This window comes from Bombyx mandarina, chromosome 20 (assembly GCF_030267445.1).
Source record: "Bombyx mandarina strain Sakado chromosome 20, ASM3026744v2".
Lineage (NCBI taxonomy): Eukaryota > Metazoa > Arthropoda > Insecta > Lepidoptera > Bombycidae > Bombyx > Bombyx mandarina.
This window is the reverse complement of record NC_143226.1, coordinates 2,176,097-2,320,275: the sequence shown is the minus strand read 5'-3', so window position 1 is coordinate 2,320,275 and position 144,179 is coordinate 2,176,097. Positions and strand designations below refer to the sequence as shown.

Genomic DNA, 144,179 nt, shown 5'->3' with positions numbered 1-144,179 from the left:
ACAAATCTGGGATGTCACAATGCTTTTGTGAGATCTGAATAAATCTGAATGAATCTGATAAATCTGTTGAATTGAAAAGAACTTTTATTTGGTGTTTAAGAATATTAAATGGTTTAATTTAGTCATCAGAGTTTTGTAACTGATTAAAGATATTGAAAAGTTACTTACCTTTGGGTAAATAGGTCCCCATATGTGACCCGGTTCACCCTAAAAGCTAAGGTGGATTAGGTCAAGCTAATTTTTTAAGTTTTTGTATGTATTTTTCAATGAACTATGTATAATAATAATGCATCATATATGAAAATGTAAGTCTCCGGAACCATTTTAATCTAAATTTTTTTGGTATTGCTCTAAGAAAAACTGCTAAAAATTCATGTTTGAATTGGAAAGCATCCCTATTCCCCCAAATCTACTGAGCATATTATTGAGAATTTAAAGTATATGTATGTGTGTTTGTGTGTATAAAAGAGGGCTACTTTTAAGATCTCTCATTTTAATATAAAAAAATTTGGTTCTTTTTATAGCAGTAATAAGTATAAATAAAAAAAAAAATAACTGCATTTGTTATCTATATATTAATACGTGAACCGAACCAAACACTTTGTACCCCTTTTTACGAAAATTGCGCGAACGGAGGAGTATGAAATTTCCCACTTAAAGAGAATATAGAGAAGGAGGGCAGAATGCTAATTTTTTTTTTAAATTAAGCATTAATAATACCCACATTTAATCATTAAAAAAATATTACACGCCTACCATGTATTTGACACACACACACTTAAATGCTCTTTGTTTATTGTCAAACTTATGTTATTGCTATAGTCAAATGGAGAATAGGTAATTATTGTTTATCTTTATTGTTATTTATCTATAGTGTAGTTTTGGTGAAATCTGTGATTATAGAAATATAATAGTCTTAGATAATAGAATCATAATAGTGTACAAACTTTTATTTTTAATTAATTATTGTCGAATTTCGACTACCAGGGAACCAGTAGTAATAATAAAATGTATGTTTATAGAGTACTCACTCATTTTCTTTCATTATTTTTTCATCACTTTCTTCAATAATAAATGCACTTTGTTTATTCATATTTATAGACACCAATTTTACACGTACAGCTATTATTCACCAGCAACCAAGGGGCAACGCAACGCGAATCGCGATCAAATTTCATTTGCGACTGCTTGTCCCAAATATATTAAGTGTATAATCTATGTCCAGTGTCTCTCCGCTTACAGTAATATTGGTGTCTACTTGTCTAATATTAGGTGTGGTAAATTTTATACATTTTGTTTTTTTGTTATTTATTAACAGATTATTAACAGCAGCAAGCGAAGTGTCAGTCAGTCAGTTTTTTTTTTTTTTTAGATTTTATGACCTTGTAACTGAGACATTTAAGTCATGTCTTATTTTAATTTATATTCATATTTGTATGAAAAATGATATTATGGAGTGAAATGAAATTAAGATGATTAATTTGATACATTAATCAACTGGGATGAAATTAAATGAAATGAAGTTGGATGAAATATAATCTCAGTAAAATGGTGGTCATTTACTAAGATTTTTTCAGTGGACTTTTTGGAGGATCCCGAGAAGTTACGTCCAGCGGCTTTGTTTCATTTTCCCACGTTTGTGCACTTTCACAGATATTAAACAGTTAATAAACCACCATTATTACACATTAAATCCCGAAGAAACACTAAATAGACAAAATAAAACAAATCACACAACTTCACTCCTCGCGTTCCCGCCAAAAAGTCCAGTCAGTCAGATTAAAATCAGTGTTGTCAGTATAAAGAAAAATAATTACATGAAATTCATTTAACGATCATTTTTTTAAATAACCGATAATTGATTTATTTCGTAATGTTTTTTTTACGAGTACACATAATTTTTTATGTTTTTGTTATAGTTGTACATATTTAAATAACAATACTAGTTAAGTTTTTTTTTTATTGCTTAGATGGGTAGACGATCTCACAGCCACCCTGGTGTTAAGTGGTTACTGGAGCCCACAGACATCTACAACGTAAATGCGCCACCCACCTTGAGATATAAGTTCTAAGTTCTCAAGTATAGTAACAAGTTAAAGTCCAATGGGTATGTCTTTGATGTTATTTTATGTGCTTATAATCGATTAAAATCGATTGATTAATGATAATACTTAAAATGATTTATTTATATGTTTTATTTATATACTTAAAATGTTTACTTAATACGTAAAAGGTTTTGATGCTGGCAATATTTTTCCCGCAAAAATAAAAATCTTGTTTTTTTCAATAGAGTTACTTTTTTTAAACTACTTATTGTAAACTGTAGTGGCGCTTATTTGGAAGAAAGTAAATGCATATTTATTTATGACAAAATTAATGCACTAAGTATTTTTTCTCTAATCTATTGTCCGCTTTGGGCCTGAAATGGGCATTCCCCTTTCAACAGAAGAAGTTGCGTCTCTGGTTTATTTAACTAAGACTAAGTACTCTCGTCAATAAAGATGCTGGGACTTGTTTTTTTTATTGCTTAGATGGGTGGACGAGCTCACAGCCCACCTGGTGTTAAGTGGTTACTGGAGTCCATAGACATCTACAACGTAAATGCGCCACCCACCTTGAGTTATAAGTTCTAAGGTCTCAATATAGTTACAACGGCTGCCCCACCCTTCAAACCGAAACGCATTACTGCTTCACAGCAGAAATAGGCGGGGTGCCTACCCGTGCGGACTTTCAAGAGGTCCTACCACCAGTGAATATGATAAATCGCATGCTCAACAGCTCCAGTAGGCTTAGTGCGAGTTTCAAAAATCGAATCGAATGACTCGCATCGAGTGTACGCTCTTCACGGTGAAACGTGCGGAGCTCTGAGTGCGAGTTACTCGATTTGCAGGACGTTTATTCATCTTTAGAAGCAATAATTTTTTCTTTTATATTGGTAGCATGCAAGTTTTTTTTAAGGCGTTTAATTGAAATGCCAAGCTTTCTAACGATATTTATAATTAGTCGGGTAATGGGTAATGTACCTGTGCTTAGTGCGAGTTTTTTTAATTACTCAGTCGATGTTAATGTTATGTTTAATTTGTGTGAATTTGTATCAGTGCCACCTAGTGGTAAGCTTATGAATCTCATTTTGTGGGAGAGAGAAGGTTTGTTTATGTTGCTGTCTCATGTATCGAATAGCTTTACCGAAGTGAGCCTCTCGATTATTGTATGTGCGAGTGCGAGTTACAAATTAATGGATTTTGAGAGTATTTCTTCACTTTCAAGCAAGTTATGTAGTCACTAAAAATTTTGCCGTGAAACCAATACAATATCAAGATTTTTTCTTTCGTTTTTAATAATAATGTTGTTTTTTAAGGTTTTATCTATTCTAATGGTTTATACACATATATTTTTTCGGTTAGAAAATTTTATAGACGTCTAGCTAGTTGTAAATACATATTAATTCTTTGCTTTTTCATTTAATTCTTATTAAATCATTGCTTTTTTTTAAAGAGTTGTTTGATGAGAGAGAGAGAGCGAGATAGAGTTGTTTTTTTTTTTATTGCTTAGATGGATGGACGAGCTCACAGCCCACCTGATGTTAAGTGGTTACTGGAGCCCATAGACATCTACAACGTAAATGCGCCACCCACCTCGAGATATAAGTTCTAAGGTCTCAGTATAGTTACAACGGCTACCCCACCCTTCGAACCGAAACGCATTATTGCTTCACGGCGGAAATAGGCGGGGTGGTGGTACCTACCCGTGTGGACTCCCAAGAGGTCCTACCACCAGTGAAAGAGTATTCTTTATTGTACACAAAATGAATAAATATTGTGAAACATTTTTTCTTGGTCTTATCGCTAAGAGTGATCTCTTCCAGACAACCATTAGATGGGCAAGAATAATTTCGAAATGAATTGCACACTGTGTATCTATCTATTATAGAAATATATACACACACGCACATACACACGCGCACACACACACACACACGCGCGCTCAATATACATATTTACAATTTACAGGTACATACGTACAGATTTATATTTATAAATTATATAGAAATTTGAACAATGTAATAATAATTTTGCTTCTTTACACATTTATAAATAAGGATGGATGCTCGTAATAATTTTAGTATATTTGGGCCACCTAATGAAGATCATCAACACTATTACCGTAAATACAATCATTTTATAAACGTTCAACGGGTAAAAGATTAAACCTATGTAAAACATAATTTCTTTAATTAAAAAAAGCTGAAATAATTACCTATTCCAAGATTAATTATGTTAATTATGTCTAAATATGTAATTACAATTAAATAAATTCTATAATAAACTTCTAATTCTAATACTTCTATTAAAGTTACTAAAAAAATATGTTTATGCTGGGCAGTTTTCGTGTATTTTAAAGGTTACGCCATTACGGCAAAGTTTGTTTACGAAATTGCACCCTTAGAATGGAAGTGGTATAACTAAAAAATTTAAGATTAGTTTTATATTTCAAAACACTTATGTATTATTATTAAGAACCTACATTTTAAGTAGGTAATACGTGCAGCAAAAATGTTGGACTCCTTTTTACGAAAATTGCGCGGACGGAGAAGTATGAAATTTCCCACACTCATAGAGAATATAGAGAAGTAGTGCAGATTGCTAATCTTTTTTTTTAATTGTGCATAAACAATAAAAAAATAAACTAAATGAATAAAAAAACCTTACACACATTACCATGTATTTGACACACACACACACACACATGCATTTATACTTTTTTTGTTTATTGATTTATCAATCTGTGGTCAAATTGAGAATAGATTAATATTTTTTGTCTTTAATATTATTTTTCTATAATGTAGCCTTGGCGACATAGAGCAATGATTATTATAGAAATGATGATAATAGAAAGGTGACAATAGAACTATAATAATGCTCAAACTTAAAATTTAAATAAATTATGGTCAAATTTCGACCACTGGACTACCATTAGTAGATAATAATAAAATCATTTATTGCCTTTCACACAGATTTAGATTATTACAGGCAGCCTACAAGGAAACAACAAAAAAACAAAACACTATTATATCATTTCTGGCAAGCAGCTCAACATTTGCACTTGTATATTATTAATAGGAATTTTATTAAGAATATTGACAATTTATGAGGAATTTGACAAGTACGGATTAGTTATAGATATATGTAGTTACATATTGTAAATTAAATTAGTTTTATAAGTGCAATAAAAAATAATTTAAATGATAAAGCCATACCTTTTTCCAATGTGACGATTAGAGGGTATCCTATTATTCTTTTCTATATTATTCTATCAGCTTATAAAATTAAACAGTCTCTTTTAGTCTAGAAAAGGACAAAGTACTCTTTCTGTCTTTTTCAAATAAAATGGCATGCCTTAAAGTTTTTAAACCGAAAAACTAAAAAAATACAATTATTGTATTACAATATTGAAGTTTACCAGAAACTAAGAATTTTGGGTTGAGCCACTTTAATTCTAAAGGTACAAAATAGTATTGAACACGTGACATTACCCGAATCATTTTGAAAGTAGTTGGTTCCCATTAAAATGCTGTTAAAAAGCGTTGTATTTCATTTAGACGGTCTAATGCCAAAACATCACGTGCTACCAATATACGAGAAATAATATTATTGTTGCTCTCGGTGAATAAACGCCCTGCGAAGCGAGTAGCATATCTCAACTCACACTCACAATTCTTCATTTTTCACCGTATAGAACGTAAACTCGATTTGATTTTGATTTATTCATTTACAATTGAACAACTAGGAAAAAAAGATGAAAAGACATTTTGGAGGGACCGCGAGGAGCTAAATTGTGTGAATTGTTTTATTTTGTCTATTTAATGTTTCTTAGTTAATGCGTATTTAATATTTCTTCGTGTATAAGTGTAATTTTGAGACCGTCCTGGCCTAAAGGTTAAGGCGTCCGGTGTATTCGTATCTTGCAATGCACCGGTGTTCTAATCCCGCCGGCGGGTATCAATTTTTCTAATGAAATACGTACTTATCAAATGTTTACGATTGACTTTCACTGTAAAGGAATAGCATCATGTAATAAAAATCAAACCCGCAAAATTAATTTTTGTAATTACTGGTGGTAGGACGTCTTGTGAGTCCGCACGGGTAGGTATCACCACCCTGCCTATTTTTGCCGTGAAGCAGTAATGCGTTTCGGTTTGAAGGGTGGGACAACCGTTGTAACTATACTGAGACCTTAGAACTAATATCTCAAGGTGGGAGGCGGCATTTGCGTTGTAGATGTCTATGGGCTCCGGTAACCACTTAAGATTAGGTGGGCCGGGAGCTCGTCCACCCATCTGTGCAATAACAAAGTAACGTGGGTTTATTAACTGCTTAGTATCTGTGAAAGTGCGAAAATTTAAAAAAAATAAACAAAACCGCTGGACGTAGCTTCTCGAAGTCTTCGAAAAAATCTCAGTATATAATCAGCATTTTGCAGAGATTATATTTTATCCCATATTATCTGATCTCATTTCATTTCATTCCATGCCAATTGATTAATGCTTAAAATTAATCAAATCCATTTCACTCCATATTATCATTTTTCATAAAAAAAGATTAGGCTCTATGGCATGATATTTTTGCCTCTCTAGTTGGAAAAATAAAACTACTAAAGAAATACTCGATCGAAACGTTAAAATCCACTAATTTGTAACACGCACTCCCACAAATGTCATTCGTAGTACTCATTTCGGTAAAATTACTCGGTTACGAGATCACAACGTTAATATGAACTCGCACTCACAAAATAACACCGAGTACGTTTGCCGCTAGGGGCGCTGTTCCAATTGCATACAAATTTGAGCAAACTGGCTCGCTAGTGAGAACGTTACAAAACTCGCACTAAGCACACTGTACGTCGCACTATTTCGAATAACGTCGATTGAGGGTGTGGCGGGTAGCCATCATAGACAATACAAGATAATTGACGGATGCCTGAATCTCGCTTGGGTACGTCATTTTCGACATAAACCAGCGTTATAAAAGTTCCGAACAACATTTAGACCGTCGGTCTACCGAGCAATATAGCGGTGTAGCGAGTCGCGATTAATATTTCAGTGATTACGACTTTATTTGTAATTTATCTTTAAGGATAGGATATGTTAGTTTTACTTCTTTAAAGAGTTCGTATCGTACTTTATAATAGATTTTTACAAGGTTATTGATATACTTTCTTATTTTGTATAAATATTAAAATATTTAGTATGATATAACAATGATATTTCCTACATGCTTTTTCCAGGCTTAGGACTGGCTGCAGATGCAATTAACTCATTGACCAAAGGCAAAACGAGAGTTATTAAAACATTTAAAAACGCAGGCGCATTTAAAAGTTTATTGTTTAAACATAATCAAATTTGAATTTAAACAAGTGCTATTTACTAATTCACAAATATTATTTATAGACTTTTTACAACTTTTTCCCTCAATTATTATTTAAATCTACTTAAAAAAAATGTTTATTGAGAGAATTTTTTAGATGTCATTAGTGTGCGGCGTTCATTGATAGTAAGGCCTATCTTGGCAAGGAACTGATGTCGCCAAAATTTTGCCATATCTCATATAAAGTTTTGCTAGATGAGAGTATGTGTGTCTATGATGCCTCCACCACTCAAGCGGGCAATTAAATTTTCCTTCGCTATTGAAGACAGGCAACATTTCGTCACTTGTACACTTCTTTTATTGCTCTTAACAGTGAAATTCAAACTGAATGTCGTGAGCCAACAATTTCATTTAAAATATTCCAAGAGGAGAAAGGGTCGTTATCAATACGTGATAGCTGGTTTGATGATGATGCTACTGTTTCTTGATTTCCTCTTTCACAAACAAATCTATAACCATTTCTTGAACTCTCTTTTTTGTAGATTGTGCATCGTTTTGGTCGCTAAAAACCGTTAATTTGTAGCGAGGATCTGAAAACGTGCGGCTTTTTTCCACTGCTGCAAACCGAGTTTCCAATTCTTCCTTCAAATATTTAATGCCGATAAGAGCAGCTGGACAAAACGGTTCTTCCAATAATTTATTACAAGCTGTTAAAAGGCACCTTGTCATAACTATGAAAGCGATACCGGGTACATACTTTTCCCCGCTCATGGTCCTTGTGGCGTCATCAAAGGGCTTGAGAATTTTTTTAGGTCTTCAAGCAGCTGCCATTCCTCTACTGTTATTGGCGGGAGATTTTTATTCAGAACTGCAACAGTCGCTCTTATAAATTTGTTGAAGTTCAACAAATCTGTCTATCATATGGTAGGTAGAATTCCAAAGGGTAGGCACTTCCTTACCTTTTAGGAATACCACTGGGATTTTCCAATGTTTGCGCCTTCAAAAGCATTTCTAGGGCACTGGTGCTGGTTTTAAAATGTCTGAAAATTTTTTTTAGTTTCTCCAAATTATATGAGACATTGAGAGCATCCTGTACAATAAGGTTCAATGTGTGCCCATAACAACCATAATGCTTCCAACCGATTTCCGATATAGCTTTCTGTATGTTAGCGGCATTATCAGAAACGACGAAATTAATTTTATGATAAAGGTCCCATTCATTAACAATTGCAAGTAATTTTGATTCAATATTTGCGCTACTATGGGTATCTTCAAAAATTGAATAGCAATGATTTTAATTCATATTGGTCTGTTATAAAGTGCCCAGTTACCGCTATGTAACTCTCATTTGCGCGTGAGGTCCGTGGTGTCACAAGTCAGTGGTTAGGCACACTTATAAGTAATTAAGCGATCTAAGGTTATTTAGTTCTTCTTGTAATTTTCTTTGGAGTTCTCGTATAGAGCCGGAATCATTATGTTAGAAATTATTTTACGGCTAGGTAATGAGTACCCCGGTATCCAACTTGCAAACTTTTTGAACGCTTGCTCTTCTACCAATGATAATGGTGGATATCCGTCATAGAATAAATTTAATAAGTCGCGGTCAATTTTTTTTTTAACAGCTGTTATTTTTCGTGCTGCACCATACCTTTTTATTCTTTGTTGTTGAGACGCAGCTCGCGGTACCAATATAGGTAGACCAGATTGAGGGACTACCGACGGCCTTGTGGCATTGATGGGTAGCTCTACAATTTTATTTTGCGAACTTCTTGGCTTGAATGAAGGTTGTATCAATGCAGGCGTTGGCGGTGATAAAGCTGATGACTGTCGTAGCTCCCTCAACGTTGAAATTTGAGTTGAAGTCACCCTTTTATAAGCGTCCAAATGTCGCTTGGGTAAATGACTCTTCAAATTGCCCGTTGTTGTTTTGTAACTGTATAAATCAAACAGTGTGCACCTCGCCTTTTTCGTCAAAGGATCCTTTTTAAAAAAGTCCCAGAGTAAACTCGCATTGCTACATTGTGATTTATTTATATCTATCTACTAAACCTAAACTAAACAAAACTATTTGAAAACACTATGAAATCTAAACTTAATCTATATTAAACAACTATACACTTTATATTTTTAACTATTCAATTGGCAATTAAACTTAAGTCTTAAAGCTTAGCGTCGCGTCTTTAATACACTTTATTTTAATGCTAAGCACGTGAGTCGTGAAGAACCGGTTCATCATCATCATCATCATGCTTCCCTATTACCCTCTGCTGGGGTGTAGGGCTCGAATCAAATTTTTCCATTTGTATCGGTCTTGGGCAGTCTGTTCAGAACCGGTTCAAGGCCACAAAATTCGACGTCAATTTGCAACCATAATTTAATTTTTTAAATCTTATCTGAAGAGTTATAAGGGCTAAAGTCAAAGGTCAAATGCATCTCATTCGTGTGCGCGAAAGAGACAAAATGATGATTGTCTATTTCGATCGAACCGATGTTTGCGCGCTGCGTGCCGCGATACCTTGCGGCCGAGCAGTACGAAGTTAAACGAATATTGCCGAACGTGGTGTGATTTGTGTTCGTGATCGGGGAAAAACGTGATTGAGGTAGTATATATTTATAATAGTTATTTATAGGCGAAACTAGCCAACAGCTATTTTACTTAAAGATAATTTCAATAACCATTTAAGTTCTGAAACGACCGAGCAAATATCACCCGCTCGGTGGAAGATCTTTCTTTATCGTCAAGGGCTTATAGATATTGTTTCAAAAAGATATTGATAGAAAATTTTATCGGACGAAGGGCAACAGTATCCAAAATTGTACTGTTATAAGTGAGACCTTACAACTCAATCTCATGTCTCGAGGGGGATGGCATCCTTTACGTTTGTAGATGTCTATGGGCTCCGGGCCGTAAGCCCATCCACCCATGTAAGCAATAAAAAGAAAACAAAAAAATTGAATTGCGAGCTGAGTTTCAACGGTTTTGCTTGAATCGCCTAACAACTGTTGATAAACTATTATATGATTTTATAAACACAAGGAAAGAATGACAATGTAGACATTTAACTGCCAATGTTTAAGAGCTCACGCAGATCTTCAGCTTGACCGAAAAGCTTCGTCGTCGACTTTTCTCATTTTCTCCGAGACGTGAATGAATGATGAAAACATTGCAGATGGCCACATAATTCGAATGACGGAGCCCATGTCGTTACTCCACAAATGGAACTCAATACACTTTTTTTCCTACCTAAGCTGATGGTCTAGAGAGACCATATCAGCGTAACCTTAACTAGTAGGTGAGCTCACGGGGCTCAAACCTGACGATGTTGCTAACACGAACCCTAGCAAGAGCCGTGCTTCGCAGAATCTACCACCGGATCGGAAACGCGACCCATTGAGAAGATCCGACGAGAAACTCAGTGGGGTGTGTCTGTGGATTAATTTACTTGCCGAGCACTTCGTCGCAAGCGACGGATTCGTCGAGAACGATGACCGGTGCTTGGGGTACCTAAAAACGCCGTTAGTGGATCGGGAGGATCCGAAATGACGTGTTTTGGGCGACTGTTTTCGATTTGGTCCGCAGGATCAGTTATGTAATTTCCAGTGGCCACGATGAGAGGATTCTCATGTCATGCCGCTTTTCGAAGTAGTCAGTACACAACAACTGGAATCAGTTCAGCTTTCTAAAGTGGGAAAAATATGAACATGTCAAACTAAATTAAATATTTAGTATTTCAGTATTATTAAAGGTATTATTATATTAATTATCTATATTTATCCCAACTAATCAATAAATACAATCACGAATTCATTCATGAAAATTTAATTAAATACACACCAGAAGTACAGTCAAGTTGGGTACAACTTTTAATTTCCGTATAATTTTACATAAAACCAAGATGTTTGCAAGATTTATATATGTATATACATATTTTTTTCAAACGTTTTTTGTTTAGTTACTTATTTAATTATATGAAACGGAACTTGAGATATTCAAAATTTCAAATTGTCAGTTGTCAATAAGTTTTCAAAACTTTAGCGCCTTTTCTCTTCGTGGTGATCAACAAGAAAAAACAGAAATCTGAATGAAATATAGAAAATGTATGTAAAACACATGTTTTTTTTTGTTTCTAGAGGTGAAATATTTATTCAACTTGCCTTTTTTCTTATAATTTTGTGATTTTTAAATATTTTTTGACCAAAATTATATTCTATATTATTATATATTGAAAAGAATATTGTAAATTTATTTTAAGTTGGTGTAACTTTGAACGATTCAATGTTATCCAATGCCAATTTTATTTTTAAGGTTAACTTTGTCATATTGAGTTGTAATTTATTATACTTTTCTTCTACTGTTACAGGTTGATAAAATGCCACGAAAAGCAAATGATTAAGCCCGGTGTGCGTAAATATGGCGTTAAATCAAATTATACCACAGCTATTTTAGAGGAAGCCCTAGATAAAATCCGATCGGGAGCCTCAACTAGGATGAGAGCTTCAGAAAGGTATAATATACCGCTAGTAACTTTATTTTATAAATTAAAGCAAAAGCATACCAAGGGTGTTGGTAGACTGCACTGTCGAAATCTGCGGAAGAAAGTTTTAAGTCTCATCTGTTAGTCCTGAATGATATTGGAATACCAATAAGTATGTTTGATTTTAGGGTTATTGTAAATAAATATTTGAACGAAACGAAAAAATAAAATAAATACTTTAGAAGAAAATTCTACTCTTTATAGGATAATTAAGTGTTGGCAACTCCAAAGATTGGCAGAAAGTGTCCAAACTGGTAACACCAAATTTACAGCAAAGCTTGATAATGGTGCAGAGTGCAACGTCCTTCCAAAATTCATAGTACAGAAAACTCAAGCTTGTACACAACCACGTTGCATTAAAAATTTAACAAGTTTCTCAAATAACAGAATGTTAGTACTTACTTGGGGAAGTGAAGTTACAATACAAAATAAAAGGGAAAACTGTTAAAATACTATTTAAAGTTGTAGTTGAAAGAGTCACACCAGTCTTAGGACTGAACAGTTGTGAGAAGTTGGGATTAGTCGCACGGGTTGAAACATTGAAAGAAAGTTCAACCAATGATGACATATTTAAAAGGTTACGTTGGTACAAAAATTTTGAGTATGATTTTGACCTCATAGAAAACCCTAAATTTGAAATTAAACCGATAAGAAATGTTCCACATGCCATAAGAAATGAAGTAAAACAAGAATTAGATAGAATGGTAAAACTGGATGTCATCAAACCTGAAACAGAACCGACACCAGCAGTGAGTCCAATGGTGGTGATCAGACAAAAATGAATATTGAGAATATGCATAGATCAATCAGATGTGAACAAAAATATTTTAAGAGTACATTTCCCACTTTCAACAATAGAAGAGATAGCAGCTGACGTCAAAGGATCAGCATACTTGACCTTATGAGACGGCACTAAAGGATTTTGGCAAGTTATCAAAAATAACACAAAAGATACTGCCTTTTATATACCTTTTCTACATCTGAATGGGAAAGATAATCATTCAAAAGACTTTTGGGTACCACCACCCTGCCTATTTCTGCCATGAAGCAGAAATGCGTTTCGGTTTGAAGGGTGGGGCAGCCGTTGTAACTATACTTGAGACCTTAGAACTTATATCTCAAGGTGAGTGGCGCATTTACGTCGTAAATGTCTATGGGCTCCAGTAACCACTTAACACCAGGTGGGCTGTGAGCTCGTCCACTCATCTAGCAATAAAAAAAAAAACTTTCGTTTGGAGTATCGTCAGCACCTGAAAATTTTCAAGGAATCTTGGCTAATCTTCTTAGCACATTCAAAAATGTAAGAGTATCAATCGAGGATATCTTTATTCATGCCAAAAAGGAGGAAGAGCCACAGAAAATGCTCAAAGAAGTATTATGAGACATTGAAATTTTCTGGTTTCAAACTTAATCAAAGTAAATGCATCTTTTAAGTCACAAGTTTCAACTGGGAATTCTATTAAGATGAAGCACTCAATAAAATTAAAAAAGTTTTACAGAATCCATCAGTGTTAAAATTATATGATGTAAACAAACGAGTCACACTAAGAGTGGATGCAAGTTTAAAGAATCTTGGTGCAGCATTCCTTCAGGAAAGGCAGCTTATGGAGCCAGAACATTGACTAAATCTGAACAAAATTATGCTCACATTATGAAGGAAGTATTTGCTATATACTATTTGGGTGCAAAAAGTTCCATGAGTATGTCTATAGCAAATAATTATTAGTCGAATCAAATCACAAGCCGCTCGAGACAATATTCAGAAAAAAAATACAGTCAGCCCAAGCTAGACTTCAACGTATAATGCTCAACCTAACACCATATTCACCAAAAATTACATTTAACAAAATCATATAAATACCATTAGCAGACTTTTTAAGCCGTGATTGTGACACTTCAAAACTGACGAACATTAGGAATAAAACCAAAAGATTTATTTCTATTCAATTTCAAAGAAGTAACATACTTCAAAGGTCTAATTTTCAGAGGTCACAAAATAGTAGTGCCCAAAACACGAGTACCCCAGATGCTAAAAAACATAAACCAAGGTCAGCTTGGAATTCAAAGCTGCTTGAAAAGAGCACGCCAATTGCTCTATTGGATAGGAATAATCAATCGTTAATAGATATTGCACAAAAATATAAAATCTCCAAATTATTCCTTCATAGACACAATACTTATGTCATGAAAAAGCAAGGTGGCCATGCAGCATTAGCTACGGATGTAGGAGAATACCTAATACAATATACAAAATATGTGTGTTCTGAATGGGGATATCCCCTTGAAACAATAGACTTTAGATTATTAATAAAGGGATACTTAGACAACTTAGGAGTAGTGATAAAAAGATTCAAAAATAATATGTCAGAGGTCACAAAATTGTAGTGCCCAAAACACAAGTACCTTAGATGCTAAAAAACATAGACCAAGGTCAGCTTGGAATTCAGAGCTGCTTGAAAGAGCACGCCATTTGCTCTATTGGAGAGAACTAATTAATCGTTAATAGATATTGCATAAAAATATAAAATCTCTAAATCAGTCCTTCATAGACACAATACTTATGTCATGAAAAAGCAAGGTGGCCAAGCAGTATTAGCTCCGGATGTATGGGAATACCTAATACAATATACAAAGGTGTGTTCTGAATGGGGATATCTCCTTGAAACAATAGACTTTAGATTATTAATAAAGGGATACATAGACAATGTAGGAGTAGTGATAGAAAGATTCAAAAATGTTATGCCTGGTCCTGCCTACACAAAATTTTTTTGGAAACGACATAAACTTGCAGTTACCGGTAGATTAAGCCAAAATATAAAACGTCCAAGAGCAGCAGTCTCGCCAGAGATGATAAAGGCATATTTCGATGAACTAGACGTACCACTACAAGGAATTCCTTGAGATAACATCGTCAACTATGACGAAACTAACTTGGTTGATGTCCTTGCTGCCATATGAGGTAAATAAGGCACAACGTGGAAACAAAATCGGCCATAAGGTTCTCTTTATAATAGTACCAGATCTAGTTGGTTTGATGGATTAACATTTGAAGACTAGGGAGGACTATTGTATTCGATTTTTAAAACTGGCACAAAAATTCTTGTAGGCGATAATCTCGCCTCTCACCTTTCAATAGAAATAATAAAGGAATGTGAAACACGTAATATTAGGTTCATTTTTTACCTGCCAACTCTAAGCACCTTACTCAATCATTAGACGTAGCTTTCTTCAGGCCGTTGAAAAGTGCTTGGCAGCACATACTTTATAATTGGAAAAAGACCGACGGGAGAATGCAAGCTACTATACCCAAAAATATATTTCCGTCGCTTCTTAAAAAACTTATGAAAGAAATAGAATCAAACGTCAGTAAACAAAATACAGCTAGGTTTTAAAAAGTGCGGCATAAGTTCGGTAAATAGAAATAAGGTTTTAGATAGATTGCTAAGCGCAAATCCAGAAGCTAGAAATTAAAACTTCAAAGAAGTAATTGATCTAACGGTTCTTTCTATGCAATGAGGTATGACACAGGAAGTTTTAAAACACCCTACAAAAAAAAAAAAAAATTTTATTCCTGGAAGAAGTGTAGAAAACAATCTTGACAGAAGAATCAGAATATCCTGATAACACAAATGAATGTGACAATGAGAGTAATACAGAAAAAAATCTGGATAATAACTTAAACATATTAGAAGAAACTGGCCCCAGTAACGTCAAAAAAGCTGATAGAAAGTTTAACGTGGTCAACCAACCCATTGATTTTTTTTGTGTGTGTTACGTGTGTGACCCAATATGCTTCTAGTGTGGGAAGGGTTTGCATTATTTATACTTTTATTAGGTTTTGAGATTGCGTCACGTTTTACTATCCTTCCGGGGCTGTCGTGGTTGTTTTCAATGATAAACTAAGGAGATTTATCTATTTCTTTCCGTTTATCTAACGTTTGTTGAGACGCAAGCGACGCCAAAAACATAAGTTTTTTAGATTTTTCGGTAACATGATTGAAAATTGGCTCTATCACTAGAGTCTTTGCATTAGATGTCGTATTTATAATTTCATGTTTGTCGGTCTGGTATTGTCCCTGTGCGAATACCGGTTCAACGATTTTACTTTCACTGTCGATTACGATGTTGTTTGCCATGATAGGGCTGTCACTCGCAGCGGAATAATTTCGCTCACTCAACAGTTCGACAGCTGACACCATTTTTGTTGTATTTTGTGCAGGAGACCTACAGGGACGGATTTTGATTTCATCACTGGGATTACTTGTGTTTGTACTTGGCTTCAGTATCCGAGACGATGCACCAAAAGTTACTCTGGAAGGATTATAAAAACGTTCTTCTTCATCCATTTTTACTACCATTTTGTTGAGGATGTCGTGGGTAAGAAAACCATCATTCACAACTGAAAGTTCTTTTCTTGGTTTCTTTTTGGACGAAATACCGGTTTCTTTTTCTTTACATGACAGGGTTGAATTGGGTTCTGGAGTTGTTATGCTTTCATTATTAGTTCGCACGGTAAGGGGAGGCACTTCAATTGTCAGCCAACTTTGATTTGAGCAAGGAACTTCTGTTATATCTGGTTGATTGATCTTCCTGTTTATCTCCATCGCATCACCACAACTTTCTTGTGTTAAATTCGATGTGTAACATTTCGATAGCGACATTAAATGATCAGGATTGACTAAACGAATATTTGTTGAGCTCCGGGAAGCGATTGTTGAAGGAACTCGCGTCGCAGTGTCGCTAACGGCGCCGCGGTCGGGAACATTCGAGTTCCGTTGGTCGCAGTCTTTCAAGTACACTGTACTGTTGAACAGTTTGGATTCAATCGCCTTCATTACATCAACAGTGATCGGCCTGCAAGCATTGAGCAGTACCCTGTTACGCGGCGAACTTAAGAATGCATCCGTTAATCTTTTCAACTTCTTGTTAAAGTCCGGATTCTTGCAAAGCTGTGTAGGATCATACCAACGATTTCGGGGTTTATGAAATAAGTAACTAGACATTTTCACTTTCATACTATCGTCTGTTCTAGTTTCGCTTTGTGCACCAGATTTACTTTCTAAGAACAAAGTGTTGTTCATTGTATTACTGATGTCAGAATTAATTCGATTCGTAGTCTTATTAACATCAGTTTGTATTTCCGAAATGTTCAGTTGTTTTAAACTGTCTTTTAAATTACAACCCTGCGGCTTGTTTTTTGACATTTTCATTGCATCTTCTTTCAAATCAAAGAGACATTTTAATTCAGAAGTCGATGCACTATTTCCATGTTCACAACTTAACCGACTTTGTAAAGTGAAATCGTTTTTGGTCTGAATAACGTGCACTGCAATAGTAAATAATTATTAACTGAAAGTCTGCCGTTACATTATGCAATATGCTGAGGAATACATTGAAATTATTAAAAAAAAACTCTTTTCAATATCTTAATATCATAACTATCTGGTCAATCTATTATACTGAGTCATATATAAATGTTAGAATCGCAGAAATGTAACTAATTTGTAAAATAAAATCAAAGATTTTTCATTTACTAGAAGTGGTGTAAATCAAAACTCACCTGTATTTACATGATCATTTTCAATAGACTGGACTTTGTTATCAGCAAATTCTATTACGTTATCAAAAATATTCAAATGCAATTGTTCTTCAAGTTCAGACTTTAATATTATATTTGTCTCTTGCAAGACTTTTTCTTGTATATCTTCTGCATTAGACACATTGTTGGTGTCATCACGATGACATTTAGTTTCTTCTACAATCATTGGTTCATCTTCACATACTTTTGTAGCTGTTAGATCTTTACTATCATGGGTATCATGCACGTTGCCGTAAACACAAACAATTTTCGGAACTATTCCATTTGAATTTTCGATTGTTTCGCGAAGGTAATCAAGAGTAGGGGTAATGTTTATATTTTTATCAGTCTTCACCGCATCTTCACCAGAATCAGTATTGCATGTTTCATTTTCGATCAATTGTTCTGTTTTCCCAGTGTTTAAAAGTAATGGTGTTTTGATAGTTTGTAATGGGTCAGCCAGATCTTCAAAATCTCTAGGTTCGGATTTTATTTCAATAATCATCATTCCATTGGTTTCAGTGCTCTCTTCGCTTCTTCTCCCGTGCTCCCTTGTTTCGCTGTCCAAATCTTGGTCCACATCTATCGTTTCTATGAAAGGTTCAATGACTTCTAAGTCTGGTTGAGATTCTGGAAGAGTTAATTACCATGTCAGATGATATTTCAACTTAGAATTTAATGTAGTCATTAATGTTAGTAGTCATTAGTGTTTTTACTAATGTTTTTAAGTATTATTTTTTACTAGAGTGTAGACTGTTACAGTACCGTACAGTTTAATGACCATTGCTGCACACATCCTGAGTTTGAAACTAATTCGCCTGTCCTAATTTTTTATTTAAGCGAAATTTAAAATCCCATTCCCATTAGACAAAAATATTTAGTGCTACTGAACGTGGATATTTAACTACGCTAGTTGACTAGTCCCTACAGTTCAAAAACTCGAAGACAAATTTCCAACTTTGTTACTCAATTTCACCTTTATTGTAAAAACAAAAGAAGCCTTTTGATAAGTCAAAATTGTTAGAGCAATATTGCCGCACTGGCGGGGCGTTCTTATGCGTTTGTATTTCGATCAGATCACGTGATCTTTTTGAAGTCTCCCAACTCAGTTAGGCCGGCGGCACTATCGCGTTTACTGCGTTTTCATATAACTTCAGAGTTCCGAAAGCAATCCGAAGTTCTTGGGATCTTTACGATATTTTTTAAAATATTTTAAATACGTTTACGGAGATCAATTTTTGTGAAATAAAAATGATTCAAATTATTACACACATAAAGTCGAACTATACACGCGAGCAAAAGTTTGGAATCACTCACTTTAAAGGTTCAACTGTCAACTATAAATTGATACCAAATTCATTCAAATCAAGCCAGAAGTTAAGGAGCTATCCCGGATTAAGTGAAGGAGGTAGGAAAACAAGGAAATATGGAAAAATAATGAATGAAAATAACAAAAATTAATAAATAAAATTTTTATTTAGCCTTAAAATTAAGTATCAGTAGTTTGTGTTCCCTCCCCTCGCCCTATTAACTGCTCGAAGACGATAATTCAAAGACCTGATCAGCTTCTGAATTGATTCTTGTGGGATACTTTCCCGCTCCTCAATCAACGCCGATTTCAGCTTATTCAGACATGAAGGAGCAGAAGTTCTGGCACGAACCATCCTCTTCAGTTAATTCCACGCGTGCTCAATGGGATTCAAGTCAGGGCTGAGTGCTGGCCAGTCCAATGTAGCCATACCGACTTCTTTGAGGTATTCAGTTGTTACACGGGCACTGTGACAACGAGTGTTATCGTGCATAAGGTGGAAGTCATCACCGATATATCCCGCATAGGGAACGACATGCTTCAGCAGAATATCGGAAATGTACCGGTCCGAAGTTAGACGACCTCCTCGTCCCCCGCCAGGCACGAAAACAAGCTCGGTTTTACGGTCGAAGGAAATGCTGGCCCACATCATACTAGAGCTGCTCCCATAAGCCACTGCTTCAGTGAAACAGCACTGCGCAAATCAATCCCTAGGCCGCCTGTAGACCTGACCTCTTCGGTCACTACCGTGTAAACACATCCTGCTCTCCTCGGAGAACAGGACTTGCCTCCATTGCTCAACCTCCCAATCAAGATGGGTGCGAGCAAATTGAAGGCATGCTTGTGGGTGAGCTACCAACGGGGCTGTGGCAGGCCTTGTCGGAGTCGGATTCAGTTGCTTGAGTCGTCGACAAACTGTTCACTCGCTTGGCTGCTTCCCCACGAACATCTCGGAGCTCCTATTGGACGTCGACACCAGGTAAATGCCGATTTTGGAAAGAGGTTGACACGATAAAACGGTCATCTCTCTCCGATGTGCATCGGCGCCGTCCAGATCTTGGTCTCGGAATAAAGCCACCAGTCTCCCAAAAACGCTTGTAAGCTTTCGAAACACAGGACTGGCTTATGTGGAGCCGACGAGCGACAGCCCGCTGGCTGAGCCCTTCTTGCAATAGGGCTACGATTTCAGCTGCTTTTGTAGGTGTTGTCTCCATTGTCGTACAAGGTAAAGGGTCAAAACTAGCGGAGATGTGTACCGGTCAACAGGTGAAAGTCGACTGATAAAGAAAATCCGATAACAGGTGCTTTTATAGGGGTCAATAGATCGCAACTCGCGACATATCAAATAATTGAAACACGACTTTTTAGTTATTCCTTCACTTAATCCGGAATAGATTCTTAAATACTGGCTTGATTTTAATGAAATTGGTATCAGTTTAAAGTTAAGACTTGAACCTTTAAAATTGTGTCATTTTTATGATTATTAAAAAAAAATTTAGTACACAAGATCGCGCGGAACCAATTTCGAGTAAGTGATTCCAAACTTTTGCTCGCGAGTGTAGATGATACGGATTTTTATTCCCAGCCTTAGGTAAATTATCCGATATCTACCTCCTCTATTCATAAATACATTGTGCATAATTTTAATTTTAATTATCTGCTTGAATGTTCTAGAATCTTGTAATCGGATCTCGTAATTTAAATAACATTTTGTGGTTTTTACTACTCTCTCTCTCTCGTCGTCACTATAGTTACTGTTATTACGTAAACATTAAAGTCTAAAAATATTAATAAACTTGCCAGTGTCTATAGAAGCTTCCACGTTGTTCATCCAATTCTCCTTTTCCTGTGAATTAAATTTAAACTGATGAAATCTGCATTATTTTCTACTAATACTGTACAGGGTGTCCCACAAAGAGCATAATATCAAGTCTAAAACTGAAAACAGTGTTCTATTAGGATAATCGATTCCACCATTTAAAAAAAAGGTCAGTAGTAATGAAAATAGTTTCATATTAAATAATATTTGAACACAACCAACTAACTATTCTGATGACCCTAGAATTATGTTTTACGTCAGGTGCCGTTATATGAGTCGTAGCAAAAATAAGGGCGGCCTTATATCAAGAGATGTAATTTTTAAAACATAGTTGATAACATCTAATTAATAAATAAAAATTGTAAGAATCCCAGAAATTCTAATATCTTGTTTTCGGAAGAAGTAATACGAAAAAAAAGTGTAAACGCGATAATTCGGCCAGCCTATAGTAGGTTCTTTGAACTCAAACATTTGAACCATGCGTGTGATGTCAGCCGATGGAAATATGTACTATAAAAATACACACATTAAGACACCGCTACGCCAAACAGCTTATTATGTCTTTACAATATGGATGATATTTAGTAACATTCGCACGGCGAGTTAAAAATTTCTTTTGAGTTTTTGAACTTTATGCACCTAGTGATACGGTTGCATTTTTTTGACGTATTCATTGTTTGAAATGAGTTGAACGAATTCGTTATTGTCTATCTCGTTCTTATGCATTTAATTGCAGAACGGCTAAACAGTATTTTCATTGTGTAAAAATTCAGGGCTGTCATCGAAAAGTTGAAATGATTAATAAATTATTTTTTGTGTCAAATTACATCTTTGATTTTTTTAAGCGTTTTTAATGTGATCTACTTTGTTGATACTACAGTCACGTTTGGGCTTGATATCCCATTGTGGCACACGCTGTACACGCCCCAGTCAATACAGACGTTTCACTAAATAAAACTTACTATTTTAGATTACTTAGATCTACTTGATACATTACTTATCTATATAAAAATGGTATCGGTAGATAACATGGTGAATAAATAATATAAGTGAAATGGAATTTCATTGCTCCGAATTGAGGTGCACCTTCAAACGTGACAAGTATACAAGTACACAAGTATACAGCATACAGAAGACGTCTACAGCATCATAGGGCTTACGGAGTCTTCAGCAGTCAGCGACTTGGCTGTGCTCCTGATATTGCTGAGGTCCATGAGCAACGGTGACTACTTACCACCAGATGGGGCGTACGCTCGCGCGCCTACAAAGTCAATAAAAATAAATCAATCGAATGAAACGAAAGATAAACATTCTGATTTATACGACAGAATGATCGCAGACGGAAAGAAGAAACAAAATCATATATATGCATTCAATTCATAAGGTACTATGATTTCAGACTTACGAAGTCTTCAGACATTATTACAAGTCTGTTCTCGATCAGTTCCCGCCATTCCGGAAACGCACTGGTTATTATTGACGGGTATCTGGAATAGAACATTCCAATGATTCGCTCTTTATGTTGAGATAAACGAACCGCTATCATCTCGAACAGCCACTGCCGCTGGTGAGCATCGGCAATGCCAAACGAAACTTTAGGGGAGACGTCGTTTAGGGTCAAAATGGAAGAGGTAGCTATAAATGATAACTAATACATAATAATATAATGACAATTCGTACTATTTTCGATAGGAAAGTACTGTTTTTAAGGCGAGTTTTTTTTTGTTTATTTATTTATACTGTTTTTAATTGAATTTAAATTATACTGAATTTTAATATTTGTATCTAAAAATATAATATAAATGTATAATGATGAAGTTCACAGATAACCGTTTAGAAAAAAAATTGTGACCATTAACTTTGAACCAACGTTAAGCATAAAACACAGGTCGTGTTTTACCGATAGAGTAAACTAGTTTTTTTTTAGTCCTTGTTTGATCCTTGTCTGTATTTTTTCATACAAAAATAATAATCACTGTTTAAAGAGGGATCAAAAAGTAGTGAGAACGACATATTCCTTGGTAAGAAAAAAAAATACTGACAGGCATAGCTCAGACAGATATTTGTAGTATCAATAAAGAAAAAAATCTTCCATTCTCTTTCGTTTTTTTCTGAATGTAGTCATTTATTTGCTTCGTGTCGGAATGTGTTCTCGAAAATGGAGAAAAACGAAATGCGAGCCGTTATTAAATACCTCTGTTTAAAAAAGTTTCATTTTTATTTTTTTTATTGCTTAAATGGGTGGAAGAGCTCACAGCCCACATGGTGTTAAGTGGTTACTGGAGCCTATAGACATCTACAACGTAAATGCGCCACCCACCTTGAGATATAAGTTCTAAGGTCTCAGTATAGTTAAAACGGGTGCCCCACCCTTCAAACCGAAACGCATTACTGCTTCACGGCAGAAATAGGCAGGGCGGTGGTACCTACCCGCGCGGACTCACAGGCGGTCCTACCACCAGTAATAATGGTGCCATTATTACAAGTAATGCCAGTATTACCAGTAATACCAGTAATAATAAAAAAGTTAACGACGCAAGAGATTCATTGAGATTTGGAGGCAACATTAGGAGAGTCTGCTCCGCCGTATTCCACTATTGCAAGGTGGCCTTCTTCGCCAATTTCGAGTAGGGAGAACGAGCACGGAAGACGAACGTCGTTGCAACCGTCCATCGACGTCAGTTACCCAAGAAAATGTTGCGAAATTCGAGAAAATTGTATTGAGCGATCGAAGAGTTTACCATCCGATACTTAATTCAAGAAACGGGCATTTCATATGAAAGTATTCAATACATATTGAAACAATCTTTGCATATGAGAAAAGTCTCCGTAAGATGGGGGCCGAGAATGTTAACCGACAGTCAGACACAAAATCGTCTTGACATTTTGAAGATATTGGTAGACAAGTTTCAAGAAGATTCTGGAAACTTTTCGTTTCATTTCGTAACAATGGACGAAACATGGGTCCATCGTTTTGATCCCGAGACAAAACAGCAATCTACGCAATGGAAACGGCCATCATGACCGACCCCGAAGAAGATTCATGCCGTGGCATCGGCTGGCAAGGTTATGGCCTCAATATCTTGGGACTCAGGAGGGATATTGTTGATTGCTTACTCGGAGCGTGGAACCACTATTACAAGTCAATATTATGCGACTTTAATTACCAAGTTGAGGAATGCCATCAAAGAGAAAAGGAGAGGGAAACTTCGAAGGGGAGTGCTGTTTCATCACGACAACGCACCCGAGTACATGTCGGCAGTTGTGATGGCTGCCATTCAGCAAGCTGGCTTCGAATTGGTTGATCAACCCCCTTATTCACCAGATCTGGCGCCTAGCAATTTTTATCTGTTCCCCAAATTGAAAGAATACTTAAGGGGAAACAGGCACGAGGACGATAACGAGGTGATGGATGGAGAGGAGAACTTTTTGCAAGGCCAAGACCAAAGCTTTTTTTTAAAGGGATTGAAGCCTTTGAAAAGCGCTGACTCGCTGTGTAGAGAGACTCGGAGACTATGTAGAAAAATAAATTATTTAGTTATCAATAGTCATCATATTCTATCTCATTCTCACTACTTTTTAATCCCCCCTAGTACTAATACACAATGAATAAATAGTATGATGTCTTGCCAGGATGCCGCGGCATATATACTGCGGTTATGAAAGAGCAACAAAGGAGAACCGTTGACGGTATTTGTTTAAACAGGACCTACTTCTGAACGCGGCGCGCGTAAAGCTTTCAAAGGTGCCGTATAACGATGAAAAGGCAGAGTTGTTGGCCGATGCATTGCAAGAACAGTGCACCACCAATACTCAAACGCGTGAACCCGGAACAGACCGAGTTAGTCATCAGGGAGGTCGAGCGCAGAGCTTCCCAGCCACCCGCGGACGCGTTACCCCCCATTATTACCCCCCATTGACGAAATAGAGTTAGGAATCGCGAACTTACAACCACGGGAAGCGCCCGGATCCGACGGAATCCATAACCACGGTTTAAAATTTTACCAGCCCAACTAATAATCATGTTGGTCTCCGTTTTAAACGTTACGGCATACACAAAGCTGAAAAACCTAAAAATGAGCCCGCAAGCTACCGCCCGATCTCCGCTCCTTGCCAATGATAGGCAAGTTATACAAGCGACTATTATGCAAACGCCTCTGGGACTTCATCACCTCGAAAGGCATCCTGATCGACGAACAGTTCAGCTTCCGCGCGGAGCACTCTTCCATTCAGCAAGTCTTAGGGAGCACATCTTAGTAAGGCTAAATATACGTAAATCCTTCCCCACGGAAGCTCTCTTCTCCGATATCGCGAAAGTGTTCAACAAAGTCTGGCACAACGGTTTAATTTACAAACTGCATAACATGGACGTCAAAGTTATCGGTGTCAGGAACTGGAAGGAGAAAGCCCTGAACAGAGCAGTCTGAAGAGATATACTGGACCAGGCTAAGGCTCATCCTGGGCTGTAAGGCCTGAGATGATGATAGCATGGACGTGCCAAACAGTCTTGTGCTCATCATACGAGACTTCTTGTCGAACCGTTCGTTTCGGTACCAAGTCGAGGGAACTTGCTCTCTCACGACATATCTCAGTCGGAGTTCCAAAAGGCTCTTTTCTCTACTTTCTAACCCGCTACTATTAACGAATTACGCCGGTCGCCGGCGACCCGCTTAGCCTTTCTCGCGAATAATACGGCTATCGACTACTCTAGTAGGAAGATGTCGTTCATGCATAGTAAGCTCCAGATCACGGCTATCAACGATCGGACAGTGGTTCCGGAAGTAACGCATCGACATCAACCCCACGAAAAGCACAGCCATGTTCTTCAAAAGGGGTCACCCGAGAGGGAGGGTCCAAGAGAACTACTGCTAGTATCTCGTCACGAGTTAGGCGCGGTAACTCCATACCCACTATTAAAATCTTTGGCCAGCCCATGCCGTGGGCTTTGAAGGCTAAACACCTAAGCGTCACCCTCGACAGAAGGTTGATATTCGGGCCTCACATTAAGTAAGTACGCTACCGAGCCGCGTTTCTACTTGGTCGATTCTATCCTATGATCTGCTAGCGAAGTACATTGTCCCTTCGTTACATGGTGACCCTCTGCAAAAACTTGCATACGTTCCGTCATGAGTCATGACCTATGCTAGTGTTAACTCTCTGTATGGACCAGTCCTACATACCTCGCGCGCCCCCTAGGCGCGGGGAGCTCGTGGGAGGATCGACCCCAGACCGAAAGCCACTGGCTGCTTTGTGATGTTCGTATAGCGCCGCACTCCACCACTGTCTGCGGGCAGTTCGGAGCCGCGGGTGATGGGCAGTTCGTTAATTAGGGATGTCGCCACTAGCGTTTAAAATTTATATATTCCTTTTTTGGTGTCCGGTCGCTTATTAAACAAATAAGTTGCGTACGTACATACGTTAATCATACTATTTGTTTAAGTTTAACTTAATGGTCGCTTTCGTTTAGACCCCCGGTAGGCAGCAATGTATGACAAATCAAACCCATCGGTGGGTATTCTTTCTGCAGCTTAATGACAAACATAACTTGAGACCTGTGGAAATGTAAACTTACTTTTGGGCCACAGCTCTCTGTAATTTGGTTGGTCTTTGTATAGACTCGGCCGACGAAGGAGAGTTCTCGCGGGAGGCGTACCAGTACTCATTTAGCGATTCCCTGGTCACCTCCTTCAGCTGATACCAACGCTTCTGCAGTAGCATCGGTGAGCACTGACGACCCCTGTAAAGGAACTATTAATTTTAGGAAATACAATATAATGGTGTACTTTACTGGTATACTCTTATGTGTCCCAATGTTAAGATACCGCCATACCTGTATTTTGGTATTATAAAATCAAGAAATATTTATAAAATTAGGAATGCACTGGTGATAGGGTCTAATGTAACCTTGCATGAATAGATAACACTATCCTGCTTATTTTTCCACGAAGCAGGAACACACGTTCCGTTTTGAAGGATGAACAGTCGATCTGCTATAGAATAAAATTGAGACTGCGAACTAATGTCTCAAGATGGGTGGCTATTGACATACCACATCGATAACGACTCTGTCCCTCTTCCGTTGAAGGAGCTCATTAGTCTTAGGAACAGGCTTCCTAGGCGTTTTAACAGAAGGCCGTCTTTAAGCTTACCTCGAGTTGTAGAGGGCGGTGGCCGCAGTCCAGGCGCCGGCCAGACTGTCTCCGGACCTGTCCTCTATGTCAAACTTCGTCACCAGCTCGAAGAGATCAATCAACGGCTGACGATCCTGAGTTTGACATCTCATACCATCCTGTAAATTAGATATCACGAAGTTCTATTGCATAGTTTCCAAATTTTTATTTTAGTATTTATTGTACTTGATGTTCAACCAACTTACTTTTTTAATTAGATCTATTTTCTCATGGACGAGAGCAAAGTCAAATATAATCCAATCCGTCCGGGACATTCGGTCCTTAGCAGATACATTTTCACTCTTATCGTCTGCCGCATAAAGTGTCTTCAGCTTGTTCAGTACTAAAGTTTTCATGTGGTATCTGTTAATCTTATACCTTTAAACGAAAAAGATTTATTGGTAAAATTGCTTTAATATCATTTGACTATCTATGAGAAGTGTGGTTGAAAGACCAGAATCAGTGAAATCATTTGCCGCCTCTGATGAATAGCGATATACTAGAGTCTATTAACTAGACTGTCGTATATAACTCTATATATCCGATACTGATTTAAAAAAATACTATATGAACTAAATCAAGAGGTTTTTTCACATGACCAATTTAATAACAGAGTTTTGTGCTATCTGTTTAACAGTTTGTTATGTAATGTTATAAGTTGGGATCAAGAGATTGTTCGCTACCTAAAGAACAATAAAAGATAAATAACAGATCACATCAATACGAAGGTTATATATAAATTAGTTATTTCTAATTTCTGTTTTAAATTCTAGAGTTCACCATATATGCATTGAGTAAGTCTACTTATATGTCAACCAGGATAAAATGACCTATATATTATTCTTTTAAACATATACTTACCACGGCAATCTGTTAGTTGCAAAATGCATCTTCATATTTTCCCAGAGTTCTTTACTTGATTTTATTTCTTCTAACAGTTGGTTCTCCAAAACCAATAAATGATTCTTTTGATCTTTAGAGCTTTCCAATGCAGGGTTGTGTAGAATATCTAGTTAAAATTGAACAATTTAGTTATACTATGCCTGAGTAAGTTTAACATTGAGATTTAGTTTATTTGTTGAAACATATTCACATACAGTCTTGCACAAGGAAAAGGATTTCTGGTCCCTATTTATGATTTCTGTCTTTCTCTGTGTAAATCAAAGTGTGTAATTTAAATCAATAAAAAGTCAAATAAAAAAGTTTCATTGAACTATTAAAAAAAAAAACGTGTGGCACTCAGGGACTCCAGCGGTAAAGCTGCAATAGCTTATATGCTCTACCTCGTCCAATTTTGGATTGGGAGAAATGTAAATTGCTACCATGACTATGTGTAGGCCATTTCTAAGTTTGCATAAGCACGCACAAATATCTCCAACAAATAAGCGCCTAACATTAACATCGCCAACGTGTGCAATATTTATTTTAATATTAGTAACATTATTATTAAGCCATTGCACAGCTTTTATAGCGGGCTTTGAGCGCGGCGACCAAATCAAGAAATTCCGTAACGAAAATAAACCACAACACCTGCCACTCCGCCTACCATGTAGCTCGCGTTTAACACATTCACACATTGCGCTTGTGTAGTGTTTGTGAATAAGCGCGCGGCGTGACGTCGCACAACATGCGCATCGGGAAAAGTCTGCCCATCTCTCTCTCACGCGGTCTAGCTTATGAGTGTGAAGGGAACAGTTAATGTTTATAGATATAGCGCGGTTTTATTTTATTATTGTTTTAATATTATATTATTATTGTCTAATTATAATTGCATAAGTTGATAAAAAATGCTATGCAATAGCTTTACCGCGGCAGTCCCCGAGTGCCACACGTGTTTTTTTTTATTTTGGTAAATAGTTACCCCACCTTTTGGAACAGTATCTCGTTTGAATTGAGCAATACAATTGAAATCAGGTATTTCAATCGGATCATCATGCGCCGCTCCTAATAATTCTTCGTCTTCTTGTTCTTCATCGTTTTCTCGGCACAACTGTATACAAATTTCTAAAGTTTTCTCTATGTCCAAATTTGATTCAAATTCTTTCTTACGTTCTAATATCGTATCTTTGTTGTCCTCGTATATTTGAATAAACTTATTTTCAGCGATAATATCATTTTCTTCACTTTGAAATGGAACATGCAACAGAACCATCTCACGCCTATAATCGTTGTAATTGTCAGCCATATCGTAGTTCTTGTATCTTATTATTCTTGGAGTATCTCTTTTACTGTAAGTCCCCTTTTTATTTATGTAATATTTTGCAACAAATTGTGCTAACGTAACATCGCGGAGTTCTTCAGGTCTTTTCTCGTACTTATCGAACCAATTCTCTTTCCCAACGTTCGTACAATCATCGTCTAAAGCTTCAAGTTCCTTCATAGATTTTCTAATTCTTGCGCGTTCAGTAGGCAATACCGTTGGAATGTAGACTGTCGCCACCGATGACTTAGCCACAGGTTCTCTTAATAAATACCAAGCAGCTTCTTGTGCCGACATTTCAACAGACTGAAGTATGTCAATACTCATTTTGTTCGTGATATCGACAATGTCGAATTCTGGATTCTCGTCCATTATGTCAATTATTTGTCTTTGCAAATTACTAATCCCTCTATTATGCTTATTGGCATATTCAACAACATTTGTTGCACAAGCATATTCATCTAGTATAATCTGAAAGTCCATGTTCGATTTAAAATGATGTAATACGAACGGATTGAAAGAGTTGTGCCATTTTTCTGCTGGTGTTCTTTTATAGAATAATTTTGGTCTATTGATACCAGCACGAATAATATTGTAGTAATGATCATCAGAAATAATATAATTATGCGAGTAAAATTCATCAAAATTCGTGTAGTCAAAATATTCGAGATTATTTCTTATAAATTTAAATCGTTTCTTATATTCTTTGAAAAGTGCTTCTGAGTAATCGGGATCAGTGTCTTTCATTGGTATCAAATAAATAGTTTTTTTTGTTGGCATAAATGGTGCGCCAAATCTACATTCTTGCTTTTTATTGGGATTCATTTTTTTATAACACGTGGATGTGTGTTTGTGTGTTACTAGTTTTATATTTCCAGACGCCTCTGACGCTGACACAGAAACCAATTCGTCAATTAATTTAATAACTTCAGGATCATTGCTTAATAAATCTTCAGGAACATTTTCCAACCAAAGAAGAATATGTGCATGTGGGCTACCAAGATGTTGAAATTCTATTCTTTTGAAATAATGTACTACTCTATATTTTCCGAATGGACTTCTTTTCTTTGATTGCAAAACTTTTAATAGACAATTTACCTTTTTATTAAAATAAATAGCACAAGTTACGGCATCTTCATTCACAAGTTGAGCTTTATACATATAACTCATTTCTGCTAAAAACTTATCTGAAATTTCCGCGCCCTCGTTTTTCAATTTGTACAATAATTTCAACAAATTTTCCCAGCCGGTTTCATTGGCGCTTAGACCCATAAAAGCAGTTGGTGGGCCTAATTGCCTGATCATTGCAAAAAGATCTTTTTTGCGATCTGACCAAAACCAAGCAGAATTTGGTATGCAGCGAAGGAATGCGAGATTTGTTTCTAAACAATTATTTATATATTCTTCAGATTCAATGGTGTCTTTCGTAATTGAAGTACCTTGTCCGACATGCTTAAACGCAACGTTGACACATCCACTAACTCGCAACCTCATGATTTTAGCAGCGATGTATAAGAGGTGTTGTGGGTCAGTAGCGCGCCTATCAGTACGCCGGAGTTCGCTGGTAGCTTGCATGAATGGAGTAACAGTAACACCATCTCTGTATGTTCGAAACTGACCGCCGTAGATTGTCGGAAAAGATAATTCTTCCGCATGTTCATCTATTAAAATACTGGCTGGCCTGTTATATTCACCGGGTGCTAGACTCAAAAAATAATCATCATTCCACAAAAGAGTTTGTTGCTGTGCAACTAAATTGTCTTCAATTGGCACGTGTTCGCTTATTTCATCCATATTCAATTGCGAAGTACGATCATTGTCGGTAAAAAAAGACTCATCGATTTTAATGTCATGATAAATATAAAGAGGCGTAGATACTAAATACGACAACCACTCTTCAATATGACTCTTATTAATAAACCCGTGGACACGACTAGTTTTGTGAATCAACTTATTTTTCAAATGCACATAAAAGCAATGGTCGTCTTGAATGTTTCTTGGCAATTGTTTCACCATTGTATCGACTTCGACAGGAACATTAATTATCTGGGCGTAAATACCGTACTGATCATTAACGTGTCTCAGCCTACGAATTTGCATGAACGGTATTCTCGGTGAAATCAATCGTTGCTCGATAAGGTTTAACGTTGGTAAATGTGATGGAATTTTCGGATATGCAAAACCATTGTAGGTTGACATGAGAGGAATTTTTTCTTCTTCCAAAGATGTATAGCACGTATAGCAGACTTGAACTATTTCACCAGGGGTATAATTCTAAAAAAATCCAATTCATATTATCTAGATATAGAAACAAAATATAAAGTTAATAATTAAAAAAAAAAACTATATAATTAAGATTACCTGCAGGATTGTTTTCAAAATACTCTCATGTTTACTGGTCGACATTTTCAAGTCTCTTTTCCACCATAGTCTATCGCAAATAATACAAGAATGACCAAATGAATTACTCGTAAAGTCTTTATATAAATCAATATGACTTGTGCTGTGTTTACGATAATTTGTGTAAACGGGAGTAGTACCATCAACAATAAAATCCATAATATTTTCACCAATTCGATCTTCTCTATCAATCTCAATTTCATTTTCATGATTGTTATGGTTATCTTCGGTAGCATCTTCAACATAATTGTCATGCAATAGTTGAATATTGGCATCAACATGGGCTTCATTTTGGGTAGTGTCTTTTATTGGCTTCAATAAATCTGATACTTCATAAAAAGGTGTGAAATGTTGTTCACGAAGATGAAGATGAATCCAGTTTTGTGAATCATTCGCTTTAAAATGCCAAAAGATAGTGTCTTCATTCTTTGTAGTTACGTTGTAAAAACAATAATGTACACAAACATTTTGATTGTACATTTTTGAAAATAAGTACAAACAGTCCAAATCTCCGTAATCATTAGTGCTTGATAGAATCTTATATGCTTCTTGCGGATTGTGGCAGGAGTTTAAATAGGGTGAATCGCGTAACTGATTTCTCAATTCACAACTCTCAATTTGAAGTTGCAAAACACTTATGAGCGAGTGGAATAGACAATCGCCATCGCCAGGAATTCCCGTGTTCCTGTGTAGAATAACTTCGGGAGTAATGCATTCATTACGCTGTTCATAAATATGAAGTTGTTGGCTGTGAAATTGATTTTCCTGTAGCGTTACATTTTCTGTATTTTCAACAGCCCTATCTTGCACGACATTCTCTTCATTACTGCACAATTTTCGTCTTTTCCTGTGAAAAAAGGAGGAAATCGTAAAGTTAAATAATATTGAGGCATATACTACAATTTGTTTTTATATATTATTAAATCAAATTACATATCCACATAGGATTTTTCTGCTTTACGTTGACGAAATTCCCTTTGACGTTCAGCATTTGTTTTTGGTACTTTTTTTCTTTTTTTTTTTTCTTCATTTTTCTTTAAATCTTTCTGACGGTGATAATATGCTCTTTGACGTTCACATTTTCTTTTTCTTTTTAGCTCTTTAAGATTTTCTTCTCTATAAAACGAAAATAGCTAGGTATAAATAATTAGGTATAAATAGTGTAATTACTTATTAATTAATTACACACCAAAAAAATTATTCATTAAAAAAATTTGAACAAAAAGAACTATATTAAGAGTTTGATTATCGAATTTCACGCGATGTATATTTATATACATACAATATCATACTTAGTCTGGTCATAAATACTGTTACATTTAAAAATAAACAAAATATTACATTTGAATTTGGAATCTGTAATTTTTATATGATTGCTCATTGAGTTTTCTCATTTTGGTGCTAATAATAATAATAATAATAATAAGGTAGTGAAGCCTCTTAACAACACATGTTCAATAATCAAGAATGGTCCTTCTAGTAAGACTCGGCGCCAGGTCATAAAGCTCGGTCTACGCAGTCTTGGTTGGAAACGAACGTTTCCAACTTCATCAGAGCTGAAGACTGGCCGTCGTCTAGTCCCGATCTTAATCCGCTGGATTATGATTTATGGTCAGTTTTAGAAAGTACGGCTTGCTCTAAGCGCCATGATAATTTGGAGTCCCTAAAACAATTCGTACGATTGGCAGTGAAAATTTTCCCATGGAAAGAGTGCATGCTTCTATTGATAACTGGCCTCAACGTTTAAAGGACTGTATTGCAGCCAATGGAGACCACTTCGAATAAGCTTTTTATACTTTAAATTTGTTTTATATTTATGTATTAAACTAACACACTGTAAAAGTAATAAATGTTATTTGCCATAGATTTTTTTTGTTTTCTTTTGTAACAGTATTTATGGCCAGACTAAGTATTGATTATCTTTATTATTATTTATCTATACACTGTACGTCTTGCCGAAAATCTGTGATTATAGAAATTTATTAGTCTTTGACAATATAATCTTATTAGTTTACAAACTTATAATTTTAATTAACTATAGTCGAATTTCGACTACCAGGGAACAGTAATAATAAAATGTATGTAGAGTACTCACTCATTTTCTTTCACAATTTTTTCATCACTTTCTTCATTAATAAATGCACTTTGTTTATTCATATTTAAAACACTATAGAATACTATAGATATAGACACAAATTTTACGCGCACAGCTATTCACCAGCAACCAACGGGCAGCGCGATCAGATTTCATTAGGTAGTAGTAGTAGTAGTTTTATTTTTCCAAATGGAAAGGCAAAGGTATCACACCATACAACCTAATCTTTTATATTATATATTTTTTTATTAAATATGACATTAAAAAATTAAATGAACCTGACTAATTTAATATGAAACATGGCATGGCATGGCATGGCATGACATGAAATAAGATAATATGGGATATTTTTATGAAAAATGATAATATGGAGTGAAATGAAATGAAGAATTTGAGACATTAATCAACTGGGATGAAATTAATTGAAATGAGATGAGATGATATGGGATGAAATATAATTTCAGTAAAATGGTGGTCGTTTACAGAGATTTTTTGGAGGATCCCGAGAAGTTACGTCCAACGGCTGTTTCATTTTCCCACATTTGTGCACTTTCACAGATATTAAACAGTTAATAAACCACCGTTATTACACATTTAAACCTGAAGAAACACTAAATAAACAAAATAAAACAAATCGCACAACTTCACATCTCGCGTTCCCGCCAAAAAGTCCGATCAGATTTCATCTCACGAATCTTTTTTTTAAGGGATTTTATGACCTGGTAACTAAGACCTTTAAGTCACGTCTTATTTTAATTTATATTCTTATTGTTATGAAAAATGATAATATGAAATTAAATGAAGATGATTAATTTGAGACGTTAATCAACTGGGATGAACTTAAATGAAATGAGATGAGATGATATAGGATGAAATATAATCTCAGTAAAATGGTGGTTATTTACTAAGATTTTCTTATTGGACTTTTTGGAGGATCCTGAGAAGTTACTTCCAGCGGCTTTGTTTCATTTTCCCACATTTATGCGCTTTTTCGCAGATATTAAACAGTTAATAAACCACCGTTATTGCACATTTTAACCTGAAGAGACATTAAATAGAAAAAATAAAACAAATACACAACTTCACTCCTCGCGTTCCCGCCAAAAAGTTCTTTTGACGAATCTACTGCTTGACTCCGTGTGACCAGATTTCATTTGAGATGAATCTAGTGCTTGCGGAGGTTAAAATCTACTGAATTCTACCAAAAAAGAACAACAAATACTAAAAATCTATATAAAATTAAAAAATAAAAACTTCAGAGGTGTCAAGGGACACCCGGATGGAACGAAGTTCCTTTCGATTAATTAGTCGTCATGGCCTAAAGGATAAGACGTCAGTGCATTCGTATGACGCGATGCACCGGTGTTCGAATCCGGCAGGCGGGTACCAATTTTTCTAATGAAATATGTACTTAACAAATGTTCACGATTGACTTCCACGGTGAAGGAATAACATCGTGTAATAAAAACCAAACCCGCAAAATTATAATTTGCGTAATCACTGGTGGTAGGACCTCTTGGGAGTCCGCACGGGTAGGTACCACCACCCCGCCTATTTCCGCCGTGAAGCAATAATGCGTTTCGGTTCGAAGGGTGGGGTAGCCGTTGTAACTATAGTGAGACCTTAGAACTTATATCTCGAGGTGGGTGGCGCATTTACGTTGTAGATGTCTATGGGCTCCAGTAACCACTTAACATCAGGTGGGCTGTGAGCCCGTCCATCCATCTAAGCAATAAAAAAATAAAAAAATAAAAAAAAAATTAGTGAAGGAATTGTATTTTTTTTTAAGTTGTAATAATAAATTACGGCATTATGAAGAAGAAAAAAACAATACTATGAACTAAATTACTATTGTTGAAACGCTATCTCGAGAAACTGTACTCATTACGCGGACCAATTGGATACGAGCAATGTCACGCGATAAGCGCCAACACGTTGATTGGTCAGAAGGACGGATCTAAAAAGTGTCGTGACAACTTTTCGTAAGAATTTTTTCCGTCTAGCCCCCTTTCACAACGCGCGATAAGGAACTTCGTTCCAATAAAATGAAACTTAAAATTCTTCGTCTTTATGCTGGGTAACATAGTAGTCTATCACACTCTATGCTGACGGTACAAATGGTAACGAAAAGAATGAATATTAAATTGTTACAATCCATTCGATCAAAGAGGAAATACCCCGAATTTATCCGATATGCCAAAAAAGTACTAGATTATCTGAAAAGCGTAAATTCTACTAAAATATACCAAATATAATTTTTACATACTAAATTCTGTTGCCAGTACCTCAAAATCTACCAAGGAATAAATTACTAAATCTGGTCACGCTAAGTCTCAAGTTATTAAGTGTGTAGTCTATTGTCGTACCATATACACGATAAATTTGGAGGAAGTAGAAAAAAGAAAAGAAAGAATCAGACAGTGATCTCGAACCTACCGATTTTTCGGCTCTGTTCTACCAAAATACCGAATTATAACGATTTTTCTACGATTTCAGAGTATACATGGAAATTCTACCGATTTTACATTTTTAAGGAGGTAGCCCTTTTCATTTATGTTTAATGTTACGGGGAAGCCCCCATATTAAGTATGGATGGATCTAGTGCAGAATGTTCCATATATTTTGGGGAATACCCTTGTGTCCTGTAGAACGAGCTGTAGCTCGATGTTATGAGGGGCTCGGGAATTTACCTGTCTAGTCTATATAAACAGGAATTCGTTAAATTTTTTCATTAATTTTCTTAACTTTGAAGAGAGAGTAACTTTCCTAAAGAGTGCCTACAAAATAAGATTATTAAGTTCAAATGTCGTCTGACGAGGAGTCAACAAGCACAAGTGCGAGTGTAAGAAGAGAAAAATATGTACAATATTATAGAAAAAAATGGGAAGAAGAGTTTGCAGGCTGGCTGCAAGAGAGTCGGTTTCCTTTGTTGTCTAATTTCATCTTTAATATTTTATCACTTCCCCATTTGTACGCTAACGTTGAACGCATATTTTCACATATTAATCTTTTGAAAACAAAACAGCGAAATAGGCTGTCTACTGAATCAATCACTAGTCTATTACATACAAAACGACTATAATACAGCTAATTGTTATGATTTTGAAATTAATTCGAAGATGACCGCGGCTATGGCCAAAGAATATTGGTTTAAAAAAATAATTATATTTAAGTATGATTTATATAAATTAGTCTGTAAGTTTTTTCCACTGTGTAAACGTGAATGACGTTTCCAAAATAGTGTAAATAAACGAATTTGATTGAATATTGTGTTTTTTTTTTGTCAAATACCGATTTTGGGTACAAATATACCGATTTTAGCTGGCAACTCTACCGATTTCGCTCGATGACGTTCGAGATCACTGGAATCAGATTTTTTGGCGGGAATGCGAGGAGCCAAGTTATGTGAATTATTTTAACTATTTAGTGTTTCTTCAGAATAAATGTGTATTAACGTTGGTTTAATATCTGCGAAAGTGCACAAATGTGGGAAAATGAAACAAAGCCGCTGGACGCAGCTACTCGGGTTCCTCCAAAAAGTCCACTGAAAAAGTCTCAGTAAATAACCACCATTTTACTGAGACTATATTTTATTTCATATTATCTCATCCCATTTCATTTCACTTCGCACTTGTTATCGTTTTTCATTAAAAAAAAAGATTACGCTGTATTGTATGATACCTGTCTTTCCATTTAGAAAAAACAGTACTACTAAAAAGCTTCTAGAATTATTTATCAATACAGTATAAAACAATTAATTACTGTAAATATGCATATTTTATTAGAGATCTATATGAAGAATGGGCTAGAAATGGGCCTTACGGTTTTTCATTGTAAAAATATATAGCCGTACTGTATGGATACAGATAATTAAAATACCTATTTCATTACTGAAAAGTTCGTCAAATATATTTATTAAATATTCAACTTTTTTATTTTATCCTAAATTCTGTTAACAAAATGAGGAGTTACTTTGGTAGGTACGAAATATCAACTGTGTTGCGTCTTCCAAAACTTACACAAGATAATCAAGATTTACTCAACAGGTAGGCACTACCGGCGGAATTCAGCCTCAGCACAATAAATTTTATGGTAAACTATACATAGGTACTATGCATTTCAAGAAACTTGACACGACTGACTGGTGTTAAGCAGATCATCACGAATAATGTCAACACCTATTTTGACCCGTCAAAGTTATGTTCGTTTCAAAATTTCGTATCGTTATAAGAAGCCACGACCTTAAGCATTGAAGATTATAGACTTAAAGAGGAGAAGGACGTACCTTGTCTAGTATCTACTGGTGATCTGAGAATATGGTTAGCTCATGTAGCCAAAACCGCGAAACAATCATTTGAAGTCATTATAGCACATACACATCCAACACCACACAAGATTCCACCATTCATTATGAAATAGAGTTATAATATATGTCTCATTACAAAATACATGAACACATAATTACTTCATTGCAGAAGTCTGCAGGCTGGTAGTAACTACTCATCCAGGCTCACGATACACATCAGTCGCTCGGGTAAAAACCCAAATAAAAAAATTCAACACATGGGAAACAAAAAACAAAAACTGTTAGAGTAAGCTTTTGCTTTAGAAGGTAGATGAGCATATCGCATTTTGCTTGGTATATTTTATATTAAACAAACCAGGTCTTCAATATTTTTTATATTTATTATCATCTAAACTTTACCTATTTCCAATACTGACTTGTGGTATTAGTTTCCTAAATTAATATATTTAGATATAATATAATTATCACAATTTAAAAGTATTTTACATATTGCTTCTCTTTATTATTGACATAACTATGTACACAGATCTAAATAAACTGTTTTGTATTTTACAAGTTTTAAATTAAATGAAAATCATATTGAATGAGGATTATGATATTTCATAAATATTATGAGGTACTTATTACTCTTTATATCCAACACGGCACGAACGGATTTCGCAGGTTTTATGAAAAAAAACTGAACACAATTTCCAGATCACAATTTCCTAAGATGTCAATTCTTAGTTTTTTGGCCATTGTGATTACAGAGTATATGATAAGTAGCTTTGAGTTCTCTACAGAATCTGTAATTATCACTCAAGTTCATCATCATCAACATCAACAGTCGCTAATGCACATAAGTGACTCGCTACTACTTTTACGTAGGACAGGTACTTTACTAAAAGTTCATTTTTATCTGTATTTTGATATACATCAAATTAAATTATGATTATTTTTCTCAATCTTAGGAATGTTAATTTTAGGATCAACAAACCTTGTGCCACTCGCTTCCAGGACAGCAACTTTAGTATTTTTATTGAAAGACACGCTTCAATTTTTGGCTTTCTTCGTTTTAGATTCATTATTCACACCATTAGTCTCTTTTAGTGCTCCAAGATTAAAATTCCACAAATTTTCACCTTTATTATTTATACTGTCATATATTCATAAATCAAGTTTGGAATAGAGAAAAAGTTTTTCTAATTTTGGTGAGTTGTTACAGTGCCGACTCGACAACAAGTATTGGGTTGATTTGTTATGTATCCATTTCGACGATCGGCGTGATCTATCGCGTTGATTCACCGGTTATAATTTGTTCTCAGATGGACGTCCAGGATATGTACCATAACTGTTAATTGGTATATTTACATTATCATCCATCACTGTATTCTGTTCAAACACAATTTCAGTCTCGTTAGGGTACTATGTAAGTATATCACTAAATTTTTTTACACGTGGTTTACGTGTTTGACCTAATATGCGTCTACTGTGGGGAGGGTTTGCATTATTGATACTTTTATTTAGATTGAAGTTTCCGTCAACTTTTACGATCTTTCCAGCGATCTCGTAGTTATTATCTACATTAACGTAAGAAGTTTCATCTATTTCTTTCCGTTTATCTAACGTTTGTTGAGACGCAAGCGACGCCAAAAACATAAGTTTTTTAGATTGTTCGGCAACATGATTGAAGATTGGTTCTATCACTAGAGTCTTTACGTTAGATGTCGTATTTATCATTTCATGTTTGTAAGTCTGATATTGTTCCTGCGCGAATACCGGTTCAACGATTATACATTCACTGTCAGCCACGATGTTGTCTGTAACATTAGGGCTGTCACTCGCAGCGGAATAATTTCGCTCACTCAACAGTTCGACAGCTGACACCATTTTTGTTGTATTTTGTGCAGAAGACCTACAGGGACAGATTTGTATTTCAACATTGGGAATACTTTTGTTTTTATGAAGAATGGATTTTTTTGCGTTTGGTTTCAGTATCTGAGACGATGTACCAAAATTTACTTTGGAAGGATTATAAAAATGTTCCTCTTCATCGATTTTCAGTAACATTTTGTTGAGGAGGTCGAGGGTAAGAAAACCATCATTCACAATTGAAAATTCTTTTCTTGGTTTCTTTTTGGACGAAATACTGGTTTCTTTTTCTTTACATAACAGGGTTGAATTGGGTTCTGGAGTTGTTATGCTTTCATTATTAGTTCGCACGGTAAGGGGAGGCACTTCAATTGTCAGCCAACTTTGATTTGAGCAAGGTACTTCTGTTATATCTGGTTGATTGATCTTCCTGTTTATCTCCATCGCATCACCACAACTTTTTTGTGTTAAATTCGATGTGTAACATTTAGATAGCGGCATTAAATGATCAGGATTGACTAAACGAATATTTGCTGAGCTTCTGGAAGCGATTGTTGATGGAACTCGCGTCGCAGTGTCGCTAACGGCGCCGCGGTCTGGAACATTCGAGTTCAGTTGGTCGCAGTCCTTCAAGTACACTGTACCGTTGAACAGTTTGGATTCAATCGCCTTCATTACATCAACAGTGATCGGCCTGCAAGCATTGAGCAGTACCCTGTTACGCGGCGAACTTAAGAATGCATCCGTTAACCTTTTCAACTTCTTGTTAAAGTCCGGATTCTTGCAAAGCTGTGTAGGATCATACGAACGATTTCGGGGTTTATGAAATAAGTGACTAGACATTTTCACTCTCAAACTATCGTCTATTCTATTCTCATTTTTTTCAGCAGTTTTACTTTCAACGAACAAATCGTTGTTTATTGTATTGCTAATATCAGAGTTATTTCCAGTCATCACTTTACTGATTTCAGTCGGTCGTTTAGCAGCGATTTCGGAAACGTTCAGTTGTTTTGAGCTTTTGTTATTTATGTCATTACGAGGCGATTCGTTTTTTGACATTTTCTCTTCGCCTTCCTTTAAGACAAATGGTTGCCTGGTAAATTCAGAAGTTTGTGTACTATTTGCATTTTCACAATTTGTATTCGGTAACGTGAATTCATTCTTTATCTGAATAACGTAAGCTGCAATAGTAAATTATTATGAATTAAAAAAAAGGTTTGCCATTATTTTAAACACTGCCAATATTCGATGAGCTCTGAAAAATGTTTATTAATATTAATAAAAAAGAAAACACCCTTCAAATCTTTTGTTTAGAATTGATCGTCCCGATATAACATCTTGTCCTATTACATAAATAACTTTTTTTATTGCTTAGATGGGTGTGTGGACGAGCTCACAGCCCACCTGGTGTTAAGTGGTTACTGGAGCCCATAGACATTTACAACGTAAATGCGACTCCCACATTGAGATATAAATTCTAAGGTCTCAGTATAGTTACAACGGCTGCCCCACCCTTCAAGTCGAAACGCATTACTGCTTCACGGCAGAAATAGGCGGGGTGGTGGTACCCACCCGTGCGGACTCACATGAGGTCCTACCACCAGCATTTACGCAAATTATAATTTGGCGAGTTTGATTGTTATTACACGATGTTATTCCTTCACCGCGGAAGTCGATCGTGAAGGTTTCTGAAGTACGTATTTTATTAGAAAAATTGGTACCCGCCTGCGAGATTCGAACACCGGTCCATCGCTAGATACGAATGCACCGGACGTCTTATCCTTTAGGCCACGACGACTACTATAGATGTATCTACTTTGTATGATAAAAACAAAAAAGTGGAATAAATTAGAAATGGTGTAAATATAAATATCACCTGTATTTACATGGTCCTTTTCAATAGACTGAATTTTGGTATCAGCAAATTCTATTCCATTATCAAAGATATTCAAATGTGATGGCTCTTCTATTTCACATTTCAACATTATATTTGTGTCTTGCAAGCCTCTGTCTTTTATTGCATTAGAAACATTGCTAGTTGCATCGTCTTGGTGAAATTCAATTTCATTTCCTCTCATTGATTCATCTTCAACTACTTTTGTAGCTGTTGGTTCTGTACTTACTTGAGAATCATGCAAATTTATAATTTTACTTAACATATCGACATTGCCGTAGACACCAGCAATTTTCGGTACTATATCCATATTAAATTTGGCTTCTGTTTCATTTGAATTTTGGGTCGTGTCGCGAAGGTGATCAAGAATGGGAGAAATATTTCTATATTTTTCGGTCTTTACCACATCTTCACCAGACACATTATTGCATGTTTCATTTTCGATCATTTTTCCTGTTTTACCAGTGTGTAATGGTATTTTGGTATTTTGTAATGAGTCAATCAGATCTTCAAAATCTCTAGGTTCGGATTTTATTTCAATAATAATTCCATTGGTTTCAGTGTTCTCTTCGCTTCTTCTCCCGTGCTCCCTTGTTTCGCTGTCCAAATCTTGGTCCACATCTATCGTTTCTATGAAAGGTTCAACGACTTCTAAGTCTGGTTTAGATTCTGGAAGAAAAAATTAGAATGTTAGTTGGTATTTTGTAATTGATTGTTATTTGGTTTTAAGAGTCTACAATTTCCCGTGCGTCTGGTCTTTGCAATCACCATCAATAAATCGTAGTTGCAAGTTTGCGGAATCAACTTGAGTTTCCCCGTCTGGCTTATAGGTCGCGTGTTCGCGAGTCCGAAAACCATAATCTTTATAAATTTACGCAAAAAAATATGGTATATCAAAAAGCTTTAAATTTATTAAGTGTAGAACAGTGTTGCTTTTAATTATGTAGATAAAAAAAGTTATATGATATTTTATACAAAATATATTATGTAGGTGATACGAAGTTCACAGAGTCATCTAGTTGAATATATAATGAAGTGTAAATAAACTTGCCAGTGTCTATCGGAGATTCCGCGTTGCTCATCCAATTATTCCTTTCCTGTGAATTAAAATTAAACTGATAAGATCCGTACATGTAATATTGTTTGTTACTAATACCGCTCATGTCTCAGCCAGCCAATACAGAGGTCGCTATGAGTTTAGTTATTAATAAATAAAATGTACCACTTTATCAGATTATTTTGATCTATGTGACATATGTGACATAAGTAGATGCAAAAATTGTGCAGACAGTATATAGAGAATACAAACAAATTTTATCGTTCAAGTGATACTTAATGGTAAGCGGTTTTAAAAATTTAGGTTAAGAGCAGTGACTGGGCGCGAAAATCCAATTAAAAGCGAAGTTAAATAGTACATGAAGTGTAATAAATAAATAAATAAATAAATGTTAAATAAGTATACGACGCGGATGTCTTTAACACCATAATTTAAACAATATTGTTACGCCGGTAAGAGTAACGCCATCTGTCGTTGAATAGTAGTAATGAAGATCAAAAGAACTAGTAATATCGAGAACACTCGAGAAGTGTAATGCCATCTATTATCAAATAGCGGAAACAAATATCGAACTGACCCGTCCCATCTGGAATGTTCTCGATAATTGTAGAGTTTTCGTATCTACAGTAGAAGCGTTGCAAAGATGACACGAAGCAGTTAGTAATCGGTTTTACTCGAAACGAAACAGCGAACGGATCATCATGTGCTTAGTTCGAGTATTTTAACGTTCTCGATAGCGTAAGAGTTAACTCAAATTTTTATGGTGCTGGAACGGCTCTAACGGCGCCGCGTGTCTGTTTGTAGTGTTGACCGCGGGGACCCCCCTACTCTGACCGGGTTTTGATCCCGGACGGAGATCGGACGTCGGGTGTAAGAGTGCAGGGGAGTCGTTTAGTGGGTAGGGCCCTAAAATTCCTTGGACCCGCAGTCTGCTCCCAACACCTTGCAGATCGTCAAGTCCCTCATACCCCGCGCTCCCCCTCGGCTCGGGGACCTCGAAGGAGAAACGGCCCCGGCCCGAAAAAAAAAGGCAGCGAAGCGGAAGAAGTGAAGTGCGAATTGTAGTGTCCCTAAGGCGTTTTAATAATTAAAAGTCTATTTAACACTTAAAACGCCTAAAATTATTTGTACTACGGGGGAAGTTTTATTTATCCCGAACCCCAGCGCGTAACAATATTATGTTTTTTTTTATTGCTTAGATGGGTGGACGAGCTCACAGCCCACGTGGTGTTAAGTGGTTACTGGAGCCCATAGACATCCACAACGTAAATGCGCCACCCACCTTGAGATACAAGTTCTAAGGTCTCAAGTATAGTTACAACCTTCTAACCGAAACGCATTACTGCTTCACGACAGAAATAGGCAGGGCGGTGGTACCCACCCGTGCGGACTCACAAGAGGTCCTACCACCAGTAATTACGCAAATTATAATTTTTGCGGGTTTCATTTTTATTACACGATTTTATTCCTTCACCGTGGAAGTCAATCGTGAACATTTGTTGAGTACGTATTTAATTAGAAAAATTGGTACCCGCTTGAGATTCGAACACCGGTGCATCGCTTCAACACGAATGCACCGGACGTCTAACAGCCTGGCCACGGGACATTCGCCGATACGAATATTCGCGCGGTGCGAACGGCGAAGCGTCTAGCGACTAAAATAAGAGCATAGAAATGTACCTAACAAGCCACGCGCACGGGCGACCGGCGAAGCGACCGGCGAAATGTACCGAGCTAATCGCGCGATGCGGCGGGCGAGCAAAACAAATGCATGAATACGGACGGCGCGAGCCACGGAGTCGAGCGGTAGTCGCGGCGAATAGTACAGTGATTAAATGAGTTTAGTTGTTTTCGCCGCGAAAAATTAAAACCGAAATTTTTATATTTTTTATTTATTTTTTATTTTATATTTTTAAAGTCGTCGTGGCCTAACGGACGTCCGGTGCAATCGTGTTGAGCGATGCACCGGTGTTCGAATATCAGGCGGGTACCAATTTTTGTAATGAAATACGTACTCAACAAATGTTCACGATTGATTTCCACGGTGAAGGAATAACATCGTGTAATAAAAATGAAATCCTCAAAATTATAATTTGCGTAATTACTGGTGGTAGGACCTCTTGTGAGTCCACACGGGTGGGTACTACCACCCTGCCTATTTCTGCCGTGAAGTAGTAATGCGTTTCGGTTTGAAGGGTGAGGCAGCCATTATAACTATACTTGAGACCTTAGAACTTATATCTCAAGGTGGGTGGCGCATTTACGTTGTGGATGTCTATGGGCTCCAGTAACCACTTAACACAAGGTGGGCTGTGAGCTCGTCCACCCATCTAAGCAATAAAAAAAAAATAGCTGAAATACTAGCTAGACCAGCTATTTGGAAGTCTAGCCACCCAAAGTATTTCTCGTACTTCTTGTGGAATTCTCCATCTATAGGTACACTCCGATTCTTATTCAAATCATGTACTTGCAGATAAGCACATAAAAAAAAAAAAAAAAAAAATTTACTTCACAATCTTTTCCAAATAATAGGTCCTGAACCAAAAAACTATTAATTTGTAAGCAATATCGAGATAATTTCGATATAGACATTTCGCTGTCGGACTTCCTTACTAGTCGCGGCGGCGAACGTGAGTACCCCTGGCCTGCAAACGGTGCTGCGCGAATGGTCGCCTCGTCCACCGCTTCGCTGTTCGCACCGCCGATCCCCGTGGCCAGGCCGTAACAGACACAGTTAACAACAGATATGTACTAAGATTTCGGACTTACCAAGTCTTCAGACATTACTACAAGTCTGTTCTCGATCAGTTCTCGCCATTCCGGAAACGCACTCGTTATTATTGACGGGTATCTGGAATAGAACATTCCAGTGATTGCCCGAGGACCACCATTATTGCAGTCGCACCTTAACATAGACAATGCCGGGGACATAGCCAATCCTTGTGCACTCGTTTGAAAATCAACGCATTTAGATAAATAGATAAATATTTACAACTATCACGCCACATTAACTGGTCCCGTGATAAGTTCGTAAAGAACTTGTGTTACAGGTACCAGATAACGGAAATAAATGTAAGATTTTTATTATACACATACATAATATATTTAATATACATCCATAACCCTTTTTTTTTTTTTTAACGCTGGTGAATCCATTTACGGATACCCGGTCGAGAGGGGTACATCCATAACCCTGGAAAAGACATTTATATTTATCATTCAAATTCAAATATCTTCCCTTGGCGGGATTCGAACCCGCGACCCCTTTATGTAGTGACTATGTCACTTACCACTACACAAGAAGGCCGTTATTTGAGGTGAGTTAGCTTCAGAGATTCATGTATTGGGGCAATAATGAGCACTAGATACAGTTGCAGGTGTTAGGAATCAACTCTTCTAATAGTGGGACATTAAAGATAATTAAACGGTTCCTTCGAAAACTTATGGAAATTACGGTACAACACATGACATAAACAACATCTCTGTCCACACCTACGTGTGAGCTACTAATATCTTCAAACGTTATGTGTGATAAGGAACTTTTTTTATTTTATTTTTATTGCTTAGACGGTTGGACGAGCTCACAGCCCACCTGATGTTAAGTGGTTACTGGAGCCCATAGACATCTGAAACGTAAATGCGCCACCCACCTTGAGATATAAGTTGTAAGGTCTCAGTATAGTTACAACGGCTGCCCCACCCTTCAAACCGAAACGCATTACTGCTTCACGGCAGAAATAGGCAGGGCGGTGGTACCCACCCGCGCGGACTCACAACAGGTCCTACCTCCAGTAATAAATCGTCAACATATTTCCCTATAAATTTAAGAAACACAATAAATAACAATGGCAACATTCCCGCTATCTATTGGCGGGGGGAACGCGAGACTTGAAGTTATGTTAATCACTACATTGTATAAAACAAAGTCGCTTTCTCTGTCCCTATATCCCTATGTATGCTTAAATCTTTAAAACTACGCAAAAAAAACACATCCAAATGGATGTGGTTTTTTTTATAGATAGAGTGATTGAAGAGGAAGGTTTATATGTATAACTAGCTGACCCGGCAGACTTCGTAGTGCCTCAATCGATAAATAAAAGACAAAAGGAATCCGTCCGATGGGGGGGACATCAAAGGAAAAACAAAGTTGTTATTTTTATTTAATTCCCAGCATTTTCATTCATTTATTTACCTTTTAAACCTTCTCTGGATTTCCACAAATAATTCAAGACCAAAATTAGCCAAATCGGTCCAGCCGTTCTCGAGTTTTAGCGAGACTAACGAACAGCAATTCATTTTTATATATAGAGAAGAAGAAGATAACATCCATTAAATAGTGGAGAAATACTGTTATTTTTGAGGTTTCTAATGTGATGTCGTAAATAAACAATAATAAAATTTCATGTTTCCGAAGCGAAGCGAGGGCGGGTCGCTAGTTGTTAATTGTTAATTGTTATTAATAATTAATAATTTTTTAATTAATTAATTAATTAATTAATAAATATAAAGAGGAAAGATTTGTTTGTTTGTTTGTTTCGAATAGGCTCCGAAACTACTGGACCGATTTGAAAAATTCTTTTTCCATTAGAAGCCGACATTGTCCCTGATGAACATAGGCTACTTTTTTAAATTATTTTTTTTTGGTTTCATGTGTGTTTTAATGTTTCCGAAGCGAAGCGAGGGCGGGTCGCTAGTTGTTAATATAATGTTTCTTTTATTACTTTAGATTACTTTCTTGCTTGCCTATTACTGTCTATTACGCATTTAACTTTAAAATAATACTCACTCAACTCTCATACAAATCAATATCTTTCAAACCCCCAATCGTTGATGAAGACAAATTCTCCCCCTAAAACGTATGTTTTAATTTCGAAATGAACTTTGAAGATGTTTACTTACTTCCGGGCAACAGCTCTCTGTAATTTGGTTGGTCTTTGTATAGACTCGGCCGACGAAGGAGAGTTCTCGCGGGAGGCGTACCAGTACTCATATAGCGATTCCCTGGTCACCTCCTTCAGCTGATACCAACGCTTCTGCAGTAGCATCGGTGAGCACTGATGACCCCTGTAAAGGAACGATTCATTTAAGGAATACAATTATACGGTTACAGCGAGCAGGTATGTAAAATGTCAGAAACTGTTATATTTTGGGCACTTTAAGGCATGGTAATATTCGCTAAAAATTCTGCAAGACTCAGTTCCTCAGCTCTGTCTCAGATCACCTGGTCTTTTTTATTTATTGCTTATATGGGTGGACTAGCTCACAGCCCACCTGGTGTTAAGTGGTTACTGAAGCCCATAGACAACTACAACGTGAATGGGCCACCCATCTTGAGATGTAAGTTTTAAGGTCTCAAGTATAATTACAACGGCTGCCCCGCCCTTCAAACCGAAACGCATTACTGCTTCACAGCAGAAATAGGCGGGGGGGTGGTACCTACCCGCGCGGACTCACAAGAGGTCCTACCACCAGTAAACCAGTGGTCTACTCCTATACGAGTGTTGCGACTCACGGTTCAAGGTGAGTGCAGGCATTGCGGTAGGCAGCGGCTTGGCTCTGCCCCTGGCATTGCTGAAGTCCATGGGCGACGGTCACCACTCACCATCAGGTGGGCCGTATGCTCGTCTGTCTACAAGGTCAATAAAAAAAAATTACATTCCATCCACGTACTTCTAGTTATATCTTAACGCCACGTGTTTCATGGGCTCGTTCCTTCATCTATGCAATTGAAAATAATTACCTCGAGTTGTAGAGGGCGGTGGCCGCAGTCCAGGCGCCGGCCAGACTGTCTCCGGACCTGTCCTCTATGTCAAACTTCGTCACCAGCTCGAAGAGATCAATCAACGGCTGACGATCCTGAGTTTGACATCTCATAACATCCTGAAAGTGAGATATCACGACGTTCTATTGCTTGAATGGGAATGTGTCGTCGAAGCCCATAGACATCACAGCATCAATACCGCTACCCACTTAGAGACACGAGATCGTAGTCTCTATTATATTATTTAACGACTGACCCATCATTCAACTGAACGCATGCTTGTGCTTTGAGACACAAATCGGCAGATTTTATTATTATTATTATTGCCCTTGTAGGCAGACGAGCATACGGCCCACCTGATGATGAGTGGTTACCGTCGCCCATGGACTTCAGCAATGCCAGGGGCAGAGTCAAACCGCTGCCTACCGCTGATGTTTGGAATGGTGTTGTTACCAACCCGTGCTGGCTCACATTCAGTAAAGGCCTCTCGTCGCCATTCAGTAAAGGTCGGTTAGCCTTTTGCACCGAAATACTCAAAGAACGTTACTGAAAATTCTCCTATTTCAATACTTAAAATCCACTTTTACAACACGTATTTCTTCAAAGTGCCTATAGTACGAATTTAATTTTTAATTTTTAATTTTATTTTTATTTATTTATGTACACACAGAAAAAAAAGACATAGTACAGAGTAATAGGAAAATTATGTACAAAGGCACATGTATGTTAATGGCAAGTAATGGCGCGTTAGTTATTTAAATAAATAAAAAAATTATATTCAAATGTTTTCGATTCAAAACGTTCCTTTTTATAATAATTAATTTACTACATAAACTCTTAAATCATGACCTAGAATACTATTTACATATTTAACAAATTGAGAAATAACGCAGATGGCATCGACAATATAATATTAACCAATGATCCTCACACTAGGCATAGTCTGTATCGTGAGTAGCAAAATACGATTTACTATGTATATAATCGACCTCAAAACGACATCATTATTATTAATAATTATTACACTCGAAAACATGCCTTACAAGATTTGACATATAATAAAAAAATTTGAATATGGAATTGTATTTATTTTATTTATTTATTTATACTTATTGTACACAAAAAGAAAATACAATAAAAAACAGATTTAAAGAATGTCTAAATATTATGTATGTACAAAGGCGAGCTTAACTTCATGAGTTTTCTTCCAGCAAAACCATTAGCAGAGAGAAATACGATGTATAAGGGGGGAATAGTGTAGTATATAAAAGGAATTAAAGCATGATTTTTAAACTAAGGTTTAAAAAAAAAAGAAAAAATCTAGTATAAAATGAAAAATATATATAAATAAACATACATAAAACATTAACATTAATTTTAATTATAATTGTAATAATAATGTAATTTGTTTTTATGATATTCGCCCAACTTACTCTTTCGATAAGGTCTATTTTCTCGTGGACGAGAGCAAAGTCGAATAATAGCCAATCCGCCTGGGACATTCGATCGTTAGCCGGCAAGTTTTCATTCTTATCTTCTGCCGCGTAAAGCTTCTTCAGTTTGTTCAGTACTACGGTTTTCATGTGGTCCCTGTTAACAAATTGCTAAGAACGTTAGATGTCCGTGGGTGTCCCAACCAGATCTACAGTAGGCGTGCGAGTTCATGTCCATCCTGAGGAATGCGGTAGTGCTGTGACCTAGTTAATTATGATAATGTCGATAATAACTACCGATTTAGTCAACAGAGACAAAAATATTTTTTAAATTCCAATTCAATCACTATCAAATGAAAAGACAACCGACAGATCAGAGTCGAAATCAGTATGTATCTTTTTTCAGTAGGTTTTTTTCTATCTGAACTTGATGGAAGCGGAGTAGTCATGGTTAAATAACACAATAGCGTTAGCGTAAAATTTCGATATCGATAAGCACGCGTGACAACCGTCAAGGACAACACTCAGCGTCAGACAAATGCGGGGAGGCGGGCGAAGGTGGGGGCGAGCTGTCCCCTGCGCGTCGCCTCTGGCCCCGATGGACATCAACTCGTGCGCATACAGTAGACACCGCAGGATTCTCTTGCGCAAATACTTTTACGGATCCAAATCAATAAGTCAATAAAGGAACAACAAGGCTCGCAATCTGTTACAGTGTTGTAAGCGAGGTTTTTATTTAAATATATATTTTTTTGGTGGTAATTCAAGTGCTGTGTGCTTAGTGTAAGCAGCGCCCTTATCGGCAAACGTTCCAACTCCATACAAATTCGAGTTAACTTTTACGCTATCGAGAACGTTAAAAAACTCGCACTAAGAAAACCGTTTCGTGCCTTGTTCTAATACCAGTCACTCACATTCGCACGAATACGCAAACCCGCAAGTGTAGGACGTCATTTGCAAATGATTATGCAAAGTTTTCGCTGCATTTGTGGTTTTCCAAGCCGCGTCGGTTTTTTAACAGACATCAAAGCGCGCGAACCGCGATCCTTCGCGTAGTCTCCCACGTATACGTGTGACCAGTTGCGCCCAGGATTGCGAAGGCAACGGAAGTTTAGCTATTTTCATAGATCGTGACGTCTACTGTGTAGCGTATCTTCATCAAAAAGAAATCCCATAAAAACAGCATGGTTGTTAATGATGCCTGGGAAAGAATTCAAAACTCTTTTTCTCTTCAATGCTCTATTGACGAATTAAAAAGGAGGAAAAATTCGTGAGACATTCGTAAACAAGTGTAGGAGGAAGCGCAAACGGGTTCGCAAATTGAGTACCGAACCCATTTGCACAGCCGCTAAGTTTGCGAATGAATGTTTGACGGCCCTTCACATGAGTGGCCGGCATAATGATAGCTACCGCGACAGTCGACTGGTACAGCTTTATCACTAGTACACAATCCGCAATCACTTACCACAGCAATTTGTTGCTTTCGAGGTGCGTCTTCATATTCGCCCAGATTTCGCTATCCGGTTTCATTCCGTGTATCAATTCTGAAGCCAACGACCGAATCATTCGACATTTGCAGCTGTCCAATATAGTATTATTCTGGATATCTAATTGAAAATTTATTATTTTAATAACATACTAATGTGGGAAACGGAACGTTTAGAGTGAAAGGGATGAATGTATGAGAAAGAAAGGGACGGAGAAAAGAAGAAAAGATGGCGATCGGGCAATAAGTGTGTGAACATTTTACGTGTGTGATATTAAATTTTGTTACTTTTCAAAAAAACTGTTATTTACTTTGAGCGAATCCCACACTTAATATTAAATTTACCGGTAAAATTGAAAGATTTCAAATCAAGATCATACAATACGAAAACAATAATAATGCGAAATTACAAAATGTCGTTCACATCGCACGAAAAGCGATCTCTTCCAATAAACTATTGATCTATAGTAAAAGCGCAGTGAGAAAAGTCTAAGGTGGACTTTTTTTTTTTTTTTTTGATTGAAGGATTACTGGTGGCCCGGAGGCCTTTCCAGTTTCACCAGGACAGGTGGGCGAGCAAAGGCTCAGCCAGGAGGGGTGGGATTTGCTAACAGCTACCCGAGCGCCTCCGAAGGAGACCTAACAACTCAAGAGTAGCTGCTTCGCGAATGAATCTACTACCGGATCGGAATCGCGACCCGCTGAGAAGATCCGGCGAGAAACTCAGCGAGCTGATTCATGGGTTAGGTTGCACGGCGAACTCTTTGTCGAGTTCGACGAGTACGGTTACCGATAAGGTGGACTGCTATGCAAGGTGCAATTAACATTAGGTTCAATTATATTTCTTGTAAATTAATGAAATTGTAAGCTAGTAGTTAGTACTTATATCTATAATATAAATATAGGTATGTATCTACTATATAAATACACACAATATATAAATTAATATTATACAAAACACAAATTTTGCAAAATAATTGATTAAATAAACTATGGAATATATAAATATCATGGTTATGTTACAGATTATAATTAATACTTATTATATATGCTTACAAAATTCAGTGCATCAAATCAGTGTATACATAAGCGAAAAGATACATCTATTCCATTCTATTTCCTAATATATTTCTAATGCCTAACGTATTAATTTAAACTATTGGTAATAATAGCTGGATCCCATACAAAGATGTAATTGGCAGTTCCACGAATATTTTTTATTAACATATTCTGTAAATGACAATGATATATTATTATATACACTGTACGCTTTTTAGACAAAAAAATGCGGCCGCGGCGTAAGGCGTCCAATATATCGTATAGTGACTTCGATCAATAATACTACTAGATTCCCGATTAGCGCTTCAAAAACGGCCCGAAAAATAAGACCACAAATAAATTTGTGGTCTTATTTCAAATTAGTATGGTCCAATCATAGCCAACACTAAGACGTCAAAACGCTGCACTGCGCGTTCAAAAACTGAGTAAAAAACCACCGTAACACCAAGGTTTTGGAAGGAATATCTTTTTTTGTAAGTTTATATTATTAAGTGTTTTTCATAAAATAATAAACACAATTTACGAATAATTGTTTGGCCAATGTTTGCAACAAGGCGCCAACTATTGTAACAAACATCACCTATTCTTGAACAGGGAATGCATAGAGTAGTTTTGTTATTTTATAATGTTATTTTTGTTTGTAGATTTCCTAGTAGCCCCTTGTCGCTGTGCACAATGGATATATATTGTCGCGAAAGAAAGAGGAGAAGAAATATAGAACCCTTATAAAAATTCTAGAATTGTTCAATGGTGGTGGCAAATCAATGCAAAAAAGTATTATAAAAAAATAATATAAAAATGACTTCTAAAAGACAGCTTTATAACAAACTGAATCTGTTTAAAGGTAATTAAACCTACATTATTGTTTTAATTACTTCTGTATAAAGAATACGTGGAAAACATGTTTCGTGTTTCCTTTCATATTTTTTAAGTTATTCAATTTTAATTTTTTATTACCTATTTGTTGTAATAGCGGCAATGTAAAATATTATCTACTACTTTTTTGAATCGGTCAAAAATAGTTGCGACCATACAAAACAAACCTAAAACAAATATATTCTGCAACTCTATGTCTTTCAATACTTGCTGTGTTCTGAGCATTGAAATGTAATACCAAGATCTACATCTAATTCCACAATACAATAAGCACGAAATTTTAAACAAATATTTTTAACCTTATAACTTAGACTTTATGTATCATTTTAGAATAAATATTTTTGTACTGATGACTTTTTATGTTCAAGTGACATTTTAAATTTATTCCATAATATTCTTTCTCTGACGAAAGGACCTAAATACATATATTTTGCAATGGTAATTAAACTTTATGTTAAATTATTATGGTTTATAATAAACTGAAGTCGTTAACATTATTAAACTTTTTTCTAAGAAATGAAGATGTTTTCGTGTCTGCAAACGTGTCCACTCGAGCGTCTTATTTTTGTTCCTGATCCTTAATCAAAGACCAGCCAGTTAAAGCTCCTAAAAAGGTTACAGACCGTAGTTTGTGTTCAATTAATTTTCTAAAATATCATTATCAATCTTTCCGTGCACTCTTAGTGAAAATGTTTTACATTAGATAAATTTACTCTTAAGGAAGAAGAATTCCGATTGTAAAGAGTCAGTACCTTATACGTATAAAGGATAAAGCGCATGGTATATTCACATGAAGTTTTATTTATTTATTTTTATAGCTTAGATGGTTAATCAAGGCAATAAAAAATCAAAGGCCTGGAGAAACACAGTTTTAGAAAGTAAAGTGAAAATAAATGTATTAAAGTATGTAATAAAGTGTAGCATAGCTTGTTATTTCCACGCAATAACTCATTTCAGTGCACCATATTTAAATAACTAAATATTTAAAACATTACCCATTAAGAAACTCAAGAATGAGAAATGCATCCGTTTTATGAGTGCCAGAAACTGACACATTAGACGAGAAAAGTACAGCCAGAAAGCCAAATATCTTGAACAAAGACTTTGATTCTAACGAAGAAATAAAAATAAAAAATACAATAAGTACTAATGTAATAAGCACTGATCAAGACCCCTAAGCTCTGAATCTGTACTGAATTACCACCTCAGGTAAAACAAAAATTCTACAGAGTAATGGGACTGTTTAATGATACACAGCAAACTTTATAGAAGTCAGGTAAATGAAGTGTTCATTCTAGAACATAATGGTTGTATGAAAAAAAATAGTCTCTTGAAATGCATAGAGCAGTTGCAGGTAGTAGTTGAAGTGTAAATTTATCAGTGTGATAGTAATATGGAAATATTGGGATAAAAATTTCCAAAAATCCCTCAATATACTTCCCATGAAAAATCTGTACAATACACAGAGTTTCAAAGTATCTGCCTTGACAAATAGGCTTCAGGATGCGAGCAATGTAGTAAAATGTATTTCTTAAATAGTCTTAAGCTTAGAAAAACATATTGATAGTAGATGTGCTAGATGGTGATAGAAGATATAAAACAATTACAATGACACAAAGCAAAGTGGTTACTACCAGCCATGCTAATCAGAAGTGACAAAGGAAAGCCAGCCTCTGAGGAGTCACTTCAGATGGATCTACACCTCTCATCAACAACTAAACTAAAAGTTTATTGAATTAAATGTATTTAAAATACTTATCGAAATAATTGCAAAAAATTCTAAACATTTTAGTCAATGTATCATTGAATTAAATTTGATTTGATTAAGCTTTGATTTACAATAACGAAACACAAAAATCAATCTAAAGTTTCTACAATATTAACTGTGGAACAGCCCAGTTCAATCTTGGAACTCAGATGCTTTTTATTTACTTTGCTTGTTTCATTGAACTATAGTTTGGGATTTTTCTTAATAGTTAATCTAGCTACTTAAGCTAAAGCTTAAGCTAAAGCTACTTAGAGATACAGTTAACGGACCCCTGACTTTAATTTTTTTTTTAAAGTACATAAGTTTTGTTATTGTTTCAGAATAAATAAGTTCGAGTTTCTATTCAAATAAATACTTACGAACAATTGACTGTTCTTTACTACTCTGCAATTTACTTTCTTCTAGAGCTTCTTGTATTACTGTCAATATTTGGTTTGTGACAGCAGTGATATGAGATAAATATTTTGATGGCTTAGTTTTTACTCTATCAGTTTGACAATGAAATTTCGAAGGAAGACATCCAGGTTTCAGAGTAATTTTTTTTACATAGCCCATTACATGATATCGCATGTAGTTTTCCATGTCGTTTGGCAGCTAAAATACAAATAATTCAGCACTTGTAATAATAACCTACAAATATCGTACGTAAATATTTATTATTTAGGTCTTGCCGATATATATTTTCATGAACTCAATTGACTACAGCATCAGTGGTCATAATACTCAAAATTAATAGAGGAGGTCATTCATAAGATGAATTCAACACTTACATCGAAATGATCTTCACAAAAGTAGACAGGTGAAGTCACAGACATATTTTGATGGTTTCGCCTTGCTAGGTCTAACCATTTTCTTCTTATATCTGCTTTACGTGGTACATCAATGAATAATTTATTTGGAGAAGATTTAGAAGTATTCCTACATTGGGGCACTACACACCAACGATATTTTTTTCGTTGCATTACGATTAATTTACTTTAGTAGCTTTATTTACATGTTAACTTTCACCGTTTATTATCATTGATTACAGAAATGTTACCCACGAATGACGTCAATACTAGCACGTTCCTGCGTCACATTAGATGGGGTTGCCAGAATATTATTTAATATTCGTACACAGCTAAGCACTGAGACAGGCTATCGCTGACAGCAGTGAAGCAGTGACGTAATGCATGTTAATAATAATACTACTTCAAATTAATGGATGTAGCAAATATTAAAACGGCTGTCGCTAAACAGTACTACTAGTTACTTACGATATTTGTAGGTTATTATTACAAGTGCCTGAATTATTTGTATTTTAGCTGCCAAACGACATGGAAAACTACATGCGATATCATGTAATGGGCTATGTAAAAAAAATTACTCTGAAACCTGGATGTCTTCCTTCGAAATTTCATTGTCAAACTGATAGAGTAAAAACTAAGCCATCAAAATATTTATCTCATATCACTGCTGTCACAAACCAAATATTGACAGTAATACAAGAAGCTCTAGAAGAAAGTAAATTGCAGAGTAGTAAAGAACAGTCAATTGCTCGTAAGTATTTATTTGAATAGAAACTCGAACTTATTTATTCTGAAACAATAACAAAACTTATGTACTTTAAAAAAAAAAATAAAGTCAGGGGTCCGTTAACTGTATCTCTAAGTAGCTTTAGCTTAAGTAGCTAGATTAACTATTAAGAAGGTGGGGGAGCCGTTGTAACTATACTTGAGATCTTAGAACTTATATTTACGCATTTACGTTGTGGATGTCTATGGGCTCCAGTAACCACTTAACACCAGGTGGGCTGTGAGCTCGTCAACCCATCTAAGCAATAAAAGAAAGAAAAAAAGTAAATGTATGCATGTAAATTTGCAGATATTTATAAACTCGATGCGGGCAGCAATGACATCTCAACCTTTTTTTTTGGTCAGGAGGAAATCTCCGGACTTCCGCCCTCCACTGGGGATGGAGGGCGGGGCATGTCAGAGTCGAACTAACTAAAACCTCCTGGCGCTCAACAACCAGCATCCAAACCTCGCATGAGACAGAACTCATGAGAAGGCAAAGGGGTAAAGTGAAGCGTTTAGTGCGGAGCACATCTCTCCCATCACCCTTCCCCTCAGGACGCCGACGGACCGGCGATCGTCGGCACCACGACCACCAGCCCTCTCGGTCGGTAGGCTGTCCAAAGCCCACCTAGATGGCGCCGGTTAGAGTGAGTTATCCTATGGAATACCCCACTGGGCCAGAACCAGCGTGGGTCGAGGATAGCTGGCCTTCCATGCTCTTGCGTAAAACGCGTGCAGATCAGCTTGCACGTCGTCTTCTTAAGACCCCCTCGCCGGTCCCCAGACCGACATGTGAGGGGGACCCGAAACACTTAGTGGGCCAGGGCTTGGGCGAGATCCGCCTCCCTGGCCCCCGCGCGACGGCGGATCTCAAGAAGCTTAAGGTGTTGTGTAAATAATAATCTCACCCTGGCTTGGTACTGATTTCTGGTACCTTCTTAAAACGACGAATTTGGCTTGTATCTACGGATATCGATTTGTTTTTAGATAGGATCTCTACTTCAAGTTATTTTGGTTCAGGTAAGCTTTAATAATTTTCTTAAGTATGTTTTAGGCCTTTTCTTAAAGCATAATGTTAACATCTATACTAATATTATAAAGAGGAAAGATTTGTTTGTTTGTTTGTTTCGAATAGGCTCCGAAGCTACTTTTTTTTTATTTTATTTTTTGGTTTCATGTGTGTTTTAATGTTTCCGAAGCGAAGCGAGGGCGGGTCGCTATTTTTAAATATAGAAATTGTATCCGATGAGGATTAAAAATAATTTATTTATGTTTTTGTTTAATTAAAAATAATTGTTCATTGTATTAATAATAAAAGATTTTGTTAGCCTATCTATGTTTTTTTATTTTTTTTTATTCCATAGGTTAAATCCCGGAATTTTTCCCGTTACTTCCCGCACATTATGGATAAAATGGCAGGTCCATTTTATAACATCTTGACGCAAGTATATAAAATCAATCTACCTACCTACTCCGACCACTAGTCATGACAGGGTGTATGCAAGTTTTGTTGATTGTCACCTTATTACAAAGGGACAATTTACTTCGCTTGCAAATCATCGGATAGAGGCGTCCTAGTATGAAAGCGGTACGGGTCCTTCAATTTGGGCTTTATAAATGTATTAGTAATTTTATATATGTAATAGTTTTGCCCGGGGTGTCGCTTGTATTATAGTCAGAAAGCACTATTTTTAAACGATTTCCAAAAGGTTATCAATTCATCCCGTTTTCTTTTGTAGAACAGGTATGTTGTTATTTTTTACTGCTAATTTGGCTTTCCCGAGTGGTGACCGATATGGAAGAAATACACGAATTTATATTATTAACTCTATTAACAAACTTATTATTGACTCATGCCGATCACTATATCCAGCGTTAGCTGAAATTAATAATAATATTTACCAAAGGAAATTATTCCCCACCTATCAACAGATTTGAAGCAATTATCATCAGAAGCGTTAAGTAGGATTCAGGATAATACGAAGTGATCTATTTCATAGATAATGCCACACATTTTAGATAAATTAAATTTTATAGATATTTTTTTTACTATAACCAACACGTTGATAACGAAGGAATAATTCATGAGAAGCGGCTGAAAAACAGCGCCTATACACGATGGGTGATGTGCGAACTGTCAGCATGGTTCTTCCTGTCAAACACTTTGCAGCGAGGCCTGACGTAGCAAATGGGTTAGAAACTGCCATAATTAGTATCGAAATTAAAATGCTCAATATAAGTTTTTTTTTTTTAAATAGAAATATTAACTTTCGATTCTTATTAGAAACATTAACATCAAAATGGAATTCAAATTTTAAACCAATTTAAAAAATAAAGAAGAGGGGTTAAACATCTATACAAAACATTACATACATGTTGTTTGGAGTTTGAATTACTTTGAATGTTTTTGTAATGGCAGGCAACACTTGTCACATGTGAAGTGACAGTTTTCGAATATCGGAATGTTTCTTTAAATGTTTTATGTTGACTTGTCTGACTGCCTTGACTATAACAGTTGATCGTCTTCTGTAATAACAACTGACTTCTCATCTAGACACGGGCAGTGAAACATCCTAGCGTTATACAAATATAAAATATTGTAAATAGTGCAGTGTTTGTAATATATATTATTATTAACCATGAAGTCAGTGTTTTAAAATAATCCCTAACCTCCAGAGCTCAGTCCCCTTAATTATAGCCGTCTAAGACTACATTTATCTTGTTATTATAAATGACTTCAATTAATAAAAGTAATGGATATACAAAAATTTTCGGGTACTTACTATCATAACTTTTATTATTATGTCCAATTAAGGTACTCTCTTGTACATTATTTATTACATATTTTTGAAAGCCATCTGAAAAAAAAAAATGATTTTCTTTTATTGCTTAGATGGGTGGACGAGCTCACAGCCCATCTGGTGTTAAGTGGTTACTGGAGCCCATAGCCATCTAGAACGTAAATGCGCCACCCACCTTGAGATATAAGTTCTAACGTCTCAAGTATAGTTACAACGGCTGCCCCACCCTTCAAACCAAACCGCATTACTGCTTTACGGTGGAAATAGGCAGGGTGGTGGTACCTACCTGCGCGGACTCTCAAGAGGTCCTACCACCAGTAATTACGCAAATTATAATTTTGCGGGTTTGATTTTTATTACACGATGTAATTCCTTCATCGTGGAAGTCAATCGTGAACACTCGTTAAGTACGTATTTCATTAGGAAAATTGATACTCGCCTGCGGGATTCGAACACCGGTGCATCGCTACATACGAATGCACCGGACGTCTTATCCGTTAGGCCACGACGACTTCAATCTCTATATGTCCGTATATCGATATTTTTTAATAAAAATATTCATATCGATATTGATATTTTCAAAAAATATCGATAATTTATTGCATTTCGGACATCCCTAATATTAATATTATGATGCATGAAGATGATATGATCAGTATTAACGACGAAATTAATTGATTACCAAATGTTCAAATACTTACGATGATCATATTCATGATTTTGTACAGTGGACGCATTATTATGTAGAACATTTAATGTTCGGCGGCGTGCACGGAATTCCCGTACACGTTCCGTTGAACTTTTTGCGACTTTACGAGTATCTGCGACATTCCAAAATTTTGCTATTTTTTTCATATTTTTCTCCTTTTGCCTCTGCCGATATTCACGGCACTTTTCGGCATTAGTTTTCGGCATACTTCCAGAGTTTTGTTGAAACGGTCGACATGCTTATAAAACGGTTTCAGGTGAAAAATACACCACCGCTATTTTACTTTTTTCCTTTCCTGCTTTCTAAGCTTTATTCTCTCGAAAATCCTATGTATGCACATAATATATCTTCTTACTTTTGTTTTTATTTCGTTTAATGCAGATTTCAATCACATCGGTGTTTGAAATGTTTTCATTTCAATAAATTTAAATAAACCTTTTCGTCAATCAGTTCAATTCTTTAGAATTCCATAATTTTACAACCAAGTTTCGAATAAAGAATTTTCTTCATGTTCATATCCCTTAGAGGTACAAATAAGTCTAATATGAACGAAATTTAGAATATTTTTTCATTATACGTCTCACATAAAATGGCCCGTAAGTGGATTCGTGACATCCAGGTGAGGATTTCTGGCGGAAAATATAAAATGACCAAACAAGAGTTGCACACAGCGAGACAAGCGTCATTGTCAGTTACGTTATAACATATTTTATAAAAATATGAAGTTAAACTGCACACTGCATTTATTATGTTATAATATAAACTTTAGTTTAGAGTTTAGAGCATACTGATGGGACAAGCGTAGGTAGGTACCTACTATTTTTATTTCCCACAAGATACACATGTCAAGAAACAGAAGTTGCATACGGGCTGTATGTATAAATAATTATTTTTTACCTCACGTGATCTGTCGCTGGGTAGGTACCAGAGTTGACATCTATAGGGCAGACATGGCAGACAACTCCTCAGGTACAAAGATGTTGCTTAGGTAAACGTCACATGAAAAAAGGCGTCATTGGGCCTTCTGAGTGGGAGCAAATAGACGACTAAATGGCAGTCTTTGGTGAAAAACAAAGTAAAAAACTTTGAGAAGAAACGCTGCTTTGAAATAGATGCGCGACGCAATGAACTGAAAACACGCCCGCCTTCTGCTATCGCTTATAACTATTGTAATAGTGTGCTCACCTGCCCGCAATATGCACTAACGTTTAAGAATAAGATCGGCTATGTTAGCCACACACGAGCACACCGTGACAATTAGAAACGGAGTTGAAGTGGTCGCCGTGGCCGAAATCGGCTAAGGAGAGAGTAGTAGTATGTATAAAAGGCTTATTACACTGGGCTAAATTTAGTCGACTGAATTCAGTGAAGTGTAATAGCATTCAGTAAGCTGGCATACTAAATTCAGTAGCAAGGATGGTTTCTGACTGACTAAATCATTTAGAAGCCTAATTAGAAACACATTTAGGACGGTGTAATCGCATTTAGTTACTTAATGATTTCAGTCGTCCCATAGGTCGCCGTGCGTAAGGACGGTTTAGTTTGTTTTTTACTTCCGAATAAAAAGTATTTATTTCAGTCACCTTTATTTAATGTGCCAGACATTTATAAATAGCCCGACATGTTTCAGGGATATTTTTTGTCAGCAGGGGTTGGGATATTAGAGAACTAAATTTTAGATCTCGATACGAATTTCCTGTTGCAAGAAATCTTAATGTTACAACCAATCTTTATACTGTCGTAGGATTACATATGTAATAGATATACCTATAATAGACTATCGTAGGACTGTATCCTGCTTTTGAACGGTGTCACAAAGTTTAATATTAGGTCAAACGATCTCGAATCCATTCGTAAATAATTTCTGAAGTCTGCTGATACTAAATCACTCATAATGTTCATATATGCTAACTTTCCGCGCAGCAATAAATATTATTCTTCTTTTTTTTTTTTTTTTTATTTCAATTGAGCCGACAGCGAGGGTTACGCTAAGACCAATTTTTTGTTGTCTAGACAATACTGGGGCCATCCTCTTACACACACGACATGTCCAACTTCATCGCGTTTAAACTGACAATTGATTCAGTAACTGAATTAAGAACAGTGAATCAGAAGCTTTTAACTTGCTTCTGAATTCAGTCGACTAAATTTAGCTAAGTGTAATAAGTCTTTTAATATTGCCGCAACAGCACTCTTTGTTAAAAACGTTCCAGATAATTTTGTTATTGTAGTATTCTTTTCAAACATAAAATTTCAATAGTTATTTTACACTCAGGATATTCGCTTCGACCCATTCCATAATTAGCAAAATTTCTTCGTTTCGTATTTGCTCTAGGAACCTCTGACATAATTTAACTGAATGTTTGAAGTCATTGTCATATTGGAAAACAACATATTGGCCAATTAAATTAATTCCAGAAGGAATCGCATTTTACTGTAGCATTTTCAGATAACCTTCTTTATTCAGTTTGCCGTAAACTTTTATCTAATGTTCAGACTTATTGTTACCAAAGCATCCCTAAAGTATTACGCTACCACCCAGATTCTTAATAGTAAGCACAATAGCATACATGTCTGTAAGATCCAAAAATCTGAAATTTGGACTCATCCGTATAAAGGACTTTTCCAGTCTTCTACCATCCAATTTTTGTGCCTATTAGCCCATTCCAGTATATTTTACGCGGCCCGCACCAACTTGAAGCCTCTTCAGGTTATTCAATTCCGATTCTGCAGGATAGCCGTCGGAGCACCATGGTTCCTGAGGAACGTAGACCTCAACGATGACCTGGAGCTCGACTCTGCCAGTAAGTATCTACAATTAGCATCATTGAGCCACTTCGCGAAGGCGGCACGACATGAGAACCCTCTTGTCGTGGCCGCTGGAAACTACATATCCGATCCTGTAGACCGAATGGTAAACAGTCGACGTCACCCAAAGCACGTCATTACGGATCCTCCCAATCCACTAACGGTGCTTTTAGGCACCAGGAGCACCGATCACCGTCCTCGTCGAACCCGTCGCTTCCGACGAAGGGCTCGAGGAGCGAATGAAGCCATAGACACAGCCCACTGAGTTTCTCGCCGGATCTTCTCAGTGGGTCGCGTTTCCGATCCGGTAGTAGATTCTGCGAAGCACTGCTCTTGCTAGGGTCAGTGTTAGCAACACTCCGGTTTGAGCCCCGGGAGCTCACCTACACACGTTAGAGCGAAGCTGAAATAGCCTCTCAAGACTATCAGCATAGGTAGGTAAAAAAAAGTCTATTTTTCTTATGAATACTAGTTCGTCTCGGTTTTTTAAACAAAACTGGCTTTTCTCGTGTTTCATTTAACTTAGCGGCAATTTGGGGCGCAGTCGGAAGTCGATTGGGTTTCGATAATGTTTTAACAAAGCATCTTGCTGCTATGTCGTAGATTTGGGACGTCCAGATCTCTTCTGGTCTTAATTTACTCCAGTACTTCGTTTTCGTGCAAGAGTATTTATGTACACGTTTACATGAAACACCAACCATTTTTGCAATTTGGCATATAGAATATCCTTCCTTGGCTAAACTTTCCTTTATGGTCCGTCGATTTGGAAGTTCACAGTTTTTTTGTAGATCATGATGATGTACTCATAAATAGAAAGCTTTTGCAAAGTTTTTAAGTTGCGGACACTCACGGTTTACGAGATATAATTTTTTAAAGTTTCGATAAATATTGGAAAAATCGTCAAGGTAAACGTCACAGCTGACGTTTCATGTTCCATTCACGGTAAACGTGTATTTTATGTCATGTTTTTACCTATATATTTATTTTATTTTAATAAATTCACATAATAAATTTGTTGTAACTAATGTGCACAGTAATTGTTGCTGTAATAAGCAATTATATTGACTTTTTTACACAGAAAGTAACAAAATATTTATTACACTGTGGAACGGAACGTAAAATGGCGCTTTTTTTCTAGCGTCTTTTTATCTGTCTGTAATAAAATATCTTGTTCAATAAGATTAAATAATAATATAAAATTGTAAAATTGCTCGAGTTTTTTGGTAATACAATTGGATAAATATTCGAAAAACATCGAAAATCAAATCAGAGCACCCCACTTTCCACCTGGTCTTGTCTGCCCTACCCCTAGTGTTAGAACAAACCGGAGGCGCGGGGGGAGAGCAGTCCTCGCCCGCTGTGATGGAGCACGGAAACAGTGCGAGGCGGAGCGGCTGAGGCTGGTCGTACGCTACCATCAAGCCGAAGCTGCGGAGCGGAGCACGAGTGACCGTGCTTCGGCACGCAAGGGCGGAAGGGCTGCTCTTCCCGCAGCGCCGGAGATAAGATGAATTCAAACTTAAGCTCCCTTCGAGTTTGATTAAATAATGCAATTTTAATCTAAAAAAATTTACCATGGGGATCTGCGGCTTGGTGATGGTGCAGTGGTAAGCCCTTACAACCCTCCCTCCTCGACTCAAAAATAATGGACCATAATTGAAATTTTAACGCTTTTTTTTTTATTGCTAGATGAGTGGACGAGCTCACAGCCCACCTGGTGTTAAGTGGTTACTGGAGCCCATAGACATTTACGACGTAAATGCGCCACCCACCTTGAGATATAAGTTCTAAGGTCTCAGTATAGTTACGACGGCTACCCCACCCTTCAAACCGAAACGCATTACTGCTTCACGGCAGAAATAGGCAGGGTGGTGGTATCCACCCGCGCGGACTCACAAGTGGTCCTACCACCAGTAATTACGCAAATTATAATTTTGCGGGTTTCATTTTTATTACACGATGTTATTCCTTCACAGTGGAAGTCAATCGTGAACATTTGTTGAGTACGTATTTCATTAGAAAAATTGATACCCGCCTGAGGTCCGAACACCGGCGCATCGCTCAACACGAATGCATCGGACGTCTTATCCGGTAGGCCACGACGACTTTTAAACGACTATTTTGACTAAATAGTGCTATTCTAACTTCAAAACATTAATCGTGGATATCTTCATAACCATGGAGCTCCGCGGAGTGGGGATAGTGCAGGGGGTTAGCCCTTACTCCCCCCTCCCTCCTTTATTTTGACTAATAAATAAATAGTGCTATTTTAACCTCAAAACATTAACCGTGAATATATTCATAACCATGGGGTTCCGCGGGGTGCGAATGATGCAGGGGGTAAACCCCGACCCAAAAATCGACGGACCATAAAGGAAAGTTTAACCAAATGATAAACAATATTATAATGTTGATGGTGAACTATAATGGTGTTTATAACTTATCATTTGGTATAGATAATAATGACAGTTTAGACAATATTGATAATAATGAAGATGGTAGTTGCTTCTTCAGTAATAGAAAGTAAATGAAAACTAAAAAATCTAAGTCTAGTCACTAAACATTCATTGATGACAAGTCATTGATGTAACATTCAGTTTACTTTCCACGCCCAAATAAATTGATAATGCAATCAAGGATTTCATAATATTGTAATTGTTGCAATCATACAAAGCTATTCTTAGCTACACAAAAAGTAAATTACGGAAATTGTAAGTTAGGTAGTTTGATAAATAAGTTGACGATATTCCTACCAATAAAATAGCAATTATGAATTAGTTAAAAGTTTGCAGATACAAGAATCCTTCACTCACAATCAAAAATGCCATGAGAACCAGAGGTCTGGTTCATTACAATCATATATAATACGCCTATTATTTATGAGTTACAATCATAACTTTGTATAGAAACTCAGCACTAAACATCAAAGACGTCAATTTCTCACTGATTTAATTTTCACTATGTTTTCACTACATTCGATTCTGACGTTGGATTGCTCGAAACTACTGTTACATTCATAATATACTTATTTCGTAAATATTGCAATTTTATCATGTAAGTAGGTGCATGAAATCGAAATTTTATTAAAAATTGACTTTGTTATTTAATTATTTTTGTTGATCTGACATTTTTTTAAATTTGACTTGAGGTAAAGGGAACATGGCCCATAATACATATCTTTTGAAACAAATATCGATTTTGGTTAATTCTGAGCTCTTTGAAACACTAATTCCTTAGTAAGATTTACAAACACTGCAAAATTGCATACGTTCCACATGACCTACACGTGTAAGGTTCACTAATGCGGCCTGCACGCACTTGAATTCTCTTCAAGTCAACCAATTGCGCTTTTGCCCAATATCTGTTAGAGCAACATGATACGCCAGGAATAAAGTTTCACGACGATACTGCATTAGTTACAAGAGCATCTGAAGACGGCGTCAGAAAGTTTCTTAGAGAAAGCGGCCCTTTGCGATAATCCTCTTAATGTAGTAGTAGTAACCAGTGGATGAGAAACTTAGTGAAGTTTCTTCGCCGGATCTTCTGAGGGTCGCGGTTCTGATCCAATGATTGGAGATGGTAGATTCAGCGATTTGGCTTGTGGTAGAAAATCCTCCAAGGATTAGCCCCTACCCTTAGAGGACCTCACCTACTAGTTAAGGCTACGCTGAAAATTACTGAAGGGTTGAATGATTTTTTCAGAATATGAGTAATGTAGCTTAAAATAACTATGCATTCTCCACTAAAACACTTGCCTCAACAGGTAATTTATGTAAACTCCAAACTTTAGCAGTTGCATTAAGAAAAGCAGCGCCCACATTCCTACTCGAATTCAATTTTGATGCATCAGTTTAAAATGTATATACCAGCCAGGCAATTTCTCAGTAACAATTTTATAATAAATTAGAATTAATATCAAAGGAGTTTTCATTTAAGCCAATATCTTGTACAATTTTAGGGACGTGGCAGAGAGCATTAAGCAGGGTCTCATAAATTGGTAGCATATCAGATTACACAGCTGATGTCGAGAGGTATGTTATTTTTTTCAAGCTTCTAAGAAGGAAGGGCCAATTTTTATTTCTCTAATATTAGTTTATACTGATATTATTAAAATTTAACAGTAGAGTCTAAAAGTTCGGCGACTTTTGAAATAGCCATATCAGGAGTGGGTTTCAGGAAAATGGTCTTTTTGTAAGAAATAGGGTGGGTATTATCTTGTGTAGTTTGGTCTAACAGGTTTGGATGGGGACGACAAAGGAGTTATTTTACTGCGTTAGGTCGTCTGATAGGTGCTAAGCGGTTAGAGGCTTCTTGGAATGATATGTTTTCAGCGGACATAAGTGTTTTGATTTGATATTGTCGCATGTATTCCGGGCACGTTTTGTCAAGGGCCGAGTGATTAGCATGACAAAAGGCGCAACACATAGCATCGACATAGGCATATCGGCATAGGAGCGACATCGCATGTCTCTGCAGGATGGTCCTCTGAGCACTTGTGGCACGGAATTTTTGACCTACATTGTACTTGTACATGTCCATATCTACAGCATTTGTAACATTGGACTACCGGGTATTTATAAAATTCGACAACAAGGCTATTATGGAACAGAAAGTTGTTATGAGGCAGTTTTTGACCATTAAAAGTTAAGACAACAGTTTCGCTGGGCCTCCACTCCGTGGTACCTTCTGAGCGAATTTTGTAATTCAGATCTATTTCCTTGATTAGTTTTCCGTAACCGTGCGATGTTTCAGTAAACTACGTTATTTCTTTATTTGAAAGATCCGTACATATTCTTCTAACAATTCCAAAAAGTGTGGTACATTGGTTTAGTGTTAATAATCTGTTATTAAATAACAAAAAAACAAAATGTATAAAATTTACCACCCCTAATGTTAGACAAGTAGACACTAATATCATTGTAAGTGGAGAGACACTGGAGCTTGTTGATTCGACATTTTTCTTGGTGTAACAGTTGATTCCAGGCTGCAGTGGGGTCCTCACATATGCAAGTTAGCCAATAGACTTAGTTCTGCAGCGTTTGCGGTAAAAAAAATACGAACGTATACTGATGAAGATACGGCACGTCTAGTTTATTTCAGTTATTTTCATAGTGTTATGTCCTATGGCATTTTGCTATGGGGCAATGCTGCCGATGTCGAAACGATTTTCATCCTGCAGAAGAGGGCTATTCGTGCTATTTATAATATGCACCCGAGGGAATCCTTGAGGGACAAGTTTAAGGAAATCAAAATTCTAACTTTAGCGTCCCAATACATTTTTGAAAATTTATTGTACGTGCGTAAAAACATTGTAGAATTCCCCAGAGTCTGCGATTTGCATAATGTGAACACTAGGAACAAACATAGGCTTGCGTTGCCGGCGGCTCGAATTAAGAAAATAAGCAACTCTTTCAGGGGGCTGGGTGTACAACTTTTCAACAGGATCCCACAAAACGTTCAACTACTACCTGTTCATAGATATAAGAAAACTGTCAAGGAACGTTTGTGCAACAAGGCATATTATAAAGTTAAGGATTTTTTATTAGATGGCACTACGTGGGAATAAGCCGTTCGCTCCTGGCCTTTTCATTTTTCATTATTATTATTATTTATTTGAATTGTATTTTTTTGACTTGTTTTTTCGTATACTGTAAATATGTTTTCTTGTTTAAAAAAAAAAAGAAAATAGTTGAGAAAATACAAAAAAAAAAAAAAGCCCGCTGAGTTTGTTTCGCCGGTTCTTCTCAGAGCTGTCTGTGGCTTTTTTTGGAACCGGTGGTAGAGTTAACATTTTCTTTTACATTTTGACATTCAACAAGTGTGTTTTTGATGACATCCAAGTTGAAATAAATGATTTTGAATTTGAATTTGAATTTGTAATATTAAAAGTCGGTATAAATGCGTTATACAGCTATTTATGCTTTCTTTTAACAGGGAGTAGTTATGAAAATCAATCGATACACGATTTCTGCCAATCCACTTATTACCACCGTTTTTCAGATATTGTATTTTATTTTTATATAAAAATTGTCCGAATTTAACTGGGCGGTAACTCCTCGAACTGTTCTTCGTGATCGACGAATTTGACAAGGAAGGTGACCGGTGGTCAAGGGGCCTAAAAGCACCGAGAATGGATCCGGAGGATCCGACAGGATATATTTCGGGTGACGGCGCCTTTGCGTTGCCCCGTCACCTAGGTCAGATATTTAAGTTTTTTCATGAAATACGGACTTCAACAAATTCTTACGAATAATTTCCACGATGAGGTAGTACAGCGGGTATTAAAAATCAAATAGCTCAATCAAAAGTTCTGAAAACAATTATAACATGGATATAGTTGGATTTTCATTTATTATTTACATTGAAATTACTTAAAATAGTTATTAAATAAGCCAGTGATGCGCAAACGAAGGGTCGCGACCCCTGTAGGGGCGCCAGAAGATTGTTGGAGTTCGTTATATTTTTTTTCGGTCGATTTAGCAGCGGAGCAGCAAGGGAGCGTAATCGAAAGAGTTTACGCACCACTGAATTAAACTCATACATAATAAATAACACAATTTATGTGGCTTCACTCATAGAGTCCAGCACTAAAATTAATTTAATAAAAATAATTATCACAGTAAAAACTATATAGGTACACATTAATTACATTAATTACTTTAAACACGTATTTGTGAAGAATTATTATTATAACATTTTTTCATTTTAGAAACTAAAGTAAAAAAAAATATCGACAGAATGTTCTATCTGATCCATACGCTTTTTATTGCTTTAACGACAGACTTATACACATACATACGCAAGTATGGTTCACCTGATGTTATAGTGCCCCCATCCATGTGAATTGACAATGCCTGGGGCATCGGCCACGCCTAGTGTAAGGTGTTTTAATCTGCCATTTAATCTTACAACACTACTGCAATACAAATATCAGATAAAGCGGCCGTTAACTATAATTAAGTGAATAATAATAATTGCCGGTATGCCCGGTATCAAACTCAGATGATTGGAAATGAATCATGAATTCAGACAAATGATGTACATATGAGTGTGATAAAATCTAGTTTGTTCAAGTATTTTACATGATTTAAACTAAGAATGGAATCTCAGTAGATGTATTAACTTTTGGTAAACTGACAGTTCCAAAACTTGTTTAGAAACTGGCGCTAGTGTGTATTCCAATAATTATTACCAATCAATTACTCAACTAGCAAAAAAGGGCACTGAAAAAGAAATAATTGGATGCGAGCCATGTATATATGTAATTATGAATATGGTTGGTCTCTGGTGTATCGACAGACTGCGCAAAAACTAAAACCTTGTTAAAATGGAGAAACACTTTGGATCTAAGACACACTAAAAAAATGTAATTATAAGTCGTACAGAAAAGGTCAACAGGTTTTGTGAAAATAGGCAAACATTGAGGCGATCGCTGTCCACTTCGGTAACGGAGACCATCTCTGCAAGATGATGCCGAAGATTCTAGCTGTAGACTTAGCATAAAACAGGTAGAAACAATGCATCACAACTCTGTAAATTACACAGCTTAGGAAGAACCACAAATTTTATTTTGGGGGACGGATGCCGGAACTAATGTTGTATAAGATTCTAACACCCAATGTAATGGCAATATTCAAGCCAGTGATATTTGGGAAAGCGTATTTTACGGTCAAGATTAAACACAAGTATCCTAGAGATAAATAACAGAAGATAAATTACTTTTCTTAAACCTGAAGAGGGAAAAGGTACTGAGAGATCACTTCATCGGGGAGTTCATTCTAGACATTGATGGTGAGAGAGAAAGAGATAAATATCTCTGGGTGCTTATAAGATGCTCTAGTCCGGATGAACTCCACAACGGCAACAGTTAGTCCTGTGTAAACAGGAAAAAAAAAACGATTGAGAATTGGGATTGTTGACAATTCTGATGGAATTTGAATATCCCACCAGGGTAAAATCTGTATGAAATTACAACTCCAAATAACAAGTTCGGTCTAGAGTAGAAAACTGCTCCTACCTGGACTTTAAGTAACCGCTACTTATTTTTGACTCCATATACATAGATGACAGCAGTTCAGTTTCTCGATACTTCGGATGTCACGAACTTTCAAGAACTTCTGGGTCTACAAACGGTACTTTAATTTTCTAGTTTTGTAACGATGTTCGGTATGATTGAACATTACTGATGTTCATGAGCAATAATTAATCACTGACTATCAGGTGATCGTATATCCGTCTGTCGTCAAAGCTAATAAAAAAAAAGATTAAGCCAAACGCGGCTCGCCCTTTTTATTCAAATAATATCCAAGGATTAAGACATTAAAAGCAAACTGGAGCCGCCGAATTGGACCATTTTGACATGTATGTGAAATATTTCACAATAGGCATCTACTATCTCTTACAATTTCGTCATTGTGATGAATAATAGCATGTTCATTAGACTCCTAAAATACAAATTTCATCGTCACTACAATCAGATGTGAAGAATTCAGGAGCTGTGTCAACATTATCACTAACTTCTATATTTTTGGTAACTTCTTCAGATAAACAAGAGACTGCTTCTTTTGTATCTGATACAATATTAGTCGATACGTCGATCTGGTGATCTTTAGTTGTTTTTTCATCCATGTATACTGGAACACTGCTGCATGATATATTCAATTTTACTTTTTTACTCAGAGGCTCATCATCAGACGAATCAGTAGCTTCCGAAGTAGTAACATTTTGTTCTTCATCATTATCACTATCTTCAAGATATTCTTCTTCCATCGAATAGTCAGAATCTACTAAATCTATTTTTGCAGGTTCATCGTTTAACTCCTGCTGTTTTAATCTATTATATAGTATATTTTGCTTAAATACATTTTTTTTAGGAATTAATCGTTGTCTTTTCGATCTGTATTGAACCAATGGTTTTATTAGTTTCAATGATTTAAATTTACTATCTTGAACCAGTTGATATTTTGTAATACTATCAGCGGGCTTATGGATTGCATCTGTTATACTATCATCATTCTCGTCTGTTAAGTCAATGATTTCTTTTGTTGCTTTGAGTGGATTTTTTCCTAAGCTAACATTTATTGGTAATATAACACCAGTACTACAATTATATGAAAAGAATGAAGCATTATTTTGAACAGCATATTTTAATTCAACGTATGATGTGACTGGACTGTAATCAGCTGGATCAGTTACAAACAATGGTGTTTCTGAAACATGAGGCACTAAATCCGGGATCGTATTTATAGCTGAGAGCGGTGGTACTGCGTGTTGTGTTGAATCCGATATAGGTTCAGATGCAGATATCGTGTCTTCTGTGGAAATGCCAGACATTTCCATTAAATCTGATAATAACGAACTTCTTTCTGGTTTTGGAGCGGGAACATCAACATTTTGACTATTGCCAACACTGGTGTTTAAATTTGAAGATTCTGCGCCTTTTTCGAGTTCCTTACAGGAATCATTCGCATCAGATGTAACATAGGATTCAACACCTCTATCAATGCCAGGAAGAGGCCCGATAATATTATCGGTAGTAAGAATGTTATCGTCTGTTTTATCGATTTGAGGCTCTTCTCTGTTTAAAATGACAGTCTCTTCTAATACTTCCGAAGATTGATCCGATACATTTATAGTTGCGTCACTGGTATTTTTAGTACTTGCAGTAGATGTAGATGCGGTGTTTGATGTAGTGGGACAGATCCCAATATCGATAAGTTGCTTTTGTATTGACTCCATGATAATGGGTATCGATGATATTTGTTTTGCATCTACTACGGCGCCTGGTTCAACAGACGCTATTAATTCACCATTTGGTAATAAAACAAGTTGTACACCCTCGGGCAATGTCTGGGCAGGACCATCATTTCCTGATTCTTGTTCAGATTTTTCTTGAGAAGTAGAATTGTAACTTTTACTTTCTATCGGTAATTTAATATTTGTAACCATAATAGTTTTCTGACCAAGCTTAATGGCTTTACCATTAGGAATATTCAGAAGAAATTTGCGATTCGAAACATGTCTTTTGGGATCAATTGTACATTTACCGTATTTTTTTAAAGTATTAAATTTTTTCGCACTAGCCGCTGGCGGTAACTTTATATTATCTTTTACAATTAAACAGGGTTTTTCATTAGCATTTTTCTGTTTATCTGAAGTTTGTTGAGAGCCAACCGATGCCATAAACATAGGCTTTTGAGACTCATTGGGCATATTATTGATGATTGGTTCAATTACCAGAGTTTTCAAACTGGATTTCGGTTTTCTCACTGTCTCTTCGTTATGAGTTTGTAGAACGATTTTAAAACAATTGTCAGGTTGTTTATGAACATAAGAACCCTTGTCGTCGTTAAGGTTAGGAGTAGATTCGTCTGTGGTGGAATAATTGTGCTCGCTCAATAGTGCAACAGATGTTGGTTTATTCTGTTTGTTTGGATTATTCTGGTCGGCATTAATAGATTTAATTTCTTCTTGAGCTGGAACAATAGTTTGGATTTCTTTTTCGGCAGAATTAATAGTTTCAATATCTCCGTGATCAGGATCAGCAGCTTGGATGTCTTTTATCGGTGTTTTGTGGTTTTCTTCATCCCTGGGAATTATTCTTGTGATAATTTTTTTGTTTGGAATTGATTCTTGTGATTTTTTTACAGCGCCACCGATATCGTAAACAGTTTTCTTAAGTTTATCGTGTTCGGCTGCCCTTATTGCATCTTCTATTAATAAGTTAAGAGCGCTCTTGCAACAGCAAATGCAGTCGTCTTTCTCACAATGGTGCCTGTTATTACGCCTTGTTTTATTGTTCAACATGGAATCAATGCGATATCGAGCCCAACAACAGAATTTGGGCTTCCAAGGCATTTCGCGGGAATTTGAAATAGTTTTCGGATTATCCGCGCCCTTTTCATTGTTTTGTTTTTTATTTATTTTCACATTATAAGTCGTAGAGTACTTATTAAAAAATTCGCCTTCGTTCATCACAATTAACATTTTGTTAAGGGTATCCAACGTCAATAAAGACTCATAATCTGTTTTAATATAGTTTTTCAGCCAACTCACTCTTGAACTTGTCACGGGCCTCCAAGACTTTGATACTGCAGTGTCTTTTTTTTTTTTTTTCGTCTTCTGCATTTCTTGGCACGTCAATTGTGAATAAGCTTCGACCCGAGTATCAGCAAAAGAGCACTCTTGTTCTTGATTATTAAGAAACATGTTTGTCCCTTCGGGTAGATCAATTACAGGATCTTCGAATTTCTTAATTTTTTCGGTTGGTTTGTCAACCAAAACAACCTCTGAGTTAACCTCAACTTTAATGGAAGTAATTTCTTTAGATATTGCTTCCGTGTTCGGAACAATCTCAGAACCAACACGCATAGTATTGGAAGTTTGTACTCTTATAGGAGGAACTTCGGCTGTGAGCAATCGCTGATTTATACGACGAACCTCTGTTATATCTGGTAGATTTATTATCTTGTTTCTCTCGATTGTATCATCGCAAGCTACTGGAGTAGTATTTGGGGATGAACTTTTAGATTCCGTCATTGAATTATCTATTAAGCTCTGGATGGCCATTGTCGATGGTGCTATTGAAAGTGTTCTGTGATTGGTATCCTCGTTTCTAACATTAGGTATGAATTGATCGCAATCTTTCAAAAACATTGTACCATTGACGAGTTTAGATTCGAACGCCTTCATTACATCAATAGTCATCGGTTTACAAGCTTTGAGCAGTGCTCTGTTACGGGGCGAACTTAAGAAGGCAACGGTTAATCTTTTCAATCGCGTATTAAAATCCGGATTCTTGCATAGTTTTATGGGGTTATAGGAACGATTTCGCGGTTTTTTTAATAAATAGCTTGATATTTTTACTTTGAAACTATCATCTATTTCATCTTCGCTTCCGCTGACTGCGTTCGTTTGCTGTTCGATTAATGAATCGTCATTTATCGTTTCCCGTACAGATGTATTATTTATGTTAACTTTATTAACATTTTCTATCGGTTTACAAATAGGTTTGCTTTCTGCGATAATCAATTGTATTAAATTTTTGTCCTTCACGGATTGGTAAGATTTGTCCTTTAATGTGTCCATTTCATCTACCCTTGTTGTATAGACGACGGGGTCCATTAATAGTTTGTAATCGAATTTTGTTGTACCATCTTCATCTTCACAATTAGGTGGTTTATTATCAGCCTCGGTCTTGATTGGAATGGATGCAGTAACTGTGGAGTAGATGTTCATAGTGTAGCGTGATTTTTGTGTATTTAAAAATTTGTACCGTATCAAAACCCAGTATTTTCATGCCATTGGAATTTCGACCTGACGTCTTAAGATGACGCGTTCATATTGGCATCTATGGTCTTAAATTATGTTTTGTCTCTTATTTGAGAATTTTGACAGTGCGTCCTGTTTTTGAGGCATTGTATATGATTAGGACAGCCTGTCTGTTGTTAATTGATTAATGGAAACATTACAAAGTGATTACCGCAATCCACCTGAAGATGTAAGGTCGAAGACGCAATATTATTTTATATAGCGTCTTCCAATATCTCAAAATATCATTAATAATATATATTTCTAAAACTTACCAGTGCTTGTGTGATTTTCTTCAATATACTCTATTCCGTCGTCAACAAGTTCGATTCCGTTTTCAAAAAAATCAAAATGCAATCTGTCATGTATTTCAGGTTTCGATAATATATCCAAATCTTGTACGATTTTTTCTGTAGTGTTCATATCATTATCATTTTCAATTTTCGGTTCAGAAACTACAACATTATCAAATTTTTGAGATTTTCCATCAACTACTTTCAATGGTTTTAGAGGTTCTTCGCTTTCGAGTTTATCGTCAGTATCTATTCTGATTATGTTTCGACTTTCGTCATCGATATTATCGTCATTGTGCTCTTCTTGCTCTACTGGCAAATCAATACGTTCTGCAGTACTAATATAAGGTTCTTCACCCGTTTGTGCATCGATGTCTATTATGGCATCATTCATGTTCAGAATTTGACTAGACAAATCGACGTTACCAAAGACTTGTACAATTTTTGGTGCTCCTTCATCACAGATTTCAATGTCGTTTCGGGCATTAAAATCAACACTTGTATCTGGAGGGTCTTCAATTCTATCAGGAAGTTCTTCAGTAACTTCTGGAGGGTTTACATTTAATTCCAAACGCTGTTCAGTTACTTCAGAGAGATTGACAGTGGCTTCAGGAGGATCATCATAAGTTTGTAAATCATTTTTATACTTCTCAGAATTCTTATCTGAATAGGAATTTTCACTATCTAATAATGTAGTCTCCGTCTCTACACTATGTATGGCTAATGGTAATTTGTGAGTTTCTACTTTATTCACATCTTCCTGTTCAGATTCTTTAGGTTCTAGCTTTACTTCAATTATTTTTTTGTCGGTTTGCACGTTTTCTTCGTCGCGTTTTTTATTATCTGTTTCACTCTCTGAATCTTGATCCAGTTCTATGGTTTCTATGACAGGCTCAATGATCTCTACATCTTGTATCGATTCTGTAAATATGACAACGATGTAAATGTTTTAAAATATTTTCACGCAATGTTCCAAAATAACTATAATCTGATGAACTATGATGATACTTTAATTTAAGTGATGTTACATTGAATTATGTATTATAGTGATTTTTTAGTAGTGACTTAAGATGAAAAACTTTATGATCGAATTATCAAATTTGTTCAATTTGTTTTACTGGATCAATAATACCACTACACTGCCCAGTGATTTTCCCGTCTACAGCATAATGCTTTACTGCTACGTAGTGCTATTACTTCTTTTAATTGCGAGCTCCTTTGTTTTTCTCTGAGTTTAAAAGAAGCTTAACTTTAACAAGTTATTTTAAATACAACACGGACGGGACACGAATGAATTCACGACGTGGAAGGACTCGTAGGAGCTTAAGGAAACTAGGATCGCACACTCAGCTTTTCTCGGGAAGGCTCACAAAAAATCTTCTGGTCTTAAAAGGTAATTTTCACACCGAAATCCGCGATTACTCCGAACAATAACAGGATATTATTACGACGTTTCTTTGATAAATTATATCGTGTTTGTATAACAGTTCTTTCCGTTTCTGCAGTATCTCATTAGATTTTCTTTGATAGGAATGTTAAAAAAAAAATATCTAAATTAATATGGACCCACCTGGTGCCAATAGAGTCTTTGGACTATTCATCCATTTCTTCGTTTCCTGTTGAATAATATTCATTTATTAAAATCGGTTTTCGTTATAATGTTTTGCTTGATGTTCTACGATAGAGGGCCCCCTTAATGTCAAATGTTTACTGGAATCGTTCGATTGAACCAAAAATGTTGATTAACAATCTGATATAGCCAAACTAGCCAGGTCCCTACTATATGAACCCATATAAACATGTATATTATACCGAACGACACGATTTGGTTAGCTAAATTCTAAAATACCTAGTCAGGTCATAAATTCTGTCACATGTTTAATGTAAAATAATTGAAACAAGTTTATTCATTATGTAACCATTCATATACCAAAATGAACTTAAGAAAACATAGATTCTTATGACACTAAAGTTTATTCAAAATGACCTCCGTGATTTTGAATACAGGACTTCAATCTGCGCGGCCAGTCGTCTATCGCAGCACGAACGAGGTCCATGTCAATATCGGCGGCTGCCTTAATCGAGGATGTCTTGAGTGACTCCAAATTGGGATGAGGCTTTGAGCACGCCTTTTCCTCCAAGTGTTGCCATATCTTGTAATCTAACGGATTCAAATCTGGGCTGGAGGAGGGCCAGTCTTCGTGCCGGATGAAGTCGATTTCACGCGCCGCCAGCCAGTCTTGTGTGCTCTTCGCTCTATGAGCTGGCGCCGAATCTTGTTGGAATATCTAGTGCCTGTTATTGAACATGGTATGAGAAACAGGTTTCACAAGGTTCGTCAGGACTGTATTTTGATACAAAACTGCATTCGTTTTTACACCTTTCTCACAAAAATGTACCTCTGTTAAGCCCCAATAAGAAACTCCCAACCATACCATGAGCGAGGATGGAAAATGACCTCGTTGGACACGCGGAATACGGTTGCTCGCTTCTTCACTACTGTGTGCGTGCACCTTATCATTTTGTTTGTTGTAGCTCTCTTCCACGGTAAAAAATTTTTCATCCGAATAAAGAATTTCCCGATATTTTTTTCCCGCGTACCGCTTCAACAAAGCGCGGCATCTCTTCAGTCTCAGGTCCATTAGACGAGCATTCAAACGATGTCCTGTTTTTCTTCGATATGCCCGAAACCCTAAGTCTTCATTTAACACCCTTTTCACCGTGGTTCTGCTTAACCCCATCTGAAGGGCCAACAGTTTCTGCTTACGTTTGGGATTTCTTTGAATTCGCGCCTTCACAGCTTTTATCACTGCTGGAGTCCTAACAGACCGAGGGCGACCACTTCTTGACCTGTCATCTACACTAGAGTCTTCATTGTATCGTTTGATGGTACGATAAACAAATCTTTTGGTTATATTCAAATTTTTCAGTATGTTAAAAATTTGAATTGGCGCGTAACCGCAACGATGCAACGCAATAACTGCAACACGGTCTTCTTTAAGCGTCCACTCCATATTTAAAAATGAGTAAAATTCTAAAAGTATACATTTTTATTTTCATGAACAATTCGAAATTCGAATTCAATAAACTTTTTTGTGGCCAGCATTCTAAAAGAAAAGTTTTTACTGTGTGACAATACTTATGACCTGACTAGTTATTTTGTAATTTTACTGTGTCAATAATATAACTATTAGATAGTTTAACCCTCAGACACAGCCCACTGAGTTTCTCGCCGGATCTTCTCAGTGGGTCGCGTTTCCGATCCGGTGGTAGATTCTGCGAAGGACAGCTCTTGCTAGGGCCAGTGTTAGCAACGTCGTCAGGTTTGAGCCCCGCGAGCTCACCTACTAGTTAAGGTTACGCTGAAATAGCCTCTCAAGGCTATCAGCTTAAGTAGGAAAAAATAATAATTAGATACTACTATCAGATAATAAGACGGCTTGATTTCTTGGAGATGCTTCCCAGTTGTAACTGTATTTCGAATCGAAGGCGATAAAGACATGATGCTTAAAAAAAATATTGAATTTTCAATACAAATGTTTGATATGATTAAGTTATGCTACTTACAAACTCCTCGGATAGTATAATCAATCGTTTCTCGATTAATTCCTGCCACTCCACGAACGGACTCGTTATTATGTTCGGATACCTGAAATAAACGATATCAATTCATTTTTATTTTATTTTTTTATTGCTTAGATGATGGGTGGAAGAGCTCACAGCCCTCCTGGTGTTAAGTGGTTACTGGAGCCCACAGACATCTACAACGTAAATGCGCCACCTACCTTGAGATATAAATTCTAAGGTGTCAAGTATAGTTACGTGAAACTTCGACATTTTATAGTATTTAATTTCTAGATAAATGTCTGTATGAAGAAAGCAATAAGATAAGTCTGCTGGTGTGCGCGTCCGCAGAAACCACTTTACAAATCTTAGATCATTAGTTTCTTGAGACTTAATTTTTAGACATCCGATCGTTACTGGTGGTAGGGCCTCTTGTGAGTCCGCGCGGGTGGGTACCACCGTCCCGCCTATTTCTGCCGTGAAGCAGTAATGCGTTTCGGTTTGAAGGGTGGGGCAGCCGTAGTAACTATACTTGAGACCTTAGAACTTATATCTCAAGGTGGGTGGCGTATTTACGTTGTGGATGTCTATGGGCTCCAGTGACCACTTAACACCAGGTGGGCTATGAGCTCGTCCACCCATCTAAGCAATAAAAAATAATTACAAAACCCGCGCTTGCCCCCTGGTGGAACTGGGAAGGTCTTCGGGTCCTCAGGAACCCCAAAAAAAAAATGTTAATCATTTTTACTTACTTCTGTGCTACTTCTCTCAATAACTTGGTCGGCTTATTTTCTTCTGCCTTCGCCAAGAGACGAGAGTTCCCGCGGTAGGCGAACCAGTAGTTATAAAACAGCTGCCGTGTCACCTCCTTTAGCTGATACCAACGTTTCTGTAATAGCATCGGTGAGCACTGGTGACCTCTGTAATGAGGCCGTTTAAGTTAATGTTACAAACAGGGTTACGGTTCAATTTCTTAAGCGTTAAGTTAAATTTTACTATTATTAATATACTAACCGTACTCGCCCGCTTCGCTGGACATTTAGAATTTACTTTATTATTTATTGTCATTATTATTAGGGAGTCCAAAACTCATATAAATATTAGCATATCCATTAAGTACATTTATTTTCTACATGGATGACAAGTTTCAAGTCAATCGGATGCACGGTTCAGTAGTTATAACGGAACATCCGTAAAAACCACTGTAGATTTCTAGATTAGTATAGACTAGGTTGCTATTATAATACTACACTAGCTCGCACGCGACTTCGCTACCGCTAATGTATATGTATCGAATATGACCACTTAACATCAGGTGGGCTGTGAGCTCGTCCACACAACTAAGCAATAAAAAAAAAAATTTAAGTCTATTTGGTTTAAGGGACATTTTTGCAACTTTAACAGGGGAGAGTCAAAGAAAGTTAAAATTTTTTAAAAAATATTATGGCATAAAAACTTCTTCAGCTATTTCAGTGGAGTAAACTTAAGTTCAATAAAAAAACACCGAACTGTTGATGCTAATACCAAATGAAACGGACCTTTAATTACATAGATAAGGTAAGATAAGATCTATGCGTTCCTAAACGTATCATTTGATTTTGATGAACTAAGAACACTTGGTGCTGCTGTCGTTAGCACTCTACGGCAGATTTCCCTATGCTAATAGCCTTGAGAGGCTATATCAGCGTTACCCAACGAGTAGGTGAGCTCACGGGGCTCAAACCTGGCGAAGTTGCTAACACTGACTCTAGCAAGGGCAGTGCTTCGCAGAATCTACCGCCGGATCTGAAACGCGGCCCACTGAGAAGATCCGGCGAGAAACTCAGTGGGCTAGTAAAAGCTCTATGTTCGCGGGGTATATACAATATGTCCGTGCACCAGTGTTGGAGACTTAATGGGGTAAAATATGGGGATTTTCATCGATTAATCACTATCCCAATTTTCTCTTGGCCCCTCCATACTAGAACGGCTCTTTCTACCGCTTCACCTAACCCATGCATCAGCCCGCTGAGTTTCTCGCCGGATCTTCTCAGCGGGTCGCGATTCCGATCCGGTAGTAGATTCATTCGCGAAACAATTGCTCTTGAGTTGTTAGGTCTCTTTTGGAGGCGCTCGGGCAGTTGTTAGCAAATCCCGCCCCTCTTGGCTGAGCCTTTGCTCGCCCACCTGTCCTGGTGAAACTGGAAAGGCCTTCGGGCCACCGGTAAACTTTCAATCATAAAAAAAAAAACTAGAACGGCAGCCATTTTGTTTTTTTTACTTCACAGCTCAGGCGTCTGCACTGATATAATCATTGCTATCGATGTAGACAAATCTATCGATGTAAACAAAGAAAAAAAAAGCAATAAAATCATCATCAGTGTGTATGTATGTACCGGTTAGATCCGCGAATAATGAAATCTTTAGCCGCTAATATAGGAATCGGGTCGCATTTTTTTTTCATCCGCGAATAGTGCATACGCGAATAAAAAGCTTTTACTGTGCTTAAATTAATACAAAACGAAAAGAAAAAAAAAATCAATAACATCACTTACGGAAATTAATTTAAGTCATTCTAGTACATATGGCTTTTTTTTTATAGCTTAGATGGGTGGACGAGCTCACAGCCCACCTGGTGTTAAGTGGTTACTGGAGCCCATAGACATCTACGACGTAAATGCGCCACACACCTTGAGATATAGTTCTAAGGTCTCAGTATAGTCACAACGGCTGCCCCGCCCTTCAAACCGAAACGCATTACTGCTTCACGGCAGAAATAGGCAGGGTGGTGGTACCTACCCGTGCGGACTCACAAGAGGTCCTACCACCAGTAATTACGCAAATTATAATTTTGCGGGTTTGATTTGGCTATTAGCCGGTCTGCGAATTTCTTATTAGAGACTACAGATTGACTCTCACTCACTTCGAGTTGTAGAGCACGGCAGCCGCGGTCCAGGCCTCCGCAAGACTCTCTCCTGATCGATTTTCTATGTCGAACTGCATCACCAGTGCGAAGAGGTCAATCAGGGGCTCGCGATCCTTACTAGGTAACGTCATTTGATCCTGAAACAGAATGTTCGGTTCTCATTAATGAGAATAGACAAGATAACCCTATGCAGCTATTTTGCGCTAGGCAGCGGCTTGGCTTTACCCCTGGCATTGCTGAAGTCCACGGGCGACGGTAACCACTCACCATCAGGTGGACCGTATGCTCGTCTGCCTACAAGGGCAATAAAAAAAAAAAAAAAAATGCAGTAATATTGCATCGTTATGCCGGTACAGGTAATGCCATCTGACGTCAAATATCAAAAACAGTTATCGAAACCACTAGAACATCTTTTGAATGTTCCAGAACATCGCAGGAATGGTCAACACGACTATATCATCATGGTCAGGGCCCTGAAACTGTGATACTTTAGTAACAAATTGAGACTTAGACCTCGTGTCTCAAGATGGATAGCGGCATTCACACAATAATATGTATGGGCCTCACTAACCCTGTAACACCTGACGGATTTTGAACCCATTCACCCATTTATGCAATGAAAAAAGACTACAACATTTTGTTATTAATTATCAATTTGTAGTTTCTGAAAATTTACAAAATCTTTCATTGAATATAAAATATAGGATAGGTATAATGTTACTGCCATCTACAGGAGCAATGACGAACTAATCGAAGCGAAGCCATCTAATGGCCGACGCCCGTAAACATTTTTGTTGAGTGCTTGAGTTGCTCACCTATAACTAATTTATGTGTATTATCTATGAACTTCACTTTTAATTAACATTTTTGTTTATGTTAATCATCATCATCATCAACAGCCTAGAGGAGAGGCTATGTTGTGTCCAGCAGTGGACGACTGTTGATGATGTTCATGTTAATAATTTTAAAAAAAGCTAAAGAAAAGCGACTCACTTTATCAATGAAGTCTATTTTTTCATGAACTACAATCAGATCGAAGAGCAGCCAGTCGGTCTGGGTCATCCGCGCCACGGTCGGCACGTTTTTAATCTTATCATCTGCGGCGTAGAGTCTCTTCAGCTTCTTTAAGGTTAATATTCGCATGCGCTGCCTGTTAACGATTTTTTACCAATTAACATGAGAAGAATTGAAAGATTTATGTGTCATCAGCATGGAAAGTGTTGAAAATTTTATGAAGTGTCGATAGGCAGCGGCTTGGCTCTGCCCCTAGCATTGCTGAAGTCCATGGGCGACGGTAACCACTCACCCTCAGGTGGGCCGTATGCTCGTCTGCCTACAAGGGCAATAAATAAAAAAATAAAAAAAGCATGGGAAAAGTTTTTGATCAATGTCAATATGATTCGGATATCATTTTACATCAGATATACTGGTCAGCTCATTCACCCATTACAACATAAAGAGTGTTACTGATACCGGATCTCGCGAAATAAGCATTAACCATTCGAAACGGGTTATTACAGAAATATTGTTAAAAACCCTTTCTTGCTTCAAAGGGAAGAGTTTGCACTGAGCACGCGACGTATTATTATTCGGTAGGTCATCTGGAGATAATAAAAAAACTACCGTCCATTCCCAATCATCCAAGTAATTCTGCTAAATTGACCAAATTAAGTTTTGTACGCACATTAAGGTTCATTAATTAAATTCCCTAAAAATAAAAATACCAAATGGAGTTTTGTTGAATTTTTTGTCGGACAAATCTGAAAGTATATTATGTATTTCTTTCTTTCTTTTGTTCTTTCTTTCTGTCTGATCGTGTTTTTTTTCTCTTTGCGTACAACTTGGCTATCCCATGAATTCCCATGTAACTTTGCACCATGGATAAGGCCCATTTCTACTGCGAAGTATGCAGTCTGGAAGAAAGGGTTGCTATTCCAGAACAATAGGACTTTAATTTTTTAAAATCGGGAGTGTTGTCTTCATCCACCGGCCAGCCCACCCGGTGGGTCAGCCGACCTTTAGTGATTGCCAGAGCTTATGTAGCGAAGCACTTTGACACAAGACTTTCAAATGTGCTAGAGGTCCCGCAGTAGTCGAAATTCGACTATAAGTAATTGGAATTGTAAGTTTGTGTACTATTATGATTGTATTTTATTCTTCTGTAATCACAAATTTCGCCAAGACTACACTATAAAAAATATTAACAAAGACAAACAATATATAATCTATTCTCAATTTGACAACAGACGTCGAGAACAAAAGTTTGACAATAAATAGTATGCATGCGTGTGTGCGTCAAATACATGGTATGTAGTGTGTGTAATGTTTTCTTTATTGATTTAATGTATCTTTTATGGATTTATTTTAAAAAATATTAGCATTGTGCACTTCTTCTCTATATTCTCTATAAGTCTGGAAAATTTCATCCTCCTCCGTCCGCGCAATTTTCTTAAAAAGGGATGCAAAGTTTTTGCTTCACGTCTTAATATATAGACTGTTCCAAAATTGAAACTAAAGGAACCATAACTGCTTCACGACATAACCAGTTCATTTGCATAATTCAACATAATTGTTAGTAACAAAAACCGCTAATATCAACACATGGCCAACATTACTCACCAGAGCATATTACATCCGCAACCTGTCTCCTTCTTCATCATTTCCCAGACTTCATCTTCTGGTTTCTTCTCGTGTATCAGTGACCGAGCCAACGACCGAATCATCCGACGTTTGAACTTGTCTAGTTCATCGACGTTCGAGATATCTGTTCAAAAAGAGGAAAAAGTAGTTCAATTAATTGATTGTACACTAAAGCATAATAAATACCCTTAAGAGGTGTACTTTCCGAAACGATAACGATAATCACTATTCCAAGTTAAAATAAGCGTAGCGTTCTTTTTAGTGGGTTAACATTTGAATATTGTGCTAACATCAGTCAGTAGTCTACGACTCGAGAAGCTCAAGATAATACTCCGCAGGGGAGATACACAGATGCGATGATCGGTTGGTGTCCTTCAGTGAGATGTGGTAGACTGATTTCTCGATGTGAGAAAACGAGGGGGATCGAGTGCGATGTGTAATAAATGGCAGCCTTTTAGGGGCGGGAATTCTGTCATTCCTAACCATGACAAAATTTGCGATTTTAAGGTCGCGACGTGAGAGCTTAAGGAGAGTTTCCTGAACCAAGAAAACATCAATTTGATTTTCGCGGAGGAATTCAAAGATTTGGTCGCGTTGTCGCGCGAGGCCGTTAGCGTTGAAAAACTCTAACTTAACAGAAAAAAGGTTTTACTCGTGCGTTATAAATTGTTTCTATCGCGAGAGCGTGCGAGATACGGCCTCGTACACGTCCTTATGCTCGAACGCGGTGGCGAGTCGTTCTTCCGCAGTTGTCCACGAGCGGATCACGTCGGCGAACAAACGGAGCCCATCAATGTTGACAGCCGAGATGAAATCACATGCTAGAGCGAAGTTACTTATAGCAGAGGGCTGGAGGGGCGCTAATCGGGCACGATATTGTGGGGGAACTTTCCCCGGCTGCTTTGCATGTGGTACACGCCGGTTGCTGGGAACTATCGCTCCCTTAAATCCGTTTCGATTATTCGTGAAAATTAAGCGTGTAAGAGTGATATTCTATACGCTCCTTTCGAAAGCGTTGAGACAGAGTGCGGTGGTCGTTGGGGGGTGAGGACTTTAATTTGGATCCCACGTGCGAGGTTACGTGCATTGGTATAGTTAATCTTTAGTGAGAAGAGGGCGCAAGAGACGTGGTCTTACACTGACTTGGGAGTATTAGTGGGGCGGGCCTTGTATTTTTAAAGCTTGAACGTTTGGTGGTCCCCCTTGGGCCGAGGTTGACTCGGGGGCTTTAACGGGCGGGCGTGAAGTATTCGCGGCTCTTGAGAATTTTGAAGAGGTGAAGTTATTACGGCACCCCCGTATATTTGCCCCGTACGACAATCGTGAAACCATAGAACGAGGCGGTAGCGGGGTCAATGACGACTGTTTACCATTCGGTCTACAGAATCGGGTAGAAAATTTTACATAAAAGAATGATGCTCAGAACCCGATCCTGTATGCCGAATGGTAAACAGTCGACGTCGCCCAAAGCACGTCATTACGGATCCTCCCGATCCATTAACGGTGCTTTTAGGCACCACAAGCACCGGTCACCGACCCGGTGGTAGATTCAGCGAAGTATAGTCCCCGGCACGTAACTTCGCAAGAGTCGCTAGATGCGCAGAAGTCGTTTTTTAGGTCTCTTTGGTTGTCAAGCGGGACGCGGGGAAAGACATAGCACCGTTCCGAGCGCGCGATTGGTGAGTCAGTCGACCCTCCCCTCCCGCACCGCGTGCACGTTCCGTTCGCTCCCGGTTACACATGCGCCTACTAAAGTTGTAGGAACCCTTTGTTTATATTGAGTTTTTAGTTACGGTGCTCAGGTGCTACCATAAATTTAATCCAAGGGGTAGCACTATTAGAAAATGATAGTGACGACGGCGACACATAATTTTCAATATTAAGTATATTTTTTTAAATAAACTATTTAACTTTCAATTGTATTTTATTTATAACACCTAATACACTTCACGAATTCCTCTTTTCTTTGACTTTCTTCTAAACACACAGGCTTAAAAATAAATTATAGCAATTTTTTTTTTTTATAAAATTAAATTAAATTATATGCGGGCAATAAAAGTGACCATTTTTTTGTTGCAACGTACACTATGCGCGACATTACCCCCACTACACCAAAACCTTGCCAACTTACGTGCCACTTACTATACTGCTCTTGCTAGGGTCAGTGATAGCAACACTCCGGTTTGAGACCCGTGAACTGACCTACACACGTTAGGGTGAAGCTGAAATAGCCTGTCAAGGCTATCAGCATAGGTAGGGGAAAAAAAGCTCAGAAAATGAAAATATTACGGTTATGAAGTGTTCAGGCATTGACAAACAGTGCCATCTAGTGGATGCAGAAAGTAGGTTATTTGTGTACATTCTATCTCCCATAGATACAGTCGATAAATACGGTTGCAATTTCTCCCGAATCCTTATCGAAGTCAGTGTAGCCAGATCGCGGACGAAAAGTTTCCCTCTTGAGCACTAAAGTGTACGTCAAACAATACGTTTTAATATATGAAAATCATCGCTTATGCATTGAATAAAAAATTTAGAATAAAATCTATCTAGAATTACTATTGAATCTCAAAAATTGGAACAAAGCACACGTTTTGAAAAGAAAAAATGAATAGTTACTGGTAGGACTTCTTGTGAGTCCGCGCGGGTGGGTACCACCGCCCTGCCTATTTCTGCCGTGAAGCAGTAATGCGTTTCGGTTTGAAGGGTGGGGCAGCCGTTGTAACTATACCTGAGACCTTAGAACTTATATCTCAAGGTGGGTAGCGCATTTACGTTGTGGATGTCTATGGGCTCCAGTAACCACTTAACACCAGGTGGGCTGTGAGCTCGTCCACCCATCTAAACAATAAAAAAAAATGGTATGGAAACTAGCGACATCTTGTAGCGGATGCCCCTAAACTTATATGTTGTTAAAGCTAAGGCATTTCCTTAATGTTTAACTAAGCACAGAAACTATAAAATTAATAAGTCTTACAAGTCTTTATTTATTATAGACAAGTTGATTAAATTTTATCAATTGGTGGTTCCTGAAAATTTACAAAATTTCACATTAAAAATAAAAGGATAGGTAATATCTTACTGCCACCTACAGGAGAAACTAATCGAAGCGAGGTCATCTAGTAGCCGACGCCCATAATCATTTTAGCTGAGTGCTCGAGTTGCTTATCTATAACTAATTTACGTGTATTATCTATGGATTATCGTCTAGCTCACAGTTCGTCTGACCTAAAGGTCTGTTACCAGGTCATAAAATAAAAAAATATAAAATCACAGTTCGTCTGTTAAAGGATTGCGATAGCCCTGAGAGGCGTCAAGTCAAAGTTTTACTTCAATTTCAAATGAATGATCAAATGATGAATTTGCTTATTTACTTTGCGTTAACAATTATCAGAATAGGTAGCACGAAAATGTCGTACGTGATCTTAGAAATAACTCTACTTAGCAGATGAAAACCCACATTTTCTGAATTTTCCGTTCTATATAGCGATACTAACCTCCAATAAACTTATGTATATGACAAATGAAATTCATTTATGTCCAGCCATGAGTGTCCCAACTCATTATTGTCCTTGTCTTGACTCTAGTAGAGTGGAGTGACGCTAAATTTTATGCCCAATTGAAGAACTAGGGCGTTTACTATCTTGATGTGGATACCGCGATTTTATCCAACTATCTCTGTGTAACGAGGGTGTTACAGGAATAATAATAATCTGATAATTTGCGGTAGAGTAAATAAAAAATGTATGCGCAGCATAGCTGAGCGCTTCAGTCTTACCGGACCGGCACATACTCGTATCAATGGATAAGTTTTATTAAGCGCTCGTGTTTTTACTGAAACTAGTAGTCCTGTGGTCGTCGAAATTCGACTATAATTCATTGAAATTAAAGTTTGTACACTATTATAATTTAAAAACAAATAGTATGCATGCGTGTGTGTGTCCAAATACATGGTAGTGTGTGTAATATTTTTATTTGTTGACTTAATGTATTTTTTATGGATAATTTAAAAAAATATTAACATTCTGCACACTCCGTCTCTATCTTTAATCACAAGGTTATGAAGTTTTTGCTTCACGTATTAGTATATAGATAACCCATCTCTACCTGCCCCATCAAATATTTGAACTGAAAAGCACATAAACAAGTTTCAACTTCTAGTATACTGTAATATAATTGTCATTTTAAAAGCAATGAAATATATACAAATTAGAAACTTTTGTAAAATTGTATTATGTACGACGAACTTAAGATCAGCTCAGCTTTTAATTAGCACCAAGTACATACTCGTCGTAGTATAAAACAAAGTCGCTTTCTCGGTCTCTATGTATGCTTAAATCTTGAAAACTCAAAACGGATTTTGATGCGGTTTTTTTAATAGATAGAGTGGTTGAATATATGCATAATAACATCCATTAAATAGTGGAGAAATCAATAATAAATTACAGTTTCCAAAGGGAAGCGAGGGCGGGTCGCTAGTTCGTAATAAAATTACCAGAACAAAGTTTGTAAGAATTAAGATCCACAGGAAATATTTCATAATAATATAATTAGCGAGCGGGGCTTGCATAAATTTCACTAATCAATAAAAAACAAAAAAGGGTTTTACCGAACGAATATGGAATAAAGGGAATAAAACGAAATCATGGTAGGTAATTCTAGAATATGCTAGTGCTCATGGGCCTCATGCATAATATTGATCTAAATAATTGTTTCATTTTCACGTTCCACCATTATGTTAATTCAGATCATCTAGCAAGGAGGTGCGCCATCATTCTATTACGAACTACAAACAAAATGAATCATTATCGAACAACATTGAAGTAGAGCGGTCGTGCTCATGTGACAACATCACGAAAATAATAATATTTAGTAAGTACAAAAAAGTTGTTTAGAATTTAGTTCGTTAAATATGTCAGTGAATGACATGTAACTAGCGTTATGTTTTATGTTATCTATCGTATTTAAATAAGTCGGCGTGCTCACAATTATCAAATCCAGATGAAACTAAAATGCAACAAAAATGTCATGGTACCTTTTTTTAATAATATATTTTTATTCATTATTATATTGGTGTATTAATATACTAATATTATTAATATGTCATAGGACACATTCCAGTATTATTAGCCCGTACGAAATACCAATAAATGAACGACAGTTATAAAAATAATCTAATTTATTTTTAATATTTGCAAATTACATGTTCACTTTTCTACAATAAAGTTTAAAATAACTTTTTTGCGATAAGTGATGCAATAAATGTACCCTAATATATTTTTTATTCTGGTCTATACTTGGATAAGTTAAAAAAATACTTTATCCACAATTTTTATTAGGTTCATTTTTTTAAAGATCGGTATATGGCTATCGATTTTATTTTTGCTCAGAAAAAAATATTTAATGTTCATTTTTATGTTAATTTAATTTATTTTATGTTAATTTAAAATTATTATTAATTACAAAATATGTAATTTCACAGCATATTGAATTATTCGACTAGATTCAATAATTAGTAAGCGTCGCCGTGCGATTTTATTTGTACACGTTTAACTTTGGTGACACGTCCGCCGCGACTCGCCGTCATAAGGAGAATGAAGACTCGAAAAGTATCGACGTAAATACCTTTTTGATTTTTTGTAGGCGGCATTCTAGTAGAATTACTTCATTAATCACAAATAAATATCTTTAGGTTTCATTAAATTTGTTCAATAACACATTTCACTTAAAATTTACGATCACAATCTGTTCACAGCAAATGCTAACGCGTTCACGGCTGACAACAAAATGGCGTTGTATAGTTTTAGCTTTCGCGGGAAGCTACCGCCGACAGCGCCGGCATTGAGCGCGTCCGCATGAGTGCGACCGAGACAAAATATACGCCAGCTCTCTCGTTTTATTGGGTGAACAAGAAAAAAATAGTCGCTCGTATCAGCTCTTTCATTTCACATTTCTGCTCCATTTGCCGATGTAACAGGTTGTGTGCTTGTTAATAAATGAAAACAAAAATAATAATACTATTTTTTCGGCAAACATGTTTTATGAACTAGTTTATTCCTCAGGAATAGAATTGTGTTTATAACCAATATGTGCAATTATTGTATTTGCCTAAATGGTTTTAAAAGTTTCATATTTTATAGTTGAAGGGTAATTAATATGTGTATTTCTGAAGTAGACAAAGCTATCTTTAATATGGTTCGTAATACGCGTGCTATTTATTATCATATCTGTTGGCGCCATTGCGCTTTGTAAATCATATATCTTAGATAAAAATCTTAACATTTTCACAAATAGTTGACACGGAATACATGGTTTATTCCTCAAAGCAGAGTAGGTATCTATTAAAGCTATTCCACTTTATAACTTGCAAATCACAACCATTAAGGTCACGATTTAGGTTCAAGGATGTTTGACTTGGTTCTTTGATTTTTTTTAAAGTGTTGTAACCGTGAAATCTTTTGAATTATTAATGGCGCTGTCTTCGAAATGAAGAGTGCTAAGTCTAACATAATGTAAATATAGTAGGTGTTATTTTTTTTTTCATTGCTTGAAAACAGCATATTCTTATTTTGTTTTGCAAGTATTTCTATGTGTGAGAATGCAATATTTTATTTCGTATTAAATACGTCGCGTCTCTGGTTTATTTAACTAAGATTACACTCGTCAATAAAGATGCTGGGACTTGTTTTTTTTTATTGCTTAGCTGTGTGGACTACTTTACGGCCTATCTGGTGTTAAGTGGTTACTGGTACATAATATTTACTGAAATAAAATAATAATTTACATTAAGACGCGCATGCTGCTACAACTCGAGGTATGAGATCGAGTCTTTTTTTTTTTTTTCCTACCTATGCTGATAGCCTTGAGAGGCTATTTCAGCTTCGCCCTAACGTTTGTAGGTGAGCTCGCGGGGCTTAACCGGAGTGTTGCTAACACTGACCCTAGCAAGAGCAGTGCTTCGCAGAATCTACCACCGGATCGGAAACGCGACCCACTGAGAAGATCCGGCGAGAAACTCAGTGGGCTGTGTCTATGGGTTAGTTCGCTCGTCGAGCCCTTCGTCGCAAGCGACGGGTTCGACGAGGACGGTGACCGGTGCTTGTGGTGCCTAAAAGCACCGTTAATGGATCAGGAGGATCCGTAATGACGTGCTTTGGGCGACGTCGACGGTTTACCATTCGGTCTACTGGGTCGGGTATGTAATTTCCAGCGGCTACGATGAGAGGGTTCTCATGTCGTGCCGCCTTCTCAAAATGGCGCAGCGATGCCGACTGTAGATACTTACTAAATGAGTCGAGCTCCAGGTCATCGTGGAGATCCACGTTCCTAAGGAACCAAGGCGCTCCGACGGCTATCCTGCAGAATCGTGATTGAATAACCTGAAGAGATTTCAAGTGGGTGCGGGCTGCGTGAGCGAACACTACCCTTGCATACGTCATGACGGGGCGTATACAAGTTTTGTAGAGTCGAAAGTCACAACCGTAAGTGCATTACTGTCCTATGCTCACAAAACGTCCAATCCCCATTAATTAAACAACTATACAAGCGTTGCGTTTGATTTTTACTACAAGACATTATTCTATCATGAAAGCAATTTTATATTACTTGAATGAGGTTAATTTTATATTGTAATTTTGATATACAGTTTTACAGATGGAAAGTAACTAACATATTTGATACTTTCTAAAAATTTGTATGTAAATTTAACAAATTCATGTTTCAGAATAACATTGAGTTTAATAAAACCGGCATGAATCGTAACGTTTTAAAAAAATCATCTTGTGAATCAGTAAATCAGTAATGTAGAAGGAAAGCTGTCGATCTCGCCCTCACGTCGCCTGAGACCGTTCACATTTGCGGTGAACTTCGCCTTCTCTTCTCCTCCCTACTAGAAATCTCTCTATACCCGTAACTGTAACGGCATATTATTAAAAAATATGTTCACGTTAATCTGTAATCTGTGGCGGATGAAAGGCGATTGCATGCAGCAGAGTTGCGAATGTTGCGATGGATGTGTGGAGTAACGAGAATAGATAGAATACGGAATGAATATGTTAGAGGAAGTCTGAAAGTGGCACCTGTGACAGAGAAGCTGAGAAGTGCGCGTTTGGGATGGTATGGACATGTAATGAGACGAAATGAAAATGAGGTTGGTAAGAGAATGTTAACTATGAATATGGAAGGATATAGAGGAAGAGGTAGACCTAAGAAGAAATGGATGGATTGCGTGAAAGACGATATGGGTAAGAGGGGAGTGAGCGAAGAAATGGTATATGACAGAAGAGTATGGAAGGAGAAAACATGTTGCGCCGACCTCAGGTGACTAGGAGAAGGGCAGGATAATGATGTTCACGTTAATCTGTATAAATCAATGACAGATACTGCAGTTGTATACCTACCGTACTGTTGATTTTAATACTGAATCATTGTTTAAAGTGAACGAAGGTATTCGTAAAACATTTAGTAGTCAGAGTCACTCATATGAGCCCATATGTAATTGTTTGGGTGAAAATTGCAGTTTTATGTGTCATATCCATCTTGTCAAAATTGGAAAAGCTACCATCAATAAATATATAGAATAATAGAGGCTTCACTTGTCTCTCTACTGTCGATTATATCGGGCACTGAGTACCCACTAATTTCCTGTTTGTCATGAGTATATTTCCTAATCATTATAATTTACATGACTAATTGTATGTTAATTTACCTAGGTACTACTATCACATACGTAAAGTATTATATTGATGTTTTTTATTATTTGGTATGTCTTCAAATATCTGCTTCAGTGAGAAGGTATATATTTTTTCAGAATACCCACTTCTAGCATGCGCACATCGGAACTACTGTATGTGTACTGTACATTTTGCTCATTTAAATTTTGAGACACTTAGAATGCAAACTTGTGATTTAGAAAAGCGTAAGAATAATATTTTTGGTTGTTTATAAGTTATTATTTTTTTTGCATTCAAAATTATTATTCTAAGAGGTGGAGAGGCGCTTTGAATCCCCACGGTGTCACTTTGCTACGAGAATTTTTGATTAATAGTCGGTAGGATATCAACTTAATGCCTATGCTTAAGGTAAGCAGACCGTTTTAATAACAATGTACCTTTTTATTATCATGGCGTAACAAACCTAATCTAGAAATGGCGAAGCTATATAAATTAACGAATTTCATTTGACAAGGATAATCTTTTAATCGTTTCTTTCTTCCCTTCTTTATATTGCACTATGTAAAAATGTGGTAATGAGATAAAATCAGGACGAAAACCATCACAACATTCAAAACTAAGGCGAAATTTTAAAAAAAACGGAAGTGGGTACAGAACATCACTTAGATGATTTTAACAGACTGCCGTAGGAGTATGTATTTGTCTTATTAATTAGCAGTTCAACAACCAGCCAACTTTCTGGAATTTTCGGAAAAACCGTGATATCTAGTCCAGACACTTTCCAATTTCGTTTTCCCACACTTGTCATTTCACAAGTCCTTACACTATTAATTAGCCACGATTATTATGAAGATACACATTCATTACTGAAGATTATATACCTACCCGCGTTCCCGGCCAAAAGTTTCGTGTTACATTCCTCTGTACATTGTTTTTCGTTTTATTTATCCTTGGATAGGTTAAGGGAACATCATCCAAACAGCCAAATCTTGTGTGAAAATATGTAACTTATTGATGTTTTATCAACTACAGATTGCTACAGACCCATATGTAAAAGGTCAAAACGTCAATTGAATTGTCCAAAGGCTGCCTCATTCTTTAAGGTGGAACTCATATCTATCTTTTTACCCCTGGCATAATTGCTTCGTAGACAAACGGTTAAGACACTATACTACAAATACAAAAGAAAAAAGGTGAAATAAAACAATTCCGTAAATTTTATTTAAAAATTAATCAAGTCGCATATATGTCCATATTTCATATTATGTAACGTTTATTGTATTTACTTATAATAGATTGAAGTAAATCGATCACTCCTCAATCAGTATTATTTAATCGTATTGATTTATGTTTTTGTGAAGGAGTATACTAGTTTTTAATATAACATTGGTATTTGCATCACGTACATCAACTTTAATTGAACTAAACAATATTATTGACTAGAAAATTAACTCATTTATTTATGTAAACAATAGAGCCAAAGTTATGATTAAAAAATGTTGGTCTCTTGAACACACGTGTTTAACACACTCAATTTTGACAGAGTAGACAACAGAACACTAGAAACAAATGAACCTAAAAGTATTTGTAGTGGTTGTTGAATAAATTAGAACGAACTAGCGACCCGCCCTCGCTTCGCTTCGGAAACATTAAAACACACATGAAACAAAAAAAAAGAAAATAAAAGTAGCCTATGTTCATCAGGGACAATGTCGGCTTCTAATGGAAAAAGAATTTTTCAAATCGGTCCAGTAGTTTCGGAGCCTATTCGAAACAAACAAACAAACAAATCTTTCCTCTTTATAATATTAGTATAGATAATTGCTATTTATGTGATATTAAATTTATTCATTTTATTTACTTCATAATTTAAATAACCTAACAATTCCAAAACATTAACATTAATTGCGCATTACGTCATAAGTGGCTAATGTTTGTGTTTTAGAGTACGGTGCAGTAATATTGCACACATCGATAACCATTCATCAGCAGAAGCAGGTCGCCGCTCTCGATATCGACATGGAATGCATCATCATTATGTTTAGTTCGTAGTTTGTACTGGCTTGGAATGGCGTCACATAAAATGAAATTTCGGGCAGTCGCGTTTTGTTCAGATTTCGCGACAATTTCAAACATTATAAGACTGTCCGGTTTTCTATGGTACGGAGCCCGTTTTTGATGCAGAAACACGGAAAAAATTTTTTTTTTGACTTCACATTACATTATGGAGTACTCAACGGTAGGCAGCGGCTTGGCTCTGTCCCTGGCATTGCTAAAGTCCATGAGCGACGGTAACCACTCACCATCAGGTGCTCGTCTGCCTACAAGGGCAATAAAAAAAAACAGTTTATTAAAAGTTACCCACTGAGTTTCACGCCATATCTTCTCAGGCTAGTGTTAGCAAATTCTCTCAGATTGAGCCCGTGAGCTCATCTACCCACCCGCGCATAACTGGAATAGCCTCTTAGCTACCAATGTGTACATAGGGGAAAAAAAACTTTAAAAGTTTGCCATCTTTTTAGATACTCTACAATGACTGGAAAGCTTGTGTATTTCCAATCCATACCCATCTTCAATGGCATCTATTCTAAAATGCAAAAGGCATGTACAACCGTGTATAATTATTATAACCAAAGCACAGCCGTCTTTGAGCAATCTCTTACATTATGAATTTATACGCAGGCCATTAAGTAACTTATACTTGGCTATGATTGGAAACCGCACGCAATGCGGTCAGGCTTGAAGTGACCATAGACAACACTTAAGCACCGCCTGAACACAATTGGTGACAATAGTCAGTGATTGAAAAAATCCGCCTATACACGATGGTTCATCTGCGCACTTTCATCACGGAGCTCCGTTTCCTGCGAGACACTGCAGCGACGAATGGGTTTTGGATTAATGGATGGATGGGAATTGGGAATTTCTTTTAGGTAAGTTGTTTTTTGATATCGATGCTAATAGTACTGCACAAGTAGTAAATTGAAGCTATTCGCAAATTGAGTCCGTAATTGAAACGGCCGTTTCAGCCGATTTCTTCAGGAATATATCCTCTCATACTCTTTATACGTTTACTATTGCTATTGGTTCTTTTCACAGGTTTATCTATGATGCCTGCACGAGATCCTAAAGTCTGTTTCTTAATTCTTTCATTTTTATTATTACCATTTAAGTAACTGGGTGAATTAGCATAAATGTCTAAATCCAAACACTCTGCAAAAGACCTTAAATAGTTTTCCCTTTTTTTCTTATGTAAATCAGTACCTATCTTGTAAAAAGTCATAATAGGGTTTATAAACATATTCGAATTTTCAATGATTTTATCAACCTTTCTTTGAGTACGTTCTAAAATTTTATTCAAATGTTGCAGTTCTTCTACTGAAAGGTTACAATTTTCATTATGGAAATTTATGTGGACTTTTTTTTTCTCGTCAATGTGTAAAGAAATATTTCGGAAATTTGGAAGGAATTCACTGGGTAGCCTCTCTGGAGATATTTCCGATAAGTTCGCTGCGACTACTCCTTGTATGACTGGTATGTCAGATGATGTATTTAATTCTGAAATGAAACTAGAGGGTATATTTTCTTGAATCTCATGAGTTGTGTTTGTAGTGGAACTACAGCTTTCCAAAGCGCTACTTTTAATAGTATTAGTAACATCTATACACTTTTTGAAATTATTATTTACCTCATTACTTAAAAAGGCATCGATTTCGTCTTCAGTGTCAATGGGTCTGTCTACAATGTCATTGGTTTTTATGTCATCTTCAATATTAATGGTTTTTCTTCTGCTTTCAATATCAGTGGCGTCTTCAGTATCAGGAGCTAAGATTTCATCTTTAACATCAACGGCTTTGTTTTCATCTTCAATATGAATAGTCTTATTGTCGTCTTCAATATTAATGATTTCAACTTTAATATCAATAGTTTTGTTTTTATCTTCAGCATTAGTGGATTTTTTTTCGTTGTCATTAACAATGATTTTATTTCCGTCGTTTTCAATATCCATGATTTCAACTTTAATATCAATGGTTTTGTTTTCATCTTCACAATCAATAGTATCGTTTTCATTTTCAATATCGATGGTTTTCTTTTCTTTTGCTCTATTTTGTTCAATACCATGCTTAGTTTTTAAATTTGGTGTATTTTTTAAAATACGTCTTTTTTTTGTTACAGGTTCCGCAACGCATTTTCCACTGTGTAGAGAGTTCTCAGGCAAAATAAGTTCATCTGGTTTGCAACAACACGTACATTTATCAATAGGACAAAAATGTTTCTTCTTTATACATGTCAAGATGCTTGCAGGTTTTTGTTCTTCTTTTAATTTTTTAATGATATTTTCACGTGCATACCAACAGCATACTTTTCCGTAATATGAATCTTTTGTTTCGAAATCTCTTCCTTCGAATGTTAGTGATTGTATTACCTCACCATTAATGTCAGTTTCATAATGATTATATTGGTTGTTTTCGTTTAAAAATGAAACTTTAGAAGTTTTTGGTCCTGAAACGTTAACATCCTTGTTGTTTGAGAGTTTTTTTAGGAGATAGTCATCAGCATATCTTTTAGATACTAACATTTTTTTTAATATCTCATCGAAGGATATACTTTCTTCTGGTTCTTTTATTGGTTCTTTAACGTTTTTTTCTAAATCATTATCTGTTAAATCAATGTAATCATCTGAAAAAACTGCAACAGAGTTATTTGGTTCACCTTTGGATTGTCCCGGAACACAATTATCTGCATTGCTTATCCTTCTCGAAGTTGCAGGCTTTAATGCTTTGCAACAACATGTACATTTATCACTAGGACACAGATGTTTCTCCTTTATACGTGTCAAGATACTCTCAGGTTTTTGTTCTTTTATTAGTTTTTTTATAATGTTTTCACGTGCATACCAGCAGCATACTTTTCCGTAATATGAATCTTCTGTATCGAAATTTCCTTTACAGTGTGTTTGTGATTGTATAACTTCACCGTTGATGTCAGTTTCATAGCAATTATATTGGTTATTTTCATTTAAAAATGAAACTTTAGAAGGTTTTACCGTTGGAACGTTTGTATCGTTTGATAGGTTTTGTAGGAGATAATCATCAGGACATTTTTTAGATACCAACATTTTCTTTAATAGATCATCGAAATCAGAATTCGTTTCTGGTTCTTTTGTTGGTTCTTTAACATCATTATCTGTTGGATCAATAAAATCATCAATAGAAAACATGCAATAGTTATTCGAGTTTGGTTTACAACAACACTTGCATTGTCCTGGAATACAAGTGTGTGCATTCTTTATCCTTCTCAAAGTGGTAGGCTTTAATCTTTTGGATAGATGGGCTACGATTTGTTCTCTATTAAACCAACAACAATAGTTAACTACCAAATTTATCTCTTGCATATTCATTTTCTGTGACTTTTTTTTTTCATGTCTTATAATATTCCCGTCGTCGTCTAAAATGTATAGATCCGTTTCAAAACGTTTTTTGACCATGCATAAGTTACTCGTGTTCTCGTAATCAACTTTTGTCGTGACTGGCCAAACTACTGGATCGATTCGTTTGTCTTCGGATGTTGGCAGTCTTCGATTGTTTTCTGAAGTTTTAAACGTCGTCGATTTTAAAATCGTATTATTTTGTGTAAAATTGTCAACACTATTCCCAAGCGCAACAGATTCAGCATGTATTTCGTCGGCAACATTTTTTCCTTTGAAACGCTTAACTGCATGTTTGTTTTTATTTAAAGTAATTATTTTCTTTTTCAAATGTAAATACGATGCAAGACGGTTGTTTCTAAATACTTGCGTTTTAGGTTTCTTTGGTAAAGTCGGTTTGCTTTCTTGTTCAATTTTCTGTAATGCATCCACAATGGTTGTCTTCGAAGTGTCATCGCTAAAGACTATCATATCATCAAGTCTTGTCGTATATACTACGAGATTAGGCTTCAATGGACGAACTGGACTTGCAGATAACATTTTTTCAATTGTTGTACCTGAAACAAAATTTATGGTAGATATAATTAAGGTTTGTTTTATTAGAAAAAAATAAGGTAGAAGTAAATAATTCTAAACTATGACCATCACTCGAGCGACTATACATTTACAAACGAAACTAAAATTACTTAGTACTACTTCAAATGTCGAGTTGATTTGGTAAATATAATTATACCCTGATTGAAGCAGAAAACAATGTAAATTTGCAAATTCCCAATATCTCACGAACAAAATTCGGGGTCAACGTACGCAGAGGTCAATGAAACAGTCCAGGTCCGCTGGTTTTGTAGGTGACACAGGTATTCAATTTAAGTATTTAGCGAAAGTCACAACGTCTGGCCGCAATTCACTAGTGTAATATTTAAACTAATATGATTATGTTTTGTAATTATCTCTCTTACGCCTCTGGAATATCTGTCACTTCCGATTTGACGTCGCTATTTTTTTTTTTTTTCGATTTTTTTTTTATATACTCTGGCACCGCCTGTCGTTCATTTATCCAGGATTTTTTCCCTACCTTTTCACTGGTAGCCCAGGAGGCTATTTCAACTACGCCCGGGTAGATGAGTTCACGGGCTAATCCTGAGAGAATTTTCTAACACTAGCCCTAGCAAGAGTAATGCTTCTCAGAATTTACCACCGGATTGGAATCGCGACTCAGTGAAAGAAAATCAGTGGGCTTTGTCTACGGGATCCATGATTAGATCCTACGATAGAAACCTTCAATGGAATGCCAACAATAACCGTACCCAGTTTAATTAGATTCGGATGAGTAATTTAGGCAATTATAGAGGACATACAAACATTGACTAAAATATTCAAATGTTGACAAATAGCATGTATAAATAATAAGTCGTCCATGACCACCAAATCTGTAAAGTATTTGAAACGTCGAAAATACAATAATTTAATAACAATAAATAAATAATACCGCCAGATTAATTATATAAATAGTTTTAATTATACAAAAATTGATTTTTATTTTTATATTATAATTAAGCAGTATTTGGTTTTGTTGTGAGATTTATTTATTCGTCATTCTGAACAAACTATGATTTTGACCGACCGCCGATGGAGGGTAATGTTTTTCGAGTGTATGTGTATTTAATTTAAGCCCATATAGCCAAAACATTTTGACGGCTTTCGAGATAATATGTATAAATATGGGGCGGCATTACATTGGTATAGTAACCGGCAAACATCTTGAGCAAATGACCTTGACTGCGCAGAACCGAATTTTAGATCACTTTGGTGGTGAGGGTGAGGCGCGACGGCAGGGGAAATCGTATCGAGCGCGTTATTGGTAGATCAGTCGAACCCTGCGCCCCGCACCGCGCCCTCATTCCGCTCGCTCCCAAAAGTACGCTTGCGTACAGTGAAAAATCTATCGTTATTAATCGTTAAGTTATTTGTTATAATTGCTTGTTGACTTTGTTGCCATTGCTATTTGTTGAGTGTTTGTTGATTTTTTATAAAAAATACACTATGCCGCGACAAGCTGGTGTAGTAATCAAAAGAAAGGGTAGAAAAATTGTGTACGACGTATATTGCTTCATTATAAAACAGGGGAAGAATGATATGGAAAAAGTAAAACAGACTTCGGAAGCAACAAAAAGATCAGTGAGTACTGTTAGGTGCATTATTAACGAAGCTAAAGGCTCTGGCTTGCTCGCCGTGTTTGGGACTCCGGGTAAGAAAAGATCAGGGAAGAAGAAAGTTACCGGAATGGATAGTTTCGTTCAATCTGTAATAAAAAGATGTAATCATAACTACATAACAAGCAGCGAAACTCCGTACCGTAGAAAGGCTTCGAAAAATTTAAAGAAGATATACATTTTAATGGCTCGGAATGAAGTTTACGACGAATTATGAAAGAGCTAGGCTTCAGATGAAAAAAGAAACAGAAAATAATCGGAAGCTGGTAATTGAAAAAAGTAACATTCGATTACTACGAATCGAATATCTTAAAAAAATAATTAATTAGACAAAAAAGAAGATCGAACGACCGAGTTGTAAACTACACCGATAAGCCCTATGTCGACTCATCACGATGATGGCGACTCGGATGATGAAGACAGTGATGATGATGATGGTCAAGATTATGATAACGAAAAAAAAAATTACAAATACCAGCTTCGCTTCAACTGAACCAAGACCTGGCAACAGCTCTAGTTTTGACTTAATAGAAGGAATATCTATTTTACCCCAAGATTAAATTATTACAATTATTAACCTATATTTTTTGTTGATGTTCTAATAAATATATAAATAAATACATATGTTGATTTTAATAATTTAATAGCATTATGACGCAGAGTAAATAATGTTTTTGCACGTGAGTGTACCATGCGCAAACTTACCCCCACTACGTCAACAAATGCTCAAGAAGTTTGCCGGCTATTATATCAGTAGTGAGAGTGACAACGGAAAAAATAATAATAATACTGATGATCCATTGTATTAAGTAATGTAGAGTAAAAAACGAACTTCTCTTACGTGTACCCAAATAACTATTTTTAGGTGTGCAATTAATTTACCAATAAATGATAAAATAAATGATCATTAAAAAAGCAATAAAAAAAAAGAATGACGCGAAAATAAGCACGCAAATAGATTCCACTACGTTCGGTGAATGGGGTTAAATTACCAGTTTTAATTTCTCTCCGTCGTTTTCATTTAAAATATGTATTTCCGACATTTTGTATAGTGCATATAGTTTAAGTGAAATTGACACATAAATACCTATCGATTAATTGATTAATAACCTTTTTGTAAGTTTACCTCTTTGTTAGTGAATGTTTGTCTATAGTGAATATTAGAATTTAAACGTATTTCTGACAGAAACGTCTTCTGTAGACATTGGCTAACATAGAAATCTTTTTCATACAAAACTTAATAAAAACCTTTTAATAACACAATACCGGGATCTCGTAGGCAGGTATCATTTTTTTGTCAAGAAAATACGTATATAGCACGTGTTGACAAACTACGTGTAACAAAAACCGAAAGCACAAAAAGTATGAAATTTAAAAGTGCTTGTGGTAGGGTTTATTGTATGCCCGAATTGCCCGAACATGGGTAGTTACGACCATTTCAGATTTTCACCGAAGAACAGTCGCCTGACTGTACCTTTGTAAAGGCAGAACCAACGTCTTGTGTACTGTACAATTGAGAGATCGACCTTATGTTTCAAGACGGACAGTAACTTTCAGATTGTCAAATCAAAGCGCTCAGACAGCGACTTAACACCAGGCGGCCCGTGAAGTCGTTCACCCCTGTATATAAAGAAAATAAAAAACTATCTGCAGAGTTCACCTTATTGTATCTATGGACTTGGGAAACCGCTTAGCATTAAGCGAGCCTTCAGCTCATCCTTCGTTGTAAACAAAAAATATGGGTTTACAGTCGCTAATAGGATTACTAGCAATGTAATAAAAATGGGTTAGTATTTGCTTATGCCTGTGAATTAATTTTAATAACTCCCTTCATAATGTCGTAACTTAACTAGGTAACGGACTAAACCTTATAATTCAACGAATAAAAAACGTCTTAAATACCGTGCTGTTGTTTTAAATTTCTAGTAGTTTCCATTATCTCTCTCTCACAAACAATAATCACTATTCATTTCACGTTGTTCACTGATAATTCACGTACAGAACTTCAAACACTAGTTAATGTTAGGGTAATCGTAAATGAATCACATTAATGTTGATAAACAGTTGGTAGAATTGTTACAACACGCAACGAACTTCGTCACTTTACTGTTTATAGTGCACTCTCTCAATTTCGACTGAATCATCGGCGGCGGCGGGCTGTGATGTCGCTCGTCTAACGCCGCGCGCGGTGCTGGGGGGATCGTGGAGCGGGCACGTTTGACCCAGTCCCCGCACACTTCGCCTTACCGATACCAAGGTTGCCAACTCAATTGCTTTTCCTTACATTTCGGTTGAAGAACGCATGATTGTTTCGCTACAGAACTAAGCCGTACGGATTTTATTAAATAACTAATGTTAGGTTTTTGGTCCTCGCTTAACACCAAATGGGCCCCTTATAGCAGCGTTCAGCATAGCGTAGCATATTTTTACTGTCAGCATCCATTAAGTTGATCCAAAAAGCTTTTGAAAGATATTATAAGCTGTAAAAAGATCTCCAAGTTAACGTGAACTCAACTACAATATTTTTGATCCTAGGGACATCTCTTTCTTAAAACCAAGTGTTAACAGAGCACATAGTAGTAGACAGTGGTCCTTGATATCGTCAATTTCCATGAGCACTGGCAAACATTTATCATCAATGAGGGTTTCACCCGATTTTAATGAACACTGAGGTTAAAAAACATATATTTTAAATACTCTCTTCTCAAATACGTAAATCGAACTTAAATGAAATTTTAAAAAACATGTATTATATTCTCTAATCAGCCGGGATTTTAAAACAGCGCTTCGATGAAAATATATAGGAATATAGGAAACTCAGGTAAAATGAAAAAACAATACATGGTAACACAGTCGGCGGCTTGTAACTCGACAAAGCATTGCCCCTTCTCTAGCTCTACCTCTTCCGTCGCAAACTCGCTACACGGACGGCGGGTAAATGACCTTCGAAATAAGCACGCATGGAAGCGTGGCCAACCATATTATGTCATCATATAGATTTATATATAAAATACATTCAATGGAAATTTTCATTTACGAAGAATAAATAATATAGGGGAACAATGCGTCACTATAATTATTGTAATACGATATGGATCGCAGATTGGTGGCGCAATGTTTGTTACAACGTAATACCGCGCATTGAAATTGCACAGAACGAATTTAGTTTAGGTATATTGATTTTAGATTCGAAACAAGAAGATAAAAACAAGCTATGGAAAATCCGGCGAATTTTCTTCGTCTTTTATGTCTTCGTTACTGGAGGTTCGGAGGTTGGTGGTTAGTTTATTCCAGACTACCACAATTTTCTGATCTGTCGAATACAAGCTCTACTAAAAGATAGGATAACGATATGTAAAGATAGTAATACGAAATTATAAAAATAAGCTTATCTCGTGTCACGAAAAAATCTATTAAATCTTAAATCCTTGTTGTATTTTGCTTTCAAAGCATATCTATACAACAGAACAAGTGTTTACCATTATAATGAATGTATTTAATGATTCTCGAGATGTACTTACCCCAGGCGGGTACCAATTTTTCTAATCTTGTGAGTCCGCACGGGTAGGTACCACCACCCTGCCTATTTCTGCGGTGAATAATGCGTTTCGGTTTGAAGGGTGGGGCAGTCGTTGTAACTATACTGAGACATTAGAACTCATATCTCAAGGTGGATGGCGGCATTTACGTTTTAGATGTCTATAGGCTCCGGTAACCACTTAACACCAGGTGGGCTGTGAACTCGTCCACCCATCTATGCAATAAAAAACAAACAAAAAAAAGCTTTATGGTTGTCTCTGCCCTCATCTTTTGAGGGCGCAAACTAAACGCGATTGGGGGCAGCGAAACGCGCGGCCCTTACCCCGCCGAATCCCTGCTGTTACTCTAAGCAAGTACATTGGTTTTATAACTGTATGGTCATATTAGTAATATAATAGTTTTACAATCCATACTATCATATCCGTAATATCATATTACCTTTCTTTAGCCCACTGAGGTTCTCGCCGGATCTTCTCAGTGGATCGCGTTTCTGATCCGGTGGTAGATTCTGCGAAGCACTGCTCTTGCTAGGGCCAGTGTTAGCAACACACCCGGTTTGAGCCCCGTGAGCTCACCTACACGTCAAGGAGAAACTGATATAGCCTCTCAAGGCTATCAGCATAGGTAGGAAGAAAAACGTTTCTATAGGTTTCATAAATCTTTATTGATTTTGCCGCGATCACCTTACGTCCCGTCTTTCGGTACCGTTGGCAAATAAATAATTAGTATCTTGGATTTATTTAACAAATCGTAACAAGGTACAACCTTTGGAGTAGCTGAGCTAGGGAAGCCAAAAAAATAAGCGTGTACGTAATATTAAACTTATTTTTTATGCTTTGAAAAAATATTATTTTATTATTGTTGTAGGTTCTAATAACAACCGACCTCGTTGGGAACGAGTTGTTTTTTCGGGATAAAAGCCTATGACACTTTCTTTACATAAACCTATCCCTTTAAAACAAATCAATCTGTTGTTTCGTTTAGACGTGAGAGGAGGACATACAAACACACACTACCCATGTATAATATTCGTATGGAAGCATGATTATATTAGACCGCACAGTTAAACATAGCCCAATTTAACGTTATCTGTTGAATACCATTTTAAGCGAACGTGGTTTCTTTAAACTTAATTTTTTTCTCTACCTAAGCTGATAGCCTTGAGAGGCTATTTCAGCGTAACCTTGACTAGTAGGTGAGCTCGCGGGGCTCAAACCGGAGTGATGCTGACACTGACCCTAGCAAGAGTAGTGCTTTGCAGAATCTACCATCGGATCGGAAACGCGACCCGCCTGCAATAAATTTATATTAAGCAAAGATATTTTTTTTAAAGTGATGGCACGTTTCTAAAAAGTAGTACCAAAATTAACTTAATTGAAATCTAAGCAGTATTTTTTGCGTGATGCGTTCTCAACGTACGACTTCTAAACATTCAATTTTAACACAATTTTATGCTATCTCTATTAAACCCTTATTGTTACTGCACTCTTTGGACCAGCGATAGCGCGCGGGGAATAAATAGGCACCGGTAAAATAAATAAAAATATTACACTCTTTTTTCTTGTTAATCATTCGTGTAATCGGAGTGAGTACAATATGATAAATTAAAATATAAGAACATAATTAAATACATGATGGACGGTCGCACTCACAAAGTATTTAACGCATACTTTGCACTATCGTAGACTTCATAACCTGAATACCGTCACCCAAATAATTTCTAACACTAGGAGCAGGCTTAGGGACCCCGGTAACCGTACTCATCGAACTCAGCAAACAGTTCGACGTGCAACCTAACCTGAATATCAGCCCGATGAGTTTTTCGCCGGATCTTCGCAGCAAGTCGTAATTCCGATCCGCTAGTAGATTCATTCGCGAAGCAGCTGCCCCTCGGGTTATTAGGTATTAGGTCTTCTTTGGAGGCGTTCGGGTAGCTGTTAGTAAATCCCTCCCCTCCCGGCTGAGTCCATGCTCTCTCACCTGTCCTGATGAAGATGGAAAGGTCAACGGGCCACCAGTAATCCTTCTATCAAAAAAAAAACATAATTCCTACATATAGGTAGATAATTTGTAAAACATTTTATGTATAAATGTTTGCTGAAATTTGGATATGTTCGCACAAATAATATTTTATACGCACCCTGGAATGAGTTATAAAGAAAATTATAACATTCCGATCGGAAGAGTGGGCACGGCCTGAAACATGTAATATCCTGCTTTAGCCCAACTCTAGTTACCATGACAACGTAACTTGTTTATTAAAAACTCACACAGCACGTATTCATATGTTTTTGTAAAAATAATAAAAACACGGCCTACAGGGAACTCAACTTGTGTTTAATTACGAATATGTCTAAGTTAGACATCACTTCAACATGGCAGCTTTCAACTAAGAGCTAGTGATTTATCCAACGACTTAAAAATACATTATAAAAAGAATGAGAAGCCTTCAAATATTACGGTATGTCTATAGTGTGCCAAATTTAACGAATGCTTCCGCAGAAATGTTTCTTTTCGGATTACTTTTGTTTTCTAAACTCTCTTTAGGATAAGTTTTATTTCGCAATGAATTTTAGAGTTAATTAACTAAAATAGATACGTTCATATTGATATGTGAAAACTACAGATGATAAGACTATAATGTTTTATTGCACCTACTGGACGATGATTTTTTTTTGATAAATTGTGTTTTTTAGAAATTATATTTAAATACGAATTACATATTGATAAAATGATGAAATATTCCAAGATCGTTTAGGCATTTTTAAGTGAACATGTGAGTTAAAAAGACACAAAAAATATAAATAAACTATTCATTTTCTTGGTCTAACCTTAAACCAAACACTCATTGGCTTCGGGTGGCTTAACCACGCCATCTGCTGTAATAGCTTTAGTGTTATTGTGTTTATAGAGCAGTTAGTTGCTCTCAATAATGAAAAATAGTATTATTATTCGCCAATAGATGTCTCTCGGGAAGAGTCATAAAGTTGATTATCGATAAAGTTGATTATTGAAAACACGAATAAAACAACGTTTTCTAAAAATAAATCGTAGCTAGATCGATTTATCGCCCCCGAAATCCCCTGTATACTAAATTTTATGAAAATCGTTAGAGCCGTTTCCGCGATTCAGATTATACATATACAAGAATTGCTCGTTTAAAGGTATAAATATATAATATATATAAGATATTCGAAATGAACTTGATTTCAAAATGTCCTAATTTTAAAGCATAATAAAATCCATAATTGTTAAGCGGGAAAACCGTTAAGTTTGTGCTTATGCTTGACTGTGTGGTATCGGATATCGGTAAAAGGCGACAAAAGGATTCACTGGAGAATGGGCAACACCGTTCACTGAGTAATATGACAGCGTGCTGTGATCCACATCCAAATTAACGCGGGTAGATTCGAATTCGATTCGATTGTGGAGTCGTCGTGGCCTAAAAGTTAAGACGTCCGGTGCATTCGTATGTAGCGATGCACCGGTGTTCGAATCCCGCAGGCGGGCACCAATTTTTCTAATGAAATACGTAGGTACTTAACAAATGTTCACGATTGACTTCCACGATGAAGGAATAACATCGTGTAATAAAAATCAAACCCGCAAAATTATAATTTGCGTAATTACTGGTGGTAGGACCTCTTGTGAGTCCACGCGGGTAGGTACCACCACTACCACCACCCTGTCTATTTCTGCCGTGAAGCAGAATGCGTTTCGGTTTGAAGGGTGGGCCAGCTATTGTAACTATACTGAGACCTTAGAACTTATATCTCAAGGTGGGTGGCACATTTACGTTATAGATGTCTATGGGCTCCAGTAACCACTTAACACCAGGTGGGCTGTGAGCTCGTCCACACATCTAAACAATAAAAAAAAATCATCCTACCTGTAAATACCACTATTTCGGCCGCATAGCAGTCTTGCATTCCGATTTGAAAATTGGGAATTGTTATCCAATACGTTTGATAGTTTGGCCTCATAGGTCTGGGTAGGTGTCGGAATTCACGTTATGATCTCCATGGCCTTTAACTGCTTTGCCCATCTTAAAGCGGAGCATATTAAATTTTATCTTCTGTGGATTTATTTAAAACATTCAAAATAATCTTGAATTCTCTTGTTAACTGTCAAAAGGTTATTGACTGCTCTACATTTATTGCAGGATTTTCAATAACAACTTCATTATAGTTAACTAGGTATGGGTAATGCCGTTGGAAAATTTCTAACTGCGGGCAACGTTCAAGGTGCTGGATCGGTCCTCGATAGAGTCATATCCCAGCCGAGCAGCGAAGACCACACCGTTCTTTACAAATTAGCTGATTATAAGAAAGGTAGGTACTATCAGCATTGACTTTGTAAATTAGGTGAATAGGAATAATACATTCATCATCTTATTTATTTACTAGCGACCCGCCCTCGCTTCGCTTCGGAAACATTAAAACATACATGAAACAAAAAAAAAATAAAAAAAAATAAAAAAAAAATAAAAAAAAGTAGCCTATGTTCATCAGGGACAATGTCGGCTTCTAATGGAAAAAGAATTTTTCAAATCGGTCCAGTAGTTTTGGAGCCTATTCGAAACAAACAAACAAACAAATCTTTCCTCTTTATAATATTAGTATAGAAGTATAGATATAGATTTGGGAAACAAACAGTACAATACAAACATATAATATTTTAAAAAAATATAGCTAAAACAATAACCAAATATGTTTCCACAATCAAAATCACATATAACAAGAAGAGAAATTTAGAAATTTATAAATTTAAATAGACTTACTAGAGAAACGTGACCTAAAAAGAAAATTATACTTATGGTTTGCATGATACTCAGTGTAACATCGTCAAAAGCCATATAATCGCCAAATTTATTTTAATTACTCTTTCATGAAGTAATAACTTCATAAAATAATTACCTACCCAGTATTTATGCTGGAGTCATGGTCCAGGCGGCTGGCCGATCCTTCAGCTGGCCGTAGGACCGTCGAGGCGATTCGCCCGATTCTTGTGGATTGGGTGAATCGTGACAGAGGACGCCTCACTTTCCGGCTCACGCAGGTGCTCACTGGGCATGGTTGCTTCGGTGAGTTCCTGCACCGGATCGGAGCCGAGCCGACGGCAGGGTGCTACCATTGTGGTTGCGACTTGGACACGGCGGAGCACACGCTCGTTGCCTGCCCCGCATGGGAGAGGTGGCGCCGTGTCCTCGTCGCAAAAATAGGAAACGACTTGTCGTTGCCGAGTGTTGTGGCATCGATGCTCGGCGACGACGAGTCGTGGAAGGCGATGCTCGACTTCTGCGAGTGCACCATCTCGCAGAAGGAGGCGGCGGGGCGCGTGAGAGACGCACAAGCCCGCCGCCGTCGAGCGGGGGCCAGGGAGGCGGATCTCGCCCAAGCCCTGGCCCTCTAAGTGTTTCGGGTCCCCCTCATATGTCGGTCTGGGGCCCGGCGAAGGGGGCCTAAGAAGACGACGTGCAAGCTGCTCTGCACGCGTTTTACGCAAGAGCATCCGGGTGATGGAAGGCCGGCTATCCTCGACCCACGCTGGTTCTGACCCAGCGGGGTATTTCGTAGGATAACCCATTCAAACCGGCGCCATCTAGGCGGGCTTCGGACAGCCTGCCGACCGAGAGGGCTGGTGGTCGTGGCGCCGACGATCGCTGGCCTGGCGTCCCGAGGGGGAGGGTGATGAGAGAGATGTGCTCCGCACTAAACGCTTCACTTTCCTCCCTTTGCCTCTTCATGAGTTCTGTCTCATGCGAGGTTTGAACGTTGGTTGTTGAGCGACAGGAGGTTTTAGTCGGTTCGACTCCGACATGCCCCACCCCCCATCCCCAGTGGAGGGTGGGAGTCCGGCGATTTCCTCCTGACCAAAAAAAAAAAAAAAACCCAGTATTTATGATTTACTTGGTCAAATATCATTATTCGGCGCTTATCTACCAAACACTTCTGTTATAAATAATGGCTAATTTGCTTCATTCGGCAATTTAACATTCAATACATGATAGGACAACATATAAATTCATTTGTAGCGATATAAACCGGTTTCGCCTACCACTAGCGGCGGCGCGGCGTGCGGCAAAATTCAAACAACTTCCAATTTCCTATATTCAAGCTACGCTCGGACGTAAGCTGAGCGGCCTCTTTGGCGGCACATTTGAAAGCTCTACACGCATCGCGTTCGGTGTCCTTTGAACAAACACCGCGAACGGTCCCCTTTGTCGGAATTTTTGACGGCCATTCATGTGCTGCGTCGTTCTTGAGGCGGCACAGTTCAAAGACGACTACCACATATTAACTCATGCAACGGACACGAATAGTTTTGTACAGTTCCTTGCAGACGTTATCGGTATATATGAGCCGGGCAAACCGAAAAATGAAACCGCAAGTTTCTGACCGATTAGTCTCCTCCCAGCAATAGGCAAGATATACGAACATCTCCTTTGAAAACGCCTCTGGGACTTCATTACCGAAAGGAAATTATTAGGTAATCGACGAGCAGTTTGGATTCCGTGCCAAACACTCGTGCATACAACAATTGCATCGCCTCACGGAGCATATTAACTTAATAGGGCTAAATAGGCGGAAACCAATCCCGACCGGAGCCCTCTTCTTTGAAATCGCAAAGGCGTTCGACGAAATCTGGCTTAACGGTTTGATTTACAAACTGTATACCTAACACTGGAGTGCCAGACAGACTCATGCTCATCATACGAAACTTCTTGTCGAACCGTTCGTTTCGATATCGAGTAGAAGGAACACACTCTCGCCCCCGTCATCGGATGGCCTGAGTAGATACCACAAGGCTCCGCGCTCTCCCCGTTATTATTTAGTTTGTATATCAACGATATACCCTGGTCTCTGGAGACTCATCTAACGCTCTTCGCCGATGACACGGTTATCTACTACTCGTGTAGGAGGAAGTCGTCATTGCATCGGCGACTCCAGATCGCAACAACCACCATGAGACATTATTTCCAGAAATGGTGCATTGACATCAACCCCACGAAAAGCATAGCGGTGCTCTTCAAAAGGGGTCGCCCTCCGAATACCACTTCGAGCAGCCTACTCCCTTTTTTTCTTATGTAAGCTGATAGCCTTGAGAGGCGATGCATATGAGGTGTTGCATCCTCTCAATGAGAAGACTGCAAGGCTCTCAGTAGTAGGTTTAGCGATGGTTTGGCCGACAAACGGCTCGGCACCATCATTGCCTCGCGACAGCTTGCGTCCTTATCTGAAGTTATTACAGCTGCGGTAGACGAGCAATCTATGTCTTTCCACGCACAAGAGCAGTTTATGCAATTTAGAGCTAACCACAATGTTAAACGTGGAAACTACAGAAGTTTCCGAGGCCGAGGAGATAGCCATTTTTATAACAATAAGACAAATTATAATCTTAGCTATAATTGTTATGAAAATAGCACAGGTCAAAGAACTTCACATATCGTAAATCGAGGTAAACACTCAGGCGACCAACGCCAGCGTCAGCATTTTCGCGGACGTCCGATGCGTTATCAGCGTATACAGAATAACACGCAAGAGTCCAATGTCCAAGACAACTTGCGCAACGATGACGCATCGGAATGCGAAAAAACGTGTTTTAGGTGGCGTCGACTGTTTACCATTCGACCATTCGGTCCGCATGCGACGCAGGTGCTCACGGGACACGGCTATTTCGGCCGCTACCTGCACCTCGTCGCCCGGAGGGAGCCGACGCCGAAGTGCCACCACCACTGCAGTGGCTGTAACGAGGACACGGCGGAGCACACATTCGCGTACTGCCCTGCTTTCGCGGAGTAGCGCCGCGTTTTCGTTACAAAAGTAGGACCGGACTTGTCGCTTCCGAACGTCATGGCTACGATGCTCGGCAGCGGCCAGTCCACTATCTCGCAGAAGGAGGCGGCGGAACGGGAGAGGAAGAGCTCTTCTTTTCTCTCGGCGCCGTGCCACCGCCGCCGAATCGGTGGTCAGAGAAGGGTGTTCATCCAGCTCCGGCCATTGTGAGGAGGCAGTCTCCTCCCGATGATGGTCACGGGGAGACCTGAGAGGTTGAGGCTTCACCGCACGCTACCGTCACTTTAGCGCGCTGGCATGATGGATGGGATGACGCATCAGCGGCTACGGCCAGTGATGCGTTCCGCATTGTCGCCGTCGAACATAGAGGAACATGTGGAAAAGCAACCCGGTCGTCGGTGTATCGCGTTCCGACCCGGCAGGCTGGTTCTGACCCAGCGGGGTATCCTGGAACACCAGTGGCATCGCCTAGGCAGCCTGGTAGAGTGGCGACCGGCGTCGTTGGTCATCGACCGTCGCCTCGACGACCCGTCGGTCGTGCGTCCTCGGAGTGGCGCTGCGAGTCTGGTTGTGATGTTGACCGCAGGAACCCCCCTACTCTGACTGGGTTCTGAACCCAGACGGAGATCGGACGTCGGGTATAAGAGTGCAGGGGAGTCGTTTAGTGTAGTAGGGCCCTAAAACTCCTTTGGCCTGCGGTCTGCTCATAACATCTGCAGATCGCCAAGTCCCACATACCCCGTGCGCCCCTAGGCGCGTGGACCTCGTACGAGGTTCAGCTCAGGCCCAAAAAAAAAGGCACGATAAACACGTTATAATTTGCCAATACGTCACTCATACACTATATATCCGCCTGCAAGTCACTTCCGTGCCTATTCCAACACCTCAGACATATTTCAACCATTACAGGCGGTCTACTTTTAGAGACCTACGCGAAAGGTGGCATGATAGCCGCTGAAAAGTTAATGAGAGACGAATTCGCTGCATACATGTACGGCGGAGGGAGGGGCCGGGTCATCAATCGTGCTGAATACTTGAGATGGAAGTTCAGAGATCAAGAACAGGTGAGAAGGAATGAAACATGTATGTAACAATGTTTCTTTTTTTATAATTACAAAGTTAAATGAATGAAATCGTGATCGATCTTGTGTTAAATGGCTACCGGAACCCGTACACATCACAAAGGACATGGCTGTGGATGGGATCATAGATAAATACAGTATGCGCGCGAGTTCATGTCCATCAGGGCCAGAGGCGACGCGCGGGGGACAGCTCGCCCCACCTTCGCCCACCTCCCCGCATTTGTCTGGCGTCGAGTGTTATCCTTGACGGTTATGACACGCGCTTATCGATATCGAAAATTTACGCTAATGTTATTGTGTTATTTAACCATGACTACTCCGCTTTCAACAAGTTCAGGTAGAAAAAAAGCTACTGAAAAAAGATACACACTGATTTCGACTCTGATCTGTCGGTTGTCTTTTCATTTGATAGTGATTGAATTGGAATTTAAAAATATATTTTTCTCTATTAGAAATAAATAAGTAATTAGTTATCACATTTATTTTATTTCATAATTGGCAAAATTACCTTAAGTTACATTAAACCAAATTGACAGCTGTTAACTAAATCGGTACCTAGTTATTATCGACATTACCATAATTAACTAGGTCACAGCACTGCCGCATTCCTCAGGATGGACATGAACTCGTGCGCCTACTGTACCTATCATTTAATATTTAAGTTATTGGATTGTGAAATGACTGTTTCACTCCGCAAACGTCGAACGCATTACGTTCTATCAAAGATTATGTCAATGACAATATTTAGAGGCTGGGCAAAACTTCATCAGATAACAAAATTGTTTTAAACTTTCCCTATCTACTCTGTACTAGACTATTCCGTATCGGGTTCTCACCACGATTTTTACTTTTCATGAGTTCCTAATATTTCGACACTGTTACAAGTGCCGTGATTTCTGGTCGACTTCATAAGTAGATTTTATTTTGTTATTAAAATAAAATAACAACCAACAAAAGTCGTAGCTTTAGAATAAATGTATTTTATTTTTTTAAGTTTCAAATCTTCCTGAATACATATAATGTAGCTTAAAAACAGGCTTTAAAAGCAAAGCGAGCAAAAATATTAATTCCAATTATTATATTCAACTCTGGTTATCGTAGATATTATTATTTGTCTGAAATAATGAAATTATTAGGTACATCATCATCGGTTTTCGACACGTGTGCTAATTTTGAAGTTAGACAGAAGTTTTGAAGCAAGTAGAAATTACTTTAAAATATTTCGTTACGTAGGTAGATGCAGGATATAGACAAGGCAAGCTTATATTATGTATAAAGCGTGCTCATAAAAGAATATGTCTTTAGGTTGTACTTCCAATTGAAGCATCGCTCTCACCTTATGACCCGCTCGCCAAATGGGAAGACCACACCGCCTGTTGGCAGATGTGTTATAGAGGAGCCCTCGGCGAATCGTTGCTTCATGTACTCATTATTTGTGATACTAAGGTGAACGGTATTCATGTTTATCACTACATAGTATAAAACAAAGTCGCTTTCTCTGTCCCTATGTATGCTTAAATCTTTAAAACTACGCAACGGATTTTGATGCGTTTTTTTTTAATAGATAGAATGATTGAAGAGGAAGGTTTATGTGTATAGTAACACCCATTAAATAGTGGAGAAATCAATAATAAATTACAGTTTCCGAAGCGAAGCGAGGGCGGGTCGCTAGTATATAAACAAAGAAATACGCTTAAACAGCAAATCGGACTAACAAGTAATTTCATATTTTCTCTTATACGGTTGATATTAGATACTAAAGCGAAGTTTTCAAATTATTGTATTGTCATTGATCCTTGATGCGTGTGCAAATTTACAATTTAATCTGAGGTTGAACTCAAATAACGTTCAAAGATTCCGTTACTTACAATCATTTAAACATACACACCAATATTATAAAAAACACTTTAAAAATAACACTTTTGATTTGATTTCGAAGAGTGTGTACTTACTTGCCCTTAATAAATACCTAGTTTATAACATATTTAATGTAAAACATTAGTTTTTGAAATTTATCTGTCCTAAACTAGCACACTGTATGAAAATGCACAAAATGTTTTTGTTTCCTTCGATTTTTCAGCACAATCTCGTGTTTTACAAATATGTATTCCAAATCGATTTCATTGCAGCTATGACTAACTATCTATTGATTGAAATTACAGATCCATACAAGATTAGCTCGAACTCTAGTAAAATGTTTTCCGAAGCTGTCACTAGACGTCGTTGAAGGTGAAGAATATTTAGGTGTGTATTCAGATGGAGTGAAAACTAATTATAGAACAATAAACAAGATGCAATGACATGATTAAAACTGAGTTTGACCTCGTGTTTTCAAAATTTTCAATGTTATTAATATGTTTTTTTTTAATACTTAGATGTGTGGACGAGCTCACAGCCCACCCGGTGTTAAGTGGTTACTGGAGCCCATAGACATCTACAACGTAAATGCGCCATACACCTTGAGATATAAGTTCTAAGGTCTCAGTATATTACAACTGCTGCCCCACCCTTCAAACCGAAACGCATTACTGCTTCACGGCAGAAATAGGCGGGACGGTGGCACTTACCCGTGCGGACTCACAAGAGGTCCTACCACTAGTAATCTTTAGGTCTTGAATTATTTACATAGTACATTCAACAGCAGCGTTTTGTTTAAGATAGAAGATCTATGAAAGTCTTACGTCCTATTGTGTGATTTTCACGAGTCGTATATCTATATATTGAATAGCTATATATTGAATAATTGAATATACGTGAAGCAAAAACTTTGTATCCCTTTTAACGAAAATTGCGCGGACGAAGGAATATGAAATTTTCCACACTTATAGAGAACATAGAGAAGAAGTGCACAACGCTAATATTTTTTTAAAATAATGCATAAAAGATACATTAAATCAATAAAGAAAACATTACACACACTACATACCATGTATTTGACACACACGCATGCATACTATTTATTGTCAAACTTTTGTTCTTGACGTCTGTTGTCAAATTGAGAATAGATTAAATATTGTTTGTCTTTGTTAATATTTTTTATAGTGTAATCTTGGCGAAATTTGTGATTATAGAAGTATAAAATACAATCATAATAGTGTACAAACTTACAATTCCAATTAATTATAGTCGAGTTTCGACTACTGCGGGACCTCTAGTAAAATTTAAACCGCATTTACGGTTTATTCTCAGGTTTCCTCGTTACAGAACGAACTCGGGATATATGCAGGAACTGCTGAGATTCACTAATAAATGTCGTATGTTCCACACGATCTGCTTCGTGAAACTTTATTGGAGTTTGTACCGTTTTCCTCTTTTTAACATCGTACAGTCAACGATGTGGGACACATAAAAAAATAGCGTCATGGCCGTGCGTTTTTAATGAGCTTGTAGGTAGACTAGCATACACCACACCGGATGGTAAGTGGTTATCGTCCCTCATGGACGTCAGCAATGCCAGGGGCATAGCCAAACCGTTGGCTCCCATAAGTGTCTTTAGTATTATTGGTCCGAAGGATGGCAGAAAATTAACGTCAAATATCTCAAGCTCCGTATCTCCTAAATAGCGATAAAATCTCAGTGCAACCTAAACGTTAAACTTAGTCTCTTTAGTTTGTTCAGAAACAACCATTCTAACAACGTAGGTCTGCGCTAGCTTTGCTATTAACAAATTGTTTTATTTTTATATTTTAGATAAAATAAAATACGAGTATGGGTAAAGCACAAAGTTCATATCCCTTTTTTTTTAACGCTGGGGAATCCATTTACGGATACCCGGTCGAGGGGAATATCTATATAATTATATACCTAAGCACACGGGAGGAAAAATATTTTGAAGTCGTCGTGGCCTAAACGATAAGACGTCCGGTGCATCCGTATGCGATGCACCGGTGTTCGAATCCCGCAGGCGGGTACCAATTTTTCTAATGAAATACGTACTCAACAAATGTTCACCATTGACTTCCACGGTGAAGGAATAACATCGTGTAATAAAAACCAAACCCGCAAAATTATAATTTGCGTAATCACTGGTGGTAGGACCTCTTGTGAGTCCGCACGGGTAGGTACCACCACCCCGTCTATTTCCGCCGTGAAGCAGTAATGCGTTTCGGTTCGAAGGGTGGGGTAGCCGTTGTAACTATACTGAGACCTTAGAACTTATATCTCGAGGTGGGTGGCGCATTTATATTGTAGATGTCTATGGGCTCCAGTAACCACTTAACACCAGGTGGGCTGTGAGCTCGTCCATCCATGTAAGCAATAAAAAAAAAACATGTGACGTATAGTTATTCGAATTTGTCTAACAGATTAGAGCTAATTGAATAATTTTACAGAATAGGTACCTATGGTTATGATGAACTATATCGTAAGTTAATCGTTACAGGGGCAAGCTCTTTACATCTGGCAATAGCGTACAGCAATAACGAGCTAGTACAAGATCTAGTTGAGGCCGGAGCTGATGTCAACCAGAGAGCCATTGGTGCGTACTTAACGAAGCTAATTTTTATTTTATTTTTATTGCCCTTGTAGGCAGACGAGCATACGGCCCACCTGATGGTGAGTGGTTACCGTCGCCCATGGACTTCAGCAATGCCAGGGGCAGAGCCAAGCCGCTGCCTACCGCTTAATACTCTCCACAAGCCTCGTTTGAAGAAGGACGTAAATGGGCTCATTGTTTTAAATTTTTGTTACTACCCTCAATCGACAGTTGAGCTCGGGGTCCGTCTGATCTAATTTTAGTCAATGGAGTCCATGGACATAACTACGTGAATTTTATCATTAACCTTGAAAACCTTGAAAACATTTACACATAACAGTTTGCTAAAAACTCTCCACACTAGGCACTGCCTGTCTCGTGGAGAGTTTTTTACAGGAGTATCTTAAAACTAGTAATAACGGTGCTGAATATACGAGTAAATCAAAATAGTTGATATGATGTCAAAGTCTCAAATTGTATTATATACCTAACTCCTGTCCAACTATTCAAAAACGAACGCATAACTAGTACGTAGAAATAGGCAGGATGGTGGTTACTACCCGTGTGGGCTCACAGTAGGTACTCTCTTCCAGAATATATAGAACATCCATAAGAAATGTTTTGAGAAAATATTAATTGAAAATGGTAACACAGGTAGCTTTTTCCTACCCCGCGACCAACAAAGAGTTCCGCCAGCGCGACAAACAAATTACGAAGGTCTGGCATACTTGGGCGAATACCCCCTGGCTTGGACGGCTTGTTGCGCGAACGAAGCAGTCTACAACCTCTTACTAGATTCCGGGGCAGATCCCGATGCTCAGGATTCGTTCGGGAACATGATACTACACATGGTGGTCGTTTGTGATAAACTGGTACGCTTACTTCTATTAATTCCATTACTCTCCATTACTTTATCAAAAAACCTCTAAATTATTTGAATTAACTAACACAACGAAATCCTTTTACCATTTATGGCGGATATACCCAAAATCAGAACACGTAAGAGACGCAATCGTTCACTGCTGAAATCAACTTATTTAACATTTGGAGACTATGTTTTATGGTCAATTATATATGCATTTATTCACGTTTAACGTATTAATGATAACGAATTCATGAACAATACGAATTTTGAATATGTAGTAGGTATAATTAATTTGTAATTACTTTTTAATGAGTTCGAAGGCGATCGAACAATAAATAACCTGATGGTGAGTGGTAGGTATCTGTTGTTCACTAATTTCGAACACAGCATAATAGATATGTCGGCGCCAGGAAAAGCATCATGGGAGAATCTGTCAAGTTTTATTTATTTATTTTTTATTGCTTAGATTGGTGGACGAGCTCACAGCCCACCTGGTGTTAAGTGATTACTGGAGCCCATAGACATCTACAACGTAAATGCGCCACCCACTTTCAGATATAAGTTCTAAGCTATCAGTATAGTTACAACGGCTGCCCCACCCTCCAAACCAAGTGTATTCCAGAGCCACATGGTATGTGGTAGGTTGCAAGAATAGGTTTGGTAACACACTATATTCCAGATCGGTTCTTCCACATACACATTTGTAACACATTTCATTCCCTTCTCTAGATTGACCAGCTTCACATTATAAATCCCTCCATCTTTCTTATCGATTTCTTTTCCTATTCCTCAGGACATGTTTGGATATGCCCTGCGTCACCCTAAAGTTCCGGCCAGTAACGGTCGAATGAATAAAGCCGGTTTTACCCCACTAACCTTGGCTTGTCAGTTGGGTCGGGCCTCTGTCTTCAGAGAGATGCTGGAGCTATCAGCCAGAGAGTTCTGGCGCTACTCCAACATTACGTGCTCCGCTTACCCTTTGAACGCTTTAGATACCTTGCTGCCTGATGGGCGAACAAGTAAGCCTCTACTGTTTGTTACATTCTCTTAATTAAAACTAAGTACTTTGCGGTTTAGCCTTGCATTTTTTACTTCCGTCTTTGTTGTCTTCTATTGATTTTGAATAATGAAAGATCAACGAATAACACCTTAGTCGTCAGTGACAACGACAGCTGTAAGCTATTTGGGACGTCGGAAATAATGTACCTAATGTCTTTACATACTTTACATACAACATAATACTTTTAATTATGAAAATGAAAGCTATTTAACTTTAGTTTGATTTTTTTTTGTTAAGTACAATAGAAATCAAAGACGAATTTTATTTTTAATGATTAGAATAATTACAAATTCACAAAACAATACTGATTTTCTTCATCAATTACTTAGTTGTTAGTTTAGTATGAGTAAGACATTAGCTGTGCCACTTAATCCACCGACACAACCCGCTGAGTTTCTCGCGGGATCTTCTGCGTGTGTCGCAATTCCAATCCGGTGGTAGAGGTAACAAAGCTCTGCTTTTGCTAGGGAAGACGTTAGCAAATTCTCTGATGCCTAGCCCCGTGAACTCGCTTACCTGTTAGCTGAAGCTGCAATAGCCGCTTGAGTCTAACGAGGCTAATAAAAACATAAACATTACCCTAAATTTCAGATTGGAATTCGGCTTTATTCATTATACTGAACGGAACAAAGCAAGAACACTTGAACATGTTAGACGGCGGTATCATACAAAGGTTGCTTGAAGAAAAATGGAAGACTTTCGCCAGGGTACATTATAAGTATTACAATAACTTAAATTGTTTTAAAACTTTCAAGGGTAATTTAGGTAATTACACACAGTGTTGCCAGCGCCCCGAAACGGGTAAACATGGTCATGTTCACTGCGCTTGCAACACGATCGAAATATCAGGAACCTCATGTATCACATACGTAACTCATTGCAGTATGAACACGTTAAATAACAATACCTACACGTTAAGTGTAATTGATGATATTATTAACCAATAACATATTAAACTATTGAAAATTGAAAATTTCTAGATAATATTGACATATGAAAACATATTAAACTATTTTTTCTAGACTAAATTCCTCAAACGTCTTCTCATACTGATGCTGCATCTTCTCCTGCTCTCCGTTTCTGTGTATCTACGTCACAGCAGCGCAGAAGCTGATGCCCATCCCAACTGGGGCTTGGAGATCAACGACGCTAGAAGCGGACTAAGGCTTGCCAGTGAACTTGGGACTATATTGAGCACGTTGTGTTATATTATACTGCAACAAGGTGACGAGCTAAAGAATCAAGGATTGGTCGCTTATTTTAAGCAGTTGGTAAGTTGTACACACACACACACAAACACCTGCAATCGCAGATTCGTTGTGTTAACTTATTGAAGTGAAACTTCTAATGCGATTTCCAACAAGGTTGCTTTTTTTCTCCTACCTATGCTGATAGCCTTGAGAGGCTATTTCAGCTTCGCCCTAACGTTTGTAGGTGAGCTCACGGGGCTCAAACCTGATGACGATGCTAACACGAACCCTAGCAAGAGCCGTGCTTCGCAGAATCTACCACCGGATCGGAAACGCGACCCACTGAGAAGATCCGGCGAGAAACTCAGTGGGCTGTAAAAAGAACCTTAACGTTAAACGTTTAACGCTACCATACTAGAAAAAGACAGAGCAAGAGTGAATGCGTGGCACTCGAACGCATGCGCGTAGTATGCCTGTTACAGGCCAACGCGAGCGTTAGCAACGAGTAGCGTCCAATATTCTAATGAAGTATTTAAAATATATATAATATAAATGTTGAGGATGTCGCATCTCTTATACACACCATTCCGCATTACGACAGCAATCTGATTTAAGGATGAAAAATAAAGAAAACCACAATACTACACATCGAAAAAGAAGTTTCACTTCATTCACGTGCACCAAGTTGCACGCGCGCCGTTTTTGTCACAATCTATACAATATCACAAGATTATAGTAACAGTATCTTTTAAAAAATATGACAAGAAAGTAAAATAGTTACTAATATTTCTTATCTTTATCGGGTTATCTCTATGTCTCTAGTGAATTCAAATTCAAATTCAAATTCAAAATCATTTATTTCAACTTAGATGTCAGTATGACACATTTGTTGAATGTCAAAATACAAATAACAATGTTAACTCTACCACCGGTTCCAAAAAAAGCCACAGTCCTGAGAAGAACCGGCGAAACAAACTCAGCGGGCTTTTTTTTCTTTTTGTTTTTTCTCAAATATATTCTTTTTTTTAAATAAATAGAAATATTCACAATAAAAGAAAAAACAAGTCTAAAAAAATAATAATAATAATGAAAAATGAAAAGGCCAGGAGCGAGCGCCTCATTCCCACGTAGTGCCATCTAGTAAATAATCCTTAACTTTATAATATGCCTTGTTGCACAAACGTTCCTTAACAGTTTTCTTAAATCTATGAACAGGTAGTAGTTGAACGTTTAGTGGGATCTTGTTGAAAAGCTGTACACCCAGCCCCCTAAAAGAGTTGCTTATTTTTTTAATTCGAGCCGCCGGCAACGCAAGCCTATGTTTGTTCCTAGTGTTCACATTGTGCAAATCGCAGACTCTGGGGAATTCTTCAATGTTTTTACGCACGTACAATAAATTTTCAAAAATGTATTGGGACGCTAAAGTTAGAATTTTGATTTCCTTAAACTTGTCCCTCAAGGATTCCCTCGGGTGCATATTATAAATAGCACGAATAGCCCTCTTCTGCAGGATGAAAATCGTTTCGACATCGGCAGCATTGCCCCATAGCAAAATGCCATAGGACATAACACTATGAAAATAACTAAAATAAACCAAGCGTGCCGTATCTTCATTAATATACATTCGTATTTTTTTTACCGCAAACGCTGCAGAACTAAGCCTACTCGCTAACTTGCATATGTGAGGACCCCACTGCAGCTTAGAATCAACTGTTATACCAAGAAAAACTGTCGAATCCACAAGCTCCAGTGTCTCTCCACTTACAGTAATATTAGTGTCAACTTGTCTAACATTAGGTGTAGTAAATTTTATACATTTTGTTTTTTTGTTATTTAATAACAGATTATTAACACTAAACCAATGTACCACGCGCGAGATAGCATCATTCACATCGTCATAATCTTCCAAATGTCGTTTAATTTTAAACAATAATGATGTATCATCAGCGAATAATACGACCTCGTGACGGGTTTCAATAAACTTAGGTAAATCATTGATATATACAAGAAATAGGAAGGGACCCAATATGGAACCCTGAGGAACACCCATATTAAGTAAGACACCGGAAGATCTCGTTCCTTTAACGTCTACCTTTTGGATTCTTCCGGATAAATAAGATTTAATAAGTTCTAATGAAACGCCCCTAATACCATAATGGTGTAATTTCCTCAACAATGTATTATGCTCAACACAATCAAAAGCTTTAGATAAGTCGCAGAAAACCCCAAGGGCATTATGCGACTCTTCCCAAGCCTGAAAAATATTTTTAATGAGATCTACACCTGCATCAATAGTTGACCGACCTCTAGTGAATCCATATTGTTTGTTATGAAGCAGGTTATTGGAATTGAAGTGGTTCAAAAGTTGTTCCAGAATAATTTTTTCAAAAATTTTACTCAATGTAGGTAGTACTGAAATGGGCCTAAAGTTAGAGGGGTCAAAAGTACTACCAGATTTAAATAACGGTATTATTTTACTATATTTCATAAGATCAGGAAACACACCACCATCAATACAGTCATTAAATATTGTAGCAAGGTAAGGTGCAATTATATCAATAATGGATTTTATAACATTAATTGAAATTCCCCATAAATCACCAGTTTTCTTAATATTAATGAGCTTGAAATTATCAATTATGTCCTTTATATCAATATTTGTGAACTTAAAGTTAACACTGCATTTATCAACATGATTTTGCAGTAATGATTCGGCGACGGTAGGAGATGAAATTAAAGATTTTGTGGTAGAAGCTGGGATATCAGCAAAGTAGTGCTCAAAGGCACTGGCCACTTCTTGATGAGAAGTTATTATTCGATTATTGATTTTTAAAGTTAATTCAGCATTGCTGTTTCTGACATTCCCAGTCTCCCTATTAATGATATTCCAAGTCATTTTAATTTTGTCAGGTGCATTTTTTATAAGATTGCCTAAGTGCAATGACTTGGCCAATGTGCAGACTTTTTTAAACAGCTTGGAATATTTAGAGACATACTCATGAAATGACTTATTATGATTATATGATTTTTCATGATAGAGATCGTATAATCTCTGCCTACTTTTGTGAATTCCAACAGTCGCCCATTCATTGAATGATCTTTGATTATGTAAGATCAGAGTTTTAGAAGTAAAGATGGCACTAAATTCAGAACTAATAACATTAAATAAATCCATGTAATGAACATTAGGATAATGAACATTAGGATGAATAAGCTATTCCAGATTATTGCCTTGTATTGATTGTTTTTTTTTTTTTTTTGACAAACTACTATGGCGATCTTGATTCATGTCCCATTGAGTTAATAAATTAAATTCGTTAGATTCGACCATCCGAAAAAACTAAGTAAAAAGTTTCTTACTTCACAAAATGAAATTGACAATCAGGTGTGCGAATGCTGTGTGCGAGCTACGAAAGGAGAAATTTTAGCGAATCGTTTATTTTTAGATTCACGAGCCGGCCAAATTTATATTTTTGGCGTCAAACATCCTTGTGTTAGCGTGCATACCGGCCAGACTCCTTAAGGAGACCAACGTGGAGGAAGCCATACTGCTTTTCCTGCTGCCGGGATCGTGGTTTTTGTTGATGTTTTTTGCTGGGTAAGGAGCGGTGTACTTGAAATACGCATTGCTTTTTTTATTGCTTAGAGGGGTGGGCCTACGAGATGGACCGACGACCTGGTAAGAACCGCTGGGTCACGTTGGATGCAGGTGGCAACGGACCGGCCGCACTGGAGATCACTTGGAGAGGCCTATGTTCAGCAATGGACAGTGGACAGGCCGAGATGATGATGATGATAGATGGGTGGACGAGCTCACAGCCCACCTGGTTTTAAGGGGCTACTGGAGCCCATGGACATTTACAACGTAATATATATAAATAAAGATAAATAACTAGAACGAATATTTTACGCCATACGAACTTTCTCTACCACACACACATAGTGATTAGTTTTTTATTATTTTTTTTCTTTCATAAAAAACTTAAATACATATTATGGAAATTAGGAGAGTTACGAAAATTTTCTTAATCATTCAGCTACTCTAGATATAAACATAAGTCTTTTTTAGTCCGAGATACAACTATCAACATCGTGACCTATTCAAACATCTTGTCTAGAAACATCTACTTAGTTAATAATTGTTAATTCTTTTCTCCATACGCAAAATACATGATTGAAATTAATGAAAGTTCGCTTGCAGCGCGGTGAAATTGACCGGTCCATTCGTGACAATGATCTACAGTATGATAACAGGGGACATGTTCACGTTCGGTATCATCTACTGTATTGTCCTCTTCGGCTTCTCGCAATCATTCTACTTCTTGTATAGAGGTTGGTGTTTCTTTTAACTATTCTAAATATAGGTAATCTATATATTAATACGTGAAGCAAAAACTTTGTAGTACCCCTTTTTACGAAAATTGCGCGGACGGAGGAGTATGAAATTTCCCACACTTATAGAAAGTATAGAGAAGGAGTGCAGAATGTTAATTTTTTTTTAAACTATGCATAAAAATACATTAAATTAACAAAAAAAAAAACATTACACACACTACCGTGTATTTGACACACACACGCATGCATACTATTTGTTTATTGTCAAACTTTTCTTATTACTTATAGATAGTCTGAGGTCTAACTGAAAATAGATTAAATATTGTTTGTCTTTATCTAATATTTGTCTAAAGTGTAGTCTTGGCGAAATCTGTAATTATAGAAGTATAAAAATTATAGTCGAATTTGACTACCGGGGGACCACTAAGTACGTGATAAATGGCTTACTCAACGCCATTGACAGTTGATAAGTTGCTCGTTGACTTTTGATTGACGAACAAAGGCTCGCGTTGCTTCGCGAAGCCTTTCTATGTCGCAAACGCAGAACCACTGATCAACAACGATTTCAATTAAAACATGGTTTACTCAAAATTTCAGATAATTTATAGTGGCATATAATTATTTATTAAAAATATAAAAATTCATTAAAATCTTTGACATAGTTACTGACATACATTTCACTAATAAAGTCATCTTTTAAAGTTTCACAAATTACTTACAAACTTTACTCACTGAGTTTCTCGCTGGTTCTTCTCAGTGGGTTGCAATTCCGATGCGACTGGTGAAGATCAGCCAAGAACTGCTCTAGCTAGGGCAGACGTTAGCAAACTCTCATATAGAGCCCCGCGAGGTCACCTACCCGTCCGCGCGTAGCTGGAATCGCCCCTTAAACTAAAACAAACTGATTATAAAGAATTATCTATACTAATTTAATATATAAATCTACAGTAATTTTTAGCGTATAACTACTGAACCATGCATTCCAATTGACTTGAAACTTGGTATCCATGTAGAAAATACATGTACTTAATGGATAGGCTAATATTTATATGAGTGTTGGACTCCCTAATGATAATGACAATAAATAATAATGTTAATTTTAAATGCCCAGCGAAGCAGGCGAATACGGCTAGTACTCTATAAAAAACGTCTATCCTTATGTCTTTATCAGTTTCGTTACACGGGCGTACTGATTTTATTATATTTTTCAATAATTGAAGACTCATCAAAATTCTGTCCAGCGTTAATATTATAAGTCATAACCTCTTTTCCGAATTGATGACAGAATTTAACGGACACAAAATTGAAAAATCGATGTTCGTATTAATTTTTTTTTATTATTTTCAAAACGTGCGCAGGTTTTCCAAACGTACAGTCGACTTTGTACTCGAGCTACCCCAGCACGTGGATGGCACTATTCCAAATCACCTTAGGAGATTACAGCGTAAGGAACGTTTAATATATTTTAATACACACCGGTTTTCAAGACGTTTAGGTATTAATAATAGTGTATTGATCTTAAAGTATAAAAGGCAAGATATATGCCGGAATCGTTTCTAAAAAACGGAGAGAATATACAAAACTTAATTCCTAGACTAAAAACAAGGTTTAAATTCAGCAGACAAATAATAACAGAAATTAATAACGCCTTGAAAGACAGTGATTCAAAGTCATGAAGTAAAACGCATGCATGAGATGATGAAAAAGCAATGCTATCGATAAATTATATTATCTAGTGCTTAAAGCGTTAGGCGTTGTAATGCGTTTCGGTTTGAAGGGTAGAGCAGTCGTTGTAACTATACTGAGATATTAGAAATTATATCTCAAAGTGGGTGGCGCATTTAACATTACTTAACATCAGGTGGGCTGTGAGCAGCTCGTCCACCCATCTAAGCAATAAAAAAAGCACTGCACGCAAAGAATCTAACTTCGTATTACATTGTAGGTTCACTTAATTTTGACTCTCTACAACCGTGAGTAACTTAGCGTAGCAAAGAGCTATCCGTATGCGTTTTATTAACAGGATTTAGCTTCGGAAACAATTCCTATACAGCCTTCATAGCTTTCTCTTATTGAAAATCTACGCGAGTCTCAGAACTTCATTGATTTTTTTCCAGTACTCGGATCTCAGTCAGACAACATACCCTAATCTCTCGAAGACTGTGTTCACGGTGTTCATGATATTCGTGCCAATTCTACTATTGAACATGTTGATCGCCATGATGGGGAACACGTACGCCCACGTCATCGAGCAATCTGAGAAGGAATGGGTCAAACAGGTAATTATAGGGACTTTTCCTACTTTGCGTCTTCCTTTGTATTTTTAACGGGTAGGCCCCCTACATTTATTGTCAAGACTTAATATAAATAAACTAGCTGTACCCGTCCGCTTCGCTGGGCATTTAAAATTAACATTATTATTTCTCACCCCCACAAAGATTCTCATCATTAACGCCCTCGCAACTGGTGTAGGGAGTCCAATTCATATAAATATTATATTCATATAAATAAACGCTGGACAGGATTTTGATGAGTCTTCAATTATTGAAAAATATAATAAAATCAGTACACCCGTGTAACGAAGCTGATAAAGACATAAGAGTAGACGTTTTTATAGAGTAATAGCCGTATTCACCTGCTTCGCTGGGCATTTAAAGTTAACATTATTATTCATTGTCATTATTATTAGGGAGTGCAACACTCATAAATAATATCCATTAAGTACATATATTTTCTACATGGATACCAAGTTTCAAGTCAATCGGATGCATGGTTCAGTAGTTATAACGGAACATCCGTAAAAACCACTGAAGATTTGTATATAGTTCTTTTTTTGTTATTGCTTAGATGGGTGGACGAGCTCACAGCCCACCTGGTGTTAAGTGGTTACTGGAGCCCATAGACATCAACAACGTAAATACGCCACCTACCTTGAGATATAAGTTCTAAGGTCTCAAGTATAGTTACAACGGCTGCCCCGCCCTTCAAACCGAAACGCATTACTGGTTCACGGCAGAAATAGGCAGGGTGGTGGTACCTACGCGTGCGGACTCACAAGAGGTCCTCCCACCAGTAAAAAAAAACTACTGTGTTATGACGAACGATCCTATGGCATTAAAGTTGAATTATTCCAGTGGGCGAAAATTGTGGTATCACTAGAACGTTCAGTGGCCCAGGATGACGCACATAAGTACTTGCAGGAGTATTCTATAGGACTTGGGCCTTCCGACGATCCGAGATACGAGCAACGGGCGGTCATGGTCATCAAGAGCAAAGCTAAAACTAGAGCGAAACAGAAGAAAGACGCTTTAACTAATTGGAAGGTTTGTTGGAAAACTTTTTTTTTTGTATCATCTTCGGCTTTCGCCAGCCTTGTTGAATTACAACTACTTTTATAGGCTAATCTCGCATGATGACAAATTGCAGACTTGTGTATTCAGTTAATTCGATGTCAGAGTTAAGGAGCACATCGCCCGGTCACCGCCCTCGCCGAACCCGTCGCTTGCGACGAAGGGCTCGACGAGTAAATAAACCAACAGACACAGCCCACTGAGTTTCTTGTCAGATCTTTGCAGTGGGTTTCCGATCTGGTGGTAGATTCTGCGAAGCACTGCTCTTGCTAGGGTCAGTGCTAGCAACACTCCGGCTTGAGCCCCATGAGCTTACCTACTTAGCATAGGTAGGACTAAAAAAAAGAGCACGTCGCAGTGTGAAATGAAACGTAAAAGTCTGGATTTTTTTAAAAGAAAATAGACGGTATAAATAGGTCCACAGCGTTCAGATGTCGACGAATAACATCTACTTACACTACGAACGACTACGAAAATTATAAAATATACGAAATTGCAGAATAATGCCAATAACAATGTCAATGACAAACACGAGATTTAGTCGTAAAAATAGTTTTAATGAAATTAAATTTATAATTTTTTATTATTATTATTTAGTGCATGGTTATAGATACCTGCTTAATCCCAGATAGATATATATATTTGCTGCAGGAAAATATTATAATATTGCAATTTTTTTATTTGATGCGGGCAACACTTGTAAGGCCTTTTGGTCTAGCTTTAGCATTATTAATTTATACGAACGCAGTACCTAAAATCTACAATGTTTATTTAAATGAAAAATTTAAAGCAAAATTAGATGAAGTTGACTTTAAGTAATTGGGATGCTATGGGATCAAATTAAGTAAAGAAAAGTCTCAGTTTATCAAACATTTGAACCTGAGGAAACATTATAGGTATTAACTAAATAAAATAATACGCCCATTATGTGCACCGGTTTGGTTCGTCACCACTCAGTCGGGCTCGACACTTCGAAGATATAAGCTTTGGTTGTATTCAGTTTTATTCACAGTTGGCTAGTTGTTTTAGTAAAACCTTCGATCAACAATAGTTTATATAGTATAATATAGTAATAGTAGATATATAATATATATAATAGTAGTAAATAGTACTATATAATAGTAGTTTAATAATAGTAATAGTAACTATTGTTGATCGAAGATTAAAACACAATGTCACCGTTTTATAGCACGTCGGTAAAGTGACAATAGCAGAGTTGAGAAGACGCGGTATCAGCGGTGAAGAGTTACGTAGATTGATGTGGGGCCGTATTTCAATTTCGACACCAACAAAAGCTCCCTTGCCGTATGTATTTAAAATATTAATTAATAGATTCAAATGAAGTCAAACTTTATCGATGATTTTTTTCTCTAATTTAATATAGTTTTTCAGAACTTTGCTACCTATGTGAAATTGTGTTAATCCCGATTTTATACATAGTTTTTCATTGGATAAAATTTCAATTCTTATTTTTATTTCAAGATTGTTGTTTGCACATATTAATGAGGTGAATTAGCGATCACTTTTTGGTACGACTAATTAAAAATTGAACAATACTATTATAAATCGTCAAAATCTATTCATTGTAATTTCTATAGTTCATCATTATAACCGTTTCATACCTGTTTATGATTAAATCACCCTAAAATTACACTGATGTAGGTATTATAAAAAAATAAGGGTACATTGAGAATCTTCGGAGCGATTACCTTAGTTCTGTTTTGAAGTTTGTTATAACTGTGAAATAGACCGCAACGGAAACGGCGCCGCGGCGCTGTGACCATTTTTGTAAATTGATTCAGATAGGCAAACAGCTTTTTTGTATTAGAGGGCGCCATCACTTCTATAATTCAACAGACAGCAGGTCGCCAATAACCAAGCCGGGCGCTATCGATCTCTTTCATTATAAAACCTTCGTGGTGGAATTCAGTTTTGAAGGTCACAGATTATAAATGATTGATTAATGTCCCAAGGTCAAGTGAAGCTACAGTTACATTACTAGATGGTCTTGCCTATCAAGTTTCTGTTACGTCATGTAGTTTGAATCTATTCTATAGGCGAAGAGTCCCAGCCCCGCCTCCAGACTGCGTGGTTTCGTCAGACGTGGGTTTAGCTAGTGACGTAGGGAACGGTGTAGCACCAGCTCTCTCGTCAGCTCTCAACGTCATGGCCTTCACTCACGAATTAGACATTGGTACTACTGGTGAGATTTTTGAACAGATACTTTAGATAAAGATCGATAAATATAATTAATTGTGCCTTTTGTAACTTACGTTCTTTTGTACTTATTACGCGAAACGATCATGGGTTTCTTTTGTTCCTGCAGACAAATAGACTATCTCACGGCCCACCTATTAAGAGATTACTAGAACCTCTAGATTTCACTCCACAATTCCCATTTACGCTAAGATATTTTGTGAGCGATTGATTAGACGTTTTGAGTTGAGTAGACGATAATGCATTAAAACTTTAATCTGGTGTCTCGATGTTACTATTAACATATTTTTCTTTTCACTGTGAAATGGTAAAGAAATTTTCTAGAAATCAAAAATGATTTTAGGTTCAGATCAAAAACAAACTACACCAGACTTGTTGGTCAACGGCAAAACTTCCAATGCCCCAAGCTTAACTACAAATACCCAAATGCCAAAAGTTTCAAGCAAAACTCTCGGGACACCAGTAGCACGTGTTGAAGCATCTTCATTTAAGACGCCTTTGGATGTTAAATTGGACCCAACAACATTGACACAGTCCACGGTTCAGGGTAATATAGGGAATGTCAATATTCCTATAAGTGGAGTGAAAATAACAACAAACATTGGACAAAACTCCGCGTTAGTACCTGAGATTCAACAGTCGAATGAAAATCAGAAACCTGGTAAGTCTATATGATCGGATATCTCACAAATAATACGATACGATTGACAACTATCTGTAACTACCGTATTTTAACTAAAAATCTAGTGATAAATTAAATAATAGTTAAAAAAACTAACAAAATACTCTTTTATAGAAATAATAATAAAAAGCAAAAAAATAAAAAATAAATTTGAATTAGAAATAGTGTAAAAAAATAGTGAAATAAAAAATTATTTTATTGTAAAAAAACGTGTTGTGCTTTTCAGGATATTATCAAAATAACCCTTCTACTCATATCTGTTCATAAAATATTTATAACTACTGATACCATGCACCCCACGCTTTTTTTACAATAAAATATTTTTTTCTTACACTATTTTTAATTCAAATTTATTTAAATTTATTTTCTATTTTTTAGTTGGATTTTCTATAAAAGCGTATTTTGTTCGTTTTTTTTAAACTAGGTACTATTTATTTTTCATTTTTTAGCTGAATTAAAAAAAAATTATTTTTTTTTATATTAAATTGTCATCGGTCCTTAATAAGTATACCAAATTTCGAGTTAATCCGACGTTTTGAAGGGGGTCAAAATCATGTTCAAAGATTCCGTTAAAAAGGTACATACGTCTAAAGCTAATAAAAGCATATTAAAAAATCATAATTTTGTAGAGCAAGTACACCAAGATTATCTACGTGAACTCATAGTTCTTGCTGAGAAACCTGCAACCACTAATCTTGAACTCAAACAACTTGCTGAGAAAGCGGCTGATCTGAGAGATGTACCGGAAATCGATATTAACATCAATGTGAGTTACGCATTTTTTTTTAAATAATTTTAGACACTCAGTATCCTTTTGATCTATTTTCGCTTTTATTGTTTTCCTTTTCAAAATAATCATTTTATATATTACTAGCTGACCCGGAAAACGTTGTTTTGTCATATAAAAGATTTCTTGGGACTTTCTAGGGTAGAAAAAAAAACTAACTTATTATGACATGTGTAAGAATGTGGTAAATAAGTGAAAGAGGCATGTAGCGCTGTGAACGATGAGAGAATATAAAAATAACAAAACCTCATTCAACCACATAATGCCTCATTACAACAAAAAAAAAATGTCCAAAAAATAAAAAATAAATGTTAGGGGTGGACAACCCTTATCACTTAGGGGTATGAAAAATAGATAGTAGCCGATTCTCAGACCTACTGAACATGCATACTTATAAAATTTCATAAAAATTGGTCAAATCGTTTCAGAGGAGTATGGTAATTAACATCGTGACACCAGAATTTTATATATAAGATAAATATATTGCTTTCTATTTGTGCTTGAGATGAAAACAAGTAAACAGCGTAACATTCTTTGATTTTACCTTTATTTGGGAATAAAAATGCAGTTTGCGAAAATACTCGTTACATACGTATACATAATACCTTCTAGATATATCCTGGTGGTAGAACCTCTTATGAGTCCGCACGGTAGGTAACGTCCACCCTGCCTATTTCTGCCGTGAAGCAGTAATGCGTTTCGGTTTGAAGGGTGGGGCAGCCGTTGTAACTATACTTGAGACCTTAGAACTTACATCTCAAGGTGGGTGGCGCATTTACGTTGTAGACGTCTATGGGCTCCAATAACCACTTAACACCAGGTGGGCTGTGAGCTCATCGACCCATCTAAGCAATCTATGATTTAACTATTTAATGTAGATGGCTGCAAAATCTGCGCGTAAAATGGTAGCGGGTGCTGTGTCGGGTTTATTTGGTGTCGCCGCTGACACTCCTGCCCCCGATGCTGGCTGGAGGCGGGATCGTCATGACAACAGCGACAGTGATCCGATATCGGGTACGATTTTTATTATTTCACAACTGTCAACATTAAGTTTCCGTAACATGGAATGAATGAGAGATTTATTTTCTTGATCACTATTTTAAGGTGACCAACTATTTTTGAAGTGAAACTTCTTTAGAATCGTTGTGATTTCAAACTCGATGAAACGAAAAAATAAGTCCATAGAGACACAAACACATAAATGTATAGGATTCATCCGGCGAGAGAATGAGATAGAACACATTAGACGTTCTCAGTGTAGTGTTTTTGAAGTGAAACTTAAAAAACGATAAAAACTTTATTTTCTTTTAAAAACATATTTTTCTTCGAAGTGATTTTTTTTTTTCAAATGAGGATGTTCGTCTAATAATGTAGCCACATCCGAACAGCTTCCATTTTGCATATTAAATTTGAGTGTTAAGGCGGCAGATAATGTTATTATAGAAAGTTGCGACTTCTCACTGCTCCAATAATCATCCCCTAGTGAAAATACCCTTTCAACAGCAGCGTTAGTGCCTGGACAACATAAAAAAATTCTGTTAATTTAACATTTAAATTTTCATGTGCGATATGTTCTATTCTAAAATGCCGAAAGATTTGGGAAAGAACAAATTATACAAATGAGTACTTTCAGAGTACAGGATTTTAAAAGAGAACGGTTAGCGAAAAAAGAGTACAAAACTCAGTAAATGAGTATAGTTGGTCACTTTACTATTTGAACCTTAAATACTTAGTGATAGATAATAAAATGTACCTATTTAATATTAACTTCATTTCTGCCTTAAACTCGAAACAGAGTCAGTGCTGTTGGGTCGAGCATCAAGAGCAAGACGCGCGAGATCAGCATCGCGTCGAGCCGCACCACCGCCCCCACATCTATATGTACCGGCTAGGTAAGTCACGTAGATTAGCCCTCAGAGTGGTATTATTAAGTGTATTATCTATGGTGGTATGTCACGGTTGACTTCACCGGGAGATGTTTTTGGTAGTTTTCCAATTACAGCACAAGAGCGCATTGTGCGGCATAATGCCGGCAACGTTGAATGTTCCAACTACAGCAACGCTTCGCACAATCGAGCACTCTCAAAAGTACTGCTCTCGCGTGATACTCGCAATCGATACCGACTCAGTGGCAGAAAATTTACAAGTGTTTTTTATTTAAGTTGGCATTGATCGAAATTTTGTTTATATTATCGTTAGTTATTTAATGTTGAAAAAAATTGTAAGGCTTTCGTTTCGTCGTAGTTTCTTAGAAATAATCAATGTTAATTAAAACTGTGCTAACTTAGCGCACTCTGCTGATGCATTTGAACACTAATTCACGTTCCAATTAAGCTTCAGCATAATTGGGCATTGTGCGTCACTGAGTCTCATTATACTCTGTAATTGGAAAACTACCAGTGTGTCACACCTGTGTGCTTAGTGCGAGTTTTCTAACGTTCTCGATAGCGTAAAAGTTACCTCATATTTGTATAGAATGGGATCGTTTGCCGCTAGGGGCGCTGTTCCAACTGCATACAAAATTCACAGATCCGTCTCCGTGATCCGGGGAAGTCTTTTCAATTCTTCCAATCATTAGTGTCATGACACAATGCCATAATTATCGACGAATTTGCGGTCTATCCAAATTGAATGAGTGACCATTGCCCAGATAGATCACAAGAACGCTGTTTACAGACATGAAGTCGAAGTTTCAATTGCACTGCAAATCTGCTGTCTTCTCAGTAGAAGGAAACACGATGGTAGTGCCCTACTGTGTAGGATCATAATAACTCTACCAGTTCCGTTAACTAGATGTCCCTGAAAATACACCTATAATAGAAATTGCCTAAATGATTAGTAACGGAACATAAACTAAAAACAATGACCACTAGATAAAAATATTTAGAACCTTAATTATGTAATCAAATTTTAGAAGTACCTATTCGGTCAAGTAAAAATGGGAAGACGATCTAAGCATAGATAATTTATGAAGCATTGATTTTACTGGTGCTAGGACCTCTTGTGAGTCTGCACGGGTTGGTACCACCACTCTGTCTATTTCTTTGAGCTCGTCCACACATCTAAGCAATAAAAAAAAAGTATATGATCAAATCTACTTGTAGCTTTGCTCAGTACAGTTAAATATTTACAATGTCGCAATATTTTCAGCCCATTTATTTTCAAATTTGTTTTCTTTAACTCTTTTTACAATTCATACAATCAAAGGACATTTTCAGGTCTATGTACTTAGTGGCATCTGAGAGCAGTGCTATAGAAAGTGATGCACCTTGGGATGATCAACCCAGTTCAGGGAACAATTCGTAAGTACCAAATATGTTTATACGAAATCAAGTAAATTTTATGCATATTATTACTGGTGGTAGGACCACTTGTGAGTCCGCACGGGTAAGTATCACCGCCCCGCCTATTTCTGCCGTGAAGCAGTAGGTAATGCGTTTCGGTTTGAAGGGTGGGGCAGCCGTTGTGACTATACTGAGACCTTAGAACTGTATCTCAAGGTGTGTGGCGCATTTACGTTGTAGATGTCTATGGGCTCCAGTAACCACTTAACACCAGGTGGGCTGTGCGCTCGTCCACACATATAAGCAATAAAAATAAAAAATAAAAATGCAGTATTTTGAAAGCTTAGCTTCTTCTAAATGTTGAATAGCTTCTTCTAAATGTTGAATAGCTTCTTCTAAATGTTGAATAGCTTCTTCTAAATGTTGAATAGCTTCTTCTAAATGTTGAATAGCTTCTTCTAAATGTTGAATAGCTTCTTCTAAATGTTGAATAGCTTCTTCTAAATGTTGAATAGCTTCTTCTAAATGTTGAATAGCTTCTTCTAAATGTTGAATAGCTTCTTCTAAATGTTGAATAGCTTCTTCTAAATGTTGAATAGCTTCTTCTAAATGTTGAATAGCTTCTTCTAAATGTTGAATAGCTTCTTCTAAATGTTGAATAGCTTCTTCTAAAAACTATTATTTTACATATACACTATTTTACATTTCTACCATCAATAATGTTCGATTTTGTTCTGCTTTTAAACAGTAGTGACCAAACAACACCTATCTATTCATACTGTAATGTGAGAACTGCCCTCATAATTTGACTTATTGACATAGGCAGAGGTTACAGCGTGACAAGATTTTAAAATATCATGTGTATTGTAAAAGCATCTGATAGGTGACTTATCCTAGACAGCAGCATGGGGCTATGTGCCTGACATCTGAACATGAACGACAACCACCATTGAGGGGGTCACATCATCTGTAGTGGCAATAAGAAAATCTACCCATCAAACTAGAATACAGTAGACCCATGCAGATTTACAATATTTCAGATAGTATATGACAATAGTACATACACTAAATCTTTCATTGAAATTAAATTCAAATTAACACCTATTTTATTTCATTATAAAAATGTTGATCAAGAAAAGAAAAAGCCAGAATATTAAATAAAAAAAATATTAATTTATTATTTACAATTTCAAACAAATTTCTAATTAAGAAATTTGCTTCTCTAGTGCTATACATTCCACACATCAGTTATATCTGAGTCATCCGTTAAACTATCCTTTAACCCTTTTATTAATACTTTGTTTATGAGCAGTTCCGCATGATACCTCTGTTGCTGATTCATTCTTTTCAGTTTACATGCAACATTAGCACCAATTGCATTAAATTCTCTGTCTAAAGGCTCCTCCTTGTCTGGTGGATAGTATCCTTCTTGATTTAACTCTAATTTTATTCTTTTATGACTGCTTTTCCGCATATATGTTTTGTCTTCAAATGTTTTTAATGACTCTAAACTTAGGTCAGGATCAGTTTCTATGTCATGGCACTCTTGTCCAGATGACTCCTCACTTCTTTGGTTGCTATTGTTGCTGTTATCCTAAAAATGTAATTTATATAAAAATCTAAGTAGTTGTAAGACAATAAGTATCTAAAACAAACAGCAATTGAAGTAATGAATGATAAAACTTGACTTTTCATGAAAGAATAATTTAATTTTTATATTATATCTGTTTAAAGCATTTAAAGATTTTCATTAGGATTGAGGACACAAGCTTCATAAATTTTAATTAATATATGTACTTACATGATATTCACTGTCTTGAATGTTAACCTGTGTAATTTCGTTTTTGTATTCCTCAGTATTATTATCATTTCCGTCAAGAAATCTCAGTTTATGAAATTTCCAAGACGTAGGAATATGTTCGTAAGAAACTTCTCCGTCTGCGCCTATAACTTTCGATGCCAAATGTCTTCGCAAATCTTTTCTATAACAAGATCTTAATATGTTTATTTTCTGCCGCACATTATATCTTGTGGCGAGATGATTCAATTGTTTCAAAACAATTAATAATTTATCCAGAGCTGCATTTCTCTTGTATTTGTTGTTGTAGTCCGGATGTTTCGAATCCCACAGTAATGGAAGTTTATGATACAGTTTTATAAATTCATGCTCTATTTTTTGGCCTTCTGCTTCGTGTGACAAGCTTCTTCGACCTGCTGTTAAGTCAGTATCGTCGTCATAGTTCATTTTCACAAAAACAAAAACTGATAAATTTAGACTGACGACAAGTTTGAAACGATATTGATCTCACTTTTGCGGATTAGGTATTTAAGAACAAAATGGTGCATTTGAAGTTGACGTTGACTGACGTATTGAATCATTTAGAGATGGACATGTTTGAAGACATGTCGGCTCGGAGCTAGTTCCGCATACAAATACAAAATACGAGTTTATTAAAAAAAGATAAAAGTTTTAAAGAATAAAATAATTTATTTTTAGTACTTTCAAACAGCTGTAAACCTGCTGTACTGGGTAGATATTGACGACTTCTTTTTTTCAGTTCATACTTCTAATTTTCTCCCTCGCAACTCCAAATTCTTGTTTAAAAACTTCAAATGTTTATAGTATTCGCTCAAGCCCGATGTTAATTCATGTTTTTTTTATTATAATTTAAAAAACGGTTCACTGTCACAAAATGATCTGTGTAGCACTGCAATATTATTATTTAATTTCAGTACCTTGAAAAACATCAGTAAAAAACTCGCGTATTAACATCACAATATATCAAAATTTATTTTTAATACCTATCAGTTCATTCGCGTAGCATACACACTGAGGGAGTTCTTATAGAGTCCCTTCTTTATTTCGCCGTAAAGTCGTGTTTTATGTAATTAACACCACAGTTGAAACAATATAAATTTTATTGTTGTAGCCGTATAAACAATTCTAAGTTATTATATTAAATTAGTTGTTAAACACATTATAAATTATTTTACATTTTAAATTTTCGGCGGTATTTTTTTTTTTAAGAGATTTTATGACCTGGTATCTGAGACCTTTAAGTCATGTCTTATTTTAATCTATATTCTTAAGTTTATGAAAAATGATATTATGGAGTGAAATAAAATGAGGATGATTAATTTGAGACATTAATCAACTGGGATGAAATTAAATGAAATGGGATGAAATATAATCTCAGTAAAATGGTGGTCATTTACTAAGATTTTTTCAGTGGACTTTTTGGAGGATCCCGAAAAATTACGTCCAGCGGCTTTGTTTCATTTTCCCACATTTGTGCACTGTCACAGATATTAAACAGTTAATAAACCACCATTATTACACATTTAAACCTGAAGAAACACTAAATAGACAAAATAAAACAAATCACACAACTTCACTCCTCGCGTTCCCACCAAAAAGTCCTCGGCGGTAAAAAAGGTCCCGTGTCACAGACTATATTCTTTTTTCCACCTCTCGTGCGTTCCGGCTTACGCATCATAAAAAGGTGCGTTCTTAAACGCCACAACACATACATTTAAAAAGCGCCTAATCATGCATCAGAATTAGGGATTAATTGAACCATGGCTAGATTTCGTTGCACGTAAAATATAGTACTTCTCTAAATGATGTAGTAACTCTAAATTCTGCTATGATGTAGTAACTCTAAATTCTGCATTTATCCTAAAATGGGAATCTCAGTTCAATCAATTAACCTTTATGATTGTGGTATTTGAAACTATCATCTTAAATAGGTGATTTAATAATAAACAAAAAACAATTGATGCCTTGGATACCAATATTGTTCATAGCGATTATAACGTCAAAATATTCAAAATTTAATAAAAAGAGCGCTGCTTAAATCCATACCGTAGGTCGTCTTCGTTAAGGAGTAGATCCCAAACGCGCAGTTTGATAAAGTATAAACAGTCGATTATCTCTCTTAAAATATACATATAACGATAACGAGACTTTCAAACAAATACCAAACTCCGTGTTATTCTTAGATTAACAATATTTTTATAAATAAAACACAAAGGACATGGGCCATTTTCGACCCAGCTAGTCGTGCTCTCAAGGACACGAATGAAATATCTATAGAAAAAAACATTTCATTTTTACATACTTATTATAAAATTTAAGGGTATTATATTGGTGGGATAATTAAAATCATAAATAAAAAGAAATTAGCATGACTAAGCTACATTGATAATATTGAAGGAGTTGCCATATGCCAGTTGGAGGAGAATGTATGTAAGGATCATAGATAACACACAAAATATGGGAATACCACTACCATTGAAGAATATTTTACGCAAATAAAGGAATGATGAAATGACTGATTCAATTATTATCGACTTACCTACTACATCTACGTATGATTTTTTTATTACCTTTTTAAATCTATACATAAACATTTATTAACCCATTTTTTTAATCGCCCATCCAATAATATTTGTTAACTCTGTTCCAGAGCTCTGTCCCTATAAAATAAGAGTAAAACTTTTTCAGTATTGAATTTAATGTACCCAAAGCATAAAATTCTACGTGATAATTATGAGCAAATACTTTTCTATGATCGTCATCAAAGTTAAAGTGTCGGTGTATTGACAGCAAAATCATATGATATAACCTAAAATTATTCTTATTTATTTGAACAATATTGATTTTAATTTGTTTATAATAAAGGGGATATTATAGTCTGTTATTTAAACTTAATTTTATTACTGTCCTTGAACTTCATTTAGTGGGCCGTGCAATGTATTGAGAGTGGCCCATATCCTTTTAGGTATCTATCTACCTATAGCGGCATAGCTGATACTACTAGGGTTAGGTTTTGTTCGAAAAAAAAACGAAGGCGGACTTTCGGAGCTCGATGGGGTTTAAAAAAACGTTCTGCGGGGCAAGTGCTTCGCGCGCCTTTTTCAAGGCGTAGTCTCTTGCGAGGAATTCGGGGAGGTGGAGGACCTTGGCCCTCCTCGTCCCCGTCTTCCTCTCTAGAGGCGCCGGAGTCCGACATAACCCGGTTCGTTACCCCCCGGACCGGGTATCCGGAAATGGATTCCCCAGCGTTAAAAAAAAAAAATTGTTCGAAAAAAAAAACGATCGTCCTAGCGGACGAAGTTACTTTACTAACTCTGCTTTTTTTTTTCTACCTAAGCTGGTAGCCTTGAGAGGCTATTCCAGCGTAACCTTAACTAGTAGGTGAGCTCACGGGGCTCAAACCTGACGACGTTGCTAACACGAACCCTAGCAAGAGCCATGCATCACATCAATCTACCACCGGATCGGAAACGCGACCCACTGAGAAGATACGACGAGAAACTCAGTGAGCCGTGTCTGAGGGTTCTTTTAGTCGTCGAGCCCTTCGTCGCAAGCGACGGGTTCGACGAGAACGGTGACCGGTGCTTGAAGTACCTAAAAGCACCGTTAGTGGATCGGAAGGATCCGAAATGACGTGTGCTAACTCTGCTTAGTGTGCCTCGCTTTAAGTAAGTTTAAGCTATAGGTTAGGTTATAAACTAGCTTAAACGAATGTTTTTAGAAAAACAGAACCCACATAAAAATCATTTAGTGCGTATATAGCAATACAATCGTTTCATAAATTTTAGTCATCTTGATAACTTTTGATCAGTAATGCTTGATAGAAACGTATTCCAGTTTTGGCTGTCTTTTTCTTTTTTTATTGCTTAGATGGGTGGACGAGCTCACAGCCCACCTGGTGTTAAGTGGTTACTGGAGCCCATAGACATCCACAACGTAAATGCGCCACCCACCATAAGTTCTAAGGTCTCAAGTGTAGTTACAACGGCTGCCCCACCCTTCAAACCGAAACGCAGTACTGCTTCACGGCAGAAATAGGCAGGGTGATGGTACCCGCCCGCGCGGACTCGCAAGAGGTCATACCACCAGTATTTTTTTGTGTTAAATTTCTAGGTATTAGTAATGTACTTGATGTTTGATGATGTTTTGATGAATGAAAAGAAATTGTGCTTCGTGTTTAGAGCTGTAGGTGGTCGTAGAGAAGAGATAGCCCACATTAAAGCTGCAAGACCCTTGTGTATTCAACATGCTGCGTCAGGGAGAACGGCTCAAGTAGAACACTCATTATTTGTTGTAGGTAAGGATCTAAAGTTAACTTTCCCCTTACACGCTTCTAATTATCCTGTTACTACTGTAAAATAAAGACGAATGATTTTATTCTGATCGTCAAAGAATACTGAAAAGTTCATAAAATTTCAGTAATGACCTACCCACCAAGTCTACAAAGCAATTGCGGTTAGTTGCAATAATTTATCATATCAATCAGGTCCTGGAACCGGAGCCGAAGTTGAAAGTACTCCTACTGTACAAAAATCCGAAAAAAAGGCTAGACCTAAAACAACGCGTTCGAGACGAAACAGGTAACTAACTATACCAAACGATTTTAGTTTTATAATTCAACAGTGATAGGGTCATTTTTTTTTCTTTATTACTAAACAGGAATCCACTAAGTTTCTCGGCGGACCTTCTCAGTGGGTCGCGATTCCGATCCGGTGGTAGATTCTGTAAAACACACACTGCTGTTGCTGTGGCCAGTATTAGCACTCTCTGATGGAACCTATTAGCTCACCTATCGGACCAAGAATATTTGGAAAAGCCCCCTAGGCAACCAATGATTAAGTAGGAAAAAGCTAGACTAGGTGGACGAACTCGCGCCTCATATGAGCTCTAATAAGTACCGGAGACATGAGATTCAAGTCTTAATTCAATCTTATAGCAGCTGATCCCATCATTCATAGTCGGGATGGTGTACGTCTGCGGGTTTACGTTACGCTGTGTAGTTGCACAACTATAGAACCTTAGCGATTTGATGACACACTCCGATAAAGTTAAAGTACTAGGTATAGTAGTAGTACCAGTAGCTATTAACTTTATACATTATTTAGCATATGGCTCTACCATGGTTTCAACCGGCTCTGTCCGTAAGCATATTTCGTTTATTTTTACTTTTCTGTACGTTATCAAATTGGACATCCGTTTATTTTAAGTAGGTATTAAATTAAGATCAAAATATAATGGATCTTTTTAAATAAAATTAAACGGCAGTACCAACCTCATCTTTAGATTGTAATTTCTCTTGTCTTTTTGTGGTTCTAGTTTTTTAGGTACCTAATAAGAATCTTGTGCCTTTTTGCAGAGCAAGACAGAAGATGTTTATTTATGTACATCAACGAAAATTGAATTAAGACTACATAGTTACCAGTTATGTTATTGTTGCAATATTTTGCTAATGATGAGTTTTTGTTAAAGTTCCATTTTTGTTTTTCGCGCGTCGACACTTCTTTATTTAAGAATGGCAATTGACTTCTTGTAGGCATTATCATGTTTATAAAAATCTTGTTAATAAATGGAATAAAATTAGTACATAGACTACCGTCACATTCCTAGATAATCGATCATGTCGACCTGTACAGGAAACTACTACTATTGGCTTTTCAATCATACAAGCTCAATTAAACAATTATGAATAATCGTTTTACCAAACTTGTAAGTTTAAAAAGAGTTTTAGCTAATCTATATTGCTTCAAAAACCAATTTATAATGAGATACTATTTCGTAGACATCGGAATCAATGTTTATATTTTCAGAATATCTCCAACACCGGTACAAGAAGCGGGCAGTCCTTTGGAGCCCTGGGCCACAGCACAACTATCGAAGCTATCACGTCTCATACGCTATTCCAGCTCATCAGCAGCTTCTATCACCTCGCAGACATCCACGGAACAGGAGCAATCGCCAAGATACTGAACTCACCACTGAACATTCAACAAATACAACTTTAAGTTTCATAGACAGGGGTTCCTACATTAAAATACTTGCTATAATCAGTTTCAAGACTTCAACTACTTCTTGAAATGAAAATAGCGACTCTTTCTTTGTGATGACAATGTTATGTACCCTATCCCTAATTCACTTGTCGTTGAAATAAATAAAACAACAAACTGATTTTGCAATATTTATTAGCAACGGCGAATGTGAAAAATCTAGGGGGAAAAACAAGCGATGATAATGCAAATCATAAATGTATATACCAGAGATAAATACAAAATAATAATGATGCATAATTACACATAACAGAAGATTTGTTAATAAATTTTCAAGCAAGTATATATATGTTTTTTTAATTTCTATTTTTATCTAGCGAGTTGTGTTCTAAATGTCTAACATTTCATTTATGAATTAAAACCTTGCTATCGACCGTTTAGTTGGAAAAATTATTAGTTTAATTAGGTTTTAAGAAAATCATCAAAGTACGGCACTAGCGCTCATCATTATGGCCAATTTGCATTCTCACAGCATATTTCTATAAAATTGTAAGGGGCACTTTAACTATCATTTGACAAAAAAGGTTTTAGGTAGGCGATTTAACGCAATGGTTGTTAAGGGATATCTTTAAGCAAATTCTCGGAGATCCTACACATCATTGTTCAAAAGGGGTCACTTTCAAACAACATTGTATTTTCAAACTAAACATTTAAAAAATACGAAATGTTGATGCACCCTAACAATACTCATATAGCAAAATTTTAATTTTCAGATATAACAATAATTGCGAATATAAAATATTCCTCTTATTTATATTCTAGAAAATAATAATAGTGGGGGTTTGAAAATGACCC

The 144,179-nt window shown here is 36.8% G+C and overlaps 6 protein-coding genes across 20 annotated transcripts in view; 1 reads left to right on the top strand and 5 right to left on the bottom strand.

The window, feature by feature from the left end:
• Positions 1 to 33,622, bottom strand: part of LOC114245104 (uncharacterized) — a 111,752-nt gene extending 78,130 nt beyond the window's left edge. For all 9 annotated transcript variants that reach the window (XM_089735801.1, XM_089735802.1, XM_089735807.1 and 6 more), the window contains exons 1-8: positions 33,471 to 33,622; positions 32,309 to 32,491; positions 31,337 to 32,222; positions 28,642 to 31,249; positions 27,637 to 27,784; positions 26,982 to 27,153; positions 26,755 to 26,894; positions 26,178 to 26,342 (exon numbers count right to left, since the gene is read on the bottom strand). In XM_089735801.1, the coding sequence (XP_089591927.1) occupies positions 26,178 to 26,342; positions 26,755 to 26,894; positions 26,982 to 27,153; positions 27,637 to 27,784; positions 28,642 to 31,249; positions 31,337 to 32,222; positions 32,309 to 32,491; positions 33,471 to 33,532 (4,364 nt within the window). In that variant the 5' untranslated portion in view covers positions 33,533 to 33,622. The remainder of the gene's footprint in view (positions 1 to 26,177; positions 26,343 to 26,754; positions 26,895 to 26,981; positions 27,154 to 27,636; positions 27,785 to 28,641; positions 31,250 to 31,336; positions 32,223 to 32,308; positions 32,492 to 33,470) is intronic.
• Positions 33,623 to 38,137: 4,515 nt separating this feature from the next.
• On the bottom strand, positions 38,138 to 63,063 carry LOC114245082 (uncharacterized). Of its 5 annotated transcripts, none has more exons than XM_089735828.1 (11): positions 60,020 to 63,061; positions 59,301 to 59,375; positions 55,321 to 55,555; positions 51,238 to 51,316; positions 49,773 to 49,929; positions 48,319 to 48,458; positions 47,478 to 47,642; positions 45,348 to 45,429; positions 42,573 to 42,618; positions 41,504 to 42,190; positions 38,138 to 40,808 (listed from the first exon to the last, which is right to left on the bottom strand). In XM_089735828.1, the coding sequence occupies exons 2-11, from the start codon at positions 59,304 to 59,306 to the stop codon at positions 39,181 to 39,183; spliced, it is 3,225 nt and encodes a 1,074-aa protein (XP_089591954.1). In that variant the 5' UTR covers positions 59,307 to 59,375; positions 60,020 to 63,061; the 3' UTR covers positions 38,138 to 39,180. The 5 variants fall into 5 exon arrangements, with proteins under 5 accessions (XP_089591954.1, XP_089591952.1, XP_089591950.1 ...); XM_089735826.1 differs by having other exon boundaries at positions 51,238 to 51,379; positions 60,020 to 63,059; XM_089735824.1 differs by lacking the exon at positions 55,321 to 55,555 and having other exon boundaries at positions 51,238 to 51,379; positions 60,020 to 63,063.
• A 6,106-nt stretch (positions 63,064 to 69,169) lies between these two features.
• Positions 69,170 to 90,475, bottom strand: LOC114245080 (uncharacterized). Its single transcript, XM_028177083.2, has 9 exons — positions 90,172 to 90,475; positions 84,526 to 84,670; positions 82,900 to 83,056; positions 81,904 to 82,043; positions 79,754 to 79,921; positions 79,005 to 79,086; positions 77,008 to 77,053; positions 75,420 to 76,358; positions 69,170 to 75,053 (listed from the first exon to the last, which is right to left on the bottom strand). Exons 1-9 carry the CDS (start codon positions 90,194 to 90,196, stop codon positions 71,272 to 71,274), a joined length of 5,484 nt encoding a protein of 1,827 aa, XP_028032884.2. The 5' UTR covers positions 90,197 to 90,475; the 3' UTR covers positions 69,170 to 71,271.
• iav (transient receptor potential cation channel subfamily V iav) lies at positions 89,342 to 143,669 on the top strand. Of its 2 annotated transcripts, none has more exons than XM_089735798.1 (25): positions 89,342 to 89,418; positions 108,562 to 108,730; positions 113,105 to 113,259; positions 114,583 to 114,723; positions 115,440 to 115,521; positions 117,659 to 117,754; positions 118,406 to 118,623; positions 119,410 to 119,635; positions 120,268 to 120,383; positions 120,699 to 120,947; positions 124,313 to 124,464; positions 125,068 to 125,198; positions 126,560 to 126,645; positions 127,319 to 127,480; positions 128,402 to 128,524; positions 129,741 to 129,856; positions 130,609 to 130,754; positions 131,112 to 131,429; positions 132,080 to 132,216; positions 133,116 to 133,251; positions 134,033 to 134,129; positions 135,456 to 135,539; positions 141,522 to 141,637; positions 141,827 to 141,920; positions 143,148 to 143,669. In XM_089735798.1, the coding sequence occupies exons 2-25, from the start codon at positions 108,598 to 108,600 to the stop codon at positions 143,305 to 143,307; spliced, it is 3,474 nt and encodes a 1,157-aa protein (XP_089591924.1). In that variant the 5' UTR covers positions 89,342 to 89,418; positions 108,562 to 108,597; the 3' UTR covers positions 143,308 to 143,669. The 2 variants fall into 2 exon arrangements, with proteins under 2 accessions (XP_089591924.1, XP_028032891.2); XM_028177090.2 differs by having other exon boundaries at positions 128,336 to 128,524.
• On the bottom strand, positions 94,413 to 103,088 carry LOC114245084 (uncharacterized). 2 transcript variants are annotated; one of them, XM_089735800.1, is made up of 3 exons: positions 102,762 to 103,087; positions 96,907 to 99,203; positions 94,413 to 96,776 (listed from the first exon to the last, which is right to left on the bottom strand). In XM_089735800.1, exons 1-3 carry the CDS (start codon positions 102,793 to 102,795, stop codon positions 96,771 to 96,773), a joined length of 2,337 nt encoding a protein of 778 aa, XP_089591926.1. In that variant the 5' UTR covers positions 102,796 to 103,087; the 3' UTR covers positions 94,413 to 96,770. The 2 variants fall into 2 exon arrangements, with proteins under 2 accessions (XP_089591926.1, XP_028032892.2); XM_028177091.2 differs by having other exon boundaries at positions 94,413 to 99,203; positions 102,762 to 103,088.
• Positions 136,675 to 138,939, bottom strand: LOC114245087 (uncharacterized). Its single transcript, XM_028177094.2, has 2 exons — positions 137,323 to 138,939; positions 136,675 to 137,115 (listed from the first exon to the last, which is right to left on the bottom strand). Exons 1-2 carry the CDS (start codon positions 137,764 to 137,766, stop codon positions 136,750 to 136,752), a joined length of 810 nt encoding a protein of 269 aa, XP_028032895.2. The 5' UTR covers positions 137,767 to 138,939; the 3' UTR covers positions 136,675 to 136,749.
• Positions 143,670 to 144,179: the final 510 nt, after the last annotated feature.

Excerpts from the sequence above, each read along its gene's own strand:
- LOC114245082 (XM_089735823.1), bottom strand. The coding sequence starts at position 55,923 with ATGCAACGAAAAAAATATCGTTGGTGTGTAGTGCCCCAATGTAGGAAT. Across the intron at positions 49,930-51,237 it reads GAAAGCAACAAATTGCTGTG|GGACCACATGAAAACCGTAG; the intron begins GTAAGTGATTGC and ends ATTTGTTAACAG. Across the intron at positions 45,430-47,477 it reads CAGAGAGCTGTTGCCCGGAA|ATACCCGTCAATAATAACGA; the intron begins GTAAGTAAACAT and ends GTTCTATTCCAG.
- LOC114245080 (XM_028177083.2), bottom strand. The coding sequence starts at position 90,196 with ATGCCGCCTACAAAAAATCAAAAAG. Across the intron at positions 79,922-81,903 it reads GCCGTGCTCTACAACTCGAA|AGGTCACCAGTGCTCACCGA; the intron begins GTGAGTGAGAGT and ends GCCTCATTACAG. Across the intron at positions 77,054-79,004 it reads TTATACTATCCGAGGAGTTT|GAAACGAAGAAATGGATGAA; the intron begins GTAAGTAGCATA and ends ATTATTCAACAG.
- LOC114245084 (XM_028177091.2), bottom strand. The coding sequence starts at position 102,795 with ATGGAAACTACTAGAAATTTAAAACAACAGCACG. Across the intron at positions 99,204-102,761 it reads AAATTTAAAACAACAGCACG|GTACAACAATTGAAAAAATG; the intron begins GTATTTAAGACG and ends ATTTTGTTTCAG.
- iav (XM_028177090.2), top strand. The coding sequence starts at position 108,598 with ATGGGTAATGCCGTTGGAAAATTTCTAACTGCGGGCAACGTTCAAGGT. Across the intron at positions 113,260-114,582 it reads AGTTCAGAGATCAAGAACAG|GTTGTACTTCCAATTGAAGC; the intron begins GTGAGAAGGAAT and ends ATATGTCTTTAG. Across the intron at positions 132,217-133,115 it reads AAATCGATATTAACATCAAT|ATGGCTGCAAAATCTGCGCG; the intron begins GTGAGTTACGCA and ends TATTTAATGTAG.
- LOC114245087 (XM_028177094.2), bottom strand. The coding sequence starts at position 137,766 with ATGAACTATGACGACGATACTGACTTAACAGCAGGTCGAAGAAGCTTG. Across the intron at positions 137,116-137,322 it reads TTCAAGACAGTGAATATCAT|GATAACAGCAACAATAGCAA; the intron begins GTAAGTACATAT and ends TTACATTTTTAG.